The sequence below is a fragment of the Aquila chrysaetos genome, chromosome Z (assembly GCF_900496995.4).
Source record: "Aquila chrysaetos chrysaetos chromosome Z, bAquChr1.4, whole genome shotgun sequence".
NCBI lineage: Eukaryota > Metazoa > Chordata > Aves > Accipitriformes > Accipitridae > Aquila > Aquila chrysaetos.
The window spans coordinates 40,722,696-40,858,655 of NC_044030.1; the positions used below are offsets into that span (position 1 = coordinate 40,722,696).

Genomic DNA, 135,960 nt, shown 5'->3' on the forward strand with positions numbered 1-135,960 from the left:
GTATTTTTGCTCTACAGGACATAGAAGTAGAATTCATATGTGGTTATGCTGAAATTAGAACTTTCAGTTATAGCTGACATTACCCACTGGATGTCTTAGGCGTAATGGAGAGAGTCGTACATGTACACCATCTTCCCCTTAAACAGAGGTACTTGACAAATTCTGTGACAAAAATAATCCTTTCTTTCTGTGGATGAAATTTTAGGAAGTAATGTTCTACAAGAGCTAGGAATACAAGCTCTTAGCTCTGCAGGGAGGTGCTTGGGGATATTGGTGGATGAAAAATTGGGCATGAGCCAGCAATGCACACTTGCAGTCCAGAAAGACAATCACATACTGCATCAAAAGAAGCATGGCCAGCAGGTCGACAGAAGTGATTCTCCCGCTCTATTATTCTCTCATGAGACCCCACCTGGAGTACTGCATCCAGTTCTGTGGTCCCCAGTAAAAGGAAGACAGACCTGTTAGGGCAGGTCAAGAGGAGGGCCACAAAAATGGTCACAGGGCTGGAACACCTCTCCTATGAAGAAAGGCTGAGAGAGCTGGGGCTGTTCAGCCTGGAGAAGACTCCAGGGAGACCTTATTGCAGCTTTGCAATATATAAAGGGGGCTTATGAGAAAGATGGAGAAAGATTTTTTTAACAGGGCCTGTAGTGACAGGACAAAGGGTAACAGTTTTAAACTGAAAGGGGATAGATTTAGATTGGACATAAGGAAGAAATTTTTTATGATGAGAGTGGTGAGACACTGGAACACGTTTCCTAGTGAAATTGTGGATGCCCCATCATGGCAAGTGTTCAAAGTCAGGTTGGACGGGGCTTTGAAAAACCTGATCTAGTGAAAGATGTCCCTCCCTGTGGCAGAGGGGTTGGGCTAGATGATCTTTGAAGGTCCCTTCCAACCAAAACCACCCTGTGTTCCTATGAAAATTAGATTCACAGAGGTCCAAAGTCAAGCTGGGGACCACTAGTTTGATCCCCTGTATACCATTGACCTTGCATTTTCCATTTGCTTAATTGTTACAGCAATTTTTTAAGAAAAATGTTAACCTGGACTTAAAAGATTGCTAGTGACTGAGAATTTTTCAGTGTTTTGTGAGTTGTCCCATGGTTACTCTTACTGAAAAACAGGCCCCTTGTTTCTAGTTCAAATCTGTTCAAATCTGAATTAAAGTTTTAGTCTTTTGCTTTATGTTTGTCTGATGCAGTAAAAAATCCTGTTTCTAGACTGTGATTTTTCATTGATAAGCATTGACAAGCAAATGGACTTGTACTGTTCAATGAACCTAAAAATGCATGTTTTCTATTTATGCTATTGGTTTTCTTCTGAATATTCCCCAGTTTATCTGCATCTTTCTTATCTGTGAACAGCAGAAATCTTTCAAGATTAGCAGCAATGCTAAATAAGTACTAATACAACTTCTCTATTCAAGTACCTTCTGTTTATATATCCAACAATTCTGACACTAGAATTTGCACTGGGAACTTTTGTTTAGTTAATTATGTTTGCACCCCTAGTTTTTCTTAAATTTACAAATCTCACAGTGGACATCTAGATTCTATAAACACAGCAGTTGTGATTTCCATTCCTGCGATTTTCAGTGGATCATATTAGACTACAATAGAACTCTAGAAATAGAATTTGAAGCAATGCCAAATCTGATGTCTTATAGGAGTTTATTGCATCGATATCAATACCTAATCAACAAAATGTATAATTTCACTAAAAGAAAGTTTGGTAGAGTAGTTTCAGATAGTCTGATTTCTCTAAGCCCACTTTGATTGCCACTATTTTATCATATTTCAATATCTTTGTAATTAAAAAAAAAATCAGATCTTCCATTATTCTGTTTCAGATCAATGTCAAGTTTTCTTGGAGTTTTTTAAAACTTTCTCTTTGTTCCAGGACTTGCTTAAAACCAGCAGTAACACCTAGAGACCAACTCGAGAAGGTTTCGTTTTGGATAGTAATATAACTGCAGGAGTTTGTGACTGGAATAAATAACACATCTAGTATTTACAAATTCTCTTCTTTCAAAAGAGTGAATGCTAAAAAGGAAAGAAAACATCAAAAGCAATGTTCTTTTATATGGAAGTCTTGAGGAGCACATCCTTTGTTGCTTTGCTTTTTAAATATGACTGTCACTACTGTGCAAAACTGGATATAGCTCATCTATAATAATAAAGCAAGATGTAAATGTAATTTCCTCTACCTGCACTCGTAAGTTTCGGACTATTTAAATTGTCTAATCTGAGTCTAATTTGAGTCTAAATTCTCAAAGTCTCAAGTCTTTTTAGATTAAAAAGTATTGATTTATTAAACAAAAAATATATATAAATCTAGATTGCTGAAACTCTACAGTATATACACTTACATAATTGTATATAAACAGATTATTAAATAGCAAGCAACATAACTTTTTATCGAGCAAACTCATTCTTATACAACTTTGAAAATTCCAATAAATGTCCACAAAATCCTGTAATCTGAAACCATTAGTAGAAAACCTTTATGATCATTTTGCTGATAGTATTTGTTCACGCTGCTTAGTCCTTAAAATCTTATTTAATACACTCCTATATTGTAAGACCGCTTAGCACAGAAGTTTCAGTCACGTTGGTACTTGAATTTGCAAACAGGTAAAAGCTTATAATATGCTTGAATAAAGCAGCAGAATTGCTACAGTTTCTATATATAAAGTTGTTGAAACTTATCTAAACTGAAAATCCCGAGAGCAATTTCTTTGAAGACAGAAAGTAAATGCAAACAACTATGTATGTGTTCATGCTTTAAATATTGTAAAGAACTAAATGTGTTATTTGGTCTTAAGAATACAATAGGTCACATTCATTTTCTAAATTAATCCTTCCCCTCTTATAAAATCAATTCTCTTTTTAAGATGATGATTTATGTTCCACTGTTTCAATTACAACGTACAATGTCTGCATCCTAAGGGCACCTTTGCCTGTGTATACTTTATTACAGTGACTATTTACTTTCACCAGGTCTATATATAAATTAGTGGCTGTTGTTGTGGACTTGAAAATAAATACATTGATTTAAAAGGTGAAACAGCATCTTATGAAGGCTCTACTGCTTTTTGTTTTATGTGTAGTTACTGGGAGCTACTACAGTAACAAATAAAAAAATCGTGACAATTTTGAAGTGCTTCTGGCCATCCATGGTTTCCAGTGTTTTCTATTCAGGTGGATAAAAATAGAGTTATTCTGATATTCATTAGTGCTGTAGAGATTTTTGATCTTCAGAGCTGAAGACTGAGTAATACTTTTGTAGTGTAGGAAGGAGTAGAATCTGTGAAAAGAGAAAAATGAAATACATCTCAGACTTCAGTATTGTAATCCAGCACAAATAAATGGGGCCCTTAGCTAGAAACAGCTAGATTTGGTTTTATTTCAAAGGTACTCTACAAGTGATCTCTGTGCTATCTTTCAGAAATTCTGCTGGCTCGTATTACACAGAAGCTATTCCTTCTCCGCTGTGCTTTTCAAAAGCAGGTGTTGGCATAATCTATAGCACAAGAGTTCAGAAGCAGGAAATCCAGGAGTGATTCATGATCCAACCTCATCATAAAAAGCATGGAAATAAGTTTTGTCTAGGAAGGCAGAAAAGTGTATCCCCGAGCTGCTTTGCCGCAAAGGAGTATAAAGCTGGCCTGTGCTTGACAGGGCCAAATGCAGGTTTCAGGCAGCCTGGCAGCCATTGTCTTAGACTCCACATTTCACAAGTATGTAAATACAACTTCGTCACTACATATTTCATGGGTATTGCTAAAGCTAAATTATGACATCAGTTTTTCCTCTATTCCTTCTCCTTGTTTTAACCACTGTTGCTACTTTTATCAGAATCTGGCACTTTTACAGCAGATTTCACTTTAAAATTAGACAGCTTGCATACTCAAGTGTGTAGCTTATGGACAATAAGGAGCAAAAGTCCAGTATCAGAACATGAAAAGTATTCTGCAGCCACATCCTGTGGCCTTACTTTACACTTCTCTCTTACCAGGTCTTGTAGGATCACTATACAGGCCACTTACATGACATGCAAGAAATGAAAAGGTACCATAAGATTAATTCCACAAAAATTCATTTCTACACACAATCTCTCATAGAGATTTAAACAGAGCCTATAGGGTATTTTGGCTCACAGGAAATTTTCCCTTTGTTTCCTAATATTTTACTGAACAAGATTCAAGGGATTGACAGTTACTTAATTATGGTAAATATAAGACAGAATAGCAAAATGAAGTAATATGTAAACTTTCACGTGCTGTGCAATAAAGAAAAAAGCAATGATTTTACTACAATAATATTACAGTGGTTAAACAATTAGTACATTCATACAGATACACTGTTAAAGAATGTTCTATCAATGCAAAGAGCATTTCATATATACACTGCGTTTCTTTTTGAGGAGGAGAGGCACTTCTGCAGGAATTCAAAATCGCTAATGCTAATCCCAAGACAGGTAAGTAAACCTGGAGAATGAGGTTAATCATTGCATACATTATCATTTAATTGTATACATTTGTTCAATATCAAGTGTTTTAGTTAGGGCCCAAACTTTTAACAAAACACATTCAACATTTTCACTTTTAGTCTTATTTAACACTATAACAGACAATTACAGTTTAAGGGTATATTGCTTGTACTCGTAAAAATTAATGTTCCCAATGTATGTCTGCAACTATATCCAAGATAGCAGGAAGTGTACTGTAACACATACCCCTTTCCTTTAGGTCTTCAATGTATGCCTTCATAAACTCTTTCTCAATTTGCTCCCTTTCACGTTCACTTTCTATAATTTCTTCTGTGTCTTCACATACAATAGTTTCAACTGGGCTGTCCCTGAGGCTTACAAATCTAGAGAGAGATTAACACAAGAATATATGCAACAGGCTTCTGAACATCACTGGCCAACATGAACAACATTTTAGAAGTTACTACTACAGCCAGAAGGGCAAACAAAGAACATTTGCTCAATTTTTGCATTATGGTATTGTTAGGATCCATTTATTATTAGAAATAAAGATTTTAGATGGCACCTTCTCTATACTCCACTTTCAATATAAAAGTGACTAGATTTATCTCTTTCTTTTTGCCTACTTACATAAATCATTCTTTGCAATAACAGATATATTTCTTTATTATGGAACTTCTGACAGACTACACTGTAATTTCACATCTGTTAATGAGAGGTATGAACTTCATCCTAACAACATTGCCTAGCAATCTGGAATTTTTCCAGTATCACTTAGCTGACATGTATCTCTGTTTTTTTGTTGTTGTACTTCTCTTTCCAATGCATGACTGGACATGCATTATGTCGTATTTGCAAATTTCCTAAAGCTACACATTGCAGGTTAAAAACTAGATGGTTACATAAACAACTTACAAAATGTGCAAATATAGTTCACAGCATTCTGAAAATCTCTGACGATATTACCACTCCAAGAAGGAAAAAAATCAATAAAATTGTTACTTTCAAAAGAACAAATGTTCCAACAAATCATATGGGTTTTTAAAATCTCATAAATTGCTGTGAGCCTGTGGTCAGTTGACCTTGGCTGGCCAGGTGCCCACTGAGGAGCTCTCTCACTCCCCCTCCTCAGCAGGACAGGAGGAGAACATAAGATGTAAAGCTGACAGACTGAGATAAAGATGGCTTAATGAAGAAAAGCAAAAGCAAAGCAAAGCAAAAAAAAATTATTCTCTACTTCTAATCAACAGGCGATGTCCAGCCACTTCCTGGGAAGCAGGAACTCAGTACTTGTAGTGTTTGCTTTGAAAGACAAACACCTTAATAACAAATGGCCCACCTCCTTTCTCCTTTCTCTTAGCTTTTTTGCTGAGCATGACGTCATATGGTATGGAATACCCCTTTGGTCAGTTTGAGTCAGCTGTCCCAGCTATGTCCCGTACCAACCTCTTGTTCAAGCTCAGCCTACTGGCCTTTGTGGGGGAGGGTTGGAGAGACAGCCTTTATGCTGTGGGAGCATTGCTCAACAGTAGTCAAAAACCTTGGTGTGTTATCAACACCATTCTAGCTACAAATACAATGCCTGGCACTGTAAGGGTTGCTATGGGGAAAGTTAACTCCCTCCGAGCCAGAGCCAGTATAGAGTCTCAAATGGTTTCATAATCAAAAACCTGAATATCGCCTGCAGAAATGCAAGGTCATTGTAATTGCAGACTGAAAGGCCTTTTAGTCTTATCCTCCATGCAGCAACAAGGTACTGTTTCACAGCAAAGAATATATGAACTACTAACCTCATGTGACACTATTTAGCCTTTTAACTAGCCATGTCTCCCACTCCCAACAGCATACTTTTGACAGCACTGAGCTTATCAACAGCTAATTGCCAGACTACTGGTGCCACTCTGGGGCATGGCTTTGCAACTCCAGAGTTAGAGCTACTATGACCAAGTCTACACAGGAATAGCAGTTTAGGCGTACACAGTGTAGGGAACTGACAGATGAAAACCAGAAAGCTTCGACCCCTCTGCAATTTCGAATCTTGCTAGTGCATCCTTAAGGATTCTGATATAAATTGGGTCAGAATTTGACTACCAGGTATGGTAGAAACTGATGCTTGTAAAAGTGTTTCTTCTGGGTGCATCTACTGCATCTTCTTAAGAACATATTCCTTTCTCTCTCACTTTTACTTACTTTAATCCTGTGGTTGACTCACAGACAGCTGTAGGTATCTCAACCAGGTCATCGCCACTGACAACTAGCAAACTGAGGTTTGGCATGTTGACCAGAGCTCGTGGAAGGTAAGTCAACTTGTTTTTCTGTAGAAGAAGCGTCTGCAGTTGATCTAACCTGTAAAAATGTAAAAGATAAAGATAATGTAAAATATTTATTTCAGACAGGAACATCTATCCAAAATAGCAGTACATACTTAATCTTGTATAAAAAAAAAACAATTACATGCACCACCTTTGGCTTCTCAAAAATTACTCATACCACACTTTCACAAATTGTCATCAACTTTAATGGAAATTTCCAATTATGGTTCAACATTATAGATATTACTAGCATACCTCTGACATGTACTCAGAAGCATGGCCAAGATAAAAGGTTACAAAAATTACTGTGCTTTCATACAGAAGATGTTGACAGATTATGATACAAAGCCTCAACATGTGTATCCCAGAACTAATGAAAAATATGGGTCACCAGCTTACACCTTTGCCCATATGCTGGTTTCTATGAACCAGATACATCCGTGCTAGGCAGTATATTCCCATCTATTGTATTTCACTAGTAATTAGTACTGTGGGGAGCAAAAGAAAGACCAGCTCCTGGTCATATGGCTTTTGCAAGCTGTCCCACTGAAATCAATTTAATGACAATGTTTTGTGGAGGAAGGCATTGGGCTTTTTTTGCTTTATTTCCCCTGGCTTTTCCTAATTCAATAGTAATTTGTGGCTGTGCATTTATTCCTTGGAGTAGATAGAAGACAAAAAGCATAGCAAACTGATGAAACAAGTTTACCTCATTTGACCAGAAGGGTCCATTCCTAAAACACTGTTGCAGGCTATTGTTTATCAGGCCTATATGGTTTGTTTGAATTTAGGGAAAGATATTAAGTAAGGCTTCAGTTTACTGCCAACTCATCTTTTTTAATCACAGACTTCATGGTAGTTCACTGAGGTTCTTCGACACTGCAGGCATTGAAATCATGAGTCTGAATAAGAGTACCAGTTTACTGGGGGCGGAGGGTGGGGAGCGTATCCTGACATTTTCTAGCCTTCAGAACGCACATGAGCCCAAGAGATCTCAAAATTCAAAACTCAAAGACAAACAAAGAAAATCTTATTTTGTGGTATCTGCCTATGATGCTTGAGTGTTGAGGCTGGCAACTCAATACGAAATGGAGAAGATGAAATGTAGAAAAGGAATATTTTGGAGATAGAGAAATATATATAGGTTACAGGGAAAAAATGACCCTTAAGTTGAGTGTGTATCCTTCCATAAAATAAAAATATCTTCTTAGAAGCTCTTTGAAGTTAATCAAATTTCTGCTCAGGTCCCCTGGAAAAAAATGGCAGGTTTATACTATTGTGGCTAGAGCATGTGAATTACTTACATAAATTAAGACTTCAGCCCTGCTGTCAGAGAAATCTGTGATTACACAATGTCCCAGAAAAGTCTTTTTGCCCAGCAACAAAGGTCTTGTGAAAGTTAAGGTTGAACGAGCTTTCTGTGAGGTCTCTTCTGACTCAGGGATCTCTATTCCCAGATCAATAAATAATCCACATTTTTTTAAATAAACTTCAGTTAATATGTGTTTCAGTTTATTTATGGCTATGTAAAGTTTTGTAAACCAAGTTACAACAGGATTCCAGAATGAATAAATAGGCCTAGGGATAATAAAAGTGCTTTCTCAGGCTAGTAAGTCCCATTAAAGGGATCAGTCCCATTAAAACGAGTTCTAGTGGATCTCTAAAATGAGAGAGTGAGTATATGTGTGCACATGCATATATACTTTGGAGTAGGAGGGGAGGATTGTCAGTGGTTTTTTTTAATCTTACCAATATTTTTATGCTTTACTGACAAAGTTTTTCAGGTTCTTTCAGTAACTTAAATAAGCTTTAGTTCATGTTTCCCTCCACCCCTTCTACCCTCCAGATTGATACTGCTGACAACTCCATATGGTGAGTCGTCTTTGCTGGAACTGGGGCTGAGTATGCCCCATGAACTTCCCAAAGAACGATGCCTGGATATAATGACAAATTATCATGAATACAGCAGAAAATGTAATTAGTTAACGGAACAGTAGAGGCACTGACTGTGCAATCTGCCATCAATGAGCTAAAAAATGTAGTTTCCGTTCTCTGACCTAGTCCATCAATAATAACAGTAAAGCTTACATGCAAAACTATCTGATGCATATCCAAATGTAATTTTTTCATGTGATTTTTCATTAATGGTGTCCCTCGGAACCTTGTTACTTTCTACATTTTCTTTATAGTTCACAAGCCTGTCAATGAATTAAAACATAAACTACCTGTCTATGTCTTCTGGGAGATCTTTCAGGTTGTTGCTGCTAATATCCAGCCACTGCAAATTAGACATCCGGAGTACACAGATTGGAATAGAATGGAACTTGTTTGCTGACACGTCCACAACTGTGACTTGTTTCAGGTTACTTAGCTAGAAAGAAGTGGTGCTTTATTTCAGTTACATTTTGCAGATACAAGAAGACATTTCATTCATCAAACATTCTTATTCCTCTCAAAAAACTTAGAAAATTAAGAATTGAGTGATATTTTTACTCAATTTTTTGCCAGCATTATCACTTAGTCACATTTTATAGGAAAAAGGATTTCAGAAATAACTACGTCCCAAAGTGTTCATCACCTTTCTAACACTGTCATGGTATTGAATGAAATTTTTTTCTAATAAAACCTATAGTTTCAGATGCCACCAAGGCTGCATCCAGACAATGACTTAGTACCTTCCTAAGTTACATATGAACTAAGATCTGAAGTGACAAAACACAGTTTTGGTAATTTATAGATGCCAGCTTACCATCCTCAAAATCAGAGATTTTATAACTCCCACCAAAAATACATAGATTTCCTTTGCTATAACTCTGTTATGCACTGAAAGTGTATTGCTATGAGACCCTTAGAAAATGAAATTGCCAATTTAAACCAACAGAAAATTTGGTCCAATATTTTTCAAAGATCTTTAAAAATACATCTTTCATACTGCAAACTAAATATATAAGGTGCAGTAGAGCTTTTTATTTGAATACTTTTCAAAGGAATTACATTTTTAAGTAATAAACCTTTAGCGCAATGAAGGTTAACTACAAATGTAAAATATACCTGTTAAAGAAATAAATGTGTTAAATAAAGCTCTCTGTGTACTGAATCAATTATTCACACTACCAGTGTTCATAAAACCATGCAGCTAGCTAAAGTGAATGTCAAAGGAGTATAAATGTTAAGCAACAAAAGTACTTTAGTATTGAAACTATGTCTCTGAGCTTCTAGTCATATGTCACCATCATAATCTAGGTCTGTAGATCCTCATACAGAAGAGAAAGTAGCAAAAAAATTTCATTGGTCTTTGCCCGAATGTTTCTTAGAATGTAGAAAATAATTAGGAACCAAAAACCCCAAACCAAACATATTTTCCACTTCCAAAGTGAGCAAAATGCAAGCAACAGCATCAATTATGAAAAAATCAGAAAGTAATAAAATACATTCTGAGCAAGTAATAAAATACATTCTTATCATTTATTAAGAATCAAGTTATGTTTTGTTATGTTTTATGGCCAAACTTCTTGTTGCAGTACTGCCAGACTTTCATCTTAATTTGACTCTTGCCATTTAAAATGTTCACAACTTGGTGCTGTGTCAGAGCCAGTTTGGTTTAGGATTTTTTTGGTGGTGGGTTTTTTTTGTTTGTGGGTGTGGGGTTTTTGTTTGGTCGGGTTTTTGTTTATTTTTTTCTAGATATAACATCATATTGTTGCCAGACCTTAAAACTGGGGCAACGTTTTCAGGCAGATTTACTGAAGTTACCTTATACAAATGACCACACAATTAAGTTTACCTTTCTAAAACATAATAGAGGTTCAGAGTTTCTCAAGTCAAAGATATAATTTCTAAATCTGCATTAAAACAGCCTTGGTGAGGCATTACCATGGAAATGTCTCACTCCTGATTCAGAACAGGCAAGCACACATTTTATTCTGACACATCTCACTTCCAAACCATTTTGTCATTTTGAGGACTGACTACTAGCAATGAACACTCACTCCTATACTGTAAATTTTCCAGATACTGAATCTTTTTTCCAACAAAACAGAACCTTCCTTTGAACCAGGAAAGCAGAGTGACTCTTCTAGATTGTGGCAATGAGAGAATAGAGAAAATAATTGGCACCATCTTTGCATTGCATTTACTTTGTGGTTTCAAATTATTGCCACAATTCCAAATCCCAAGCAAATATTTCAAGTTTCTTTTTACTCAGAACAATTTGCTAAAACTGCTGATACATTTCTTTCAACAAACTCTGCCAAAAGAGTTCTCAAACTGTGCCCAAAGAAGAAAAGCCACAGTCTCCAAACTCCAAGCAGCAGATTATTTTAACATAAAGACATCACTGTTCACCCAAGTTCCTAAACACTTTGCTTTCACATGCAGTCACCTGTCATGCTGAAACAACTTGTTAATGTTAACACTAAGTGGTAAAATGGTATTTCTTTAACAGTAGTAACTAGTTTTATAGGTTTTCCTGAAAGTGCTTTATTGTGTTAAATATTAAAAGTAACATTAATATAGTGGTATTTTTTTTTAATAAACAGAGATGTTTCTGCCTTTTTTTATATAGTATTGAAAATAGATTGTTTTAATACTTGATTAGATGAGAATCTACATTTTTCAGAAGTTTGTACTCCCATAAAAATGTACCAACAAAATATAAGGCTGTGGACTCTCTTGATATAAAGTTTGGTTCAGCATGCCACAGAATATATGGAGCCATGATTATATTGTGTAAGCTGCAAGCCCTCAGTACTTGTTCTTTTAGGGTAATATTTAACAAAACCTGTCTATTTTCTATAGTATGTTGAAGCCTAATGGAGTTTTTATTTAATCTGTCTCTGATATGTTACCAACAAACATCTATGATATACGATGCATTGGAAATTATGGCACCTATGTGTTATATTTTCTAAAGAAAACCCTGTGTATTTTATTTCTTCTTGAAGGACTGATGGATTTTTACACCTTTTATAACATTTCATTTTCAAACAAGCATGGTTCCCTTATCATTTTTACATAAAAATTTATTTTTGCGTGATGTTGATTTTTGCTATTTTCCTCTGTTGTGTGACTTTGAATCAATCAGTATATAGGCTTTATGTAAGTTCCATTTTAAAAAATAGTTATATTTGATAGTCTAGCTACGTGGACCCACTTATTGTGGTCCTTATGTTCAATCACTGTTTTCATTTTCATTTGACAAACTGCTCCATTTTTCTTATCTTAATAATTTTGTTCATAGAAATAATCCACATAACATTGTAGAACTCCATTGCTTCTCTTTCCCTCTGACAGGTGAACCTTCAGTTGAATGAAAAGGACATCATGTCCTGGGCCAAACAAGTTATTTGATTAATGGGTGAGTTTTTATTTCCGGTCTGCTTTTTGCCATGAAAGGGATTTACTGATAAGGTTGCATGCAAGTTTACCATGAGTTGCCTACTACTTAGCACCAGCAAATGAAAAGGTGTAAAGTCATGTCAAACCTTACCACAAAAATACTGTATTTTTCAATTACATGTAAACATTCTGAGACAGAAACAACATCCCATCAAAGTCAATGTATGACAAGATATACGAAGGATTAACCCGGAAATGTCTATCAATCCACCACAAACGTGCTTTTGCCCAGAAATTTTAGACTCAGTGAATTCAAAAAAATTTGTACCACTTCAGCAGGATCAGGTTATCACATATGTTGTCTCCTAAAACACACAGATTGGCACTCAGCATCTCATTAGCTTGCTGAAAGCAGTACGGTGTACATGACAAAGGAGCACCCTAGGTGCAAACTGCACAGTTGCCCACTTAGCTCTCAGGCATTCAAACTAAAACCCCAGCTTTTCTTTCACAGAACTGTAAGTGTAACCTCTTGCATAATCTCATTGACACTCCTGGAGAGACGTACCAATTAAAGAAACAGGGTACAAGCATCTTTAGAGGCGGAAGATATCTTTCATGAAGACACACTTGTATATTTATAGCCCAGTCCACCATCGGACTTCCAAACTGGACTCTTAAACTTGAGGAGGCAAAGGCTTTTAACAGTCAACCCCACACTTAGTAACAGGGTACTCATTCACAGATTTTGTGACAAAACCCTCTGAAGCCTAAAAATGCATGACTTCAAACAGCACTTCATTTGGTGGTAACATGATAAGCTAAATCCAAGAAATGTATGTGGAAGCATATCTTCACCCAAATGGCATTATTCAGATTTTGCAATGCTAAAATCCTAAATCTTTTGCAGAGTTAATCCACAAACAGACGCTGTTATTCTGATGCCAGACTGTTTACTTTGAAGTTTAACATTATCCCCTTTCATCTTTGGAACATTACCATCATTCAAACACCTAATGTTTAAAGTCTAATAAAGTAATTATAGCTATGATGATCTAAGCATAAAAAGTTTGTAGAAAGGGACTTTGCTTTTTATTAGAGCATTTTTTTGTATACACAAACCTTTCAGCAGGTCTGCAAAGAATGAGAAAGCTGGCTGCATATGCAATATTCACAAAAATATCAGGTATTGATTATTCACAGGTGATTGAAGAACCACATAGCAATAAGAGCAGGACTATCTTCATACAGTTAAGATCCCTAAGAATGCGGATCATGTGTTTAAATTTAAGTATAGGAGTTGTTCCAAGCCAATAGATGAGTCACATGCATGAAATTATGTATCCAATTAATGATTTTCTGGGCTGAAGCCAAAACAAGTCTGCTGTCTCAAAAAAATAAATTTATGTTGATTAGTTACATTAAATTTTCGTAGTATTACTGCTGCAGCTACACACAGACTGCACATATTATTGCACTTTGTGATAATAAAGTCATCCCATCTTCAAATCTCCAAAACTTTTAAATAAAGGACACATATCAGAAGAGAAAACTAGGCTCCACCAAAAGTCAATTACAGGTTTCTCATCAACTTAAATGGATGCCGTATCTCACTTTGGGTGCATACTCTTCATGTTGTAATTAAAACCACTAGAAGAGGAAGAGCAGCAATGTCAGCAGCATACGGGCCTTAACTGACCTCTCAAGAATGTTTGGGTAGTAAGTGTCCTTTGAATATATCAAAAAACCTTTTTAAGATATATTCTGTTCCTTCACAAAGATATTACCAGAAGTGCTTCCTTTCAAAACGGAATAGAAAGACAAAAGCTGTTCTTATTTCTGCTCCAAGATGCAACAGCAGTTGAAGAGATACTATTCAAATGGTGCCATCTTATGATTTAAACATATACTACAATTCTGTTTTGCTATGACAATACACTGTAGCCTGTGAAGTCACTCTTCCGAGTTTAAAAACTGAGTATGTTCATTAGAGCTCATTCTGTAACCCAGAGTAAATGACTATTTGCCAAAGTAGGGCAAGGGGTAAACAAAATAGAAGGAAATTTTATTCTGTAACAACTCAAAAAAGATATTATAAACAAAGATGACAACAAAAATAAATAATTATAACACACTGGTTGTTAGTTTTGCTTTACATTGATAAAATAGTAACCATTCACTTGAAAGGAAAAAATTATCAAGGATATTTGAAGAGATAATACCAGTAGAAGAGAACCAGGTAATGGCATAATATTGACAGAAGCAAAATAAATACTAAGAAAAATTATATGAGAAAAATATTCAAGTGAAACTAAGAATGTGGTCCTATGGCTCTAACCTATTACAGTGGCACCATTTTGATGATAGATGGTGAAATCATTTCACCTTATGTATATTGGTGCTGGGCAATGACAACAGTTTTCTACATCAGATTGAACAGATATAGCCCGATGAACTTGGAAACAAGACTTTCATGGAATGTCAGCCAGAAATCACCTTGCTTATAAATGTAAGTGGAAGACAGAATATTAAGGGGAAAAAGACATTCTGACTTAAGCAGTGGTCAGAAGGTTTTTGATCTGTGAGCTGCCTCCTATGATACCAGGAATAAGGATCTCCATAGGTTTTTTTGCTTTACAAACAGAAATGCTAGAACTTCTTTTTACCTTGGCACAGAGTAACTTCACTAAAATCCACAAGATTCCTGCCTGCTGTGGTGCAGGGCACCAGAGCAGTTTGAAAAATACCACTAATTGGCTACCAAGCAGGAGAACCCTGCAACTTGGAATTGGATTTATCTGTTCTTGAAGCAGGAGTTTCATAAAGAAAATCCCCAAGTTCAGGAAAGTCACAATGGAGATAAGTCTGTTTTGCACCCTGTGACATATCTGGTCTGGAATTAGACCTTACCTAGTTGAGCAAACTGTTGCAAAATGTCTATCATCAAAATTATTTTTCTTTTAATGCCACAGACTACATTTGCATGACACTGATAGTACACAAACCTGCAGTTGAGAACACTGTCAACAGTTGAACACAACAGTTCACAGGTTTGTGGCTTGCCAGGATTATAGCAAATTTTCTCTCTCTCCTTTTCTTTCCTTTCTCATAGCACTGTTAGATACATGTGGGGTTTTTTTCTATACTTACTTTCAGGTGGTGACAAACCTAACAGGAAAAATTTTGAGTTCATCTCTTCCCAAAGGATTCTTTTCTTTTTATATTATAACAGTATTTCTAGAAGGCTTTATGTCTTGCTTGATGCAAACACATAAAAATCAGAAATACAGCTAATATTAGTAAAAGATTCAGATATGGGAAAGATCTTTTCCTGCCCTGGACAAGAAAGCTGAGGAATGGTATATATGTTGCATGCACACTGGGCAGGAGTTTTGCACAAATAGACATTTGGCTACTTTCTAAGAACTTGTTGGTGCAATTAGGAGCAGCAGGCTATGAATTCTTGCAGGTTTTAGTGCTTCATTGCTATTTTGCACTACTCCATCCAGGCTGCCTCCAAATAACTTGGGTGTGTCCAAGTAATTTAAGGTATTAAATTACTATTGTTCTTATTAAGTGTCTGCTTATAAAAATATAACTGAATACTTATTTATATACTTACTTATGAAAGCTTGTAGAGAAGCTGGGCTTTCAAGACACATTTTACAGGAAGAATTCGCCTGCCATGCAACTTACAGAGACCTGGCGCAGCCACTCCAGTAATACCACCCAGCCATGTGACTTTTGGTACTGCCCCACAGATGAGAACATAGCAAGCCTACAAACCTCATCTGCTTTTTACTGGAAATTCTTTAACATTTTTTTTTCTTTCTTGCCCCCTGCCCCCGCTTTATACACTAATGAAGCACTTGTTGAAATTGTCTTTTTAAAAAGCAACCCAAAAAAAATTGCCTGCATAGAAAATATCTGGCCAGGTCCTCAGTGTAGCCAAGAGGTTCCTATAATTCAGGCAAGCTTCTGGGTCTAAATTATGTCAGGAGCTCTTCCATCAACTCAGAATACCTTAGGAAGAGATAGGCACAGATACAACTGAAGGCTTGTCCATAATGCTCCTTGGATTACTAAATTTTGGCCTGTGTCTCTTAAACAACGAGGAGAACATATCTAATAAAATCAGTCATCTAGCCTGTCCCAGCATAGTTACTCAGAAGATAAATTATGTAGAGTCAGGTTTCATGGTACTGAAACAGTATAAGGTCAGATACATTTTACACTTTTTCTTCTATGTCTTATAACAAAATAAGCAGCTTCCAAACAATTTTTTTACTACCCAGTCCCCTTCAGACTGTGTCCAAGCAACTTATCTTTGCTCAGCTACACATTGCTGCTGGAGACATTTATTCCCCTAGTAATTTTTTAATAGTAAACAACAAAAAAACTTCTGCATGTTTGTGTATATCATGTGCAATGCCAGGTAATATTTTCTGTGAACATGACATTTTATAAATACCTGTGTAGTGCTTTGAGCATATAAAAACATGAATATAACAAAGGAAACTATGACTACTGAGCAAATACTTAGAAGGAGTAACATTTATTATTAACAGCATGCATATAAAACTGTCAAGATTTTCACAACTGCAAGTAAAATCTAATATGGAGAAGTACAAGCTAATACAAGAACAGGGAACACATTTCTTAAACTTACTGAAACCTGTGAAAAGATGGAAAGATGAAAAAAGTAACTATATAACTGTGAAATTCTTGTGTTCAATATGCACTAGTGGTCAAAAAAGAAAATAAACAGTTGGATATATACGTAATGTGATATACAATAATTAACCCCAAAATTACTTGGCACTAAATAAAACAATTGTGCACCTACATACAAAACACCATACTTCTAGTTAGTTTTTCTCAAAGAAAAATACAGTAGATGGGATTCAGAGATGAGGAACAGGCATTAACAGAATGGAAAAACTATTATTTTTGTTAACTTTTTGTTTTGTTGTAGTTCTGAAAGACCTAAATCAAGATTAGGAAAGACTGTAAAGATTAGAACAGTTGGGCAGGAAATGGTAAATTCATGGTGCATTCTTCCTTCACAATACAACAGCAAGGTAACCAAAAAGCATTGCACTTCCCAATAAAATGAAATTTCTATACAATTAGGCTATAGGATTTGCAACAACAACATGTTTTTCAGTTTAAGAACTTTGCAGAATTCAGAAGACGACATTTACATAAATAATGAAAGCCTCTATTTCTATGTCACAGTTCAAACAAGCACAGTTCAGATTTTTTTAACCTCAGACTATGGCACAAACACCTCACTGACGTTCTTGTAGAATAATACTGAACACTCCATATTCAGCTTGCTTATCAAGATTTCAGAGGTGAAAACTGCTAAAAGTTGAATTCTTTGGAAAGCAGATCTGCAATTTAGCAGTGTATTACAATACTAGCATCATTATTACCAGAGCATGTAGAACTGCAAATAAAGCTCTGTGTTGCTGTGCTGTAAAAACACAGGTTGAGAGATCTCTACTGTGCAGGTTTAATCATTAATAGCCATGACAAGCAAATGGGAGAAAGCGAACAGAAACACAGCGGCAAGTCACTTACCAAGGTCAAAAAATATGTCAGAGAAAGTATAATACAGTTTTCCTGATTTCTAGTCTTAAGATACTAAGGACCACTCCAGGTATGCATTATGAAAAGTCTCAGACATGTATCAAGACTTTATTTGATTATGGTAATGAAATTAGTGGGGATTTAAGATGCTTTATATTTTTTATAACCTACTCATTTCTTCCCTTTTTTTAAAAAATGTACTCCAGCATTCTACAATTCTGAAGCATCACATTAGGTCCTCAAGTCTAGCCATCTTTTTATTGCCTCTAACCAGGATTTCAAAGAGCATTTTGTATTAGTAACCTGAAGACTTGGAGCCAGCTTCTGAGAATGAAAAATAGTTCAACTATATTAAAAGCAGTTTGGGGTAGCCTGGCTTCTTCTTAACCATCTCCCTGACCTGCAAGGAATGTATTCAAAGAGAAGCCAAAAAACAAAACCAAAAACAAACAAACAAAAAACCACCCCCCCCAAAAAAACAACAACAAAACAAAGGAAAACAAAAGAAAACCCAAACAATGACAAAAAAAAAAACCACCAGCAGCAAAAGCAGAAAAGAAGAACAGCGAATCATGAAATGGTGATGCCCATGTGTGACCCTGACACATGTGTCTTCTAATTCATTGCAGCCCCTCTGTCACCACCATCACACAGGTCAGACATAACTTTTAACTGACCGGCTCTGTATTTCAAGATGAGACAAAATAGCAGCCTCAGGACAGCTTGGCAGCCAGCATATGCCGCCTGACAGGATTGAAACTAGGAGTCATAGCCCTCAGCAGCAGTCTAGTCTTGCATACTCTCCCCAATCATATAGCCATATAATCATGTATCATATACCCAGACGCAGTCAGGGGAAGTTCTGTCACATAGTCATACACATTCTTCACACAAACTCTACATACAGGTGAGCATTGGCTACATATACCCAGCATCCACACTGCCCATGTAAACTGATGCATGGAGTCTCAAGTTTTGGGTCAAGGAGTTTGGCAGACCAGCATTCACAGTGTCACCTCAGATTAGTCCAGAGCGTAATTGGCTGATGTGGCTAGAGTAAAACGCAGGTGATGGGGAAGCAAATAAAACATTTGTCAATTAAAAATAAATAGGAAGAAAAAAATTACCAGGATCAATTTTGCAAAGTAAAAGATAAGGGAAGTCTAGGAAATCTTACTTCTGCAAAGCTATGTTTACACCATAAAGCGTGAAGTTACTTTAACCGTAAGGTTAACCTTTGTAACTTGTGTTTTTATTGTTCATAAAATTACCCATCTCCTTCTAAACTCCATCAGTAGTAACCAGCTCTATGACAAGCCACAACAGTGAATTAGACAGATAGACTAAACAGCAGGTGAAAACACCTCTTTTTTTACATTTGTTCTGAGCTTTCCAGCCATAAATTTCTTAACCTGAAACTCATTGTGCTTTGCACTGCAGTTCAGAAGCATGACAGAGGCCCAGGTTTGTGAGCTGGCATCTCTTCAATACACAAGGGGAACCACTGGGCCATATTCTCCATTGAATTCTCTTGCATCTTCAGCATCACTTTCACTTCACGTCAGGTATAATTCTATACTCTTTCCCACAGCACTAGTGGAGCAGAGGTCTTACTTGACTAAGCTCTATATGAGACAAAAAAATAGGATGATATCTACTTTCAAGTGTTAGGGATGGCTCTTGTCTTTATGCCTTTCCCACTGATCAATGATGATGAATAAAAATCAAAGTCAGCCTTACCAAGTGTTGTTTACAGCTGTGAAGAGTTGATCAATCATGTAACTACCTATAATTAGTTAACAACTGATAGGAATGTATTCAGTAATAAATTAAATGCATTAACTTCCATTAGACTCGCCAACTTTATTCTTCTTACAGAGTAAATATTACCTCTCATTAGCCACACTTTATGGAATAACAAATAACATGCTTTTCTTTCCCTTCACCTACAACTCCCTTCTAACTCTCATCAATCCACGTATGTGGGCATCAAAGACATTTTTCTTTAAGTTAAAATATGCAAATGTGATAGTGCTATGTATTTGTTCTTGTCTCTGCTTCTATTCAGTAGTTACACAAAATCTGCCTCAGATTATCTTGTTGATGAATGGAGGATATATATAACCAAGATTTTGAAAACCTGTTTTGCTATTGGGCTCAACAAGATTTTGAACTGTTTTCACAGAAAGCAGAGCTGGAACGGTACCAAATACTCTTTCCTACCACTGAATTCTTTTACAATTAGATTCATGCTTTTTGTAACAACATAGCCATGTTGTAGTGTTCACATTATGCCCCTTTGCTCATCATTAAGTCTTCCCTTATGCTGCAAAACTACTTCTCTGTCATTCCCCACTATAAAAAAATTTCAGACAATGAAAAGTGGTGTTACTTTTATTGAACGCATGTGAAAGGTAAAGAAAAGGTCACCAGCACCATAGCACAGAGGTAGGCATGGCTCGGTTCTCCAATGAAGTGGGCTGTTATTATTAGCTGCTGACTTGCTCTGATAGTGGAGTAGTTTTGAAGTGATGCTATATTAATTAGTAGGCTTTGGAAGCACAGTGTCAAGAACAGGATCAACTGACACACTTTCCTGTACCTAACTGTGTAATCCTGTTTCCTAACATAGACCCATGCCCTTCTGTAGTCCCTTGTCTATTAAAACATTTATAAGAGCTTCTGCAGCAGTAAGGCCTCCATGAATCTCCTCTGACATCTAACACCTTTGCACCTGCTCTTTTGGGTTTCACACCCCTCCTGCTAATGTTTGATGTTACATCTTATACCAGTTCCATAAAGCAGCTGTTGCTCTGCATGGATTGACAGCACTTCGGCCAACCGTATCGGAAAGCAACTTGTCATGAACATTAAGCAAATTCAAAGAGAATACAAGCACTGAGCAAAGAAGGGCAAGATGAAATCCAGTCTAACAGAAATGTACCCAAGCCAAGCAATTAGAAAAACATTTCTGAGACTGCAAAATGTGTGCAGAGAAATGCTGGTCCAATTAAAGTCAACTGGACTTTTGCCAGTCATTTAAAATGAAGAATTTTACCATAGGTTGGCTTAATGCTGTTGGCTTCACAGTACAAAGTTAAGCCCTTTATTACAGCACTCCTCTCTGCTTTGTGGTCCTGAAAAAAACACACAAATTAAATTCATTTTTTAACAAATCCAGTACATAATTCCTTTGTAACTTTCTAGAAATTCTACAAATGTGAAGATTTTACAGGTTCTTTATAATCTATTGAATGAGAGAGGAACGAGCTAAGGGTGAATTCTTCCAGTGTCTGCCTGGATAGGTGAAACCCCTGGGAAATTAGTGCCCTGTACATCCCCCTGACTGTGTTTTACATTTTATAATTGTTACTCACATAAAAAACAAATGGCAAGGGAAAGAAACAGGTCTGGAAGTTTACAGCTTTGAAGAATAATGTGCTGCTAAAGCAACCTGTCATTTTACATTTTTGTTGAGACTGCTGGTGTCCTGCTTGCATAACCAGGGTATGGCTTTGGGAGTTCTGAGTCACGGTTCACAAAGACATCAAGTTACATGGAAATGCCCAGTGGGGACTTATTTGAAGTCTCCCTACACTTGCATAGAGCTTGTGCCTCTTCCTGCTAAATGTTTTCTTTTGCTGAATAGGACTGGTCAGAAAAACAGAATCAGACCAAAAGAGACTGAAAACTTTCCATCTGTTAAACCTCAGTTTTAAAATATCCTTTGAAATTGTATTAGTGTATAAAAAGTTATTTATGTTTGTTCTGGATACTGCTGTGTTTGAAAACGTTAGGAGACTAATGTTAGTGCCTAATGAATCTCTAATCACATCACCTTTTTTTAGGGTCACACATTAGCATTGTTGAAAGATGCAAGAGACAACTAATCATAATTATATTTTTCAGGTAAACAAAGCAGAGAAATGGCACCAGCTATAACTCCTGTAACTCTAGACAGCCTTACCAGAGGGGGTGCATCACTGAACCTGTTGGTCATCAATGTAAGTGACCTAATTGGTGATGTCAAGATTGGAGGCAGCCTGGGCTGTAGTGATCATGCACTGGTGGAGTTCACAGCTGTAAAGGATATGGTTCAGGTGAAGAGTAAAGTCAGGACCCTGAACTTTAGGAAAGCAAATTTCCAGCTGTTCAAGGAGTTAGTCAATAGGGCCCCTGGTAAACTGCCCTCAGGGACAAGGGAACAGAACAGAGCTGGCAGATCTTTAAGGATGCTTTCCATAGAGACCAAGAGCTCTCAATACCAATACTCCATATTCTCCATGATATTTGAAAAGTCATGGCAGTCAGGTGAAGTCCCCAGTGACTGGAAAAAGGGAAACACTGTATCCGTTTTTAAAAAGGTAGAAAGGAGGATCCTGGGAACTACCGACCTGTCAGTCTCATCTATGTGCCTGGGAAGATCATGGAATGGATCCTCCTAGAACCTATGTTAAGGCACATGGAGGACAGGGAAGTGATTCAAGACAACCAGCATGGCTTCACCAAGGGCAAGTCTTGCCTTACCAACCTAGTGGCTTCTATGGAAACTGGACATGGGCCAGCAATGTGCACTCACAGCCCTGAAAGCCAAGCATATCCTGGGCAGCATCAAAAGAAGCATGGCCAGCACGTTGAGGGAGGTGATTCTGCCCCTCTTCTCTGTGCTGGTGAGACCTCACGTGGGGTACTGCATTCAGTTCTGGAGTCCTCAGCACAGGAAAGACACAGACCTGTTGGAGCGGGTCCAGAGGAGGGCCACAAAAATTATCAAAGGGATGGTACACCTCTCCTATGAAGAAAGGCTGAGACAGTTGGGGTTGTTTAGCCTGGAGAAGAGAAGCCTCCGGGGAGACCTTATTTCAGCCTTTCAATACTTAAAGGGGGCTTATAAGAAAGGTGGGGACACACATCTTAGTAAGGCCAGTAGCGATAGGACAAGGGATTTTAAACTAAAATAGGGTAGATTCAGGCTAGATGTAAGGAAGACATTTTTTACAGTGACGGTGGTGAAACACTGGAACAGGTTGCCCAGAGAGGTGGTAGATGCCCCATCCCTGGAAACACTCAAGGTCAGGTTGGACAGGGCTCTGAGCAACCTGATCTATTTGAAGATGTCCCTGCTCATTGCAGGGGGGTTGGACTAGATGACCTTTAAAGGTCCCTTCCAACCCAAACTATTCTATGATTCTATGATTTTGAAAGCTCCCGAAGTCTGTACCTGCTTATATCTGGAGTTAGCTGAAACCTTCTATGCATCAAAAATACAAAAAAATATTTTATTTGATCTGTTAAAAACACAGTGTGCTAAAACAGCCAGAAAGCATAACCTTGCCATTCCTCTGAACTTCAAAGATCAGTTTATACAGGATTGACATGGAACTGCAGGCATACATACATATGCTCTTTCTTTGACAAAGTATTCATATGCTGTAACAGTCTGTCTCGTCGTTTCACTTTGCGCTACCCAGACCTCACGAAGGATACAGAAAACATTTCTGATCACTTGCTGGGCCTGCTCAGATGTGGTATTGAACACTCTTCAAAGTAGAATAAATTTGCAAAGCCCCTTTTTAATTTATTTTCAATATCAGAATATCTATCTGTAAGCATTTCTGCCTTGCTGCTGGTAGTGTGGAGTGACTTACCTGTCCTGTGACTGACAGCATGTGCCACACCAAATGGTACATACAGAGGAAATGAGAATTTCTTCATCTTCCCTCTCTTCTCGTTAAAGTTCCTTCAGGTCACATCTATAGATACTCTTGGCTGATGTAGCATTATTAACAGAATTTTATAGTATGGAAGAAGAACTGGCCCTTCAACACAGCAAAGCTGTTGCTTTGAAATATCAGCAAAAAGCAGGTATTCTGCCATGACCAGGAAACATTAATTGGGTGATTCAGTAAATAACTGTAGAATACAATACTTTCTGCAAAAAGCACATCTCAAAATAAGGTCAGAACAGTTTTTTCTACAAACCTATATCAGAAAACATGTTATTTATAATACTGGTTTTATTCCTAAAAAAAAAAAAAACAAACAGTTGCATAACGTGTATGAAAATAGCAATAGCAACTCTATCCAACAGTTAAAATACAAATACCAGCATCATATTAATTCTTAAATTCACACAAAGGCAGTACAAGAAATTTAGAAACAAATCCATCCATCCCTCCCCTTCTCTCTGCAGCTACAGAGTATGGTACCTAGCATAAACCCACTATGCTGGAAGAGGGAGTGCATAACATACAGAGCATGCCTCTCCTGAGCATCTTAGCTAAAGGAACAAATTTACCTCCACAGAGGAGTCTCATCAGTTATGTGTCATCTCAGGGAAGATTGTGCCTTAAACTTCATAGTGCACCTTCCCCCTGCTGAGCCTGGCTACTAAGGTCTAGAAGAATCTGTTACAAGCTGGCTGCAAAAATGTAATGCCATATAGGTTGCCCTTTCTAACATCTACATTTGATTTCAATTTGTGTTTTCACTTATGTTCAGAGAAAGGCATTCTTAATTTACAAATGTGGCTAAAAGAGATTTGAATTCACCTGCAGGTCCATAAACCTTTTCTGCCAAAGGACTTAGTTTGCAACTAATACTAATCAGATACTGAAGTTTAATGGAACTTTTAAAAACCTAAAAATGCTGGATATCCAACAGTAGAAGAAAGAAATATAAACTCAAAAATAGACATCGAACCAGCTTGCTCTTCCTTAGGTATAGTATGAAATGGCATGAAATCCTAAGCCTTGAAAAAGTAAAAGATGACAGCACACACGCTCAATTTTTTTTTATGGAGCATCAGATTACCTCATTTTAAGATTCAGTGAGATGACTTACAGAGTGCTAGAAGTGGCCTTTGAAAACAGGGCAAGAGTTTTCCACAAGAAATGAACAGACAAGTGAGCAGTGTGCCTCCCCCCTGATGCTGTGACACAAGGCATGTCACTCAAGGCATGGCTCCAAAGCACAACCAAACAGAAATACTGACAAACGTTCAGGTACTGGACATACATGTTCCTAGCAGGCTGATAGAGCCACTCCATGAAACAGGTTGCATTAGACCAAGCAGAATGCTATGGTTTGTGGTGGGGTTTTTTTCCTCACACACTGAAAAAGATGGCTGTGTCACTGCCATATATTGAATCTATTAACAGAAAATTAAGATCCACAAGATTTCAGATGTGCTAGAGCATCTCAGTCATAGTATACCTCAGTTTAAAACAGCTGCATTAAAAAATGAAATTGGTAGATTAAAAAGGCAAGAAGTATAGTCAGTATACATGCTGGAAGCCTCCTTAACAACTGTAGTTTACCTGGAAAGTAGTACAAGATAAAGGTGCTTAGCACCTTGTTTTTCCTGAAGTTTCCCTGTTTACAAAACAAATTAACAGGCTTAACAGACATCATAACAGTCTGTGAATTTCTTATGTGGCTGTCTGACAAATTCAGGCACAGAAACAACTGATATGCCAGCAAAAATTTATATACATATATGGTAGCTGTCTTCACAAATTAGGAACTTCAATTCAAAATAGGTATTTAGTGACACTGTATGGTTATGTGTAATAACCTACCTTCACCCTCTACCACTTCTGGGTAGCAACTACAGCCATGTGTTATATGATCTATCTCATTGGGATTTGTCCCCCTAAATTAGCTCATCACGTAATATTTTGTGTCTGTTAAAGAAAAAAAAAACCACACAACTGAACTCTTTTCCTAAGAAAGCAAATAACTAAATAACCAAATAAGCTAAAAGCTTCAAGACTTCTCTATTTTTTGCACCTGTCATAAAGAAATAGATAGAAAGGGAACAAGGAGACTGATTACTGAAGATGTGATTCAGTCTCAGAGTTCTGACGATCTCATAAACCTTTATGGGTCTGTCAAAAAATCTTAACTGAATTACAGGGATGTTATCAATCTCTTCGAATCCATTTTTGTATATGTTATCGGTGTGTCTCTGGCGGTTATTCTATGTACAAAATCAAGGTAAAATTAGACTTTGATCATTTCTGCTGGGCTGAAGTTTGCCTTTATTTCTTTTGAGTAAGTTTTACACTGGAGAATACTGTTGCTGCTCTCATGCATTTCTTTAACCTTCTCAGAAGAAAATTTTAAGGATTTGAAAGTAAAATAAAAATTGAACTTCCTAAAAGATGATGAACAGAAAACATTTTTAGCAACTCTCTACCTTATTTTGTGTACCGGTTGCTGTTTTCTCTTTTTTTCCTAACATTGTAAAGGGAACCCATTCACCTACCAAAACAGAGCTTGCACATACTTGCTTATTTACACTCTCCAGTTCCCAGTACTCACACCACAGGAGACAATGATGACCAATCCTTATGAGCATTTCACTGGATTAGTAGGTGTTAGCAACAATTGTATTAGGTAATAATTGATCTGATCTGTCTAAATCGGGTCATAAATACTTGTATTGGGTGTCCATGGTAAGGTGCTGGCAGCACGGGGGCTGCAAGGTGGCCTCTGTGGGAAGAGACCAGAGGCTGTCCGGTGCTGGGCTCAAACAGTTCCAGCCGGCTCCAATGGGCCCACCACAGGACACAGCTGAGCCCCTTAGCCAAGTGTGTGGTGCCAGTGTGTGGTGCCAGTCTAAAAATTTATTTAAGAAAGGGAAAAAAACACCAGAGAAGGAGGGAGAGAATAAAAAGAGTGAGAAAGAGCAGAGCCAAGCAGGAGGAGGAGGAGGTGTTCCATGGTGGAGCAGATCACCACAGCACAACTGGTGGAAGACCCACGCTGCTGCAGATGGATATTCCATCTGAAGAAAGTACAGCTGGTGGAGACCCCACACTGGAGAAGAGGAAAAGTGTGAGGAGGAAGGAGAAGCAGCTAGAAACCACAGTGTACTGGCTATAACTTCCCCCACCTCGCTTCACTGCTCAGGGCTGGGAGAGGAATCTGGAGTGAAGGAGTGAAGTTGACCTTAGGAAGGCAGGGAGGAAAGATGCTGTTTTAATGTCTTTGTTTCTCACTACCCAAATATATATTGGCAAATATTACATTAATCTTTCCCAAGTACAGACTGTTTTGCCCACAAGAGTAAGTGGTAAACAGTCTCCCTCTTTTATCTCGACCCATGAGCTTTCTGAATTATTTTTTCCTGATGTCACGCTGAGGAGGGGGAGGGAGTGAGCAGCTGGGTGGGCCTTTGGCTATTAGCTAAGGTTAGCCCACCACAACACTTCACATTGTCTCTCTGTTTTCTCTTTTTAGATTGTTCATGCTAATTCAAAATTTTAATTCATTAGTTACCTGTCAGTGACTACAACCTTTTGGCCATCTGAGAATCAAACATCAGACACCTATTACATTAGCAAGGATACTGATGCAATTGCTGTCAATAACATCAGCCATACTGAGTACACCAAAGGCCACTTTGCAGCATTTTAGATCATTTGACAACAATGTTCCTTTAATTGTATGTTCAGCTTCCAAAGCTGCCCTTGAAATGTTGATTCTCAGAAACCAATTTTATAAACTAAAGCAGAAGAGTTTGTATAGCCTACCTCCCAGGTCAGTGCAAGTATAAATTAAGTGCTGGCTTCCAGAGAACAAGGAAACACAATAAACAATGCCAATATTTTTCTTCTTGAACTTTTAGACCATGCTGACATGATGTTGCTTCTAGTTTTTGCTGTTACATAAAGTCATTTGCACAGCTCCAAATTTTTTCCATAGGTTGTAAGTGAACCACTACCCAGTAGCCTACATTCAGTTTTAGTGGCTTTCAATCCCATTGAATAGGACACTGCCAGAAGGGAACAATGTTTTTGAGCTTTCTAAGAAAAAAAGTGGTCTCTTAGGACTCAGCCCTGAAAAGACTTACATGCACAGTTAGGTTTACATGCAAAGGCTACCCATAATGCATAGACATGGGTAAGACTTTGCACTATGAGGCCTTTAGAAGCAACTGGGAAAGTACTCATAGATTTTAACATACCAATGATTGGTGCTAAATTCACCGTTCTAGTCCACAGGTTTGAATTTACCCACTTTTCCTACATGCTTATATTTAATTCCTTTGCCTGTTCAGGTTATAAGTTTTTCTGATTCCATTACAGTTCCTTTTACCAGTTAAGTTTTACCTGGTTTGTCCCCTACCTTTGCTATCTGAAGGAGGGGGAGAGGAAGGAGAAAGGAGACCTGCGCTCTTTGTGTTGTTGCTAGCATTTCTATCCAGTGTCCACTTATGGTGTGAAGCTAATGTTCACCCTTTGTTTCTGTTTCTGTCACTTCATTTTGTAACAATTCTTTTCAGATAAACTACCTTATAGTGAAAAGTCAGAGGTGAAAGTTAATTACTGTTTCCATTTCCTCAGAACAAAACATAAGCGTGGCCAAACCAGGTACCACATAAGTTTAATCCACTCCAACATTGCCTGTAAGTCTCTAGTAAAAGATGTTTAGAGAAAAAGTAGGAATCAATCAGTAAAGAACATGACACTTCTTCCTAAAGCTCCCCCCACTCATCCTCCAAGAATCAGGATATTAAGAACCTGAGAAATACAGATGACATCTGAAATTGTGGTTAGGTACCAGCCAATGGTTTCATTTGTCCGTGAACAGTAAGTCTCAGAGCAGCTGTGGCAGAGAGCAGTTATGCATCCAACACAAGAAACAATGTTGGTGCATGCCTGGGAGTCCTTTTCTCAGTCTTTATTATATATTCATGCCATGCCTCACACGTAATATCCCTTTCAGACAGATATTTATGCTCATAGCAACATGCAGTGCTGTTTATAGAACTCTCCATACTCTTTTTAGAGGAAAACAGACACTGGGAACAAATGAAGGTTAGTATGTGAATCTGACTGTCAAGATGCACTTCACCTTCACAGAAAATAGCTATTTGCAGCCTTCTCCTTATCACCACTGGCCAAGTCCCCTTTGGGATCATGTCCTACCTCATATATCAGAATAAATACAAGCAAAATTTAGTCACTTGAAAACCAAAACAAAGAAGTTGGTCTCATTTAACTGCTGCTAAGGCATTTTCAGTGATATTACTACTAAAACATTAGTGCTAAAAACTGCAAGGAAGGAGATCTAATCTGTTAAGAAAAGATTTTAAGATTGTGATAAAATACCTTATAAGCTAAATAAAAAAGATGGAAGAAACATAGTTTGTTATCTTACTTCAAATGGGAGCTCTCTTATTTCCATATTTCCAGATAAATCCAGTTTTTCCAGATTCTCACAATCACCCAATTCTGGAGGGATTGACTTCAAATTATTGAAACTCACATTGAGCACTTTGAGTTTTTTTAAGCGGCCTGTGAGGGAAAGATAATTAAAATCAGTGCATAACAAAAAAAAAAAAGGGGGGGGAGAAGGTAAAAATAAAAGGCATACTCCAGCATAGCTAAGAAAAAACTCTTTAATGTGATGATGAGTAAGAGATTAATAAATATTTTCTGCAGTGGTCACTAACATTGGGAGAGGGGCAAATAATGTTGTCTTGCACTTGTATGGACTTCCCTTAATCAGCAATGGTTTTTGTGAGAGTTTGAAAGGAGGCAGCAAAGACTTGCAAAGATCTTGATTCTACCAGGGATGAGATACCTATTGACTTCATTTGAAACTACAGAAGTTGCCTTTTGTTTGGCCACTTTAGAAAACTTGCCTGGTAACTGAAAAGCATATTTTTTAATATGTTTTATAGAACCTGTTCATTGGGAACTACCACTCCTACTAAACTTACTACATCAAGAACTCTGTCTTTGGTATCCAGCATTGCATACTTTTGATTATAAAAGATAATGGATGTGTGCATTTGTTTCATTATTTTCTTTATTGCAATTTATCATTCTTTTTGGCTTCATTTTAAGGACCTTATAATATTCTAGGTTACATTTAGTGGCATTGTACTTTCTCTTTCTTTGATTTATAGCATTACATAATCTTCAGTAAAAAAGGTTTAGAAACATCATTAAAATGAAAAATGTTTTATATTGAAAAAAAGAAATTATACTGTGACATAGTCAAAAGAGATAAAGGGAAGTAAGGGAAATAGCTGACATGTTAGCAAAATGATCCTTAAATACATACATAACAAGATGAGAACATTCTATGGACAGCTGTGCTGTTGTGTTACATAGACGGTCTTAGAATCACAGAATCACAAAATGGTTTCAATTGGAAGGGACCTTCAAAGATTGTCTAGTCCAAAGCTCCATCCAACCTGACTTTGAACACTTGCCATGATGGGGCATCCACAATTTCACTACGAAACGTGTTCCAGTGTCTCACCACCCTCATCATAAAAAATTTCTTCCTTATGTCCAATCTAAATCTATCCTCTTTCAGTTTAAATCTGTTATCCCTTGTCCTGTCACTACAGGCCCTGGTAAAAAGTCTTTCTCCATCTTTCTCATAAGCCTGCTTTATATATTGAAAGGTCTTCCCGGAGCCTTCTCTTCTCCAGGTTGAACAACCCCAACTCTCTCAGCCTTTCTTCATAGGAGAGGTGTTCCAGCCCTCTGACCATGTTCATGGCCCTCCCCTGGACCCACTCTAACAGATCTGTGTCTTTCTTGTACTGGGGACCCCAGAATTGCATGCAGTACTCCAGGTGGAGTTTCACAAGCATGGAGTATAAGGGGACAATCACTTCCTTCTACCTGCTGGCCACACTTCTTTTGATGCAACGCAGGATACAATTGGCTTTCTGGGCTGCAAGTGCACATTGCCAGTTCATATCCAATTTCTCATCCACCAGTATCTCCAAATCCTTCCCTGTGGGGCTGCTCTCAATCCATTCATCCCCCAGCCTGTATTGAGATTGGAAATTGCCCCAACCCAGGTGCAGGACCTCGCACTTAGCCTTGTTGACTTTCATGAGGTTCACATGGGCCCACTCCTCCAGCCTGTCAGGGTTCCCATGGATGACATCCCTTCCCTCAAGCATAACAACTGCAACACTCAGCTTGGTATCATCTGCAATATTCCCCTTTAATCAGTGATATTCCAGCAATATTCCCCTCTAAACAGGCACAGAGTACAGCATTCACAAGGAAAAACAGCAGTAAGAAACTTAAATGCAATTCCCCAGTTGGAAATCGGGAGAGAACAGCACCTTATGTCAACAGGTTCTCAAAGCAGACTATATATTGGCAAACCCAGGCAAGACATACATGAGATTCACAATTATATATTATATCAGTCTTCTATTTATAATCAAATTCTTAAAAAGCACCTCGTGTTTCATGGGATTTGGATAACACTGGAGAGAATCTCTCTACAGTACATCTCAAGTGGTCAAAACAGTATCATAAGAGTGAGCTTCTCCTTAAGCCACTGATGTCTAGATAAACTCCCTCCAAAGCAAAAGTTGTTTTAGAGCTGCTCACCTTTTGCAATGTGTGGAAATCCTTACCAGAGGCCAGATGGTGCTTCCACAGAAAAGGACAGAGAAGAAACATAGGGACTTGAAAGCCCCACATATTTTTCCTGAGAAATTGCTGTTGGCAGAGGCATGCAGCCACCAAATCACACAGCATTTTACATAAACCACAGAGTCTCCCTTGGACACAACATCGTCTTCAAATGATGACCAGGCCACCCAAATCTTTCTCACAGGTGGCAGACAAGTCATATATGGTAAGAACTCCATTATGTTAAACTCTACAGGTTGCAACAGAGAAAAACATAGAAGCTTCCACTCAGCTTCCTCCCAGTTTTAGTTCTGTCAGAAACAGAAACTGAAGTGGTGTTTCAAAATTCAGCTGTTATTTCAGGAAGGTAACCTTGTGTTTCCTATTCACTGTGAAGTGCTGTTTTAGTTAAAATAGCAGAAGCAAAACGTTCTGTAAGACTACAATGGGCGTTGTTTTGGCAGTACATTACTGTCCAACAAGGGTCATTGGGGCTGGTGCAAGAGAGTAATAGAAGCAACTTAATGGTTTAAATGTGTGAACTGCCTTATTTCCAGATTTTTAAGGACATAAAAGTAATAAAAGTTTAGCCTACCCATGACAAAACCTCACCAGGTTTAGTATCATGGTGTAGACAAATGAAGGTGTTATATCACGTGCTAAGTGGTGTAAATATCAACTTACCACCTCATTGCAACAAAATAATCACTGAAGCAGAAATGCCTTAAAGTAAAATAGAGGATCAGAGAATCACAGAATAATTCCTCATCCAATTAATCCCTCAGTGAAGAAGAGCAAATCCCATTGGAATGAAAAATGAACTACTTACTTACACGTTAGCACGGGAATGTTTTGTCTTTTCTTTTAGCAATGGGATATTGTACTGGTTCTGTCTGGAATGGAGTTAATTTTCTTCATAGCAGCCTGTATGGTGCTATGTTTTGGATTTGTGACCAAACGGTGGTGATGACACACCAGTGTTTTCGCTATTGCTGAACAGTACTGACACAGCATGAAGGCCTTCTCTTGTTTCTCACTCTGCTGCGTCAGTGAGTCAGCTAAGGGTGGGCAAGAGGCTGGGAGGGGACAGGACCAAGAGACTGGACCCAAATTGACCAAAGGAACGTACTATAGCATATAACATCACATTCAGGAGTAAAAGCTGGAGGCAGGGAGGAATGCAGGGGGAAGTTTCCAAGGTGTCTATTGCTCAGGACTGGCTGGGCTTTGGTCAGCTGGTCGTGAGTGATTGCTTTTGCATGACTTGTTTGTTTGTTTGTTTGTTTGTTTGTTTTTCTTCACTTATTAAACTGTCTTCATCCTGATGCATGAGTTTTCTCACTTTTGCCCTTCTAATTCTCTCCCCATGCTGCTGTGGGAAACTGAACAAGCAGCTGCAGGGGGCTGAGCAAGCAGCGTGAGGAATAGCTGCCTATAAGTGTTAACCTATAACAGATCTATTTGCTAACTTTTCAGCCCCTGAAATTTCTCTCTTTCAGTTCCATTAGTATCTGGAGAAATAATGTAGACAAGGCATCTAGTGTCATCAACATCCTAGTCACCCTCTTGTCTAACTCTGCTCAGATGATGCATCTCCGGTGCATAACATGGAGCAGAATTGCTTACAAAAAAAAATCACAAAAATTTAACAGCCTTTCTTGGCAGAGTGATGGATACAAGCACAGCTTCCCTTTCTGACTTGCCTGCCTTCTGAAACCATGGGTTTTCAAGCTTTTTTCTGCTTTCACAGTTTCTAACATGTACGTCAGTGTTCACAATATGGTTTGCCCCAGCTTGCAGGTATGAGAAAACAAGTGATTAGAAGATGCATCACATTTTTTCTTGTCATATATAATCTCTCTCTAATCTGACAGAAGTGCACTACAGAAACTACAGTCAATTGCTAGTAATTGCTGTACCTAAGATTATGAAAATTACTGGAAAAAAACCATGAGTCTTACAGCTGAATTTAATTCTGATAACAAACTCGGGACAACATAGATGAGTGGGATACAGTTCACTGAGATCTGCCTGTGGGGAGCAATCTCTTGCAATTCTGTGTAACACCTGTTTTTTTCACCTCTGGGCTCTCCAGTGGATTAAGTTATGCCGCTTGACAGCTGAGCAGTAGTTAAGCATTAACCCTCCCTCTAGGACCATAAGACATACATAGGACTCGCCAGGATCTCCTAGATAAAAACCTTACACCACCACTTCACTTAATCCCATTTTTTGGTTTATCACATTCCATCTTAAAGGTAGTTTATTTTTTTAACATCCACTGCTCTTATGGAAAAACAAAGTTACAGAGTTTCATCCTTTTCATGATTTGGAATGGTCTTCGGATTGCCAGTCTGAATTTATTTGTAGAAGTTTTATAACCATTAATTCTTTTGACAGTTTTATCTTTAAATAGCTCTTTTCCTTCCCTGGTGTTTACTTCTCTGAAGTTTTCATAGGTAGCAGACATATCAGAATTTATTTTACTAGCCTGAATAAGCCAATTCTTCTAATCTCCTCTCACAAAATAAAAATTCCCCTCCTTGAATGGTCCTAACAGACTTTTTTTGCATCTGTTCCCACCTGAAATAACTTTTCTTGAATAGGGGTGACCACAATTTTATGTATGTATCAGACTGGATTGTCCTTCTGTGACTGTTAGATTAGGAGTTTTGTTTCTTCAATTATTTGCATTTAATGAGCTCATGACTTGCTGCACAAACTATTAGCTCCTGAGTACATGACTTGGAATTCTGCAATCATGAATTTAATCCCTCTCCTTTTTTGGAAGCCCACTTGCTCATCCAGCTTTTCATATTTCCTCCTGTTTGTGGAGTGACAATAATACCCAAACTGTGTCAGCAAAAATTTCAGTAGCCCAGCTCCTCAAAATAATTAAGAAATAGACTCAAGACTGATCCTTGAGAAACCCCACAAGCAATTTTGCTCCTGATCAATAGCTTCTCTTTCCCAATGTGTGCCTTGTTGCCTCTGCTTTAGCAAGTCCTCTGCTTGTTTTTACAATTGTTGCATCAAACTCCATTTTCTTAGATTCAAACATTCATTTTCCATAATTCACTGTATCAAGTACTTTATGGGATGCCAGATAGACAAGATCTACTACTTGAATCTCAATCATCTTCTCAAAAGAAAGACAGAAACCAAATGAGTTTGGCACAACTTACTTTTCCTTTATAAATTTTTAATTTTAACCTAGTTTCCATTCAGCTCCACATCTCTAATTACTCCTTCCTCTAAAAAACTGTTTAAAATTCTTACAAGCCATAATCTACCCAGGGATAGAATTAGGTTATATGACTTGCCTGAATGGTAATCGAGGTTGCAGACTGAGAACTTTTCCTTTCTCAGACAAAAGGAGTAAGACTGTCACTCTCCTTTCCCCCTAGACATGTTAAACAAGGCTGCTAGGCTATTTTTGTCAGGGAAAGAGCACAATTATACGACTATAAGACAGTATTCATGACAATTCAAGATTCTTAAATCCAGGTATCTTGGCTGAAGCAGTGCAAAATTGGGGAGCAATGAGTCCCTAAATAACCTTCAAACGCCATAGACATTGTCAGTGAGATTCTAACCATTCTCACCCACATTTGGAGTTTATTGCAATAGGAGCTGGGGGACTGGGGGGCGGGGGGGAGGAGGGACGGGGAGGGGAGCAGTGGTAAGGCAGTATGAATGACTTTCACTACCCTGTAATCTGTATTTAGGGGCTTTAGAAGCATTTAGAAGGTATACCATCTTAGTATTATATTTATACCTACTCTCTTAAGTATGGTTTCCAGCCACTACCAGGCTTAAGGAGCATGCAGTAGAGCCATTGAGGCAGCCCTTAGGAGGGGACACAGGAGGTGACACCCCCTTCATAGCTGCGCAGATGTAGAGCAGGATTTGACTGCCACATCTGCCACCTGTACATTCAAATAATACCTAAGCACAACTTCTCTATTAAAAGTAGTAGTAATAAAATCGTTGCTGCTACAACACTGTTGTTAACCATGCTTAATGGCACTGAATTTTCAGTTCTATTAAAAATGCAAATTAGGGAGTTAAACAGCTAACATCTCTGTGTTTTTCAAGGAGAGGCAGTAAAAGCAGTAATGAAATCCATGGTTTCCCTGGCAGTTTCACAATTAAAAATATTTTATATTTAAGTGGGAACTGCAATGCCGTAGTTGTTGCCTAAGATAGCTTTTATTCCCAGCTTAAATTTTTAATTCATTATTTAAAAAAATTAAACCAGTAATTAAACTCTATAATTTCTGATGGGCAATGCAGCATAGTAATAATGGTAATGTAACTTCACCATTTAGACAAGCCTGCATTAGTGCTCCTAACAAGGTGGCAGAGACAAAATACAGATGAGGTTACGGAGAGCCTTTATTGACTAAGGATCCCATTCAATGAAAATGCAGATCCACTTGTATAACCTGCAGTAAAATGCAAAGCAAATTTTTGCATTGACCTGCAATGATCTGATAGTAGTTTCCTATGGGCCAAGACAAATAATCTCCTATTTCCAGTCTTCTCTGCTGTATCAGTGACATTGCCTTCAATTTATCTGAAAGGAGATATTGATGTTCAAGCTTACAAGACACAGTTAAAACATCTTTTTTTTTTTCTTTACATCTGCTCAAAGCATCCAAGCAAAAGAGGGATGAAGACTTCCTGAACTCCTTTTGCATAATAAAGTTGCAAAAGCTTTTTTTGCCACTAGGGCTTACAAAAGCTGTAGCATAGTAACAGATTGACCCTAGGCTAGTAAAATTTCGTTCTTTAACCAACCTTCAAGTGCCCAATTAAAAAAAAATGTAAACATGCTGAGAGAAATTGCAGGTGACTACCATGAAAAAAAATAAAAAGGCTAAAGCTTGGGACCTTGGTCTGTGGTCGGAAGACTATTAGTACAACGTAAAGGGCGGGGGGGGAAGGTTTTCTTGTAGAAAAATAGAGGTAGAAAACCAGGAAGTAGTTCTTGTGGGGGGAATGGCAGAGAGAGATACCTCTGGGGAAAAAAGTGTAGGGTGAGGCTCTACTGAAAGGGGTCAAAAGAAAATTAATGAAAACAAAAATGCAATAAGCTGAACTCAAGATATTTTGGTAGATCAGAAATTCTGTAGAAAAGTATGTGACTTCCTTTTTTCAAGTGAGCAGATAAGCTGAAACATGGACTCTGATCTCACTGAAGATCCCAGAAAAAAGGGTTTATCTCCCAAGGGCAAAGTAGAGTATAAGCTCAATCTCTGGGCTGGAAGCCACTTTCTGAGCATCAGAAATAAACATAGAGTAAACTGTTTGGAAAGGGTAGAACAATACATTTTGATCACCTTGGAAACTGAAAAAGCTTTTTCTCAGGTAAAACTTTTCCATCATAGCCAGAATGGTGTGCACAGCCTCCAACATTCCCACCATAAACCAAGTCAAGACTGAAAAATAAACCACAGAGTTTGCTAATACCAATCTGGTCTGTGTAGAAGGAGCACCTCCTAACATTGTTATATATAATATATTGACATAAAGCAATATGGCAAAGTCAATAGATAGGAATCTTTTGGCAAAAATACTTTATGTAATGAGTAGTTTCTGTGGCGGTGTTTATAGTCTGACCTCAGTACCCAATGGCACTACTTCAAATCCTTTCAAGAAATTCAGCTTAATAAAGTACTGGCCTTTGCAAGATCCAGTGATGTTGAAATTTGTATAAGCAGCATGTGTGTATTACATTTTAGTATAATATTCCCATTTTTGATAGCTTAAGCAGTTGAATAAAGAAGATTATTTCCTCTCTAGTTGGTCCAAAAAAAAGTACAATTTTGTACTTTTGTGATGCACTAACCAAGGGTTAAATTTTGAGGAGCTTAGCAGCTGTTCCAGTATGAGCAAGCCATCATTTGAGCAGCTAGCTTTAAAACAACTGGCATCCTCCTAAAAACACTCAACTTGCAACAGAGGTGTTTAATACTTCCCCTTTTCCTCAGTTGTATACAAGAATGAGCTGTGGACAGATAATAGTCAAAACTGAACAAATGGCAAAGGTAAGAGAGGAGTCTGCAACTCCTCAGAACTAGACTGTATTTAAACTGAGAATATGTATTTTCTTCTTGGAAACTCACACATCAGCACACTGGGAATCTTTTTAATAGAAAAAGCTATTTTAGGTATCTAGTAGTCATTTAAAACTGTATGACTTATGGTTTTCCCCTCTGAGTTCTAGGAAATTGGATTAATGGTATGCACAAATGAAATGTTATACTGTGAGGTAGGGAGGAGACCAAAAAAATCGTTGTGATTTCTTATTCAAATATGTCTCAAAGGCACAGTTGTTTTTCCTTTTAAATATTTGGCATATCAAAAATGTGAGATAATATAATAAGTTACAAATATTTTATTAACAGCTCTTTGAGATGTTTTGTGAGTAATTTGCGGGATAAAAAAATCCTGATATAGCCTCACTATCCCATCCCACTGCAAAAGCTTTGGGATCACATGAAAGTGCAGTTCACTACTTCCTACGGGAATATGGGAATCTATTCTACTGGATATTTTCAATTATAGCAATTACTAATGTACTAGCACTAAATGATACAGAGCAACTGCACTGCAGCCATGCAGTCAGAGCCAGAACTCCAAACTCACCCAGAAGCCATTTCCAAAGAAAATCCCCTGGCTACACCCCTGCTCATTACTTTTTCTGTTATTCCTGGGAAAACCAGAACTGACAACTTTGAGACAGACAACAACTCCATTTTGCAGTTTTCTCCATTTTTATTTACTTGCTTCCCGTGAAAATATTTGCTATCCCACAAAAAGAATCAAATCAAAAGTACTCTCATCCATCTTCTGATCCAAATTTGATCTGTTCAAGTGCATAGGTGATTATAGCTAAGAGTGTGATTTGAAAAATCTAAGAATGGATTCAGTTCTTTCTTCACTCTGATTCAGGGTAGAGCATTCCCTTCTAAATCAGGTAAAACAGGAACATGAACTTCAGTTCCTGCAGATATTTTAGTCCAGAGACTGCTACTGCAGCAATACTTTTTTTCATTGAAAGAATTCTTATCGTCTCCTGTTCTCTCACACCTTTAAAGCCCTCTTGTGACAAACAAAAGTAGTCCGAACATGGCTCACCAGGTTAGCTTCTGTCAGATGATTTTGTGTTCTAAACTTGGCTTCAATTCTCTCTGAAGATTAAAGACTCAACAGCATGCGTGTCACTGCCAACTTCAACCATCTGTCATTACTCTCAAGTATGTTTTAGCTGTGATATTTACCTACTTGCTGCTGGTTTGTAAACAGAACACAGAATGATGAATATCTTAGCACTTAACCTTTCCAGAGACCTTACCTTCTGATTTAGCACCCAGTCCTCATTCCTTGCTTAGATAGAGCTCCCAAACCAAACCCACATCAATTATTTCCCTGCGATAATTTAGTAGCTAGATGACTAAAGTACGAAAGGTTTCATTTTGAAGCAGCATTCAAAACTTCAAAATATCCAAGACTTTTCATAATAATGTCTTGTTAAAATAATTAACATTTCCAATACATATTAATGTCTATGTCTGTATGCATATATAGTACATGAAATAAAAGCATAGCCATTTGCAAGCATACCACCTTACATGTCAACAAAGAGAGCATTAAACAAATTGAGATAAAAAATTCTCTGCAATTTATGCCATAACAAGAGCAGCTCCACTGCATTACTAATAGGTGGCCTATCAACAAGTACATTCACTAAGACTGAAAATCATTAGGCAGTTTTGGCAAAAAAGCAGAAATCACATCATTTAAATGCAATTGAAAGAACAATGATTGCTACTCAAAGCATTTGAAACTTTCTTCCTTGTTTCCCAAGAAGGGTCTGATATGGCCTCTACATTACCCCCTACAGAGAATTGGTTATGTTAGAATGATCTGGTTTTGTGCCTTTATTCTGGAAACAGACTCCATTAGCATTCATAATCACTTTTTCTTGGGGATCATTTTCATTAATGATGCACAATATTACAAGAAGAATGAAAAAATTTTCTTAGCCTTTAGATCCCTTGATTGTTAAGCAGCAGCCCCTTAAAACCTTATGTTTAATGGTTTAGGGTAGCCTCTGGAAGGGAACTGTCATTTCCCCTCTCTTCCGCACCACCTGGTAGAAGGTATTTGTCCATTAAACTCATTGACCCATCTGAGTTGCATGGTCAAAGTGCTGACAAAACAGTTAGGGTTTATTTTATGTCCATTATCTCCTGTTTGTGTCTTGTTTATGATTTGTTAGTGTGTTTAGCTGCAAGATTGAAACTATAAAATATATCTCAATGTCAGTGGGAAATTTTCTGTGTAAAATCTAATGTTAGTAAATAAATCAAAAGCATTAGCGTTACTCTACTAATAGAGTAGAAAAAGAGTAGAAAAGAGTAGAAAAGTCTAGCACTGATTTCTGTGTTTCAGGATGCTCTCTTCCTGTTTTTCTTAGTTAAACTTATGATAACTATGGAGGTGGAAGTTTTAGTCTTTATCTTTTTTTTTTGAAAGTTCTTAGCTCTTGGTGGAATACCAAGGAATACCAATCATGGGGAATGAAGAGGACTACTGCATTAAAAAACAAAGGCTGAGGTATTAGTACACTTGTGTGCATGGACTTGACTACAGGGGCCTTATAGTGTATCCTGTTTCTTCAGCTCTCAAAGCTACCACCAGTTACAAGCAACACTCTTCTTTGCAAGAGCAGTAAATCTCTCAAACGATTACAGTCTTTCAAACAAGCTTATTTATATTGTAAGATCAGAAAACACAGGAGAGCCAAATACTAAAACTCTTGTTATTACATAGCTTAAAATAACAAAGGCCAAAGTATGTAAGCATTAAGAATTTGTTTCTCTAAAAAGCTTGATGTCATGTTGGATGTACCACTTTATTAAATGGGGATCATTACTGAACTCATTATAATTAAATTCAAAAGATGGATTTTATGCAACGTCATATTTTTTATTCCTTTTTACAACAATCTTCTATTTCAATTCACCTTGTCAGAGGTTTACAATTCTGTAATACTTCTATTTTTCTTAACCTGTAGGGAACATAAAGCACCACCTGTTCTCAGGAAGAACTTCCCATCTACTTCAATACAAGCAATAACTGCCTTATAGTCAGATAACTATAAAATGTGTCAGTTTTTTCCCATGTTTGAGACATACTACACACATGGTATTGCATACAATTAAGCAAGTATAATTACAGCCACAGACCTGAAAAAATTTAGAGGGGACTGTTCACTGGAAACAAGCAAGACAGTTATCAGTAAATGAGTAAGAATATTCATGGATGCTCATTTCCCTGCAATATAGTTAAATGGTGTAGGTATAAATAGCTGAACATCTTGAACCAACTTACCAATTTCCACTGGGAGATGGTTGATTTGATTTTTTGACAAATCCAGTACTCTCAGATCTTGAAACAATGCAATGTAGGCTGGAATGGTTTGTATCAATGTATTGCACACATGCCATTCTTTCAGATAGGTCTGTTCTTTCAGAGAATCTGGGAATTCCTGTAAATTAAATAAGAACAGATAAACAGAAAGCATCAAGTTAGTATTTTGTTCTACCATGTTTCTAAATACAGGGGGGGAAAAGTCCACAGCCAAACCTCAACACTTTGCCTTAAGTATCTTCATGTTGGACAGCAGTTTGCCAAACCCTCATGGGAGCTGTTTGCTTTTGAAGGGCATTGCAGCTGCCTGTCACCACATAGTCATGTTTTAACTGTTAATGCAATCATTTGCTCTAAAACGGAAACCTATCTGAAGCACTCAACCTGCTTGGTGTCTCCCATATCATCTCCTTTTTCCAGCTGGAGGATTTCTTTGAAACACATTTCAGTGCTTTAATTCACACATCAAGATGTAGTAAAATGCAACATGGAACAGAAGAGTGGGTGTATGGAGAATACCTAAATAGGGTTTGCCACCCAAAAAAAAAAAGCTTGACTACTTTCTTAATACCTGCCAGTGTTTCAAAATTTGTTTGCCAAGATGGAACACAGTCCAAGGAACAGAAACATTTCAGATCGGATACACACATATCACCTCTTGAAAGTCTTTTTTTAAATAGGTGACTTAACTTCCTAAGTTATTTCAGCAATGTGTGAGATTTTTTACTAAATTTCTTCAGGAAGAATAAAAATACTCAATTTTTAAATCTGTCCAATGGTTGCAATTAATTCTTGCTTTAGTCATGCAGAAACCTTTTCTTTAAGAATTCTAGTATTGTTCCAAACACACAGCAAATAAATTTGCTTCTGAGTAATTTTCAGACTATTCTGTTTGTTCAAAATCTCCAATGTACAACAGTTACAGAAACTAAAAGTTTTAAAGCCTTTAATTCTTACAAAATTGCTTTAGTTAATTGGTATTCAGTTCAGATGTAGACATCTTTCTTTGAATTATGTCACCAAATTTCTTGAACTTGAAACAGACAAAAATCAATTCATAAAGTTGAAGGTCAGATCATTTAAACTCCACTTTATAAAGCAGCACATAATTTACCAGTCTGTCCTGAGTTTTATGTCACTATGCATTAGTAACACCTGGAATAAATAATCTGGATGAAGTGCTATCACTAACTTTGCTCCACAAAAACAGATGTAAGAGTTTCATCCTTTAATTCCTTTATAAATTCCAAATTTGTTTCCTCCTCATGAAGAATACGACACAGTAAGAATGACTGTTTTTCTTACAGAGGACATTGCCCACTTTTTTTTTCCCCTTCTAGATTTAATACATCCCCTAAGACATTAACAAGAGTGATGCATTTTAATTGTTTTTTATTAATTCTGGAATTCTGAACTAGGAATAGTGCTAATTAAGCTAAATTTAAACATCTAATTGTAATTAAAGATATACTGGACTGTTGATCATAAGATGTTCTTTCTTTGGTTGTTGCTGCTTCTAATTTCAGTTCTTTTCAAATTTACACATGTAGACACATAGCCTATATATGTACTTCTGCCTTGCTACCTGCCCTTCCATATTTGATATGGATTGTTTCATTTCTTGCTTCATTTTCCCACTAGGTGTATATTGCATTGTGATCCATCTTCTATATTTGTCAGTTTATGGCAGTTAAAAAATAAAATTCCTGAAATGCCTCAGGGCTGGTAATGAGAAATCTCTCCAAATTTCTGGAGTGGGTTTCCACTCCTCCACCTTCAGTGCTGCACATTTTTCTGCAGCAAAATAAAAGAATAAATACCAACTGCGAATTCAATTAGTATTGTCTTTCCCACCTGTACAGAATTGAAAATACAGCACACAGGGGATAGCATTTAGCTGGAGTGTCATAGATGCCACCGTAGGGAAGAACTCTGATTCACAGAGAAAGCAGGTGCAGAATAGTCATACTGGAGGGAAAAGGATGTCTGGGTAACAGATACCATTTGCCACTCTATTTCTCCACAGTCCAAGTCTGTCTTTGTTGTTCTACTGACCTACTGGGTTTTTGCACTTTATTGTCATAACAGACCATCTCTAGCTCCCTACTGGCAGAAACAGCAGGGAGCAAAGGGGAACGCTTTCCCCTGTGAAGCCAACAGCCTTGCTGTTCTCCCAGACTGTAGGGGGTATCCCACAAACTTCTCCTTGATACATTGAAAACAGTGCAGCACACAAAGCACTGCCTCAGATTAAGATCAAATTCCATCATAATTTTGGAAAAATTAAGCAAAAATATTTTTGAAATTATTTATTATTAATGTAAAAAAGATTTTTTAAAATCTTTGCTTCTCTATTAAGGGTGTTTTAAAGCACCAAGGTATTCTTGTGCAGCAACTGAAATTAATTCAACATGACCTTAAAGGAATGAAAGGAGGTTACATTCTTCTATCAATTGCCCTAACTTTTCTTTCTTGAGATTATTTCTTTATATCTTATAATCATATTTACAATTTGCAAATGTAAGTTTACAAATACTTTGCGATAATGTGTTTTTTTAGCATTGTCCATGTTACAATACATCTTATTTGTGTTGCTGTAACATAAATTGATGTGATATTTTACTTCATTTACAAACTAGATAGGGATGGGAACTGAAATTTGCACAAGCTTTACGTTTGCTTTACTTTCTGATTCCCTTGTGTTCTTCCGTAATCTGCTGCTGCCACGCTAAAGCTGGCAGCCTGCTGATAAATTGCTCCATGAAGACTGACACTTGGAGGATAGCCAGTCTTTTGCCTTTAACAGCAAAACAATACCTCAAACTCCTTTGATTTTGGGGAGAGAAAAAAAAAGTATTAAAAGGAAATAAATAGCAAACCTACAACCATTGCTGATTATACTGTTTCTAATTAGGAGAGAATTTACCTGCTAGACATGAGACTGAACAAAAACTGTGATCAAAGCTCTAAGAAGTTTAAATTCTGTTTCTTTTCGAGCTCTGTAGTTTTATCTATCTGTCATGGGTCAACCCAAAACCTTGGATCCAAATCTCCCTCATCTTTGAGAAAGTTTGGAGCTAGTTCCAAAACCAGTATGTCTCAGAGCCACCAGTATTACTTGACTGGGTCAGGAATTAATATTTTTTGTGGGGAAAAAAAAAGTCTCTAGAAGTTAAATAAGCACAAGAAAGATTTTCTCTGTCCAGTCAATGAAGCAATTCTACTTAACACTTTGTGGCAAATAAATACCTCATTGTTACTAACAGGTGGGAATAAAAAATGGAAATTATCGTGAAAATACACAGCATGTTAGACAATAAAACCAGGAGTATTAATACAAATGTAGTAATTAATTTGCTGCTTTTTTCTGTGACAAAAGTATATGCAAGAAGGTCATGATTTACGACTAAAGAATTTTACCATTGCTCATTCATTTACTTGTTGTGCACATTTGACATTAAAGTTTTTTAAAGTAGGTATGCATCCAGATCCTCTGCTTAGGTAATGCAGCACAGGCAAGAAGAGTCCTGCTCTGTATTTGAGTGAACATCACCACTTTCCCTCTGCCAATATTGATATCACAAATTCAAAAGTTTGTTTTTCCTGAGTATTTTCTGAAAATTATTTAAAATTCACCGATCCACTAGAGAATAAACATTCATTAGTTTAGGAGCAGAAAGTAAACACTCAGAGGGGAAAAACAGAGTTAAAGTGAATTCATTGAAAAATTCATATGAATATTCATGGCATTATTTTGCCACAGTTTTCATTCTGCTCTAATAGCAGTGCTATTTTTCTGAAGAACTAATTTAATTCAGTAGCTACATGTTTACATGTACAAAGGATCCCAATTAAGTGTTTCATCAACTCTCCATTATTCTCTCCTAGGCAACTGGTTCAACCATACAATTCAAGAGTCCAAAGTCCTTATACAATTCCTTTTCTTGGTGGGATTGCCTGGAAAACTCTCAGATAAGTAAAAAGGTTTTCTGAAACATACCTTGGGAACCTCAAATTACTTGTGGCACAGTACACCATTCTCGTGGTGTCAAGTCCCAAGGGTTTTGCAAACACAGGAGGATTTAGGAGACTTGCTGCTGGGGCAATACAACTGGCTTCTGCCCATTTTTATAAAAAGAGAAAAGCCTGTCTGATTTCATTCATAACATCAGATTATGAGACTAGCCCATTTGTTATAACACTTTTTCTTTCCTAAATACAAATATTAATTCATTACTGCTCCCAGCTGGCAGAAATGCACCACACAGGGGTTTAGACACTTGAGCCATAAATAATTAGTTGGTATGTAAAAAAGGAGGCGAGGATGACTGAACTTGTCACACAGCCTCTTCCAGGCAGAACTCTGACAGACAAAGGTAAAATTATCTCATCACTGCAATTATCAACCACTGCCCACAGCCAGAAGCTAACCACCCTGGACAGGCATGGCCAAACCAGTACCCAAGTTACAGGAAGACTTTCAGATTCAGAGGGACTCACTGAGTATATGTTCTTCAAGCATAAAGGCTTGATACTAATCCTACTTAAAGCATCGTAGTTCAGATTTCCATTAAGTTAGTGTGACCATGCTGTTAGAAACTGTTGTGGGTTGAGACGTCTAGAGGCTCAAACTGCATGTCTCAAAAAATTAGCCTAAAAGTGAATGATAACTAGTAAGAACTAACAATTCACAAGGAATTATGGATCTGCATAAACAGAATACAATTTAGCTAGTATTCTGTCTGTATTTGTCTAACCTAATATTCGTTGTATGAACTTTATCTTTCCTCAGATATGTTAAAATAATTACTTTACAAGTACAAAGAACAGTGGATCTCCACTTAATGAAAATATATTATCATTTCAATGACATTTAAGAGGTGGGAAAAAAATGGCACAGAGGTCCTGAAGGAAGGAATTCCTATTAGGAATTCAAGATGTGTGATCTGCTCTGATTTTCTCCCTTACAAAGGTTCTCAGAAGGAGATCTGAGATTATTTTTAAAAGACCACTATCCAGGTGATTTTCGAAATAATTGTCCAACCTATGCCAGGATATGATGGAGTGTTTTACAAAACCCATTTTTAACCTCATACTTAACAAAGCAGAACCAGTGGGGCATGGATATGTAGCACGAGACAATAGCATCTTTGTAACATGTCTACATTTTTACCATCTAGACAGCCTGGGCACTGATCAGTGCCCAACACAAGCTACCTTTCTAATTGACTGCAACACAGGCAAATAACACCATTAGTTGATTTGTGGACTCAGCTCATTTGCTGCTGAAGTTTCCAATGAGAGCCCTTACTTTGAGACCTATGGGAAGGATGTATTAAAGCAACTTGCTTTGATCTTGAAAAATCCCTATGCTGGGGATTACTCCTCTGTGAGACTTAACTTCACAGCATCCAGAAAGGGAACTGGTACAGCCCATAAGCAAGCCCTGTTCTCAAAATTAAATCTGTAAGTCATACCAGCAACCTACTCGGATTTAGCTATCAACTGTCTAGAGGATATATTACTGCTTCATTGATGAGAGGAAAAGAGAAACATAATAGAAATACTTATCAGCTAAAAGCAAGTGAGATAGAGGATTCAGCAGCTAGCTCCCAAATGGACACTTCACAGAGCTGTGCTGTTAACTGCTGCCAACGGTAAGTGGCCAGCCAACAGCAAACCAAGCTGGTCATGTGCCTGTCAATCTGCACAGGCAATCCCAGCTCTGACTTCTAGAGTCTGAGTGTTTAATTGTCCGAATTTTTGACTCATAGATGTATTTGTGTGCAAAACATTACAAAAACTATACCACAATTGATAGCACAGCTCCCAGCTACGTAACATACAGGCTTCTCTGAGAAAATGGTCACAAGTCCACAGATCTTTTCACATGCAAATTGCCAGCCTGTGCAGCTTTGGTTGTATAGTCTGCAAATTCATTTTGCCTAAGTGCACTTTTTTGTGAGAGAGTAATAGGGGAAAAGAGTGTCATGTGTGATTCTGTCTTTGGTTTAGAAGCAGCAGTTGAGATTAAAAAAAGCAAAATAAGTGGTCTGATTTGTATAACCAATATAATTTTTACAAACTTTCTGCAATAAGGTGAAGTACACTTCTTTCAGGACTTCATCAAGTGGATTTTCACATTTTAAAATAATTTTCAGCTGTAGGAGACTGGCAATGTTCTTTCTTTGATTTTGAAGGAGCGTTGGTCTTCTCTAAATAAAGCAGCTTGATTTTATCTTCATCTGCAGACACCTGAACTATGTCACAGTATCTTGTTGAAACAGGAAGCCGGCTTTAACCAGGCTAGAGCTGGACAATGAGGTACAATGATTGTGTGATATGGCCACAGTGAGCATATGATACAGAGAGAGAATCAAAGTGCATGGTGGCTAGAAGTGTACTGCTCAAGGTGGCATAATGTACATAACAGCACACTGATATCTCTTAAGTGTGATCTTTCAGCATGCCAAATTGAAATTAAATGCTCTGGAAAACAGAGCAAATTATGTATGTTTGATTTTGCCTCCTAATGTAAAGCCTTCTTTATGGTGACAAAGCAAAATGTTAACAGTTTGGCAAAAGAGAATAAGTAGCAGAAAAGTTTAGCTATGCAGCTCTCTGCTCCCTAATGCACTGAAAATATTTGCAGTTGCTACTATATTGGTGTCTAAGGAGCTGTAATACCTCTTTTTTTTCCTCCTAAGGTACCTTCAAAGTTTACAACACAGGAAAGTGTGCAGTATAAGACTACACAGATTTAACATCATTTTCAATATCCAAGGTTCTTGAAAGATGAGACATGATAGCTGTCAAGCAACCAACCCTACCACAGGAATGATTGGCATCAGTTTAACAAATAGTCTCCTTGGATGGGAACCAGGGTTTCCTATTTTCCATAAATTTCCTCTGGTTTATGTTTATTCAACAAAGAACTAAAGTCTGAAAAAAAAAAAAACCAAGAGCTGAAAAAGAAAACACCTTTATATCCAAGATCAAATCTGGGACAACATTATGTTTCAGGTCAATCAAAAGAATTGTTTTAGTAAAATTTAGCCATTTTAATGATTGACCATTTAACTAGCATTTTTTGTATTGAAAATCTCAAAAATACATTGCAAAATTATAAACTATACAAAAGTCAGAATTCTGATTTCTCTTTCTCATTAACAAAGTAGTGTATATTCAAAATACAGATCAGTCAAAGCTTTAACAACTCTAGAAAAACTTCAGACCAACACTAATTCACCTTTTGCTGAATTTCAAAACAACATTAATTCAGAGCTCACTTCCAAACTGCTATTCCACATCAAACACAACTGCAAGTAAAAAGTGCTTTTTTCAGCAAAACCATTGTGGATTGATGCTATTATTAGTTTTGATTTGAACAGAGCTTGAGAAAAATGTTATCACACCATTAGAGCAAGAAGACAGATCTCTGAGTAGAAGAGATCAACAAGCCAACAAAGCTGAATATTATTTTCATCTCTTTCCACCCATTGGGGAATTTCAGAGAAAGATACCTTATTGCAATATGATTGCTTATACCAAAATATTTGAGAGGGCTAAATTACATGTATCAGTAGAGAATTTAAAATAAGCATATTTGAAAACTAAACCACTAGTTCAGGGTAAGATAGGAAATGTTTTTATCACTTCTAACACTATGAAAAAGCATCAATTTCATATGCATTGGCAAAAAAAAAAAAAAGATTTGGGGGATATTAAAAGTTACAGTGCTAAGTTACCCAAATTCTTTAACAATAGAAACATATTTTCCATTATATTTACCATCCACTGCTCTCCAGAAAGCTGAAAAATAAACTTGTTTCTTTCCTTATTTGCTTCATCTGACAAAGTATGCCTCTTCCGGAGCTGAGGAGTCTTTCCATAAGTGTCCAAGATCTTCTCATCGGTGTTTACAAAGCCATTCTTGAGATATTTTGATTGAGGAATGCCTTTCTTCCGGCACTCTAGTATGAAATTCCATTCCTGCTTTATCCTGAAACAGTGCCAAAAAGGGTTTATGTGAATCAGCTGAAACAATATGGCAAGTAAGTCTTGAAGTTTGATCTTTGTTTGTACAAGTGCTTAACAAAATATAATTATTCACCTAATGTATTGAGCATTTTCCATGTACTGAGCATTTTCAAAAAGAAAAAAAAAAGCATTCCTGGAGTCATGCTTAGATTTTCTAGACTTAGATATAGATTTCAGATGAGCAGGTTTTCATTTACTGACTATAAAACAGTGACACCCAGGGAATAACAGAAAAGTGGAGACTGAGCACACTGTCACAGAAAACAGCATGAATGACGCCCTTTATTTGAATAGCGTGAGAAATACATTCTCACAGAACAAGTTATATGTATAAACAAAAACAAGGACCCAGTGATATATGCAAAATTTTTCAGTTGAAAAAAGTCATTTTAGAAAGCAAGAAGTTAGAAATATTCCTTTTTCCCTGCCCTTTCCTGTTCAAGTATAATGATCTATTTTCATTTTTCACACATTATCCTCCAATATCATCTTAGAAGGTGGAGGTAAAGGTCAAAGTTATCACATGCCAACTAATTTCAGATTCAATTTCAGTGTAACTTTAGGCTCACCTCCAGGGCAAACTTTTACCCATATAACTTCAAGTGCAAATTCAATCCGATATAATTAAGCATTGCCAAAAGCACGTGCTTTAATTTAAGAGAGATTAATTTCAGCTTAATCAATTAAGGAACAGGTTGATTAACTGAAGCAAGCCTTCCTTATACCAAAATAAGACTCTGCAGAGCCCCTTGCATCATAAATCTGATGTCACACTTTGAATGCTAGATTCTTGTGGTACATGAGATTCATTTATGTGATCTCCACCCTTTGGCAGAAATTTTAAGCTAAAGACTTGAAGAAAACTGACAGGTAAAGAAGGGCACAAAGTTCAGGATAATGTGCTTCCTAGAGAAAGTAAAAAAATGGCATGGAAAGAGAATCACATGCAAGTTTGTAAAGTTCAAGTAGGAAGTAACAAAATCTGTACACAAATTCCTAGCTAAGCATGGGATTTTCTCTAAAATGTTAAGATGTTAAAAAAATGGCACATGAAACAGAATGTCTGGCTTTAAGTCATGTACAAGAAATCAGTTACAAACTTCAGTACAAGAAGCATCTTCAAAACTTGGTGAAAATAAGTAATTTTTGGACACTCATAGCAAGGTATGAGATAGAAACTGCAGGGCAAGGTATAATTATGGGAATGCGATAGCATAGATTAAAAGTCATATTTGACTCAATGCTATCAAAATATATCTTTAGGGATCAAAACTGCATGCCTAAATAGGAAAGAGACAGCTGTAGACTGCCCAGCACAAATTGTGGCACTTAGTGAAACCTTAGGGGATGTTAGAAAAATCTGAAAGCAGAGAGCACAGCAACAGCAGGAGACTTCAGCCAGCAGCGTACACACAGCACATTGACACACTGCAAACAATATACACTTTTGGAAACTACATATGACCTTATCAGAGCAGCTAGCCTGAGAGACCACAAGAGGACCTGATTTAGTTTCAAGTAGCGGCATACTACATGGGTCATCAGAGAACTACAGAAAGCCCGTTCCATAATAATGACTGCAATGTATTCCCATGCAACATCTTTATAAAGAGAAAATAAGGAAAAACATCTTCTACAAATATTTCAGAAGATGAGCTACACATAACAGTGAAGTTGGTTAAAAGTGCAGCTCGCTGAGTAAAGTGCTGGCAGACTGCATGAAGACAGCATGACCTCAGAGTAAGTACATTCTAACGAAGCCACTGTAAGTATTTCTTTCTCCCCTCATTTCCAAAAATAGAAAAATAAAAGAAGATAAAATGGCATTTATGTTCAAATGAAGAAATGAGTAGGCTGTATAAGCTCTGAAAAATTAAATGTAAAAACACAAAAAAGCGAGTGAAGTCACTTACTGCAAGTATACAAATGAATAGGAAAAGGATTTGTAGCGTATCAGAAGCAGAAAGACTCTCAGAGAGATGGTGGGAGCCATAACTTATCAAGGTATGAAAGGAGCAGTGAAGGAATAGTTAAAGAAGTTATTGAGAGCTGCAGAAAAATTACTCATCCTTGGCTTCAGTTTTCATTAGAGAGATCAGTATGTTCTTTACAAGTAGGCATCTGGAGGACTTTTTGATATTTAAAGTGTCAGTAGAGGAGGCTTGAGAATAAAAAAATATATATTTGAAGTAAATCTCCCAGTTTCTCTCAGTCTCTAATTGTGGGCTGCTTTACACCACAATGAGCTGTCATATGTAAATCAGTTAGGAAGAAGAAGACTGGACAGACAAAAAACATGTCCAGCAACACATTCAGCTCAAAGAGTCCCTAGAGGGGTACTGAACCTGCTAGTACAGTCAAGGAAGAGTCCACCACCAACCCACAACATCTCAAAAACTTTTCTGAAGCTACTTGACATAAAAAAGACCCAAAAAAATAGGTTAGAGCAGACACAACTCCTTAGTCCATTTTATGATCCTTCAGCATACTGCATCTGATCCTTCTGGTTACAGAGGGAGAGACACCCAAGTACCTGACTGCACTAGGCAGCCCTGCCAAAGGGTACCCCCTCCAGCTGCAGTCTGGACATGGTCAGATGACAGAATTTTCCATACCAGCAGACATGAAAGTTGAAACACCTCTTTCAGATGCTTTGACACATGAGCCAATTCGATTTTTAGCATTGATCTTGCCTATTCAGTCTGTCATTTGAACCCCAGAGACCACCAGCATAACAGAGGGGAGAAAATGCAATAGCAAGAGATCACTAGAAAAAGCTAGAAAATAACACTTTCACATACCATAAGAAAAATAAACAGGCCCAAACCACCTACTCATCTTTTTTTCCAAAACTCATCTACCAGTGAGCACACCTAATTAGCTATAAAATCACCGTATTACTGTGCGAGGTGGGTGGCAGGTGAAGTGGGCAGTGGGGGTGGGAAAAGTAAGTTGAATGCCCAAGGAAGAGAACAACAAAAGGATCTGAACCATTAAAAGGCAGTAACCGAAAAGGATCAAAACCCTGACATTCTTTTTTTCTAAAATCTTCTAAATAATCCTAGCTTTACTTAACACTGCTGTACTGCTGTTTCTCACATCCTCCTCCAGTCTTCCAAATACAGCTTTTCTGTCCCTCTGTAAAGCTTAACTCCGCATTATTTCTCTCTCATTTCCATGGAATTCCTTCATTTTCTACCAAAGCAATAAACATTTGATCTCAGTGCATAATTCAATGCACTGAAAAAGCTTACCCCCAACATGCTTTTTTGGTATTCATTGCTCTTCACTCATACACAAAAAAATGACTGTCTTGTTCCTCACAGTATAAATTCTAAGAACATTAGAAACTTAACAAACAGAAAGAAGAGGTCAAAAAGTCTAACTCTTGATAAAAAGTAAGGCACTGAGCTGCTCTATTACACTTCAGTGCTGGCTCTGTCAGGTAGAGCCTAGGAAGACAGGAGCAGAGGGCTCAGATCTAAAATTTTACTCTCTCACAACAAGGAGTATAGAAAACGGCAAGAAAAGAGCTAAATTAAAGATGAAAGAAAAAACTGTCCTCTGCCACTCTACTGATAACACGTACAAAACACATATCTCATGAGGTCATGACAGATTGTTAGCCAAATAAAATAAAATGCACATAACAAAAACTGCTGTTAACCAAATCAGTGAAATACTGACCTCAGAAAGGCATTAAAAATTAGCCCTTGTTAGGAATTCAATGTAGATATCACGCACTGATGTGGAAATCCTGTGTTAAATTTCTTCTTTACTCGTACATTAAATGATGGCAACATGCTCTGTTTAGCTTTTAAAGAATGCCCACTTATGGTCACCAGGCTAAGTACTATGTACAAGCACATTTTGAACAGATGGGAAGTGAATTAATAATAGGCAACAAACATGCATAATTTTGTACAGTACATCTCAGAATGAAAACATGATATATCCCAAGGGCAGAGGGTCTAACAATTTATGACCCCTGCTTGCATCCTTGAGGTACACACTAACGAAATTAATCAATATGAGCTTTCCTGGCTTGGAGGTGTGACTTACATCAAGCCTGTATGTATCATTAAGCAAAGATTACAAAGCTGCAATTTCCGGGTTACAGCTAAGATCAAATCAAAGGGATCTATTCAGCTACATGGTTGTCACTCAGGTCTATCATTGTCAAAAAATTGAGACAATGGTACTTCTTAAAGCATCTTTATGAAAATAAAGACCATTTTAAGTCTTTCTCTGGTGACAATCCTCAAATAAAATAGAATTACTACAACGTTTGTCGTATCTGGAGGCTATTGCATGAATCTTCAGGAAAGACAGGAAAGGCATCTAAACCATTGTGACAAACAGAAAAAAAACATCTACACAAATAAAATCAACCTTTAAATATGTGAATATACTTTTAGAGAAATAAATTTCTTGTCTTGGCACTTTAAAGTCTCCTGATATTCCAGGAAGACATTTTCACATATGACAAACTAATGAGTTGGTTACAAAATCACAGCCTTCCTGAAGTTTATGTCTTTTTATTACTATTAAGGAACAAAATATTTTTATCTTCCTCTAGATTTTGATGAAACAGTTGCCATCAGATTAAACAAACAACTACCATTTTCAGTATTCAAAAAGCTGGTGTTAGTCAAGTCAAGCCTAATTTAGGTGGGAGTATGAACACAAAAAAAAATATTTTTTCTGGACGTAGGACCCAGATGATATCTAAGGTTCCAAGTCAGCTACCTACTCCAGTATTTCCACTTCAATCATGCAAATAGTCCAACTAATTTTAAAAAAGGCTGATTGCATGCTGCTTATGTTTGTCAAAGAAAGTTATGTTTCATAATTTTATATCTGTAACACAAAAGCACACCTGTCACTAAAGCAGACTGTAAATGGCTTAGAGGAAAGGTAAATTCTGGCAAGCTATTTCCCAATAGATTGCTGTTTTTCAGTAAGCTTTCAGGACAATACACTGTAGATATGAAACAGGATCAGCAGGGAAATGGAATATTCAAGTATTTCCATTTTGGTTAGTGCTGAACTTATCTTCGGGTAATCATTCCCCATACATTACTTCACTATTTGAGTATATCTGTAGCAAAGAGATTTGACAAATCTAATGAACCTGATGCAAAGAATTACTGTAGAATAAATTCAGTGATTGGACCCTTCAAAGAAGTGACCAGCTTGGAAAACAAGAAGCTTTCATCAGTAAGGATTTCAGAGCCATCCCAGTAAATGAGGAGTAGCTGGGTTTCTTTGAATGGTTCTTCCTTCTGCAGTTATCCACTGCTCAATGTCTGTTTAGGAGATCTTGAGGAAAAGCTATGCTTCTTAGGTAAAGAAAGGAAGTTTCATTAGATGGCACTGTTTCCTCTAAATCAGCATGGAAGAAATAGCCAGGACACTACATGGTGACACCAGTTTAGTACTCCTGGGTGATGTTTAAATCAGAATCACTAGCCACGCAGGATCATTAAATAATCTTATGGAATTTTTATAAGAGCAGTACAGTTAAACTGGAGCTCAGCCCAGACTAATATTCCTGATGGACGAGTAACATTTGCTTCAAATTCAATTGGATTGATCTAATTTCAGTCCCTCTGCCAGGCTCTTCCATGGGTTGTAAAGGATTGTGGCTGAACAGCAGCTTTTATCTTTTAACCCGTTTGCATGCATTGTATTAGATGCAAGGTCTGTATGCACAAGTGCCTGAGAACAAAGGCAAATAAGTGGTTATTAGTGCTGCAGATCTACTCCCAACTCATTGCCTATAATTTGTGTTTGCGGCTAAGGACTCCCAGCTTGAGTTTTAGTCTTACTTAGAAAAATTTCCAAATTGGGTATTGACTGGGAGAATAAACATCACAAATAAAATCTTAGTTCTGGTGCAAATAGAGTTACAACACCGAAGTTTGGCAGAGAGATGGAGACAAATCTATTTTATTAAACAAATACTTAATATCTCAGGGAAAAAAAGTCACTGCTTGTAGAGTGAAAGTTATCTTTTGACTTTTAACATTCAGGAAGTGCATAGCTCAGAAAAGCAATACATGCACATTTAGCTAGCCAGACCTTAAAAGGAAATTTCTGGAAAAGAGACACACTGAAAGAGGTGGCTGAACTGTTTTCTTTGCTGTATGTTTAGTTGGTGGACAGGAGAGGCTGTGCCATTTCACAGCAAAGATTTAGATAGCTAATCTGGACAAACAGCTCTGGCATTTCCTCACTTCAATGCTTAATTTGTCAGCGTTCAATTTTTACCTAACCTACTTTTCACACAGAAGACAAACATGTTGCAATCCTTAAAAAAAAAAAAAAAAAAAAAAAAAAAAAAAAAAAAAAAAAGTAAACTTTCAGTCTCATTCCGTTTCAAAAAAAATTACAAGTAGGAAGGAAAATTTAATGAGGAATATCATCATACCACATCAAGTTAGTCTGACAGCATTCAGGATTTCAGGGTACAATATAAGATTGTTCACCACTACCAGAATCTAGAAGACTAAATATAAAACAGTGCTATAAACACAAACTTCTTTCCATAATACAGACTTTCATAAACATGTAGATAACCACGGAACGGTGCACATTTTTTGTAAAAGTTCATGTTTCATATCCTATCGGTGATTTAGAACAGGCTTGTCTGATAGGATTAGGGACATGAAGTAAAATGAAATTACTTCTGCACCACACTGTACTGTTTCTTTTTCTTTTATATTCAGTTGCTGGTTTATATGTGCCCTCCAGAAGTAGGGGTTCCTTAAACTGCCATACTTCCACAGTCCCACAAAACCAAAGGGGAAACAGAGGAGTGAATTAACTCCACCCAAAATGATATGATACCAGTATCTCAGAAAGCCAGATATGAGCCTCTCACAGTATTCTCAGTAGACTGTTCTCCAGAATCAGCTTTCACTGGCTGGCTGCTTAAACATCTGTTCTAGACCTGTGAATTCCCAAAATCTTTACAAGCCCTCACCATTAATGCAAATATAGTTCAAGCTTTGCTTTTATTTGTGAGGTTTTCCTCTTAGAAAATCTTCAGTCAGAAAAGAAAAATGTCTTACATGTGACTGCTTACTGAGCCTGCATGAATTAAATTACCTTGCCCCAAGGCAAGCAAAGTTCCCTAGAGGTTAATTGGAATTTTTTCCTCAAATAATACATACTACATTTCAGAACATATTATCAGGTCATTTTGCATAGCAACATGGCTGATAAGGAGCTGCACAATCTCAAGGGCATTAGTGAATTGTAACCTCTCTGAGAAAAACTGGATATTGTTTAAAAAAAAAGAAAAAGACAAAGCAGCCTCAGCAGGCCAGACTCCAAACTCATCTGTTACATGAGTATATTTGCAGAGAAACTCTATTAATTTCAGCCCTACTTGGGAATTCACTCTGGCTGCTGACAAAATGAAATATCAAGAATCCTAAATGCTAGAATGCAGTCCTCAATTTGGGAAACCGCCTTCTTCAAATGTCTTTGGGGAATTATAATTTTGGGTGACAATTCTTTCCAAAATACTTTCTTACTGTGACTTGACAGTAAGTACTAGCATTGATTTCAGTGGACCTACCAGACAGTGGTAAAATGTTAATCTCTGAGTAGAATGCCAGAATTTGCTCATACACAGAACTCCGTAAAATAATGAAATGTATTGCCTGTAAACAGGCAAACATTATTTCTATTAAGCATTTAATTATAATTACAATTTTATCTATGCTTTTGAACTAACACAGGCAAAATCTTGTCCTATTTTTGGCCCAATCGTTGGAAGCACTGAAAAGCTTCTAAGAAATAACTTGTGATCTGACCTTTAGGACCTAAAGGCCAGTGATCACTGCACACCTCATAAACCAAAGAGAATTTTTCTTCTAACTGAATTTTGCATTTTATTACCAATACTTTTATGACTTTGACCATTATTCTACCAGCTTTATCCATTCTATGAGGCCCGCATCACAAGAATGAACATGAACTTTGCCATTCATTTCAGTGGGTGAAATACTGATCACTCGCATTCAGGAAACTAAGTCTTATCTATTTCCTCCTCTTTTCCAGGAGCTCTAAAAGAAGTAGGACTAACTGGAAAGCAATCTGATTGCACAAAGACATGCAACAAGACAAAGTACCATATGCAATTTGCAAGCTAAAGGATGAAAACAAAAAACCTTTGTGAATGCTGAAAGTGCCCTTGGAACCTTTTACTTCTTTGCATCATATCCCAAATTCCCAATCTCCAGTTGGTGCAGGAAGATAACAGAATTACTTTGGACCTCATTAGTGGAAAACAGTAGAACATACAGTCAAGCTCCACTCTTTCAGCTGGAGGGGTCGCTACAGACAAATAACCACAGGCAGAAACGGCAGAGAGAATGTATTGTTTATATAGAAAACACAAGTCACCATAAGAAATGAGGCTTAACATATGCTACAGACAAATAAACATGGGAGCTGAAATTAGCTACCTCAGAGCACATAAGCTTACCCTCCTTCACTCCTCCATGCAGAAGTTCCCCATGCCTGACACTTGTGGTTTGCTTTGGTACTAGCAAACTCAGAAGTGATCTTCTGCACCACAGAAAACCAAAACCCAAACAAAATGTGGCAGGGGGATATTGACATTTAGGTCCACATTGGGATTGACTTTCCATCACTTCTGAAGATGACTGCATGCACCATTAGAAGCTATGGGTGCAGATTCCTAGTCATAACATTCTTTTTATGAAGAAGGCTGCAGTGGCACCCCAAGAGCCACTAGCTGACATAGACAGCAGTAAAGTAGAGAGTCATCTGCTTTATCCGAATTAGAATTGCACAAAATGACTTCTTAATGTAGCATCTGGGACAGAGTAAGGTTTGGTCGAGTTTCATCCCAAATTCTTTCACTTCTCTTTTCCACCATAAGGGCAACACTCACAACAGCAAACATCTTATCCCTCAGCTCATAGCAAAATGAAAGCTCATCCTTGCTAGAGAATTTAAACTGAAGGACAAGCTTCCTTTTTCTTTTTTTTTTTTTTGTTAGGATTATGGTTTTTAATGCAGTCTTTGGGTAGAGACAGGAGAACCAAGACTGCGACTATGGATGTTTTGAAGAGAAAGTTCTTGCAGAAAGGGCAGTCGGACTTTGTATTACCCTGGTCCCCTCGTAACCCAGCTGCTCTGTTGTCAGTGTAGCTGCACTGGAAGCGAGAATCTGTGAGTGGGGGTCTCCTGAGATGGCCAACACACCACATAAAGGTTCAATGCAATGATGCTCTTAAACAAGGGCACTGTTTAACCCCGTGCATTTTATTTTTAAAGCAGAAAATGAATTTTATTGCTTTGTTCTGTTCTCAGAGGGAAAAAATGATAAGTCATATATTTCCAACATTGCCAGCACAGTATAATATTTCACTGTCTCTAATGAGAATGAACATAAAGAAACAAAAATAGTGCTTAAAGAAAACATAAATTAAATATAATAAAAACAATAACATGATTAGTGTTACACATGATTGGTGTAAGCATTATAATCAAGGCTTTCTTTAATATTTGGCCAAGAAAAAAATCCCCTGATAATTCTTTTATTCTATCCTCTCTCTCCTATTCAGATGCAATTGTATGTGTCCATTTATTTAATTCCTTTTGTTTCTCCTGTCAACTCAACAGAAAGACTTAAAGTGTTTCTTAGTACTGAATTTTATGAGCATGTTTTCATGAATTCCATAATAAAAAGCCATACTTTTATATAGCATATAAGCAATATAAAGGTACAAAATGTGTTATTTTTCTCTTCAAATTAAATCTACACAGTAGACAATAAAATACACCATTAGTAAATCACTATCTACTAGGAAAGAGCATGGACTAATGAAATACGAGCACAGTTTGTGCTACATTTCTCTTACAATCGTCTGAGGAAAGAAGGCAAGAAATCATTGAAATCAAACCCAGAAAAATAAATTCTAAATCATATGATAATGCTTAGTATATGGCAATGGTAGTAGATAATAATAATGGATTCCATTAAAATGAACAGCAGAAAAGTTAGCTTACTTCTCCAATGAGCTTTTTTCTAATCTTTCTTTCTCTTTTCTCTGACGTTCTTTGTTCTTCTTGACTCGAGTTTCCCACAGTCCTCTTATGAGAGAAAAGTCAAATATTATCACCTGATGCCCCATACTGTCAACATTAAGCTTCTCCTGCAAGAACAAACCATCATGAACACTTCAGGAAAGAAATAATGAGAAATAGAAGGAACTAAGAGAACACATTTCATTAAGATATCTGGGGAAAAAAGCTGAAGTCATAAGAAATGTTAACATAGTATGCTTTCCATCTTACCTCGTTTGTCTAGGGTTTTGTGCTGGCAGTAATCAATGTAGCATATAATTGACTTCTACGCAAAATCTATGACAATGGTTATATGTTGAATTTTTTTTATTCCTTGCACTTTTCCCTTTCCAAGATAAAGACACAGTTGCAAAGAAATACTAATCTGATTAAGTAACACTGATTAAAAATAACTTTAAAGACTTTGTATTTTTAACAATTTATGTAACTAATATTAAAATGAGAGCTCATAAAAACTTTATTCATTGTAAATCATTCAAAATCACTTCATCTTGGATGTATTGATCTTTATGCACCTAAGCTATCCTGTTCCAGTGGAATTTGGGAGTTTCCAGTGTTTGCATAAGTAGGTGCTTATTTGTGAAAGGCATTGAAAGACCAGCCCTGTAACATACAGTGAAAACTTACCTAAGGTAGAGGTAAGGTGAAGGGTTTGTGAACACATGGTCCCCATTTATTAGTATGTGTAGACTTACATTCCAACAATTGAAGGCTTGGTATCAATGTACTAGTTTCTGTGCAGTTAAGAACTGAGCTGAACTGGGCCTTAACTCGCCAAGCTTTCCATATTCAATTAAAACCACAGAAACTTCTTGCAGGAACCTTGCCCCTACTGAAGTCCATGACGGAGGTCTCATTCCCTTCAGTAGGCATGATGCTTGAGCTTGGCCCATGTCCTAGTTTCAGCTGGGATAGAGTTAATTGTCTTCCTAGTAGCTGGTACGGTGCTATGTTTTGAGTTCAGTATGAGAAGAATGTTGATAACGCTGATGTTTTCAGTTGCTGCTAGTAGTGTTTAGACTAAAGTCAAGGATTTTTCAGCTTCTCATGCCCAGCCAGCAAGAAAGCTGGAGGGGCACAAGAAGTTGGGAGGGGACACAGCCAGGACAGCTGACCCAAAGTGGCCAACGGGGTATTCCATACCATGGGACGTCCCATCTAGTATAGGAACTGGGGAGTGGGGGTGGGGAATCGCTGCTGGGGGACTGACTGGGTGTCAGTCAGTGGGTGGTGAGCAATTGCACTGCGCATCATTTGTACATTCCAATCTTTTTATTATTACTGTTGTCATTTTATTAGTGTTATCTTTATCATTATTAGTTTCTTCTTTTCTGTTCTCTTAAACCATTCTTATCTCAACCCACAAGTTTTATTTCTTTTCCTGATTTTCTCCCCCATCCCACTGGGTGGGGGGGGAGTGAGTGAGCAGCTGCATGGTGCTTAGTTGCTGGCTGGGGTTAAACCATGACACCCAATATGAACGCTACCTTCTTTTTACAGGAGGAAAAAAACAGACTGTAGTATCTTTAAGAACCACAGGAGATGAAGATCTCGGATTTACATCTTGTGAAACACAGTATGACTGGCAACAATAGTGTTCCTTACTGAACTGTAGCAATGGTTCAGTATCAATAAAGGAAACAAATGACCTACTAAATCACTAAAGCAAGTATAGATAAAAATCTTGATAAAACAGGTAAAAGTGTACTCTCTTGCTTGGAGTCGCTGGTGAGGGTACAATCATCACAATACACTGGTTTTTATTAAATGCAGTTAGATCGTCTGCAGAGGACTTCTGTCATGCTTACTTTTTTATAAAATGGTTTGATGAACCACTGCAAACAAGTCTTATAAAACAGAAGTTTGAAGCCTTTTAAAAAATAATTCCTTCTACCAACATAAAAGCAGAGAAAAGGAAAATCAGTTATTTAAACTTTGCTTGAGGTTTCATTAGATACCGCATTTATTATACCAGTCATAAGCTTAAAAAAAAATTAAAAAGGAAAGAAGGAAACCCCACCAGACCACCTACTGGTCATTTAAAAAGCAATCTGCCCCTTCCTTTACTGGGTGTTTTCAAGCTTGTATCTATTAGTTTTTCCTCAGACCCTACTGTGATCATTTTTTCCAAGCTCTACATCCTTCAACTGCAGCTATTTATTACCTGTCCTTCTGTTATAATACTAAGGAGGGAGGGGAAATTCTTTTCCCCTCTGCATTTTTCCTCTTGTAACTTTGTAACTGTGCCTATTCTCTTTCACCCCCCTTCACCAGTACATGTCTCTGTAACATGTAAAGGAATAATTTCTTCTGAGCCAGCAAAGCACCCTCATGTCCTCTGGAAATGCACAGCATGGACTAAAAAGCATTATGCATAGGTACACCAAAAGGAAAAGTTCCTACCTGTCCACCTTATTTGTTATCTCAGTAAGAAACACCCTTACAAATACCTCCAAGTACTGGCACAGAGACTGGTCAGACACCAATATTCTTCTATGACATAGCCTTCTGTATCTTAAGATGTTTATATAAACTGCTATCTTTGCTGTTCATAAAGCTGCTCCCATTGCTTGTTCATCTTTACGAGCACTAACAAAGAGGCAAAAATAGTTCCCAACCTATCTGGAACGGACTGCTGACAACAGCCGAGTCAAAACCCCATTAATAGCAGTGTAATGAGAATGGTGACCTTATTCTCAGTGGAAAGTTTTATCTATAATCAGCGTCACCCTTCTTCTAAAACATATTGACTGATAATTTACAGGAAACTGTTTACCGCACAAAATAAAACATTCTCCTCTGCTGCCCAAACCAAGAAACCCAGTGACAAGGACTTCTCCCTCACAGGAGCTGCAGGCCAGCAGTCACTGCAGGATCTAATTCATTTTAATAGACCAATTCATAGCAGTGTGTTTTGGTAGAAGGGTTATTGCAGGAGCTGAATTGCTGAGAGACAGTGAAGTGGCAGCTGGACACTTGACCTCTGTTGGAACTAGATGGCCTTAATCAACACAAAGTCTGAATAAACTGTGAAAGTACTCTATTTCCTTGACTTGTTCCCCACCTTCCTGTCTCCCAGGTTAAGTCATCTCTTCTTTATTGAGACACTGATTTATTAGACACTCAGGTTGGAAAAGTTCATACAGATTTTATCCACATATTGAATTAGGCTGCAATGCATCAGGGTTTTTCTTCGATGGTAAAACCAAGCAGAGGAGGAATGTGGGTGGGAAGTGAGAGGTGTCCATCATAACTCCTCAGGACTAAGCTCTTCAGAAGGAGCAAAGCCACAAATCCTGGTCAGATCACAGGGCGGCTAAGGCTTTAAAAATATTCATCAGGACAAACATGAAACTTTGTTGCTATCTGCAACTCCGTAAAGGTCACCCAACAAGCTTTGCAGGGCTGTTGCTTTACCACATTTCCTAGTCCAAAAAAAAATGGGCATGAAGTATCAAGTGTGATGGCAGAATGTGTATTTCCCAAAGTTCAGGTGCCACCATTTTCCTGACGATGATATGTTGCCCAGAAAAGAGCCTGGGAAGCTGGCAGAAACTAGATCTATGTGCAGGTTCTTCAGGGTGTTTACTCATGCATGACAAGAATTTGCAACAGAAGAAGCAACTACAAACAATAATTTCCATTTCTAGAAAGACATAAGGGTGTACCTGGTCAAGTTCACATACAGCAGTTGCTTTCTTCCAATCATTGGCTTAGGCCCGCACAATAAAACCCAAAGCTATCATCTATTAGTCACAGGTGGGAAGTTACATTTGGGTAGAGAAATGCCTCATTATAGTCTTCTTTCTAATTTCTTCCCTCCAGCTGCCATTCCACACCTGTGTTCCCTCCCATACTTAGGCTCTTCACAGGTAATCATTATTAGCATTTTACTCATTGTCAGAAGCCACAGCACCAGTGAGGTTGGAAGGGGCCTCTGAAGGTCACATAGTCCAACTGCCCTGCTCAAAGCAATCACACACCCAAATCTACACAGACTTCAGCCCCCTTCCTCTTCCAATTTTCCCATCCTTTTGTAATTCAGCATTGCTCCTTTCACATGCCATAGTTACATATGCTCATTAAGGACAAGCTTTGGTCATACCAAGCTTTGGTGAATATTACCTGACCCACTAATATAGCAGTAAGTGAAAAACAAAAACTGTAGTCAAGCTATTTCTCACCTAAGAAACAGGCAACCTTGCTTTCATTAAGGACAAGTCCTGACCACAAAAGCAACCATCACCTGCATCTGCAAGGCCCTACTTCATAACTACACTGAGTTTGCAGCTTAATGCCCTCTTCCTTGGGTGACACCTATGTCTAAATTATGCTGTAGATCATAAGCACTCTTTTCTTAGATGATGCATGGTTATAAGGTTCATTCAGTCTTCAAAGTTATTAGTGAGATAGATCACAAGGGCCAGCCTCTTCAGTAATATACGATAATGAAAGCACAGTGCTTTCCAGGGTAAAAGGTGTTCAGGAACATAAATGGAAGGCAAAGATGTCATTTACAGGAGAGTCACTTGTGGAGAAATTAGTTCTCTGTGTGTGTCTATGGAAGCAAATAATCTTATCCCTAGCCATTTACACCTCCCAAGAAGTAATCTACAAGGCCTTAATCAATATCCTTAAAAGGCAACATACTGGGAAGTCAGTCTGATTTCTTATCTTTCTCATAATGGTTAGCTCAGAAACAAAGCTGGCCACTCAGGGTACATTTCTTTTTTTAATAGTAGCAAGAAAATAAAAAAGGGGTTTTTTTATAATAAGCATCTGCAATATTTGGCAAAGTGATACTAGAGCTTCTAACCAAAGAAACTTGTACTAATGGCAGAGGAAAGAAGTCTCCCTTTACTTCACTCCTTCCCTCTTTTCATACTTTTCTTAAAAAGAAGCAGAAGAAAAAAATAACATTTATCTTTGAAAAAAAAAAAAAAAATCTGTTTCAACACCATGGCCTTTGCAACATCTTCCTCAACTAGCCAGTTAGTTCATCTGCAACCTTGCCCCAGTTTTCATCAATAAGAGACTCAAAAGAATCCTTATAACTAGCATTTCCCCTTTCTACATTCTAAACCACAAATTCATATTTCTTCCCCCAGGGTTGTACTTCTAGTCTCAGATACTATGACCCACAAACTTTTCCTCAATTTCACCCTTCCAGAGCCCTGTGCCTTCACTAAATCACTAAAGAACCTTACCAAGCCCCTCTCCTCAGCAAGTTTCTCAGCCTAGCCCTACTGCAGGACCCACGTCAACACTGAAACCCATCTTTACTTCTTTCCAGCTGAATTTAATAATCCACCACCTTTCTGGGCCAGCTGAGTTAGGAGTAAGAGCTTGCTCACATAAGAGTACTCTTTTGCTATCAATATTTGGGTTTAGGTCTCTCATTGCCTTGAGCTATCTCTGCATGCATGGAACAAAACAATTGCTTTACAGACACTTCTATGAGATTGCTGGTCTTAAAAAGAAGACAACCCCACTTCTTTACAATCTTGCAAAAATTTTATTCATTTAACTGTATATATAAATAGGCCTATTAAAATCAAATACAGTTCTTACATGTGTAAGGATATTGACATTCTTAAGCATTTAGAGGATTAGGTGGCAAAAAAGCAAAATCTTAGTGATGATACTCATCGTGTGTTTTCATTTAAATGGTACATTAATGCCAAATGTTATTGCTAGTGAAAGCATCTGCATGGATTATTTTTATTTTATCATTTATATTAACATTTTTATTTTATTATATAAATTCCCCTAAAGGTATGCAGACAGTTCTCTAACATCTACTTCAGGCTTTCTTCTTTAAAAAGTAGGAGCACCCAGGAGCTCTAGACCAGAATCTATTTAGTAAGGTGTTGAAAAACTACAGAAGAAAAAAGAAGATATCTGCCTTGTAAAGTCTATAATCTTTATTATTTTCTATTTATTGTTGTTCATGTTGTTGCTACAAAGATATGTGTAGTTCACACCATGTAGACCCACTGGTAAAATTGGAGACATTTAGTATGCTACCCCTTAAATTTCCTTGCTCCCTTCAGCTACTGATATCTCTACCCTTTGTTTACAGCTCTGCCACAGACCTGCCAGGTGTTGCCACAGCCATCTTTGACAACAGCCAGTGATCTCATGACCACTTACTTGTATTTGTTCCCACTTGGGCTCTGAACCCAGAGCAGGCATTCGACCCTTTCTGGGGTTTTTTTTCTGGGCTTAATAAAAAGCGGGGAAATGATGACTTGCAATACTTCTGGGAATGTAAGCAACCTGCAATATGGAGGAACTCTCAGGCAACTGGGTTTTAAAATGGGAGTGCCTTTTGGAAAGTCCTGGTGTTTAATGCTAAAGGAGTTTCATCTCAGTTACCTGTGCCTGCAACACAAGATGTCATGGTCTGCCTCATCTTTGAGAAGCAAACTGTTTAAGGATACATAAGCTAAAAGTAACACTGAATTCCAGACGAAAGGCCTTCCGCAGAAAAGAAGCGCTCTTCAAATCAGCAGCTTCACTGAATGAACAGTTTGCAGCCTTTCTGCACTCATCTTGGCATCTGAGATATATCAACGTATAGATGCACTGAGGAGCATACTACAAAAAATTAAGGACAAGGCAAGGTCTTCTTTGGAAAGAAAAGTAGTGGAGCACAGGGGAAAAGTGTTCTTAGATATGATGACTGTGTGGCCTTCCAGAACTAACTGTACCAACTCTTCTATGGCTTTTCCCTGTTTACCAACATTATCTCTGTCTTGTCCGGACTGGGTTGAATACAGCCAGTCATAAGCCAAAATTATATTTGCTTTATTATACTACAGTCTAGCCTCCTCTGAACATAGCTGGGATCAGTGTTAATGCTGGCCAACTTGCCTGTGCAGAGTGTATTCTGTAGAACAAGTTCTGTGTCTTCTTTTGAGTCTGGAAGATGTCCACATAGTTTTGGTACTACAGATACAGCCAATATTAGTCTCTGTTACAGCCCTTCTGAGTTTGTATGGGGCCTGGCTGCCCTCAATAACAGCACTGTGTATACTTTCCTTTGCTGTTTTATATGAGTAACCAAATTATTAATGTTTTGATTTCTTCAATTTGTTTAACAGCCTTGTTCACTTGGGTCTTTTTTCTTTCAGATAATCACTGTGGGAGATCTGCTGCAATCTTATGAATATTACTGGCAGGATTACATAGGGGAAAATGTGGGTGAACATTATTTCGTACCAACCCTGCAAATAATTTCTTAGGAAATAAGCTCGCTCACACTGTGCTTCAGAAGGATCAAGTCATTTATCTCACAAGTCTTTAAATAATTCAAAGGAAACCTGACATTTGGATAGCAATTGAACACATTTTTTGTGTTATCAAGGAAAGATTAAATTACAGAAACATGCTGTGATTGAAAGAGCAATAGAAAAGGTGACAATGTTCATAGTATACGACTATATTGTGCTAACTGTGCACAGCTTGTAAGTGGGGTAGTGCTTCCCTATGCCACTTTGGGAGTGGGAGAGGACTGAAAAGCAGGAAGCTGCTCTTCCCTACCTAGTCTTGCTGCCAGTAACAATCTCTTATTGTTCTACACCAGCAGGGAATTATCCTCCCTGCTACTTTGGCTGATTTATCTGTCGCTAGACTTGCCAAATGTGCAGATTTGACAGTCGGAGTTTCAGGTCGGGGATCCAAGTTAGATTGTGCTTCAGATCATATATGCATGCATGTGATGGCTGGGTCCTGGGGAGCACGTGGGCACGGCAAAGCTATGGATCACAGCAGGTGCCCCCCCGAAGGCCCGGGTCTGCAGAGATCCAGCAAATGCAGCTGCACCACGAAATAAATAGAAAAGGAAAGGGACAAGCTGCTCCAGGGCTGGAGAAAGCAGTCCTGACACCTGGACACAAGCCCAGATGTTCTGGGAGTTTGAAATGTTCCCTCCTGCTCTCTCAAGAGCACAGTCTCAGCCAGCCGGCTCCTAGATAAACACAGACAGACAGTGACAATTTCAAGCTATTAATTAGTCCAGCTTTCAGTGAAGTTAATTTCAGAAATTAGTGTCTTTACATAGCACAGGCCTTAATCCTGAATGCTCTGATGAATCGAGTTCTTTCTGACTTTTCTGCTTTAGCTATTTCATAAAAAAGGCATTTAAGAACAGAATCTGACATTAGCATCTTTCACACACAAGTAAATAACTTCTGCATTGTTTACATACCACACCTGAGAGAGCAAATATGTCTTTTCTTAACCTACTCCTTATACTTCAGGTGGAAATAACTATGAACATCATAAAATTAAAACGATATGTTAATATAGATATGAAAAGGTTGAGCTTGGTTTCCACACATTTTTATGTGCATATTTCTCTTTGTCCAGTTGGCAGCACAATGTCTTACTGACAGTTTTCATTAATCAGTTCCTATTCTAGATGTAAATTAACCAGTCTCACAAACAAGATTCCTCTTTATCACTGAAGTCTTCACATCTCGATTTTTAGACAATTTTTCACAGGGTTATTCATTAATTAGGTCTTTAATTATGGATTAATTAGCAGCTGAATTACAATATTCCTTATACTTCCTCAACTCTTGTAACACTAATATGTTTGCCATCAAGCATGATAGATGTTACATATGCAAGGGGATTTATTACAGATGTATTCCCCTAGCACTTCAGTGAGCTGACTAATTATTCAAAGCGATTCTTCCACTGGCAATGAAGCTAATGAAACACTGGACTGACGTCTGTGACATAAATCCATCTTTTTTTTTCACTGGGTGTTGCTGAAGAGAGGTTTAGTTCTCATAAGATTGAGAGAGGGCTGATGTATTTGAAATGGGCGTGTATTTTAAGGCTGTTTCTTGTCAAAGGAAAAACAGTGCTCAGAAAAAAAGCTCAGAAGTGTATTACATATTTTTAAAGGTGGTTGAATCTATGAACGTCACTGTAGTCAGCAGGTGAAAACAATTGTCTTAGGTAGTAGACAAGAGAGTCCTGGGAAAGCTAGAGCATGTGTTAAAGATTGATTAAAGAGACCGCATTTAATTACTCATAGGCAAATAAAATGGCACGCAGTGCCACTGAACAAAACATGGAGGTTTTCATATACAATTAGATTATCTTAATTAAGCATGAAATCTTAGTCAGACTTTTTTTATGCCATCCGGGTTTTTAGCACAATGTTTCATTGACTTACTCTCATTTGTCATAAGGTTAATGGACCTGGACCATCCCCAGGAAGTGAGGCTACTGCTGTTACCTTTCGTGTACAGGGTCCAGCCTCCAAAGTTATCTATGTGGGTGACAGCATCATAAATGTTATTTTAGGCTCACTGTCCTAATTGAGACTAGCCAAAGACCCTCAAAATTTTGTTAATTTCCTTTTGCTCCCAAGGGTCCATTTTCCATGCTTTGATCTAAGAATCCAATGCTATTACCTGTGTCTTCCTCTACTGCAGAAGGAGAGCAAAAACCTATGTCTGACCAATGGCATCAAGCTCTTAGCCTTATTTCCAGTGTCAGCCACAAGATCCTTTTACTCATATCGTGAGTAAAATGCTCATATCCAGTTCCTAAGCAGTCAAATTCTGTGATTTAAGAAGATATGGCAGACAATTTAGATAAGCAAGAGAAGATGCTGCTTTCAGCTACTCCAGCAGCCAAGTTAATTTAGCTCAAATAGTCCAAACCCCACCACAGAGTCCTGAGGTGGCAGCTGTATTTTATCAGCTCTCTTCCCTCACCACATCTGTGTCTTAGCCTTTCCCACAAAACCTTCCCATGCCTGTGGATAGGAGACACAGGTGGCATGGACAGATGGAAATCCTCATTGGAATAATTCTCCACCTTCACCTTCTGTCTGAGAAGAGCAAAGGGGATGAAACTCTGGTAGGTTCTACCTCTTTGGCTAATGAGCATTATCATCCATCACTGATGCTTGAAATGGTGCTCAGTTAACTACTATTGAGAGGAGGAGAACTGGTTAGCACCTTTTAGTCTACAGAAAGTAACATGTCAGAGATAGCACATAAATACTTATGGTAGCAATAACAACAACAATAATGACAATATTTGACTTTAAATGATAGGCTTTGTTCACCAAAGATTTAGCAAGCTAGATTTCCTATACCAGTTAGATTAGCTGTAAGTGGCCTTCAGAAACTGAAGTTCTATAACTCTTTTTAAATTCCAGTCTAAATTTTGACAGACAACAAAGATAAATGACCAACCTCTCCAACCATTTTTTTATTGAAAATCATTCTCACACCAGCATATGTCCTTGAGTTGTAATTGCATGGGTCTATTACAACTGAGTCACAGAGTGAGCCTTGAAAGCTTTCCTAAATTATAAAGTTTGGGTTTGTCCCAGGTGTAAGTCTACTTAGAGGAACTACGTACGGGGAGAATCTTACTATCTTTAAGGGTATCCAGCAAACACACCACTTTGGACTAACAGTCCATATTTCAGCTGTTTTTCCCATATACATTAGCACTTAAAAATCCACAGCACAGTAGCAGCAACAAAGACCTGATAATGACTTCCCACTTTCCCTGCCACTTCCCACCTTGACCCCACACACCTGAAGAAACACAATAGTCAGCAAAACTGTCACTTACCAACTACTAAAGAACACGAGTGTCCAGAGCTCCCGAGTGCGCTCTGCAGTTATTCAATTTGGGACACTGGGGTTGTTTATAGCAGCAGCATAGCTCATGGCCAGTCAGACCTGTTTGAACCTCACAGCGTGACTAGCCTTCCAGATGTACTAATATGCTATATTTATAACGCGATAACATGATCTGTGGTCTTACAGCAGACACACGGGCAGGATAAAGTGTCTACACTGCGTGGCTCAACATAGGACGAGAAACAACAGCGTTAGGGCAGCATCTCATTTACACCAAGGAAAGTGTGACAGAGCTAATGTTACTCATGCTTATGTATTTTCCTTGGAAAAGGGCAAGGAGAATCAAAAAAAATAAACATAGTCTGTATTCCTCTGGTATGGACTATCTCTCACTCCCAACATCCATGCAAGTGTGAGAGATAAATAGACACATATGCACACAGACACTCACTGTGCAGTTGCCATGAGTGATTGCTTTACAGCAAATTCAGCTTTTACTTGCTGATGATAGCTCACTTTTTTTATGCCCACTGCTTGTTATTTATGTCAGTATTCCTGCTTACTGTTAGTGTTGCCCCGTGGTCCAGCAGGGCAGGGCTGTGAGGAGCTGGAGACCATACCTGCTGCTGCATTGGCAACACTGGGGCAGGAGCTGATGGCCCCAGGTGGCTGACTTGGGGTCATGGGCCATGGACAGCTGGGGAAGGTTGGGAAGCAGGGTCAAGGTTGGGGCGGAAGACAGGGGAAGATGCAAGCATGACAGGGCGGCCCTGAGGGCCCTGATGATCCAGCATGAATGGTTGAAATTTTCTGATTGTTCCTTTGATGAAATAAGCCCACTTATTCCTAATCAGAAAATCTTTCTTAGTCAAAAAATAACTGATTTACAACTAACCAGAGAAAGAAAGAAAGCACTTTTAGCAGAAGGGTTTGGGTCTGATGTTTTCAAAAAATAAAGTTTTTTCACCAGAAACATTTCCAAAAGCTGTTTTTGATTTAATTTCCTTTTAAATTCAGCTTTTCAGTTAAAATATTATTTAATTTTCTGATAAAAAAAGAACTGGCATTTTTCAACCATCTCTGTTTATTATTCATCACTGCCAGTAATAATAAGCATTAATTACAGCAGCTGGCCTTGGCTGAAACTTCAGATACTAGTTTTACACTGCTATGTTTTCAATGTCCTTCTTGAAATCACATCACATTGGTACCAATGGAAGGGAAAAATCAAGGAAAACCATGAACTTCAGATTTAAACATTCAATTTTGTCTTCAAGCCTGAAGGAGATAATATCAGTATTCACTTTTATCTCTTTCAATGCAACATGTTTCGAGGCATGGTGACATGCCTGAAGGATCTGCATCACAAGTCCTTACTGTTCAGTCATCTTATTCTTCACAAACATCAGTGATAAAAACTGTATTGACCACCGCTACCACGTCTGAGTTGCCCAAGATATTTTTGTGTTCTGATGCATCTGCCCACCAACATGCACATTTTTGCCAAATAGCTATCTGGGTTACCTGTAGCAGTGATGCATATCAGACTTCAGCTGCAAGAGCTGATGAAGCAATGAGGGAGGGAGACAATACTTTGGAGCAGAGAAAGTGCATCCCTTGTGTCATCAAAAGCATGCTCCATATTTCTGTTTTCTTGTATACTGCCTGGGAAAACATGTTCCTATATCTTTGTTCAGGACACAATAACATAAAATAATTCTTAATTAGCAATTATATTAAGAAACATGTGATCTTCATCTCACTTTTTCAGGATCCACCAGTTGCTCTACAGGTGTTGATTTTGGCTAAGGAAGATAAGAGGTCTTGTGCTCTTTAAATGTTGAAATACTGAGATGTGTCTCAGCAACAGACAGCTGACTTTGCAGTTACTTCCCTGGCCCTAGCCAAGGAGTCATAAATTAACCATTCTCCAAATTACGATCATAGCCTATCCATGAGAAGGAGAGACCTGGGACGTGTGCTGGGAAGGGAATGAGAAGGAAAGATCAGCTGGTGAAATAGACATGGTCTAATTAAAAAAATAAAAGGCTGTCCTATGAAGGAGAAGACAGTAATGATGGAAGAACAACTAAGAAAGGACATGAGAGATTTAGACGAGGTATAAAAAGCGACTGAAGAGATGGGGGGGGGGGAGAGAGAGAGAGAGACTGAACATGTAATATTGTTTAGTGGTGGATCTCAGTGTACTTTACAAAAAAAGATTAAGGAAAAGGAAAATTGTAAGTTAATTCAATACCTAAATGAGTCTCCAAAACCAGCTTCATTCAAATTGTAACTTGCATCTAAGGTTGCACAAATCCAGTCAAAGTATAGTCCATTCTTGGAGTTAACAGGGAAGCTGCTATACCAGCAAATAGCAGGAAAAGCTCGGATAGTATGGATAACACCACAAACAGGGCAGTAGGAGACAGTGAATAGACAGAAGGCTTGTTTGCATCCAGCCAAACCTATTGGCAGGCCTGAAGCAATTTAAGGCATGCTTGGTTCACAGAGGCTAGGCTCAATGATATTCCCTGCATACTGCATCCCAGTGCAGCAGCGGCATCAAACACAGCACTGCACGCCTGCAGCAATGCTCCCCCTGGGAAGTGCTCCTCATCCAGCTGATCCAGTAGACTGACCAGGGTCCATGTACTCATGCAACACTGCAGTCTACTGAATCATCTTCCTGGATGAGGAGCACTGCCTGGGAAGTGGTACTGAAGCAGTCATTTCATTTTCATTTCAACACACAGGTCCATTTTGGCTGCTGGAGCTCATCAGCCACACCAAACTGGAGCTATCACTAAATGGAGATGGAGCCTGCACTGAAATCCCTGGTATCCCAGCCTTGGGAACAACATGCAAAAATGCCCAAGCTGTTGCACTGTGAAGCCAGCTGCTCCATGAGACAGCAGCTGAATTGCTTCCAGTGATGAGCTCACCCTGAAAGCAATACAGCCTTGGTCATGAATCACTGTGCTCATCTAATGCTGCTACTACCCTAAGATAGTAGATCCTCTACTCATGACACTGATAAATCCACAACTCAGATAATCCAGCTGGGGTAACCGAGAGTTGACTATTAACAAACCAACCAAGGGATATTTCTTTTTTCCACTTCTGCTCTAGCTGGAGCACAGTTCCTCTACTTGAACAATTTCTTCTGGTGTGCCATTTTATAGAAAACTCACAAAGTAAAGGCAACAAAGATACTAACAACACAATCTACTGTATAAATGATTGTTATAGATAATCAATTGCAATCAATATGCTTATTTTTCTGGTCTCTCTTACTTGTTCATTCTACTATGGACAATAATATGTGATTCAGTTAAGGTCAGTAGAAGACTTTGGACATTCAGGTGAGTGTCTGGATAACACAGGTTCACGCCAAGACCTAGCATGGGTAGAAGTGGGAAGAGCATTTAGTGTAGACAAGGCACCTTCACACTAACACTTCAGATAAAAAGACTGACAACAGGACTGCTTCTAGCACAGCTGTCATCAAAACACCTACTAGAAGAAAACACATGACAATTAAGAGCTATACTAATTTATCATGTGCTGAACAGAACTGTTCAGCGAAACAATGTATTTTTGCTTGTTGCTTTGTTTTCACACTATCCATGTGGCCTTCAGTCTAGACCTGTCAGAGCTGCAGAATAACTGTAATAATACTGCAGAATCCGTAAGTCACATTACAAATCACTTCAACAGAGCAGATTCTTATATCTGTGACCTTTCAGCCTTGAGGGGTCAGCCCTTTCTGATACAATCTCAGTATGCACCAAGGGAAACATCCAATTTATAACTCTTGACAGAGCTACAGCCCAGAGATGGCTGTTCTGAAATGTGCCCGGAGCATTAGTATGATGGGCAAAGTCTCAGGCTATGTTCTCAATTCTGGGCTGTGAGTCACATTATCTTGCTGTCCTACCTGTGCTATGAAGCCTTTTGTGCCAACTTACCTCTGCTATCACACAAGTGCTTCAGCAGGCTTGGCTTATAGCTCAACTTACAGGTTTTGGTGAGGTTGCATAGCTCTGCTGAAAACAAACCCATCCTCTGCTGCTGTTTAGGGACTTCATTAGGGACCCTGTTGACATAGTAGGTAAGTCCTCAAAAGTCACAGCTCCCAGGTGATCTGGGAGCAAGCATCTCTCAAAGAACCACAAGATACCCATAGACATGTCCCTAGTATTTAAAAAATATCTTAAAAAAATAATTTCAGCTCATTGAAGCTGTTTTTCCAGAGGTAAATCACCCTCCAGGAAATGTGAAAGGACCTTAAAATCATGACAGAAAGAATGTCTAAGTGTTCCTAAAGTATTTTTCAGGCAATGTGAGGAAGAAATATAGCACTTAAAATCAAGAGCTATGCAAGACACCACAGATTTTGCTAGTGTCTTTGTGTAGACAACAAGGTTGTGACTGGTTGAGCTCTTTCCAGGAGGTTGTTAACAAGGTTATAAGGGATCCCAAGATGAAACCATGTCAGTACTAATATTAGCATTAGCATTTGATGATCAGCCCTCCATGTGAGAGATGCACAAAGAAGTAAGTGGAAGCACAGCTTTACTCAACCTTGGGCTCCTTTTAGAGCTACTTACACTTGTACCTGATTTGAACTGAATCACCTTATTTAAGAAGCGGTTTCTGAGCAAAATAATGGGCATGTTACCTATTGATTTCTCTCTTATTACATTTAATTGTGCAACAGATTAAAGGCACAGTAGCCCACTGGTGTGAATGAACAGAAATAAGATGTACGTTATATTTGATTGACCAGCAATTGCTGAGAACAGGATGCTTTTTGGTAGGAGCCAGGCTCAGTAGACAGCCTTATTAGATGTGTCATTAAAGGGAGAGAGCCATAGCTATCTGTCCACTCTGACCAAGTCAGTGAAGCAGCACAAGCTTTATCCGGGGGTGCATATCTTCATCAAGGTGTAATAGGGCACTATCAAGGGATACAAACTCATTGTTTCCCAAGGACAGTTAAACCTGGAAGGAGAAGGGGAAACACAGGAAAACTCAGTTCCCTTTATGGTCAGTCACCTTTGTCCACCCCAGAGCACAGGAGCGAACAGACCACTGGGTTATCAAATGCAACACCCTGCCACGGCAGTCTATTCAGGTACTATGTCTAAGAGGACAAGGTGACTTGCTGGCCCTGTGAAAACCACATCGCATCATAGATCCCCACAGATTTATGGCTCATGCCCCGTTGCACTCTGCTGTGGTACACTAAAGAAAATCAAAGGGATATTCCCACTCTAACCTAGCTATGAAGCAGCACACACACTGTTGTCACCTGCCTCCTGCAGACCTGCAGCTGCACAAAACCACAGCAGAAGAGGACGTTTTTAAGAATGAAACAAATGGTGCCACCTACTGCCCAAATGACAGGGACACCTGGCTCGTTGCATCTACAGCATTGAACCCCAAGGTTTTTCTGTCTTCAACAATACTGCTACAGAGAGATGAATACAAATATCTGCTTTTTCCTTTATTTCTGTGTATCACATGAGGCCTCAGAGATAAATCTGGTTTGGCAGGCTATTTTGCAAAATACCTACAAGAACACGTTACTAGAACATGTAATGCTCTGGTGTGACTGCTTTGTCTCAGTAGTCCCACTGTAGTCCCATATACAATATGCAGTACACAGGGGTCTATGTCTCTATTACTAGCCTACAGGCAGCAATTTTCCTGGAGGAACAGCATGTATGAGTACCAGTTACAGATAGAAAAGAGAGAGAGAGAAGCTGTGTCTGTCTTCTAACCCAGAAACATGTTTTTATTTTTAATTCCTGACCTGCTGCTAGTAAGCTAAAAAGTTCTTCAATAAGCAACCTTTGATATTTAAGCTTTTTTTGTAGCCAACATGCCTTGTAAGCATTCCTTAAATACCTCATGCTTGGAATTAATTGTCACAAAGGCAAATAATAAAATAGAACTGGCCTTTGCAGAGCCCTGAATCCAAGGGCAATGAACGTGAACTTGATTAAATAAAGGAACAGAGATACTAAAGAATTTTAAAAAAACAGACAAAAGATCATTGTAGCTTCTTCATGAGAACTCATGAGGCTGTCACATGGGTCAGGTCAGCAAGTGAGGAAAAATTGTGACATCAGAAAACAAATTTGCCCCGGAGTGCCAGGTGCCCACTCCTGTCTTTAGAGGGGAAAAGGTGTAATCTGACTTCATACTGCCATTCTGACCCATGGTTAATCAAAGGAAACTGAACTGAAGGTTCACAGTGAACTTTGGGATTCTGGCTGACTTATAACCAAGGATTGCCCACCAGGATAACAAACACCCTTACACCGCCCATTGCCTGCTTCCCACCAACTGTGCTGATGCAAGAGCAGACCATGAAGGCACTCTGAAGCATGTCTGCAGACAACATTTTGAGGTTGGCTGGCACCAGTTTCAATTTACCTAAAAACACCAGGTAGTTTTAATATTTTCCTGACTCAGGAGCTACCTCTTGGACTATACATGAGCCAGAAGAAAGAGTTAATTACAGTAAAGGTGTAACCCAGGTGGCTTAAATAGAAAATTTGCCTTGACAGTTTCTAAAACTTGTTTCTTGCTCATGTGCAGTTAACCACCTCTTCTGCCCCTACCTGCACAATATTTTTGAGCTTTTGCTGAATTCTTATCATAACTTTATAAGGTAAGATAGAGCCATAGGGAAAAGGAGTTTTAATCCACAGCTACAAACTGTGAGCAGAAGAAGTGGGAATCTGGACAAGATCTTCTCCAACAGAAGCAACTTTCAGATAAGCACAGCAAAAAAATTGCTGAGAGACTTCTCAGCTCAGTGTCATGCTACCGGTTATGGATTAAATTTAGATCACACTGGCATGACCTAATAAATATGACAACAACAGTTCAGGTGAACTTCCTGTGCTTGCAGCCCAGATGAGAGGGCCAGCAGACAAGGATAATTTCTAGTTTCAAAATGACACATAAGAAGCTAACTCAAACTAGGGCAATAAAGCTCAAACTAGGGTAGTAATGAAAATTGTGTGGTCACTGTAGCTCTTGTGCCATCAGAGTTAAGCTAATTTTGTAGTACTTCTCTCCTTGCTTTATTTTGTGCTCTATACTGCAGACAAAGCTGAAAGAAATTACACTGAATGAAAGTTCAGCCTCAAAAGATGCCATTTTAACACTTCAGTTGTAAAGACTTCAAGAAGAGCCCTGAAGAGAAGATAAATAACTTAATTGTGCCAGTCTGATAGGTTGTTAATGGGTTTCATTCATATAGAGTACTGGGTTTTAATTCAAAAGGAGGGAAATACGAAGACCAAGAATAAGAATGAGGTCTTGGAGGTGGATAAGGAGGAGTTTTAATTTTATGAACATTCTTGGCACACATTAATATTGATAAGCTAATTCACCCAGAAACAGTCAGGGATCTCCTCAGCAGATGACTCATGGGGCTAGTTAACAGAAGGTGGATGCCACTGAATCAAATATTTAGCAGGAATGGAGTATAGTCTCTGGCAAAAGAGACTCTATTCTGCAAGGACAGAGTGGCCAACTTTGCTGACCCCGCAGCCTATAAATCTTCACATGGCCAAAAGCCAGAAGATATATGTACCCATGCCATGGAGAGCTGAGGGCCTGGGGAGCTCTGGGAATAGTACATGGGGTGGAGGTGACACCCAGTTTCAGGAGTCCCACCACTCAGCTGTAGAAGAGCCAGGACTGGGTTTTGCAGGTGCTTTGGTTTGAGAATGACTACTGACACTGATCCTAGCAGCCCGTTCTGAGTCCCCCTGTCCAGTCAGATACATTAATTATCTCTGTGCCCACACAGACCCACCACCAGTTGTGTGCCATAGTCTCCAGATGGAAGGCACACTTGAAGACCTTGCTAGCCATGCAGATGAAAAGCTCCACACGAGCCAATTCTGTACTAGCAGCTCATTAACAACAGCACTATCTATTACCAGTACAGCTTTAAGCAGTTGAGCTTTGTATTGTCGACAACAGCAAATATTAAAGGTGCTACCACCATTAAATATATATTACCTTTCAGTCTGTCAAGCAAACATTACAAGACGGGGCAGTGGCAATTACAGAGGGTAATTACAGGTGGAGACAAAGCAGTTTATCACAGCAGATGATGAACTGCAAGAAAGGATGAAGGACCCTTGTTCTGTCCGGGCAATTCATACAGATTAAACAATAACTTTAAAATAATTAACCTAGTAGAATGTAATGATTTTTAAAAACAGTTTAAATGGTGTTTAATTTGCTTAAATGAACTATCCCATTAAGACCCAAATTCATCATTTTGATTTGGAAAGGAAGTTTTAATAAGCCCAACCTTTAGCACAGCTTTAATAACTGTATTGCAGATTTATAGATGAATGTCTGAGGTGGAAAAGATCCTAATACAATGAACTCATAAGCAGAGCTGGTAATAATTTCTCAGAAAGTTTAAAATCAGAGAGATTGGTAATAATTTTAATGGAAATATTCTGATACGTTTTTTACTATTTCCAACAACATACAAATATACATTTATACTAGAACTGTAAGACATTATGATCTGTAGCAAAAAAATTACAGGCTTCTAAGGTGGATATTCAAAAAAGCATATGAAGTGCTTAGGTACTACAATGGAAATAACAATATACATCAAAAAAAGGAGGCATTATTCAAGTAGCATTGTATAGATAGTCACTGTGCTGAAAATGTCTTTTAAAAACATCCTTTCAACTCGAGGGTCTTTTGAATTTGGTCTCCTACTACTGCAGGCACCAGTCAGTGTTGTTCACCAGCTGATCAAACTCCACCAATGATATTGAAAAAGAAACTCCCGCAACTCAATTGTTTGGAGGTGAGGACCCTTCTTCCTGTGTCCTACCCATAATTACTCAAAGCGAGTTTGTGCTGGGACAGATTGCTGGGTTGTGCAGAGGCTTGCACTCGACTGACCTACAACAGCACAGGAGCTGAATAAAGGATACCTCTATCAGATTCCTTGACTCTGCAATAATTACCAAACAACAGAGGATGCCAGGACTAAAAGAACTAGGAAAAATACCTACTTCGTGGAAAACAGAGCAATTAAAATCTATGTTTTCTGTACATGAGAAGAAAAAAGGATCTAAGCAGCACTTTGCTCTGTATCCACAAGCAGTGGGTGCCAAAAAGAAAGGAAGACAATAGGTTGTTTTCTGATCATCATTGATTCTCTGGTAGTTTGTGTTTTAAATAGTTTTTCATTAGCTCTGATAAGTCTGACTGGAAGACTGTATTTCAGAGGTTTGAGATCAGCATTACAAGAAAGTAATGAAGGAGCATGGAAAATAAATGGTTTTTAAAAAAGTGAAAAGACACTTTGTGACTGATTTAAGTTTGGAGAGCCTGTTTTTTCACTAGTGGAGGGCTACATGAGTCCCCTTATAGGAGGCAGAAGGAGAAGAAGCTGGGATAAAACCTGTCAGAAAAAGAAGAAAACCTACCAGACCCACTTCAGTCATCATACCTTTTTTCTCTGCCTTGGACATGTACCTCTGCCCTTCTCTTCTGCTAGCACTGGTACTTGCATTGTTCCAGAGACACCAAGTTTGGGGAGCTAAAGCATGTGGGGGAAAAATCCATCTCTTTCTGCAATGTTAGTTTCTGTCTGGTTAACTCCCCACCTGGCAAACCTCAGTCTCAGGTGAGCACCAGCAGCAGCAAAAGGGAGATGTCCCACACAAGCACAGTTCTAGGTAAGCAGGACCATGGCAAAGCCAGCTTAGCTCATCTCTTGGGGAACTAAAGTCTCAGCACAGTCTAGGACAAACAACCACAACTTGTTTGGGCTGCTAACAAGAGAGCTAATGACCTTACTGCTACTGAGCAGATTTTAGAAGAGACTTAAGGGTCTTCAGAAAAGCCCCAGGGACCTCAAAGACCTTTCTGGCCTCTGTCAAGAGATTGTGTATAGGTATTTGAAATTTTATATTTTTAATATTGACTGTTAACTATACATATTGATGTTTGGCTCAAGTGTGGACAATGGTATCATGAAGAAGTTCCAGTAAAGACCAGTAAGAACAACCTGCTGTGCTGTGCTTATCCTCTGCAATGATCATGAGCTAAACGCCAGGCAATGAAATCATAAAACTTTGCTTTGCTCTAAGTGATTTCTGACCAATGTATCCATAGCATCTCTTAGGAACGACTATTTCCCTGGTTGTGCCTGGTCCATATGGACAGTAATTTGCTGGTATAAGATTTTGGGAGCCAAATTCAGAGTTTTCCCTATGTCTTCAGTGATCTGTTCTGGAAGAGAACAATGTATGGCATAGCAGTTTCTGCATGCAGACCTGAGGTCTGAGCAGCATATACAGGTGTCTGCAGGCCCCATTTCTGTATAATGGCATGTAGTCCAAGTCTGAATGTAGGGTTTAAGGCATGATTTCATAAGATGGAGTGAACTGACCTGAAGCTCAATTTCATTAAAAGGGAGAGGTCTTGATGTCCCTCTTTAAGTTCTAATTCCTTCCCTTCTCCCAGCTGCATACTCCCACCATTTACCTTGTGCCAGCTCTGGTAATCATCAGTTCCTCTCTGTGAGCTTCTTATTAACTCAGAAGAAAACTGTTCCAGCAAAATATATTGGTAGCTTTCTGAGAGACGAAGGAGTTTAGGAAAGTGTTTCTGGATCTAACGTGTACCGGCTCAACTGGGCTGCTCATCTGGGAGTGGGCACAAAAAAAATACAGAGGCAGAGAAAGATTTCCCCCATCAGCGGCAGCAAGTTTTTATATTCAGTTCAGCAGGATGTGAAACTAGTTTTAAATAAAAAGGGGGCAGGGGTAGGAGGTGAAAAAGAATGTCGTAGCACTATTAGTTTTGTCTTAAGTTGTAAATGCTTGGTACATTCTTGGAAGAGATGGCATTCACTTTCCCCTGTGGAATCATGTTACTTCACCATCTGACTCAGCATCATTTAACACTCCGTGTCCAAATCATCCCCTAGGATTTAAATGTATTTACAGTTACACAAGGGGAAAACTCACAGTATGTTTACTGACAAAGGTTATTTTGCCTGGATTTATATCCTGGCAATTGCAAATACAACTGTGGCTAAGAGAAGACACAGTTTTGCAGGATCTCCAAGTTACTACATGTTTGTACATTCATGGCACCCTGTCTAAACGGTTTCCTGAAGAATACTGAAAACATGTAGAGAAAAACATAGCTTATTACATTCCAGTTTACATAGGAGGGAGCTTAATTTATGTAGTTCCATTGACTGCAGCATGCACCCATTTTTTGATATCTATCAGGATAATGTAAAATGGTACTATAACCATATAAAAAAATGCTGTTGGCCTGCTGGCCAGTCCTTGTCCCAGTGTACTCACTGGGAGGTCTTAATAAATTGTGGATTATCATCATATTGCAGATGAGAAAGGCTGTGGTGTTTCTGACCCAGTTTTTAGGATCTAACATTTTGTATTTACATATTTAGCCAACTCTGTCCCCAAGGTGAATTTTAGTGGGATCGCTGAGCTGGTGGTGAGCTGACAGAGCTTGCTGACAGCAACAGAAGCCATGCTTCCCACTCCTTCCTTTTCCAAATCCCCTTCCTACCTCCCCTGCTTTTGACCAAGAAACACCCAATCTGATATCAGTTGAGCCAATTCAAGTCACAGGCCAAAGAAAGAAAAAGACACTTTTTCTTGTTGTTGAATGTGTTTTCTGTCTGAAGGGATGGGAGGCAGTGATCAGCCAGTGACTAGAACCACTTCACTAGACAGGACCAGCTTATATATTCCCTATTAAACACCATGACCTGCCCTGCCTAATCCAGAAAGAACTGCATCACATCAATAGCAAGGAATACAAAGGGAAGAAAAAAATCTCTGCCTTCACTCGCACACCAGGGACCTTCTGTATTTTCACTGCAGTACGAACAATGTCGTAACTAACATGTTGGCTTCACGTTTGAAGCACAGCCTCTTTCAGTTCTGAAACAACAGTAAAATGGTGCGAACTGCATGCAAGATAGTATGAATATGCCCAGTCCAAAACTGACTTAGCTGTTTGAAATCATGGTTCACCATGGGAAAATTGGGTGCATTCACATGTAAACCTGTCTGAAGGGTTATAACCTGCAAGCCCACACAAACTGGTTCTTATGTATATACATATCCATATAAAAAAAAAAAGCACATTAATCCCTTTTTAATCAAACCTGGAAAGGTTTACACAGCTGGAAAACTCAGGACATTTGTGTGGAAGAGCTGATAACTGCTATCACTGCCTCCTCATTGACTCTTCATTGGCAGCTTCACACTTCTTGCAGTTCTGCAAGCACCAATTTAAAATGGCCTGTAACACTGCCAGCTCAATTTAACACCAAGAAGCTGAAGCTAGTAAAAGAAGGTAAGGAAAAAACTATGCAAGTGCTACAAGGGAGTCTATGTCTTGAAGATATTTCTCAGTACATCCTTGAAGAGACATTGCTGCTCCCTTCCTGTAGATTTCTCTTTTTGCTTTATACAAAAACCAAGGAAATGCATAAGCATCCCAGGAATGTTGGCATCCCAGAGTAACATTTTCGTAATCACCTATTTATATTTGGCCTTTAAAGTTCCATTTCCCCAAGTTACCTAGCAAGTCATTTTGCATTTTGCTCACGTAGCTTCGTACATGAAAAAAAAGAGATGCTTGTTTTTCCAAAGACTGCGGTACAGTCATTCTGTTGTGTGCTCAGGAAACTGCATGAATTCTGTGAGATCCATCCCAAATAGCTGCAGATGACAGCATACACAAAACACCAACAGTGGTTACCCAAGGGGCTACCACTAATTTCAACAGTAGTGGAACTGGCTGATTATTAACCCCCATATGAAATGACATTAATATTTCCTTAATGGAGGTATGGCTTCTAGCCCTTTATTCTCTATTGCCTTGACCTTGTGTTGTGCCCTTGTGTTGCAAAATGAGTGCATAAATCCATATTGTCATACCATTTCTCCCAAAGGGCTGGGCCCTTTGACATGGCAATTTGTGTAGAATTTACAGTGCCCACAAAGCTTCTATGACTTGTGTTAGACATAAAGAGCCTTGGCCACCTGCCTGACATTCACCTGATGATTTGTTCAAATTTAAATTTTACAGGTGCAAATTTCCTTGAGGCCCGCACACATCTGCATACAAGGCAAGGTTCCCATACAAGGCTTTCTGTTCTGTATTGGCTTGGCAGATTCTTAAGCCTACCTAGAGATACTGTGGTTTTATGAGGCTTTGACAGGACTAAAGACTTGCCTGTTTGCAGTAGCTTTCAGTTCCATGCCCAAGTAATGGCCAGAGCCCCTGTTTGGAAAGGAAGGGATTGGATCAGCTTTCAAAATTGTCTGCTACTGCATAACTCAATCCTGTTTAGACATCCTAGACTTAATGTAATTAGGATTTTTTTTAAAGATGAGAAATCATTCAACTCGTTGCAGTGTTTCAGTTTTTAATTAGATATTTCCTTGAATGTGTTAGAGATGGGTTTTTTAATTCACAAAAAGCTTTCTGCACTCCCTGCTGGCTTTCCAAAATGTTTCTGGGGCAATTATGCCTGCATGGTTATAAATAAATATCCATTCCACATATATCAATGAAATCGCATCTGCCTCTGACACCTGCTGCACAATGTCTGCAGTACTGGGCCAGTATGTCCCAGAAAGATGCATAGGCAGCCTGTATCTGCTGTGACATATGTTCACTCAGGTAAGCCGTAGTGGAGATATCCATACTGTGAGTGGGGGGTAGACAGGTGATAATTGCCTTTCAATTGCTTATTGACTGACTTGCTAGGCAGGAAAGCAGAAGTAGCAGCTTTTAAGTCTTACAGGACACAACTTGGAAAGCCGCTTCAAGTTCTCACAGTGATTTGTTCTTGAAACAGATGATGGTAAACAATGGCTAGAGAGACTTGACGACAGAATACGTTGTTATTTCTTCCTTGGTTTTGAAAGGCTACAGCAGGATAATGAATAAGAGCCTCCCTACTAGGCTAGAAAGGTCAAGATCCTCTTTACAGGTCTGTCAGTGTCTTTGACTGATTTTTTTACTAACTAAAGGGAAAAGATTTCTCTGTTTTTCCAGTGGGTTGAATTTAGTTAACATGAACTTTTGCTAACTAATTTTTGTTTTTAAATCATCTATATACCTGCTTTGAGGGATTCCTCCACCTTTCCCACCTATGCTGCAACTTTGATTTGTCCTTCATGCCTCTGCTGAGCCCCCTTTTGTATCTTAGATTCATCTGGGTTCTGCTTCTGTTTTCTGGCAGTGGAGCTGGGACTGGTAACTGGTAAGAGCTTTTTCACTCTCAATATGCTAGGGAAGATTAAAAAATTTTCCCTTTCTTTTCTTATAGTATATTTTCACTTCTTAAAATTAAGAGCACAACAGAAGACATCCACAGAACTGGACAGAGATAGTTGCTTTAGGACACAACCACACCTGAGATATTTTGCATTCCCCCTAGAGTCAATTAACAGAACAAATATATTTTCAAAGGTATATCCTCAGCTATCTGTCCTTGGCCTCACAGATAGTAAGTTTCAGTGCTGTGCTATAATTAAGAAATATGCACTGGAGCAATCTTTCTGCCATAGGAATTGTGGCAACATGGCTGAATAATTCATACTAACTACCTTAGTGACTTTTGCTTCTCCCTCTTCTTTTCCTAATTGTCTGTGCGCAGATTTCACTCATCTTCAACTATTTATTGAACAAGTTCTCCATCTGTATTTAATTTCTACACTTTCATTTAACCACGAAGCATTTAACATAAATGCTTGCTTTGCATGTTTCTAGTCCTAAATTTAGATGAGCTGCTCTTATTTAAAATCATTGTAACATAAATGCTCAGGATTTCTGGGATCATTCTTGTAGGAAAGTATTTCTGCTGCTAGTAAGTTTTCTCACTTTAGAAAACTCACAATGAAGGAGGACCACCAGTTATGACAATTCAAATGTGTAACTTTGCTATGTGTTCACCAACCTCTACCAGAAGGTGTTAAAAGTCTTTCACGCTGGAAGCCAGGAAGAGCTTGCTGTTTCAAAAAACCTATTTTCCGATCACTTGAAGCAAATATTTTTTAAAAAGGAGAAGTCATGTGGGAAATGAACTATACATGCTGTGCTTTGAAAATAACCTTTTCTGTATTAGAAGAGACTTGGCCTTGATAGGTAAAGGCCAGTAATGGGTCAGGGAACCAACTTAGCCTTTTCATTATCATATTTTAAAACTTTGGCAATATCCCAAATTTATTCTCTCAAAATCATTTTTTTTAGGTGCACTCTTACTTGAGAAAAGACTCACAAGTTTTCTCTGTATCCTTGCCAAAGTGATGTTGGCAATAAATTAATACAGCTCCCCAACCACTGCAGACTGGGATGATTTTTTACTAAAAATGGTTTTACAGAGCCATTTCCTCCTTTCACCCTGACTTCAATCTGTGTTAGGCAATAACATAAGGAAAATATAGTACTGAAGGACAATCCTGTTTCTCAGCTTCTGCTGAAAGAATATCAAGCAATTACAGAGCCATGAAAAACAGGGGAGTCAAGACATCAAGAGGTCATCTTATCATCTTGCCCTGTGGTCCAGGACAGGATGAAGAATACCCCAAAGCAATATAGTCCTTGTACAACAGACATTTCCAATATTTCTTTGTTTTAAAATATCTTTTTTTTTCCCTAGTTCATTGTATTTCAATACAGTTGAAGGAACGTTATTATTTATAACTCTCAGATGATGGCAGAAGTAAAAACACATGCATATGTGAAGGTAGGATTTAGGAGTGTAATACTGCTTTTAACAAATTTTCACAGACAAATTGTTAAATTTGTAAAACTTCACTGCAAAAATGAAGAACTTGTATCTTTGGCCATTTTTTCTGAATGTCCCAAACACTTCTGTGGCTGATACCATGACTGATGAACAAAAAACATAAAGGAAATTTTTAAAAGCAGTCTATATTTTACTGGTTTACCAATAAGCTCATTTTAAAAGCACTGTATTTTTCTGTGCTTAACAGAGACTGTGATGCTGTTATCCAGGGCAAAAAGGAACTCTGCTCCACACAAGTGCGTTTGTAGGACTCTGCATAGCATAGCACATAGTTCAAGATGACTGTGGTAAGTAAATTAGCTTCAGAGGCTGAGACAGCAGATATATAGTATGCATTTTCTCACTAAGCAGGATTCTAAACTGTTAGGTTGCAGAAGGCAGTTGACATCAACATTACAACTAGGACATCAAACATGTCAAAAAGTATCTCAGAGAAACCTGATACCACAAGAAAACTCTCTAGTTAGGTGAGGGAAAAAATGCTAAATCAAAGGTCTGTGTTAATAAACCAATGAAAAAGGGAAAATCAAGGTTTATAAAAAGATGGTTTTAGTAAGCTACCTAGAAGTCCAAGAATATGACTTTTGACTACTAGGTAAAGAACAAACTACTGCTCTAGCGTTTCTAGCTTCCACTATCTTCTTTCTTCTGAATGCAACTGTTAGCAGCTATTCACAGCTCCTTTCAAATTTCCTGTGCTCCTGAGTGCCCGCCAGAAATGCATTCCAATGGCTCAAAAAGGTTTTGTGAATAGAAGGAGAAAATGTGCATGTTCACTGCTGAAAAAATTCCTTCTTTTGATTTACGCTTGCAGAGGAAAGTAAGGATGAAGAGGAGATTCTCACAATACTTTCCCAGAGTGTTACCAGCAGAAAACATCTGTGTTTTTTCACACTGCTTGTACTCTGCCTTACAGTATGGAAGCAGACTAGAACATTTCCACTTGTCTTTAGGCTTAGAAGTGAGATTTCAGAGTTGGGTTTTGTTCTAACAAACAGAAACGTTTTGTAGAACCTAACAACCATTATCAGCTTCTCCCAGCTGTTTTACCAGTCCTGAGAAATGGAAAGAGATATTTCCTCTAAAGTTGTGGCTTTCTGTACCTGCAGGGATCAGCTTCTACCATTGTGGAAGATGTAATAGAGAAATCAAGCCAACTGTCAGTAGACCTCAAGTTACTATCCAAGGATCTTCACACTCTTGTTTTACGGGGGAAAAAAAGGCCGGAGCAGAGGGGGCAGGATTTACAAATAGAGATTTTTGACACAGGATGTCATTTTCCACAAATGTATAAAGAAGATATTTTTCCCTTAAAATCTGTAGGTGTTTCATGGACATCTAAACAAGTCTATTAGTTGTCTCTAATTCTGCAGATTATCTTTCTTGAAAGGAATGGAATTTTTTAAGTAGTGTTTTTTTCTCCCAAGTACTGCAAGGTAAAAGAGAACATATTTTCTTTAGGAAGTACTCTAGGGATATAATATATTAGTTTCAGTGACTGATATGAAAGTTAAGATGGCGAATTAAATAACACAGTACCCACTTAAATAGTTCAAACTACTTATTAAACCTTCTTTCCTAGGCAACTAGGTGACTTACGACTGTTCTTCAGATAACTGAGGTGACTATTTCTTACACTTTGGAAGTTTTTCTTTCTCTATCTCATCAAGAAGTTTAATTTGAATAACACTTAGCCTTACCTTAGACTTTTCTGTGTATACATGTCTCCCATGGTCAGAAGCATTCCTGCCATGCATGTGCCAATGCAATGGAAGAATTACAAATCTAATTGTGTTATAACCTGGTATTTTAGCTACCTCCATTTCTGTACTTAAATCATGGCAAAACAAGCAAAGCCCATAATAGTTTCCCAGCACCTCCCTTAAATAGTTTACCTCTTGCCAGAAACTTACACTTTCAATTAAAAAAAAAGGTTAGCATCCTTAGAGTCTTATGTTTCCCCTCTTACTCCTTGAATGGTTTACAGTTTACAAATTTCATATTTGTTTACAGTTGATACCTACTTTGTGCTTGAAGAATATCTTCTCTATAAAAGCATTTTTACAGCATAACACTTGCTGGAGTTTTTGCTGAGCTGCGGACTTTTAAACATGATTGATTTTGATCTCAGTGTGGCCATTTCCTGATTTGCATAGTCCAGTGAATCAGACTTTTCCATGTGTGTACACAGGCAGTCTCTTCTAAGAACGGCTGTAATGGGCAATAGCTTGTGTTCACAACTGCTAATAGGCTGTGGTTTTCCATGAAAAACAAATTCCCTCCTGCTGTAGGGCTGTGGGATGGCCAGTCTTTGTTTCAATCAAAGCAATAGCAAAATATAGCTACAAAGACCTATTGTGGAAGTTGTCTGATCCCCAGCTTCCAGTAAGGTCCTAAATTGCTGTTTGAAGGGATCCCCTGCAAACTAGCAACTACAGATTTCACATATATGTTTTACAATAACATCTCCCTGGCCTACAAGCAACATGAAGATCTCTCGAAGATAGGTCCAATATAAAGAGAGGGAGAAACAGATCATGTCATTGGGAAGATCACAACTTATATTAGGCAAAACAGACAAATTAGGGACAAATTAAAATTCGTCATTGTTTTAAACCTGTAAAACTGAGATCTGGAGACAGTAGCTGTGGAACAAAAGGGAGTTTTGGAGAAAGCAGCACTAGATTTTCTGATGCCCAGGACAGTGCCTCTGCCCTAGAGCAGTGGCTGCCAAATTAGGAGCCTGATGGAAATTTAATTGCTGAAGCAGTGGCTTACAGTTAATGCCATCAGTGAAAGTTTAGAAAGTACAGATTTCAGGTCTTTGTAATCCAGAAAAACTAGTTTTATCGCAAACACAGTGCTCTCAAGAGCTACAGTTAGTCTTTGAGGAGGTGTCACTGGGCAGAAATGCATAACATCTTCTAATCGTTTTGTATTATCTAGGCATTAGCCTTGTTCAGAATCTAGCTAGTACTTTACTGTCATTACAGGATTACCTCATATCAGCTGGGCAGACTCACTTGTGGGACAATATTACCCTTATTTCTGGTGCGTTCATCAAAAAAAGTACCAAAATTTTAACCTGCTTTTGAGTTTCTTGACTTCTCTCTCTCTCTCTGAGTTTCCTTTCTAGTTTCTAATCTCATTACTGCTGTAGATACCATCTAAATAGGTTAATAGACTGCTGCTGTGGAGCAGTGAAAATCTGTCTAGGCAATCAGTCTTCTGTTTAAAGCAGTCAAGTGAAGCTTTAAATTAAATATGGGGCCTGAATCAAAATGTTAGGTCAAAGCACCTTAATCCCATAGGACAGACTGGGTACAGGGTCATGCTTTGTGGCCCTTTTCCAAGCTGTTCAGTTATCTCACCCTGCACGAACTCAAATTGGGTGTTTGTCACTTGCTGTTCAAGTGTTTCTAACAGAAAAACAAGTATTCAAGCAGAGGTATATTAAACAGGAATGACCACCACTAATTAATTATTGTCAGACCTAATCTTTTCAGCAGGTGAACTGAAAAGTTCAACAACCTGTCTATGCATCACATGAATAACTAGGTCCAGATTCTCTTTGGTGATTAGGCATTGGTCCCCTTTCAGTTCAGCAGGAAAAGCAAGACATGAGAATGTCTTTGGGTGACCCAACAAATTATGTCAAAGATTACAGTAGGCCAAAAACCATGAAACAAAAAGGTGCTTTGCATCCCCTCTGGTTAGTAGATAAACCTTTTGTGCAGTGGATACCCCTGAAAAAGGAGCAGACACACTCACACAAAGGAACTCAAATACCAGTGTAGGTTCAGACTCACCTTCCAGATGTTGAATGGTAGCAGGTGGAAGAGGAAACCAGCAGTGCTATTACCCAGGCAGCCTTGCACGGAATACTTAGGCATGTGAGAGCCTTGTCTGAAATGACCCAGTTATTAACAGCATCCCTAATTTAAACTGAAACAAAGCAGTTTCCAGGGACAAGATGTTGGTAAGTCTTTTCAGCAATTCCTTCCAGGATACATAGCTGCAGCAGGAGGTTCTGAGTATGATACACCTCATAAAAGTCTTCATTAGGTTGTGATAAACTAGAAGAAACTTTGGAGGAATCCCAAATAATACCTCACACCAAATCTAACTTTTGTGAGTCCCAAACCTGAACAGGACAAAAATGGCTTAAAGCCAAATCTGGGCCAAAGCCCACCTCTTCTCTTTGTACTTCTCCAAAAAGTATCACAGAGACGCATAATACCACCAAACACCTAGAAGCAGCAAGAATAAAACACCACCATCACCACTATAAGCATGAATAAGTGACTGCAAGGACATCCAACAGTAGCACAATGCTGACCTTAAAGGGATTTTGGTAGTACAGGTCCAGGGGAAGAAGCTCAGACACTTCTTATTCTATGTGTTTTGCTCCCTGTACAAAATTACCTTCAGCAGTATCTATCAACATCTCCACTGCAACGCTGACCACACCATGGAATCTGTATTGCTTTATCTCTCTACTGAGGTAGGTGAAAATACAAGTATGTATTTTGCTGACTGTCAAGGGAAAAAAAGGGAGTATTTTGCTCAGGTGATTATACCTCCAGTAGATTTTTCTCTTTTTCACATTTCTAAGAAAAGTCTCTGTACCAGCAGAACTTTTACACAGAGAGAAAGAGAGAAAGAAAGAAAGAGAGGAAAACAACTTTACAGTGATTTTACTGGTTTTGGTGTGCTCACTTGGGTTTGGGGGATGAGTTTTTTTGCTAGCAAATGTCAGGAACAGCATCTTTAATACTGAATCTATGCCTGCCTTTTTGTTGGTTTTGTTCGCTTTTTTCAGTCCCATTTCAGGATGGATCTATATCCTCTTGACAAAGCCAGAAGTAATATGTGTTCCTCAAGGAGGGATCAGGAGAAATTCTGATCCTTTTTAGTGTCTTGTGAGTATATGCTCTAGTTTGGAGGGGAAATGCCTGCTGTGCACAGCAGGAGCTGGTGCCAGGCTGCAAGCTCACAGGATAGTTTGTGACAAGGTCTTTTTTCCCATATGTTTAAACTTAACCCCCTCCCTGCAAAACCTTGGCAACTGGCTTCATAATTTCAATTTTTCATTGTAACTGAATGACATGCTGATGTAATAATTTGTTGTCTGAGTGGGGTTATTTTTCCTTCTTTCTAATGGGCAGTTACAATTTTTTTTGTTAATGAGTGGCACTTTTTTCCAAAATCACCCTGCAGACAATATCATCCATCTTATGAGTTGAGTTGATTGCCTCTTTGAAGAGACTAAGCGATCATCTTGAACTGCTGATGCTGGTGTAAAGACTTAACATAAATTGTTTGCTTGACCTTTTTAAGACTGAAAGTCTTATTTTTTTTAAGATCATAGCAATATATTTATTTTGTAAGTAGGGAGAAGGCTTCCCCTCCCATTCACCCTTTGCTCCAGAATGAGAAAAAAGGGATGTATGCTGAAGTTTTGTAAGTTATATCACTCTAAATACTTCATTATGGATTGATTCAGGCTTTCCAAAGCAGCAATCCTTCTCGTAAGAGTCATTATCATTTATCCTCCAGGTTTGAAAGAGGTGCCATATTAACTACACAGCTAATATTTATGTGTTACCTAGTCGGTATGCTAAAGCAGTACCAATGACTTAAAGTAGATCAAATTACAGTAGTAAAAAAAGGTTTATAATTATTTCTGAGCAATTCTGTAGTATGAAGTATCTTTACTGCAGTATAAGTGCACATTCACATAAGGATTTATATCAGGAAATCACACCCCTCATCAAAGTGATTGTAACAAGAAAACACTTAAAAGTTTAGGCCAGTTAAAATTCCCTTGCTGAGATATCTTATGTATTTCTTCTCAGTAGGAAGGTTTCCTTGAGGACTGTAGGCTTCTCTTGGGAAGTTATGTGTAATGGAATTGGAATTCACCAGGCATGTAGCATTCCCATGCAGTAGCATCCTAAGTGTGGAGATGTGAAACTCCTCTCACTGAGGCTCATGTAAGGTGCATTGCTCTTTTGCCTGAGATCTTTCACACACCTTAGATTTCGGGGGAAGGGGAAGGTAGATGTACCTATTCTGTGCTTCAACTGCAAAACTTACACAGAATTAAAGAACAAGTCAAACTGACTTATATCTTATGCTACTTTACTAGCCCCAGACTGGGTGCCAGATTTCAATACAGAAAGAACTCTTCAACTTGCCAGGAGTACCTCAGCTGCTCTTAGACCGGGCAAAATGTTATGTGAAACTATATTAGTAATCTTATTGTTCATCCACATTTTATTTTGTTCTGGTCATAACAAAGTTTAAAAGTTTGAATAGGGAGAGGCTGAGGGCCAAAGTCCCCACTCCAAAAAATGAGAAATTAACCAGAGAAGAGAAATTACTTGTACTGGCACTTTTATGTCAGTATGTCCCAGCCAGTATCTCCAGGGACTGCAGAAATTGTTCATTCTATATTTTCATCAGTTTTGATCATCAGAATTAAACCATTTGTGTATCAAGGCTTGATAATGGATCTGTGGGAGTATTAGTTGTTGAATGAATGAGACATGAGCAGAACCTATTTCTCGGAGGCACATGTGTAGAATAGAATAGAATAGAATAGAATGGAATAGAATAGAATAGAATAGAATTGTTCCAGTTACAAGGAACATACAATGATCACCTCATCCAACAGGGAGTGCCTAAGTCTATCACTGATGACAGAGGGCAGCGGGGACACTTCTTGTGTGAGGTGTGACCAGGTGTATGATCTGCTCAGCTTGGTGGTAGAGCTGAAAGAGGAAGTGGAAAGGTTGAGGAGTATCAAGGAGTGTGAGAGGGAGATAGATTGGTGGGCCCACACCTACCATCCCTGAGACAGAGGCAGCAGATGGAGGCTCTGCAAGAAGCGGAGGTTCCCCTGCCCTCTTGCCACCAGGCAGGAGGGGACCTAAGAGATGGAGGAGAATGGATACAGGTCCCTGCTTGGGGACGCTGGCGAATCTGTTCCCGATCTCCCTCACCTTCCCAGTTGCCCCTACACAACAGGTGTGGGGCTCTGGAACTTGAGGACCAGGCCAGTGAAGATCAGGGTGTAGATGAAGCCCTATCTAGGGAGGTGCCTAGGCCCAGTTGGGCAGCCCCACACATTCTCACATCCTCTGAAAAAAGAAAACGGAGGGTAATTGTCGTAGGCGACTCCCTTCTGAGGGGGACAGAGGCTCCAAAATGCAGACCTGACCCATCCCACAGGGAAGTCTGCTGCCTCCCTGGGGCCCAGGTAAAAGACATTACCAGGAAACTCCCTGGTCTGGTTCGGATCTCTGATTATTACCCATTGCTGGTTGTGCAGGTTGGCAGTGATGAGATTGCAGGGAGAAACCCAAAGGTAATCAAAAGGGATTTCAGGGCACTGGGACGATTAGTGGAAGGATCAGGAGCACAGGTAGTGTTTTCCTCAATCCCTTCAGTGGCAGGGAAATACACTGAAAGGAACAGGAAAACACACCTGGTTAATACGTGGCTCAGAGGCTGGTGCCATTGGTGGATTTGGGGTTTTTTGATCATGGGGAGGTTTACACGGCACCGGGCTTGCTAGCAACAGATGGTGTCCAGCTATCTTAAAGGGGTAAAAGAATCCTCACTCATGAGATGGCAGGGCTCATAGAGAGGGCTTTAAACTAGGTTTGAAGGGGGTAAGGGATAAAACTAGGTGCACCAGAGATGAGCCTGGGGGCAGCATGCCGATGTTAGGGGTGGATTCGATAACCCAGCTCAAATGCATCTATGCCAATGCACGCAGCATGGACAATAAACAGGAGGAGCTGGAAGCCATCAAGCAGCAGGATAGATATGACTTAGTTGCCATCTCGGAAGCAAGGTGGGACAAATCCCATGACTGGAGTGCTGCAATGGATGGCTACAAGCTCTTCAGAAGGGATAGGCAAGGTAGAAGAGGTGGTGGGGTGGCTCTCTATGTTAGGGAATGTTTTGACTGTACAGAGCTACACGATTCTGAGGACAAGGTGGAGTGTTTATGGGTGAGGATGAGAGAGAAAGCCAGTAAGACAGATATTGTGCTGGGAGTCTGTTATAGACCACCCGACCAGGTTGAAGAGACAGATGAATCATTCTACAAGCAGCTGGCAGTAGTGTCAGAATTGTGTGCCCTTGTCATCGGGGGGGACTTTAACTTTCCAGACATCTGCTGGAAATACAACACAGCAGTGAGTAAACAATCTAGGAGGTTCCTGGAGTGTGTGGAAGATAACTTCCTGACACAGCTGGTGGGTGAGCCAACCAGGGGAGGAGCCTTGCTAGATCTTTTGTTTACGAACAGGGAAGGACTGGTGGGAGGTGTGATGGTTGGAGGCCATCTTGGGCTTAGCGACCATGAAATGATAGAATTTTCAATTTTTGGTGAGGCAAGGAAGGTGGTCAGCAAAACCACCGCTATGGACTTCCGGAGGGCTAACTTTGGCCCCTTCAAAGCACTGGTTGAGAGAGTCCCTTGGGAGACAGTCCTGAAGGGCAGAGGGGTCCAGGAGGGATGGACATTCTTTAAGAAGGAAATCTTAATGGCTCAGGACCAGGCTATTCCCATGTGCCGCAAGTCGAACCGCCAAGGAAAACGACCAGCCTGACTGAACGGGGAGCTTTTGCTAGGAGTCAAGAAAAAAAGGAGAGTTTATCATCTCTGGAGGAAAGGGCTGGCAACTTGGGAGGAGTACAGGGATCTTGTTAGGTCATAGAGAGAGGAAATTAGAAAGGCAAAAGCTTAGCTAGAACTACATCTGGCCACTATTTTAAAGGACAACAAAAAAAGTTTTTACAAATATGTTAACAGTAAAAAGAATCCCAAGGAGAATATCTTTCCTTTAATGGATACAGAAGGGAACGTAGCAACCAGTGATGAGGAAAAGGCCAAGGTACTTAATGCCTTCTTTGCCTCAGCCTTTAATAGTGAGTCCAGTTATCCCCAGGCTACTCCACCCATTGAGCTGGAAGGCAAGGATGAAGAGCAGAACATACCCCCCTTAATCCAGGAGGAAATAGTTAGGGACCTACTACGCTATCTGGACACTCAGAAATCTATGGGTCTTGATGGGATCCATCCAAGAGTACTGAGGGAGCTGGCAGAGGTCCTTGCCAAGCCACTTTCTATCATCTATCAGCGTTCCTGGTCAACAGGGGAGGTCCCAGAGGACTGGAGGCTTGCCAGTGTGATTCCCATTTATAAGAGGGGTCGGAGGGAGGATCCGGAGAACTACAGGCCTGTCAGCCTGACCTCAGTACCGGGGAAGATTATGGAACAGTTTGTCTTGAAAGCACTCACATGGCAAGTCCAGGATAAGAAGGGGATCAGGCCCAGTCAGCATGGGTTTACGAAATGCAAGTGCTGCTTGACCAACATGATCTCCTTCTATGACTGGGTGACCCGCCTAGTGGATGAGGGAAAGGCTGTGGATGCTATCTACCTTGACTTCAGCAAGGCCTTTGACACTGTCTCTCATGGCATACTCCTTGAGAAACTGGCATCTCATGGCTTGGATAAGTGTACTCTTCACTGGGTGAAAAACTGGCTGGATGGCCGAGCCCAGAGGGTTGTGGTGAATGGGGTGAAATCCAGTTGGCGGCGGGTCACAAGTGGTGTTCCTCAGGGCTCAGTGTTGGGCCCCATTCTGTTTAATATCTTTATCGATGTTTTGGATGAGGGGATTGAGTGCACCCTCAGCAAGTTCGCAGACGACAGCAAGCTGGGAGGCAGGGTCAATCTCCTTGAGGGTAGGGAGGCTCTCCAGAGAGATCTGGACAGGCTGGATCAATGGGCTGAGGCCAATCATATGAAGTTCAACAAGGCCAAGTGCCAGGTCCTGCACTTCATTCACAGCAACCCCATGCAGCACTACAGGCTTGGGGAAGAGTGACTGGAAAGCTGCCAGGCAGAGAAAGACCTGGGTGTGCTGGTTGACAGCTGGCTGAATACGAGCCAGCAGTGTGCCCAGGTCGCCAAGAAGGCCAACAGCATCCTGGCTTGTGCCAGAACTAGTGTGGCCAGCAGGAGCAGGGAGGTGATTGTCCCCCTGTACTCAGCACTGGTGAGGCCGCACCTTGAGTACTGTGTTCAGCTTTGGGCCCCTCACTACAGCAAAGACATTGAGTTGCTGGAGCGTGTTCAGAGAAGGGCAACCAAGTTGGTGAGGGGCCTGGAGCACAAGTCTTACGAGGAGCGGCTGAGGGAGCTGGGGCTGTTTAGTCTAGAAAAGAGGAGGCTGAAAGGAGATCTTATAGCTCTCTACAACTACCTGAAAGGGGGTTGTAGTGAGGTGAGTGTTGGTCTCTTCTGTCAGGTCGCTGGAGATAGGACGAGAGGAAATGGCCTCAAGTTGCGGCAAGGGAGATTTAGGTTAGATATTAGGAAAAATTTTTTTACTGAGAGGGTTGTCAAACATTGGTACAAGCTGCCCAGGGAAGTGGTTGAGTCACCATCCCTGGAGGTATTCAAAAAGAAAGTGGACGGGGTACTTCAGGACATGGTTTAGTAGGCATGGTTGATGGTTGGACTCAATGATCTTGAAGGTCTTTTCCAACCTAAATGATTCTATGATTCTATGATTCTATGAACTGCCTGACCACTTCAGGGCTGGCCAAAAGTTATTAAGGGCATTATCCAAATGCCTCTTTTTATGGCATTGACAGGCATGGGGTGTCAACCACTTCTCTAGGAAGCCTGTTCCAGTGTTTGACCACCCTCTTGGTAAAGAAATGTTTCCTAATATCAAGTCTGAACTTCCTGCATCAAGCAGTCTCCAGAGAGAGCTCCTGTCTTGCAGCTGGGTTCTCCTCCCAGGGCAGACCTCCAGCCCTCCGTACAGCCCCAGCGCGGTGGGCCCTGGCCTGTTCTCACTGCTTTCTGCCTGCCCACCCACAGACCCTTACCCCGCTCTGCTTCTCCCCAGGTTCCTGCTGCCTGCCTGAGGCATGCAGGATCACCTGTGGCCCTGGCGTCGGGACCCGGGTCTTTCTTTGGAGTCCAGCAGCAGTTCCTCATGCCAAACCCAGAGGCCACCTTCAGTTCCCTCATCTTGCATGGCCGGCTTGGCTGCAGAAGGGGTCCTGCGTAAGAGGAGGGCGAGGGGCCCTGGGGAACACAAAAAAGATGTGCTGCCTTTTCTGTGGGGTTCATGCACAGCAGAGAGGAGCTGTGCTGTGGGAAGTCCTGCAGAGAGTGTGTGATGTGGAGGGGTGGTGGGGGTGGTGTGGAGGTGTTGCTGAAATCCAGAATAAAACTCCTTAACAGCAATGAGAAGTTAAGAAGCAGACACTCCTTTATTGCAGCGCTGGGCACATGGGGGATCGCTCCACCTATCGTGTGCACCTGGCTAGTCTAACTGTGCAGGTTAAATACACACCTGTTATTCATATTCACTAAATTTCTGGAAAATGTTATACATAATCATTAACTTTCTGATAAATCATTAGCATATGTAAATGTCTCTTCACACAGGTGCAGTGAAGGTCTCTGGTGGTCTTCAGAAGCCCTCTGGTGGTCTTCCATAGTCTTCCTCACTTGTCTGCTTCTTGACCTCTCTTAGGTAATTCTGTGCAGTACGATTCTCACCATCATCTATATTAATTTACATAAAAATGCATACTATGTCTATTCTTCAATGTAACCTTTCTAATAATTGGTCCTTCAGTCACACCATCTTATTAATATTCTTATGTTAAAACAATCATTGGTTAATCTCACTTAACTCTACTGATTAGGTTCCCTGATAATTAGATCGAGGTGGGAAGGGTAAGGAGTTTCCAAGCAGCAAACTGGTGTCCATAACGGTTTCCTTAGTTTCCTAAAACAAAACACTACAAATCAACAAATCTTTGTCAAAGTTTCTGTGGTTAACTGATTTTAGACAATACTTGAATTCTTATGGTTACACATAGTACATTTTCTGAAGTTCCTAAGTTTCTATGACTGCATTTCAAACTTAACACTCCCATACCTATGTTTCACAATTTTCTACTCCTTAATCAAACCAAACTCTTTTATGTGATTAAATTTTGATTTCTTTACCAGAATATTTGCAACAGAGGGATGCTGGGAACTGATGGCACCCATCTGCTGAAGAGGGGTCCTTTCCAAGCGGAGAGGAAGAAATGCCAGTGCCAAGGCTAGATCTGGAAGAGCAGGAAGAAAGTCTGTGCTCAAGGGCAGCAGCATGGCTGCCAGCCAGGCAGCCCACCACATGTGCTGCTGCCTTGCGTTGTCCTTCCTCAGGTGCAGGACTTTGCCCTTCCCCTTGAAATTCCTGGGCCTCCTGCCTTGGCAGGGTACGACCCTAGGCTGATGCAGAGAGCAGCACCAAGTCGTGAGTCTGCGCAGGAGGAGGGATTTGGGTGCTGCTGTAGTGAGGCTGCACCCAGCAGTGCAGGCTGGTAGGAGAGCAGAGCCCCGGGACGTGGGGGCAGAGGGTGCGGTGAGGAGGATGGCGAGCCCGGGGTGATGAGCGGTGGGGCACGGGCTGGTCCTGGAGAGCCCCCGGCTGGAAACATCTGCCCCGGGAGCAGCTGCAGACATGCAGTCCTGTTGAACTGTTGCACAGCAACACAGATTAGCTGTTGCACAAATGTCATTGTGCGGTTTTGGAGGGAGATCCCCAGCATCTGGACCTGCAGCTCTTCATCCATCCCATGGAATGTCAGGACGGATGAAGAATGCTTGTGTCATGGTTTAACCCCAGTCAGCAACTAGAGCACCATGCAGCCGTTCACTGACTTCGCCTACCACCCACTGGGATGGGGGACAGAATCGGAAAACAAAATAGAACTCATGGGTTGAGATAAGAACAGTTTAATAGAACAGAAAATAAGAAACTAATAATGATAGTGATAACAATAATAAAGTGACAATAGTAAGAAGAAAAGGATTGGAACATACAAGTGATGCACAATGCAATTGCTCACCACCTGCCGACCAATGCCCAGTTAGTTCCCAAGCGGTGATCCCTCTCAGCCCCACTCCCCGCAGTTTATATACTAGATGTGACATCACATGGTATGGAATACCCCTTTGGCCACTTTGGGTCAGCTGCCCTGGCTGTGTCCCCTCCCAACTTCTTGTGCCCCTCCAGCCTTCTTGCTGGCTGGGCATCAGAAGCTGAAAAATCCTTGACTTTAGACTAAACACTACTTAGCAACAACTGAAAACATCAGTGTTATCATCATTCTTTGCATACTGAACTCAAAACATAGCACCGTACCAGCTACTAGGAAGACAATTAACCCTATCCTGGCCGAAACCAGGACAGTTTGTCAAGTCTGAACCTCCCTTGGTGCAGCTTTGAGCCATTCCCACATGTCCTGTCACTGGATCCCAGGGAGAAGAGCTCAGCAGCTCCCTCTCGACTTCCCCTCCTCAGGAAGCTGCAGAGAGCAAAAAGGTCACCCCTCAGCCACCTTCTCTCCAAACTAGACAAACCCAGAGTCCTCAGCCGCTCCTCACAGGACATGCCTTCCAGCCCTTTCACCAGCTTTGTTGGCCTCTTCTGGATGCATTCAAGGACCTTAATATCCTCCTAAAATTGTGGGGCCCAGAACTGCACACAGTACTCAAGGTGAGGCTGCACCATTGCTAAATACAGCGGGATAATCACCCCTTTTGACCGGCTGGTCATGCTGTGTTTGATGCACCCCAGGATATGGTTTGCCCTCCTGGCTGCCAGGGCACACTGCTGACTTGCGTCGAGCCTGCTGTCCACCAGCAGCCCCAGATCCCTTTCTGCAGGGCTGCTCTCCAGCCACTCCTCTCCCTGTTTATACTTGTGTCCGGTATTACTGAATCCCAGGTGCAGAATCTGGCATTTGGACTTGTTAAATTTCATGTCATTGATGATTGCCAAATGCTCTAATCTATCTAGATCCCTCTGCAAGGCTTCTTGTCCCTCGAGAGTCAATAGCACCTCCCAGTTTGGTGTCATCAGCAAGCTTGCTAATGATGCATTCAACTCCTGCATCCAGATCATTGATAAACATGTTGAACAGAACTGGCCCAAGAATTGACCCTTGAGGAACACCAGTGGTGACCAGTCACCAGCCCCATTCATGACAATCCTTTGAGCTCTGCCCTTCAGCCAGTTCTTCACCCAACACACCATGTACCTGCTCATCTCACAGTTGGACAATATATCCAGAAGGATGCTGTGAGGGACAGTATCAAAAACCTTACTAAAATCAAGGAAAACTACATCCACAGCCTCCCCTTCATCCACTAGGTGAACGACCTTATCATGGAAGGATATCAAATTAGTTAAACAGGACTTTCCCTTTGTGAACCCATGTTGACTGTGCATGATGAATGCATTGTCCTTGAAATGCCTTTCAAGGACTCTAGCAGGTGCAGAGTGCCATATCTTAACATTTTAAAATAATTGGTAGTTAAAGACTAACATTTTTCAGCTTGAACTGTCTTTTCTTCCTTTGTGTCTCCTGAATTTTGCAACTATCACACATATCTTATCATAATACATTCAGTTCTTCTCAGACTCAAATGCTGAATTCCGCTCCAACTAACAACCTTTCCTATAGCACCTATAAATATAAGCGAGTTATAGATAATAAACTGGTTTTCTAGTTCATCCTTCCAATTACTTTTTAAGAGATCTGACCTATTACACTAGCATAATAAATCCAGACATGTCATTAGTTTCAGCACTCGGGCTAGACATCAACAAAAAGGAAGCAGAATTTGTGTCTTTAAAGATCCAACATTTACAGTGATTACAGTCTTAAGTCTTTGACCTTTTGGAACATTGAACTCTAACACTCACAGAATTAACAAGTGTTTCATAAATTTCTAGTTCTTTCATGGTATTTTTTCATATTTCATGAACAGTCCAAGAGTTTACTTCCATAAAAAGGTTTATACTTATCTTTAAAAAGCAAGTACTAAGCAAGATCCTCAAAAAGCTTAACTCCACCAAAATGAAAAAAATGAGAAATTAAGAATTTCAGTTGTCTAAGACAGTATAAGAATAATGTCATCTAGCTACAAGAAGATTTTGACTACCTAAATATACATATTGTAAAACAATACAGAAAGTAAAATTTTCCTGCTGCTAGTGGAACATTTCTATAGTATATTTACTAATAAAATGGGGTTTTTTTAAATGAAACAATTGGTTTTGACCTAAAGCAAAGAGGAGAAAGATCTCCGCAACGGCTCTTTGCTGATTTTTCACACCAAAGAGCAGAACAGCTGTTGCAGCTCATGTCTTCAGCTGCATTCAGCTATATTTCAGCAGGTGCTTGGGTAAAAGAACAGTCATTCTACACCTTTCCAACTACTTGAGACCTAATAACTTCTGCAGAACTTCAACCAAGGGAGCTGAGACCATGGGAGATGTTAGTTAAGAGGTGCTAGTCTCTCTAGTTGAACACAGGCTCCTCTCTAGGAACATTAATCTACATTGAAATTATGGATAAATCCATGCTGGGCATTAAAAAGTGAATGTGAAAAATTACAGAGGTGTAAAGAAGAGCTATAATCCATAGTGTAGGTTATCTGCTGTTGACTTCCTTGTCATTATTCATAGGCAAGCACTACCTAGATCAATGTCAAAATTGTGTTCTTAGTCTCTGTCTAGCAGACCTGTGTGTGTAGCTAACACAAGTGCACAACAGTCTTTAAGGTATCGAGTCATAATACCTCTTTAGCTGACTGAGTCAAAATAATTTTCTGATTGTGAGCTGATACCCATCTTTATACAAACAGCTGCTCATCTAGAAATGGAAAATCTGTTTTTCAGTATGAGCAACTCCCATTCATCTCTCACTCCCAAGCTGAATGCTGTAAGCACCATGTTAACTTAGGTATCAGTAAGGGCATCCTTTACTGCTGTTACTGAAGCTGTGCCAGCACACAAGCACACCAGACTAGAGACAAACTAGAGAGTTATACTTTTGATTTATGCTGGTGTTAAGTGCATTCATTTTCAAAGCAGAGATCTGGGCTGCCAGTGTCCATTTACAGATTTCTTTCTCATTTACATAGAGACAGTTCAGATAATAATGCATAGATTTGTCACTGCACAAGAAGTACAGATTTATGCCTCCTGTTCTCTATAGCCCATGGGGCTTTCTGTTACATAGGAACATAGCTTCAAAAGAGCAGTTTACAACTTTCGACCCACTTTCTGCTGTGAATTTAGCCTGTAGTTAGGTGGTAAGGTCATTCTCACCAGATCTAGGAGACACAAGTTTAAATTGCCTTGGGCAAGAATACATGTGTCCTGCCACCTACTGTCTAAAACTCTGGTATAATAACTCTCACCAATAAAACATTCAGAAAGGAGGCGCACAAAAGTCCCACAGATCAAGTGTGTTGAATCTGACAGTTCGTGAGACACAAACAGAGGTGAGCTAAGCTAGGAAAGTACTCCAAACACCCAAGCTGTACGTGTCGCTTACAGGAGCAAATTAAGTAAAAGACTTAGAAGTCCCTCAGTACCCTCTGGTATTTAAAAAAGCAAGTTATTTGTCCTTTAGCCTCATAGTCGTATAGTGTCTCATCCTATTCCTATAGACACAAAAAGGCTCCAATCATTGCCTTAAGACTGGCAAGAAAGAAAAGCCGAAAACAGACATTTTGCTTTTCTGTGGCTTTTAATAACCTTGCTACAGCTTCTCATTGATGTAGCCCTGGCATATCACAGATCCAGTGATCTTTTTGCATTATTAGCACAGGTTTTGTTATTTCTGTGGGCATTTAACAGAAAGCTATTCTTTTACTACATCAAGGAAATCTTAAACTTTTCACTAGGCAATGCAGCACTTCAGGCTCTAGCAGGAGCTATCTTGGTAGCCCCAGTGTATGAGCTAGTGGGCAGACGTTCAGTGAGAAGAGACATTCAAGCAGAATTTTTTCATGTGAAGGGACAAACTGGTGTCGCAGGCTTTGGGCATTTTGTTGAATACTTCACAACTACACCAGCTGGAGCAGTAGCATTGACAGGATTCCATGAGGTATGAAAATCCTTGATATGTACACACTCAAATCCATTTTCATATCACCTGTATGTGATATAGAGAGCTTTTATTCTATATACCTTCTACCCACCACAGAGATTGGTCAGTGTGTCTGTCCTGGTTTCAGCCAGGATAGGGTTAATTGTCTTCCTAGCAGCTGGTACGGTGCTATGTTTTGAGTTCAGTATGCAAAGAGTGATGATAACACTGATGTTTTCAGTTGTTGCTAAGTAGTGTTTAGTCTAAAGTCAAGGATTTTTCAGCTTCTGATGCCCAGCCAGCAAGAAGGCTGGAGGGGCACAAGAAGTTGGGAGGGGACACAGCCAGGGCAGCTGACCCAAAGTGGCCAAAGGGGTATTCCATACCATGTGATGTCACATCTAGTATATAAACTGCGGGGAGTGGGGCTGAGAGGGATCACCGCTTGGGAACTAACTGGGCATTGGTCGGCAGGTGGTGAGCAATTGCATTGTGCATCACTTGTATGTTCCAATCCTTTTCTTCTTACTATTGTCACTTTATTATTGTTATCACTATCATTATTAGTTTCTTATTTTCTGTTCTATTAAACTGTTCTTATCTCAACCCATGAGTTCTATTTTGTTTTCCGATTCTGTCCCCCATCCCAGTGGGTGGTAGGCGAAGTCAGTGAACGGCTGCATGGTGCTCTAGTTGCTGACTGGGGTTAAATCACAACAGTGTCCCAGGCATTTTACACTTGCTGTGCTTGTATTTGGGCAGTAATGTCCCACACCAAGATGTAGGAGCTGTAAAAGCCATGTAACAAGTAATCACATGGTAGCTGTTTCACAGTAATTGCACAGATACTTGTTCTGATTATGCAGTGAGTATGAAGTTCACTGCCCTCTGGTGAAAAAAGAGCAATTTTCAATTCTGTAAGTTTACGTATGAGAGTGTCTGTACTTCACAGTAAATACTAGGTTATCCAAGGCAATGTGCATTTTGTATCTGTTTAATTTGAACTCATTTAGGAAAAGAAGATATTATTAAACAACCCTGAAGTTTTTGGTGTCCCCACTTTCAGGGAAACCATGGCTTAGACTAAAATGTTTTACAAGGCATTGCCTGTATAGAGCTGCTTGGGTGGGGAACCTGACCGCTTGGTGAATTCAGGTTTTCAAACTGAGAGCCCAAGTATAGCATGAAGATTATTGCAATAAAAGACAAGTTCTACAGATGAGATTTGGCAGGACAGACAAGGCTCAAGGGCTAAGAAAGGCATTTACAAGATGTGCAAGGGGCAGCATCTCTCCTGCTTTCCTCCTCTCTCTGTGTTCATGCTGGGCTCCCTCTCAACTCAGACTGCCACTTATGAGTAGTCTCAGAGCTGAATGGGCAAGGAGAAAAGCCCACTACAAACTACACCCCTCTTTGTCCTGGAGCCTGTGTTCATTTGTCTCAAACACAGTTGCCTAGAAAACAACAGGCTGGTTTCAAAGAAGTGCCAAGGCTTTGCAGTTTGTTTCTATTGCACTTCTTTATTTCCTTGGTGGGGGAAAAAAAAAATCCCTGGGCACCTCCAAGTAATCTATAGACTGTGGAAGTAAAGTTGCATGATGGGACTCGAAGATAAGCTTTTCAAATTTCTAACAAGATATTTAAATTCTTTTTTCCTCCTGTCCTCGGGGTATTTGTCATGTCTTGTTTTGTCGAAACAACACTTTCAGAAGGAAAAAAACATGAAATGAAAAATGCTGACTTCAAGGAAGCTTTTTCTCCCTCACTCTTTTCCAAATATCCAAATGCAAATATTAGCTGAACCTGGATTTCAAAATTTCAGAAGTTTTACTGTCAGTAACGGTAAAGCTCAGTGAGCATATGTGCATGCACACTCACCAAACAGTATAACTGACAGATCTTTCATGATGGGAGTGAGGAAGCTTGGTGGTTGCAAAATAAACAAACTAATTAACAAGAGTTAGTTTTAAAACTCCATCCTTGGAAAGCAATATGACAGTAACAGAGATTACACTTCAGTCCAGAGGTCCTGCAAAGAGGGAAACAGGTTAGATTTTATTTCATCACCTGTAGGCTTTTCTTTAAGCCTTTTTTCTAAACTTCCCACCACATATCATCACTTGTTTCCACTGACAGCTTCTGTTGTTTTTCATTACTATTTCATCCTATATTTTATCATGTGGTTTCAGAATAAAGTTCAGAGCCTTTTTTGTTTTCACAATTTGTCATGTCCTGGTACAGTGAGTAAAAACATGAGCTGTGCTGACTCCAGCCACACATTGGAGCTGTGGTCTGTAACTGCCCCAGTACTCACAGCTGAGGCTTCATTCTTGGCTTTGCCCAAAAACCCTGCCTAATACAGCTCCAGGGCCAGATGCAGCCCCACCACAAAAAGGGCACAACCTTGGCCATCTTCTTCATGCACAGCAATTACATGACAGAACTGCATGTTCTTTAGCTGCTGTGTTGCACTACAGTTTGCCTCCTTCCATCTCCCCACATCTGCACATGGGACTCAGAAGAAAGAACTGGCAGCAATGCCAAACTAAGAGCACCAAAAAAGACCCTTCCTGGAAATCTGCCCCTGGATGTGACCTGGCCTACTTCTGTTCTGTTCATTGTGATTACAACACACTGCTTGCGTTAAAGCCCTTCACTTCCACCATGAATATGAACAGGCTGACATTGTATTGCTAGCTATTAATGAGATAATAACTTTTGTCTGCATTAGGTAGTTCTATCAGAATAAAATGGGAGAAAAAAATAAAATATGCTCAAATAGCATCAGTTTAATTGAAGTTAGCTTCTGTGGGAAGAACTGGCTTTGACTAACCCAGCAAAAGAGGTCTGTACTTCTGTCAAACAAATGTCTGCCATGACTGCATACATGGGCACAGCAAAATCATGATCACTACCTTTTTTACAATGATAAAGTAAGTAGATAAAAATAGAGCTAAGTGATCATTTTTCCTTATGATGACCATGCAGGAGAACAATCTGCCAAGGTGCTTGAGAAAGACAATCTACCCATTACCCATTTAATTATGCATAAAGCATACTAAAGCAGACTGAATCCAAGCACAGTGTTATGTATGCCTTGGATGCCAGTCATGCTCTGACATCAGAAATGAAGAAGCTCAGAAATGGCCTAGATGCAGCCAAGGACTCACACCAGATGTTAAGCCCACAATCTGAGCAACTGTATCCTACCTCCTTTCTACCCCTGACTTCTGCATTCATTCAGCAAAGCAGTTAAATCGAATGTAATACTTGAAAAACAAAACCAAACTCATTATGGAAATAATTGCAGTCAGTACAGTGTCCTTTGCTGGCTTTTTTCCTACATTCTGATTCCAAAATGGGCATAGAACTTATCTTTGGTTTTATGCTGCCCCCAGTTCTAACTTTTTAGGCTATGGCAGATTTTTTAGCCACGCAGTGTGAATGTGAGAGTAGAGAGTTAGAAAATGCTTACAATGAAATGAAAGGCAAAGATTGCACTGGGGACTGTGAAGAGAACAGGAGAGGTTTGGATTTTTGCTGCAGAAACATTGAGAACCTTCTTTCCTTTGCCGTTTGGAAAAGAAAAAAAATTAATTGATGCCACCTGATAACTGTTATTTTCTACCAGGTTTTTTGCCAGCATTTACACAATAACAAGCAGACATGGGTCAATAAAAAGATCAATAATAAGAATTAAAGCTAAGGATATTAAAATTGCCATAATTACATTCCAGACAGAGCTGGGGAGGAAATTGATTCCCTGTCCTGCAAATGTTGAGATGTTAAACATATTCCTGCTTTACATCAGGAGAAAGCCAAGGCTTTTCTTTCTTTTCTTTTTTTTTATACAGAAAGAAAATCTGCAAGACAAAAAAGACAGAGGAAGGTAGAAACAGATGAACAGAGATGGGCTTCAAAACAGCTAATAGACTTTTGGCTAGGACACTAAAATTAGATTTTTGCAAAAATCCAAGTCTTTTCCTTAGGCTGAATCAGAAAAAGTAGGAATTTCAACCTAGGTCTCACAAATCCCAGCTGAGAGCTACAACTGTCAAGTTATTTCCCTTTTTTGAAGGTGAGTCCCAGTTCCTGAACATATCTGTCAAAACAATAAGTTTCCACAGCATCTCATTTCGACATCAGGCCTCTTCCAATTTGTCAACATTTCCAACCAGTGATGGTTACAGGACTGCATCCTCATTGTCAGACTCACAGAATGGTTGCCTGAGGCTACCTCTATGCAAGCCCAGAAATTCAACTTGGCATAAAGACAGAGCATTTTAAATTTTTTTTTCTTTGCGTCCAAAGATGAGTCTTCTTTTTGCTAAATGGACACTTGGGAATGGACATAGTTTCTGACAGAGTAAAACCTTAACACAGAATAAGCTATACAGACAGTAGGACTCTGCTTTTAAAACAATATAACCAACCCTTTATTTGAATTTTTGACAGCAGATCATTTTTCAATGTGGTTGTGATTTTTCTGTCCTTTACTCCCTACTAGAGGATAAATTCCCCTTTCAAGAGCAATAACAACTTACAATATTCCCATTTCCTCTTCTTCCTTCAGTCTCCACAGCAGGATACACCTTCCTCTCAGACATGCTACTCAAGTGTTTGGGAGGCTATATTGTAAACTAGATGGGAGAAAGTGATCAGACTGAAAAATAAGTCCTGCCACAAAACCTTTTACACATCTACCTCCCTTTTTTTGGTACAAATTCACAGGCAGGTCTCTACAAGACAGAAGGTTAAGCTGGAGTAGAAGTCAGGAGGTTGTAGCTCACAGTTTCACTGATCTCTAGGATCGAGTTGTTTCATGCTCGTTGCCTTACAGGCAATGTAAAGCTCACATTCAATCCCCTTTGTCCCACAGTAGCATCACACCAGTAAATGTGGCTTCTCAGAACTGCATGGAAGTGCAGTGGAATCCTCTGGTAAATACAAGCCTACAGCATTAATGCCACCCTTGTTAGCATTGTCTTGTGTGGTCTGAGCACCACTCACCTAAAACAGACAAATGAACTATATCTAGTGTATGTAACAGTACTGTATACAGCCTACACATTTTTTCACCTTGGTTTCTCAAGTCCCCCTTTGTGGGGTATACCTTATTTTCTGTTTTCTTTCTATGCATCACTAAAGTGGTCCCTGTGATTTGATTTTTTTTTAAGTGTAATTTCTTCATCAGACAACTCTTATTGTCTAATATTGCAACCCACTGCTAAGAGTTTCTAGACAGAGTCTTTCTGAGATGGCAGTCTATGCACAAGATACCTTTCCACAGTTGGATGAGAAGGGAGGTATGCAAAGTCTGCAGAACAGCAGAAAAGCCCTTCAGAAGAACCCTCTGATACCAAATCCCCCAAAATACTTTTTAAGTATGCTTGGTATTCTGTCTTGTTAATTTAAATATGTATAAAATTCTCCTGTTAGCAGGAAAGTGACAGAGTGGAGGTAAGGGAACAGATGTAGCATGGCTCATTGAAAGGGCTGTTTCATATAAAATGACATACTGTTCTGGCCCTTTTATCTGCAGAGGGTTATAGATGCTTCCCTGAAGCTCCTAATGCTGCAAAACTGTCAGCTACTAATGAAGAGTTAGACTGTCACATCACAGAGTAACTCTGTACACTGAGAACTGCCACTTGTCCCTATTCAGCCGTGCTCCTCTGCACAGCCCACAGGACAGCAAACACAGGCATGCACCAACATCTGCCTTCCCACACACTAGTCTGTGAAAGGCAGAAACAGGGAACATCCAGGAGAGGTTAACCAGGGTGAGGGATACACACCACTACATTAAAGTGTTAGCACTGGGGCAAGTTTGAGAGAGAGGGAATAGAGAGATTCAATGCTAGAGAAAGAAAAACAACCAGACTGAAGATCAGGCTAATCAAGTAGTAGAAGAGGTCAGTAGATCAGTGTTTTGGAAAATAGCTATTCATTTCCCCTTTTCTCCTTCATTAACTTAAAACCATGAAGCTAGGAGTTACTCTAAGTACCTAGTGATCTATAAGCTCTATGGACCAGAGACTTTCTTACTTGTCAATATTTGGTTGCACCTACCCCAACAGAGTCCTAGATATTGACAAGGCCCTGGCTGACAGCTGCCAAATTGAGCAGTGGTAATGCCCAGCAGAAACGTAAAATGCAAACCATATTGATTAGTGAGAGGTTAGCCTTGGGACATCATGATGAACCTTCAGCCACTGCAATAAATTCCTGCCAATCTGCCAACTCATTCAGTGCAGGAAGGGGTGAAAAAGCAAAATGATCCCCAACATAGTTCTTTTCCTCCTTTGCACAAGTGGAGGAAAGCAAACTCACTTTGATACTTAGCATGTGCAGGAGGACAAAGGCTAGCCTCCGATCCCAGCACAGGGCTGAAGGAGTGGTATGGCTCATCCTCGTGGGGTGAACGCAGCTCTGCAGAACTCCAGCCAGTGCCTGCAGAGTTAACATAGCAGTGTGGCTTCACCTTAACAGGTATCTATGTACTTGCTTGTGGTATTTTTAGGGAAACACAAGGTAACTGGAGACAGTTCTCAGAGTAAAATCACAGTGAAGAAAAGACACATAAAAATTATCACAATGCAGTCACTCAAAGTCAGGCATGCATAGATGGTCATTGGATCAAATTGCCATCTGGGTGTTAAAATATGTCCCAGAAAGCAGCATTAGACTAAATATTAGTTAATGTAGCTCTGCATCTAATTTGCAAATTAACTTGCCAGATGTTTTGCATTATTTTATAGATGGAAGCCATAATTTCAGTAAGAGCATGTAAGACGTGCATGCAAGTACAGGTTTATCACTGTGGGATTGGTGGGCACAGGTGCTTCACTGACATTAACCTCAGCTGCACAAGCACTATTCCCAGCTAACACAACACTTCCATACATCAGAGGGTGTATCATGATTACATGGTTCCTTCACCTAGATCAGGGATTGTGTTCCTCTCCCACAAACATTTCTGGTTTTATTCTTGTGAACAGAATCTGTTCTGTTCAATAGGTTTAACCTATTACAAATACACACATAGGCAGGGAAAGGACGGTGGAAGAAATTTTATACCACTAGAGAAACATCAACACAATTTACTAAAAGAATAAAACATTTTTTTCTTGTCAACTTTTATGTGTGGAAATGAAGGGCAGTTTTCCAAATTATAAACTGCCATACGCTCCTGGAAATCTGTGCCCCTGTAAGAACAGGAAGATTTAGCAAAGAAAATGGTAGATATTCTCTTAAAGAGGAAGTTTATAAGTGTTCCCAGAGCATCCATTAAGCACCCATCGAAATGAATTAAGCTAGGCTAAGTTTCACGATAAATGTTAAACACATACTCATCTCAAGCTGTAAAGTCATCCCAAATTTGAAGGTATTTTCTCTGCTGTCATTGCCTGGAATGAAGTTTACTGCTCACTAGAATTCCCCAACTATTTCTTTTTCATCTTTAGCTAAACAAAACTGTGTTAACAAAATGTGCACACACTGTGTTCTCATTTCAGGCTTCTATGTCCCTTGGAGACTCAGGATGTAGTGGTAATCTATTAAACTGGTTCAATCTTTTTTTACCCCTAAAGGTGGCTACAAGCAAACACTGCTGAAAAATCACCATATTTACAGAAGATTAAATTTCTTCTTCAGTCATGCAGGTGTGCCATATTCAGAGGAGCTGAGCACACGGGCGAAGATTTCATTTAAATACAGTTATATCAATTCAACTTTTTTGCGAAGCTGCCCTCTATGTTTGATCTGTAAAAGGCCCAAATTTAAATGAAATAATTGGAAACTTGAATCTTTTCTCTGCTGGGAATGATGACCTGAATGATTTGGGCAGCACAAATGAGGGAGACAGAAGCCTGTAGGAGGAGAAGCAAGGCAGGAAGCTCATAAAAATCAGCTTTTCTACCACAAAAAAAAAGTAACATTTGCACAAATGTTATGTATGTCGCAGTGTGAAACTGCAGCTGGCATCCTGTCTTGTGCCCTTCATAGTCCTTATTATCAAGTAAAACTTTGTGTTCCAGAAAAATCTTCTATCAATTTACCATTCCTGGCTTCCAGAAATTCCTTCTCAGAACATTGGATGTTAAAGCAGTCACACCATTAATATAACTGTTCACAATATCTCCTCACAACATGTTAGGAGACTCAGACTGTTTCTACCCTCTTGTCTTCAGGGAATTATACTAACAACATTCATGCCAGAACCACTAGCTTCTGTGGCAGAGTGACTATCCTACCATGCCAGTGCTACATTGTTCCTAACCTGCAGAGTAACCAGAAAATTGGGTTTTCACAATGCATCTCTCCAGTCTCAATAAACAAATGCCATGAAGCAGAGTTTGCCACAATTTGTTATGTCACTCATAACTGTTTCTTCTCACTGTATAGCCATGCTTAAAAAAAGAGAAAGTTTTACTATTTGCAGACACTAAGTAACAGACTATGGAACTACACCAGTCACTTTTCCCTAAATCTGTAACCACTTTTCCCAAACCAAGAGGGAAAAGTGATGTCAGAAGGCTAATCCCCAAGTCAAGCATATGTTGAGATGCACTCTGTGCCCAAAAGCATGACTCTAACTGTACAGATCCCACTGTTGCTTTTGCTTTGCCCCACATTAATCCCACTGTAAGCTCAGAGCCCTCCAGCATGCTGGAGTCAACTATTGCTGAAAGGGACATCGGTCCTTTCCTTCTGTAGCCCCATGTGTGACCTAACTGCTTAAAATAACCCTTGTATACCAGACTTCACTCACGGGGTTTCTAGTTTGTTCTTTTTCATGGGACTTTTGTATTCTCAGAACCAGTTCACAGACTGTCCCTAACACCCACAGAAAACTTAGAAACTTTCAAAACTGCCTTTTGATGTAGCAATCCATTCTGAGTGCCTGGATGAAGATATTAAAATTTGGCCTCAGTTGACAAATGCAGCTTTCCCCAAGCATCATTACCTATGTGCCAGCTCTGGTATACAGATGTGTTTTAGAGATGCCAACCTATGCAGCTCCAGTTCCAATTCACGCAGTTCCCCAGCTTGTATGGGGGAGAAATGAAGCCATGGTAATGGCAGAAGTTCAACTTCAACCCACTCCTCACAGAAAAGCAACCTGGAGCACAGGCCATCTGCAAACAGTGGCACATGCAGCACATTTTGAATTGTTGGGCCAGGGCTGAGCTAGAACCTAGGGCTGACACAGGGGACAGGAACCTTCAAGTGAAGCAATAGACTGGAGACAAAAGGAAGGCCTGGACTACTGACAGCAGTATAAATTATGATATAACATTTTGTTTCTATTTTAATTGATACTGACATTCAACTGCTATTATCATAGATTAAAATAACCACTGGATCTCTCATTTTTGCCTGCCATCCCTGGTGCCTACAAGGATAACTCTCCAGGAAACCTCAGACCTGTTCCTTACACGTATATCATCACAAATACCCAGTATTGCAAAGTGAATTTTTACATATATATATATATATATACACACACACAAGCTGCTTTATACTTGTATTTGAAACAGTGAATTCAAGGAGGGGGGAAAAAGAAGGATGAAGCAAGGTGCTATAGTTTAGAATGATCTAATAGCTCGTAACACCTGAAAAAATGTCCTGTCCACCTCCTTCCTTCAATGCCTGGCTCCCAGCCACACATTCCCTCACTCCCCACACATCAGCTCCAGTGCTCACTGGACCTCTTGCTGAGATGCTTCAATTCATAAACCAGAAAACTAGCCCAGAAAAAAAAGTAGATAGGTTTATTCCAGGTTAACAAATGGATTCAGCTCCATAAGAGGTCCAATGCCACTAAAGCCAGTGCAAATCTCAGCATATGCTGGACTTGGGAATTAGCCTTCTAACATTTGCTCAGCTTTAACATGTGGCTTCATTTTAAAGGAATGCCAGCTATCTGGAAGGTCAAAGGGAAGATCTATGCAGGGGTTTTCATCCACAGCCAATTGGATATACATCCCCATCCCTGAATTAGGCTGTGGGTTCACTACTTCATCTGGGACTCCTTCAAGGCTGCTATGAAATTCCTGATTTGTATCATGCCACGTAAACCCAGAAGCTGCAGCACTGTAAACAACAGGCTAAACCACCCTGCAATACTTCTGAATGAAAACAGCAGGGGAAACACCTGACAGATATTCAACCTTGGAATTTCTTCTGTCTTTATTGCTAGGGTGGATCACCTGAGTGAAAATTTCACTCTGGTTTCAGCTGATAGCACCAAACAAGTCTGCTGAGACAGGTCAAAATCTACCATTAAACTTAAGCAACCACATTGTGTATATGCAAAAGACAGATTTTCAGAGAGATGCCTAAGGTAATTTTGCAGGAGAGATAATAGCTTAAATGCATGACTGCACTAATACAGTGTCCCCAAATGGCCCCTTAGTAAGACTGCACAAGACTTGGTAAGATTTGTGCAGCCAAAAAGAACCCATTCTTAAACCTGAAATGTTGACATAGCTTCCTGAATGGTGGGCAAGTCAGTGACACACACCTGATAGCATGTGGAAGAGAAGTGCATTCAGCCAAAAATGTGGTAGAGCTCAGCACTACAATACTATAGAAATACTTTCTGGCTCTCTGCAGAACCTGGGGTGGTTAAAAGCACCATCTTTTCAAACTTCAAAATAACTCATTGTGCAAAACTTCCTTTTCCTCAGTACTTCCTTTTACTTCAATAAAATACTAAAACTTCTTTTATTTGAAGAACAAGAAAAGAAGTCTCAGTCTTGCAGTCTCTTGGTGTTTGTGTTGATTCATTTGCCAAAGAACCTTTACCTCAGAGGAACATAACTGGGTTCTTCTTATCCCTTCCCCTGTATACTGGCAGAAATTTTTTTTTTTTTTCTGTACACAAAAGACATAAACTACATTCATTTTCATTACAAAACCCTTTCATTATCATATTGATTTTTTTCATCATGTTTAATGACTAACCGTTAGGCTCCATAGAAGGAAAACCTACAGGATGGTCTGTTATGAGTCTGGTTTTATTCCATAAATTTATGTCAGTCTGTGACAGAGTATTACATCTTTGTACAACATCTGCATAAGATTCCCTCTCCAAGGGACTGCTGCAGCTGTTTCCTTTCATTTGGTAATATCATTCCCATCTTGTTTGTACTAACCTTCATCCATATGCTTTCAGAGAGATGCGGGATGACTGCTTTACTCCTCTGTATTAGTCAGTGTTAATAGGATGAGAGCATAGAAGGTGGTATCATTATCATGTGGATATATTGGCTGTGGTTTATTTCCTAGGGAGGGGAACACCACTCTAAATTTATGAACTGAAATCTATTTACAAATTCCACAGTCAATTTAATTTGGTATAAATCAGGTCTGCTACAGAAAGGGGCAGCATGTCACATGGCCATGGCTGCTTATCACTGCCTCCTGCTTCTGCCAGCACTAGTGCTCATGTGGCAAACCACAACAGGGAGCTGATCCAGCTGAAAACTAACTTTTTTTTTTTGCCAGCTGAGTTTTCATTCAGATAAATTCCCTGCTCCAACTCACTCATGGCTGCACAAACAGTAATGGCAGTGTGAGGGAGGCAGTACAAACAAATAGCCCATGGTGAAAGACAGAGATGTACTCATCCTTTTAGCAGCAGCAGCCATTTATCCAGATTAAGTTGATCATGGACCTGTGGCATTACTTAAACTGATGCCAGTCACTGTATGGATTATCTTATTTTCCTGCTTCTTACTTCCTCGAGTCAATTAGTGGTAGATTCCAACTAAACCAATGTAAGTCACTGTTAACTTGGAGTGAAAAAAGCTACTGGGACATTTGTACTGCTCATTTGAATGAGTGCAAGCTCTTGTGCCTGTATATAATCTCCACTTCATACATACACAGAGATGAAGAGGCAACAACAGCAATCCCTACACAATCCTACAGGAAATCCCTGACAGTAATAAGAGCTAGTCTGACCAGCCCCTGTCAAGAAAGTTCGGTGACACCATAAAATCATTCAGTCCGACTGTGTTTAAGTTGCACATAGCCTTTAGAAAGCAAGAACACCTGGGTAACTGTCAGAAGTCCTAGTAGCAGCTGTGGCCAACAAAAAATAAACAAATAAAAATAAAAATCTCAGGCTGGCTAATGTTACCTTTCCAACCAGGATCCTTACCATTTAATGAGTTAAGCACACTCTGAGAGCTCCCAGCCTAGACTGCCTGGGGTCTGCCCTTTCCTCAGAGAACTGTAAGTCACCCAGGCTGACAGCTTTGCTTCATGGAAGTCTCTATTCCCAAGACTTCAATAAATGTCCAGGAGGGATAATTGCTTTCCATTGCTTTCCATAACATTCTGCATAACTGATTTAACATTGCTGAATCTGGTTAGGGATCTGGTCCTAGCCCTAAGCTGGCATTTGGGAACCTAAACCTTTTAATCAGCAGACACTTTGGCTGCACTGGCCATCGTTGAACTTTGCATATCCCTGAGCAGAATTTTCAGCACAGCTCCCAGGAAGCCAGGGACACCCACATTTTCATCATCCGTGTTTCTGTTTTTTTCCATTGCTACCTCCAGTCCTTAGGCATCTATTGATCCTGAAGCTCTCAGAAATACTGAGTATCTACAGAGGAATGCAATTGGTATGAAGCATTAATATACCAAAAAACAGCACGTATTATCCACGCTTCATCTTTCAGTGTGGCGGTCCACTAGCACGTTGGGAAACTGTGATGGAAGATGTAGGCTACAGACCTACAGTTCCATGGATAAGCACAAGAGGGGTTATGTGGATTAATAAAGTAACACCATGTTTTCCTACCACCATTATCCATATAGGCTACTTGACCTGCTGTTGGAACTAACAGCACTGAAGGCTCCTTACTAATGGTTAACCATCTCCTGTGTACACAGGGCTTGACTGAAATGCTCAGGACGAGCTCTTTGGTTGGCTCCATTCTTATCTTACTTGAAGCTGATAAAGGGGGTGCGTCTACCCCTACTGCAACTCTGCACAAATCCCTGGGCAGAAGCAATCACTTTCTGCACATTCTGTCAACAACAAACAGCAGCGCTTCTCCACAGTGTCAAACCAATCTCACCTCTATAGGGTAGTCAGGCAACAGCAGCATCTGAGTAATTTACGTTGTCGTCATTCCTATGTGTGCCTTGCTGGTGAGGCTATAGGGAGAAGGAAGGAAGAAACAAGGTATCACAGTGAGAAATGTTTACCAACTGCTTTACAGTTCCCCAGGTTGTTAGCTCTTGCAGTTACAGGGATGACTTCTGATCTTAAACAAATGGCACAGGGTGTGAAAATTGATCAATATTTCTTTACCAGCAGCCCTATTTTGAAAGTTACCTTCAGTATAGGGCTGGGAATCTGATACCCAGAAAAGCTCTCCAGGAGAAATATATTGACACTGCATTTAGTAAAAAAAACCAGTAAGTGTGATGTTCCTGTTTTTACTTATCTCTGTTTATTTTTTCTGCCTTCGATCTATGGGAAGGGGAAAACCAACAAAGTAGATGCTAAATGACAGCATTTCAGCATCTGAAAGTTGTAACTTAAAGTGATACTACCAATTAGACCAAATTGAAAATGAATATTTTGTTCCTAATATAGTAACAAAAAACAGTGAACAAATGTAACTACAGCTACTCTTTTTAAACTCAAAATACTTACCCCATTTGGAGTGTAAATATTTTCCACAGGTAAACATTTTCAAATGTCGATAAAACAAAGATACATGTTTTGTGAATACATGTAAAAATGACATCTCTTTCATTTTGTGTGAAATATCTTACAGTCCTAATTCAGAATATCATCTGTTGTCAGAACAGTACTTGCACACATGTGATAGGTTTTAAGCAAGTACATAAACCTTAACACATGTTTAGTTTAGAAGTTCTTGTGAATCACAGCAGGTAGAGGCAGACAGCGTAATGATGAGAGTAACTTATCTCTTCAAAATTATTGCTATTTAAGATAGCAAAACCAAAATCCCTTCCTGAATTAACATGTGATTTTTAGCATAACATTCTTTCTACTAAATATCTTACCTATAAGTGTTAACGTATAAGTTCTTCTAGCACTGATTTAGCTGAATTATGCACAAACATACATCACAGACTCTCAATTCTAAAAGACATCGTACTTCAATACAAGTCTGGAACAAGAATAGCTTCATCTAAATCTGTTTAAGTTAGTAACAAACATAAAACACACCATGAAACAAGTTACCATGAAGCTAAAGGAGTTAGTCTATATCTACATGAAAACAGTTGAGCTTAGATCAATTGGAGCCAACAGTTGTACCAGCACTGGGAATGCCTTATCCACTAAGATTGATGTAGCCCAGCAGAGCACTCCTTGCAAGCATTCCCATCTCCAGCCATGCACTTCTATCCTCCTGCTGGAGATCATTGTCCCCACAGGAGACACAAAAGAGCATGTCCTCAGAACACTCTCCATCTACTTCAGTGCCAAGCAGGTTGACTTGATTCAGACAGCTTTCTTTGTAAATTAAACCAACCTTTGTACCAAATTGGACGAGTGGTGTTCACAGCTTTCAAACCATTAGTTTAGATGGGGCGAAGCTGACAAGTATCAGCCACAGGGAGTTACAAACAAGAGTTGACAACATCTTTAGGCAGTACAGCCATTTCTTCAGTGAAGGTCTGACCCATATGTCTGATGTGACCATTTATCTAGCCAGGGTGCAATTTGTACTGGCTTCATTTGCACTGGCATAGTGAAAGCAGCCCTTTTCCACATGCCCTCCAAAACAAAACAAAGCTGTATTGCTGCAGTTTCCTGTTACAACTTAGGTAAAGGCCATGTGCACTCTGGGGTACAGGTAGACCCCTTTGAGGACAAACTGTCCAAAGCTACTTTTTTACCATTGCCCAGCTGCAGGTCCTTTTGCTGATGCTGCTGAGCCATAGTAAAGTTGTGTGAACAGTCTTAGCCCATTTCAGTGCAAATGGTAAGTTAAGTCTAGGCATCTGCTGATATTGCATGGACTCAGACCAGGAATACTCAGTAATGGATCTAACTTTACTAACGTTAAAAAAGTTTCAAAAGGTATTTCAAGAGTCTATTAACAGTTTTTGTGAGACAACAAACCTCTGACAAGAACCTTATACGGGTTTCTGTAGCACTTTTGGTAGAAATCTCTAATACAGGCTGTAAGGATTAACTGTGCTGCAAAGTGGTACAACTTCATAAAGTAGAGCCCCCTGTGGAAAACTCTAGTAGAGACAAGGCATGTAGGTAGGTTTGAGGCTTTTTAACCTTCATTATATAACTGCTGCAGTTTATTATATACCTGTTGCAGTTCTGCAGAATTGTTTTTTCTTCCCCATGCTGCACGTGGTGATACAAGGCTTTTTATGTTAAGAAATAAACTGGAGTTGAGATCTTCCTGGCTCGGGCGTTTTTGTGGTCATGGACCCTTAAATCTCCCCCCAGCATTAGGTGCCCCCACTTTGCTCCACCCTTCAGCAGTACATGTAAATCGGGGGCAGGTCAAGGAGACCCAGCTGGGAGAGATGGTGCCTGCCTGCCAGGACTTCACTGAGGGCTCAGCAAGCGGTACAACTGGGAACTATGTCTTTTCAACGTTGTTATAAACTAGACAGAAAGAGAAGGGTTTCGTCCATTCTCCTTTCTCTTTCTCTTGTTGCTCTCTATGGTGTGAGGACTGCTGCATGCAACAGCCTTCAGTGAGGGGACTTTGGACCTCTTCCTTCTGCTCAAGCTTTCCTGGAGGATCTTACGGGTATTTCGGGCTGCAGGAAAATGTACTGGGGAAATCACGTTAGGTAAGGCTGCCTGGCTGCCAGGGATCTTCTCTAGCCAAGGATGCTTTTCCTTTTAGCAGTGCTTTTTTTCAGCTGATAATCATCCCAGGAAGCTGAAAGGAACAAATGTATCTGAAACTACGGGTGAAGTGAACGCTAATGTTTTCCTCTTGCCTTTGCTGCTATTGCAGCTGCTGGCAGCAACCCAGTTGTGGTAAAGAAAGGTACAGAAAGAGACTTTTTTGAGTGGTTGTCGACCAGCAAATGTATGGAATCCACAGCTTTCTGGAAGCAAGCCTAATGCGTATGTCCCAGTTCTCTGCCCGCCCCACCCTCCCAATTTGAGATTTCTGATGTGTTAATTCGAATTACTGCTGGCATAAAGTATTTATAGTTTATACTATCAATTTTTATAAAGCTTTGAAAAAGCACCTTTCCCTTCCTTCTCCCCCCCCATCTTCGTTTTGGTGTTTGTGTCTCATCAGCACAAATTCATTGCAGCTTTTTTGGTTTTTGTAGAATTCTTTTCACTGTGACTCTGGTGTGGCAGGCTGTTCATTTAGGAGAAGGTAAGGAAAATTTCGTGTTTCCCCCCGCAGCCCCGTGTTTCTCTCGTATACTTGCAGTGTGCATTGTTTCGTTACAAGCTACCCTTGTCTTCCATATTTGCACTCGTCAAGGCCGTGAAAAAGAACGTGAAGAAGATGTGAAAAGTCTCAATGCCACAGCACAAAAGCAGCAGCCCAAGATCGAAGGGAGTATCATAAATGCTGTCAGTGACATGAATCAGAGTTACGAAAGCAGAAAGCAACAGAATTCCAGGGCATTGGTACCTTTCACTGGGATTACAGAGAGTAGGTAACATTATTTATTTAAAAAATGCCATAAAATTGCTTTTTAAAATATTATATCACATTAATGTTTTGACTGTTGTCCTGAAAGATTCCAGCTGGTTGGGTTCTGTGGCCGCTCATTTAAATTATTGCCGTGGCCACCTAGGAAATAGTGATAAAAATTTAAGGTAGAACCGGGGATCGCTTACCTGCAAAAGGTGGTAACGGAAAACAGGGAAGGATACTAAAAATTAAGAAGGGGTTGGTCCTTGGATTTGCAAAAGTGTTTGTAAAATTTTGTAAAATTCTGTTCATTTTTTTAAATTCATATTTCACGACCAAATATTATTTCATTAAAAAAAAAAGTTTTGAGCTGTCTGAAAGCAACAGTACTAATAGAAAAAGAAAACAAGGCCAGACTTATGTTTCCTCACACATCTAATAAACTTATAGATTGGTACTCAGTCCCAGAGTCTGAGAAAGGCTTGAGGTAGTGTTCCCCTCCTCTCCCAAAACTAAGCAACTCTTCCCAGTTACAAAGCCTCCTTTCTTCAAAAACAAGTATCACTTCCCGATAACAATGCCCTGTTTCTTAGTGTGACTGAAACCTGCCTCCGTCAAAGTGAAATATTTCACTTGAATATATGCTGCTACGGGACTTGCTAGCCTTGCTTCTTGACTGTGCTGTAATCCCTAGTAGTTTGCTTCTAATCCTTAACTAAACAAACTGGGCTTAACTGAACAAACACTCCTAACGGGCGGATAATTTTATTGTCTTTAGAGACAATAAAACTAGATATCCTTAAGACGCTTTGGCAACTGGAGAAACCTGAGAGAACAAGTGAGGAAAAGGGGAGGTTCGGAGCCGCCGGGATGCTTGGTAACCTCTGTAATTCTGCCTTGCAGGTAAAAAACTGAACAGACACTGCTGCCAAAATGGAGGGACCTGTATCCTAGGGGCTTTCTGTGCCTGCCTAAAGCATTTCACTGGCAGATACTGTGAACATGATGAGCGGCAAAGGTAAAAACCAGACCAAAACCAGAGAGGGTGAGCGAACTGCTCTGGATGGTTATTTTCTGTAGTGGGATCAGGGACATACCAAATGTCTCCCTTGTCCTTGACAGCAACTGCGGCAGCATTGCCCACGGCGCCTGGGTGCTGAAGGGCTGTTGGCTGTGTCGGTGCGGCTATGGTACTCTGAACTGTCTCTCAGAAATAATGCAAGACAACTGTGGTAAGGAATGGCGTTAAATCAACCATTTTTATCTTTTGGGTAACAGAATTGCCTTCTGCAAAGGTGGGGTACTTGAAGGATGCTGTATGTGCTCTATTTAGACTTCTGCAGTGGCCTGCTTTGCTTTAGAGAATGCATTAGTGAGACAGTAAATAATACCGCTTTTGCCTGCATGGTGCCTCACATAAAATACTTTGAGACCTTTATAATCCCATGCAGTAGGAAACTCTCCCCCATTTTAATTGAAAATTACAGGGATTAGATATTTCTCTGTTTTATAAAACCTGCACGTGTCTGACTTCCCACGTAAGCAGGACAATTTGTACAAATAAACTACATCCAAGCATAGAAAAATCTTTCTTAGATGAGGAAAGAGAAAAAAACAGCAGCATAAGCTGGGGTGGTAGAAGTAGAAACTAGTATTACACTACAGAAACAAGTACTGAAAACTTGCATGTTCTTGCGTAAGCTACTTAACACATAAATGGCAGAAAACTAGCTTGAACCTTCTTTTAAGATCTGTATCTTAATCTTCAAAATATTCTTGTACAGAGTTCTAAGATTGAGCACAATCCACAAAAAAATGTGTAGCCATAATCCTGGTCAGTGTAAAGTAGTAGTACCCATCTCCTCAAAAGGACTAAATTACTTTAAGTCAAGTCTTTATACATCAGTCTGTGAAAATCCCTGTATAAAGATCTGACTATTTTTGAAAACAGTGTATCAGCTAGAATAAAAACTTACTTGAGGGATTGCTTTACAGGTACTTATTTTCCATGGAGAACTGGCTACTGAGATCCAAACTATTTTCAATACTCTGAGATGACTATTAAGAATTTAATATTTTCTCTCCAGTGGCAAAGTTAGTGCAAAATATTCTTGCCCTTTTCCATGCATGATGTCTCAATCCCACCCTGTGCTGTGATATATACTTCAGCTGTGCCAACATCGCTAGTTAGCAGTGTAAGAAAACAACAGACCTAAATAGCTTCAAGATTCATTTGCACCCTAAGGAACTACCAGCCTCTTCTTTACTGACCACATTCCTATGTAAGTAGCAGTGTGTTGAAGCTGTGTCTCTGGAGTTAAACCACCAACACAGAAATAAATACAAATTTCAAAACTTGAGCCTCTTAGGTCCCAGGATATGCCCTAAAGTGTGATAAGCCCACAAGTCCAAAGAACTGAAATGCAAAACAAAGGTGACATTCCTATCTTTGCAACCACAAGGGGAGGGGAAAAAAACAAACAAACAAAACAAAAACAACCACAACACCAAAACCAAAAACCCACCACCAAAGCCACTTTTTGCCTTGAAGTCTTCTGTATTGACTAATTATGTGTAGCACCCAACTTGCTCCTTAAACTCTTCAGAAGAGTTAAATGCCGAGTTCCCTTGGGTGTTCACCTTTGAATCGGCCCTATTGTTTCTCATTACAGGAGCAAAAGACCTAACAGGCCTCCCATGCTCAGTAAAAGCAGTCTACTGCTTACTACTCTTGAGCTCAGCTTAACAAAGGCAATAAAGGTGGCAGTGGTGAATCATCTGCTCATCCACTGAGCATGGACTCAGTAGCTTTCACATGCATGAGTGTATGGCTTTCTGCTTGTGCTAATAAACGAAGCCCCTTCTTATTAAAGGAAGGGTTAAAAGGCTACATGCAGACTTGAGGGCATACCTCTTGTGAAGATCTTGCTCTTGCTTTTGCTTGGTATTTACTTTTGATTATTCTGAGATTAATGCCTGCAAGAGCTGATAAGTGCTATCAGTTGCTCCTCAAACGATCATTGATGGGACATCTATTCACATCTCCCCTGAGAATAGCCTCTTTGATTGGCTTTAACAGCTGATACCTTTAGCTTAAGTACCTGTGAGATGTCAGAGGAGTTTCAAAGTATGTTGAAAATCCTTATGTTTTAAAATTTACATATTATACTCATTAACCATTTTATTTTCTTGATTCTTTTTTTTCTTTTTTTTTTAGAACTGAAATCAGAAAAGGAGGAAATTACTAGACTATATTCTAATGGGCTAAGATTACAGCAAACAGTGTTTGCACTTGCTTGCCTGATCACCATCCTCCTGGCATTCTGCTGCTGGCAGTTCTGAAACTGGAAAAAGGGAAATATTTTAGGGCTGATGTAACCCTCGCCTTGCCTCATACAACTTTTTTCTTCTGTGAGCTACAGAAGACAGTTCTACCTGCATGTTGGAGGCAGATTAAGATGTCTTAGTTAATGCTGAAATACTTGGATTATTATAAATTCAGATTATATGAATGTGAAGTATTTATTATTATATTATTATTTTATTACTACTATTAATATCTGATTCTAATGATTCATTAGTTCTAAAATACTGCTCTTCCAGTGGAAGCAAAAACCCCCCAATGTTCTATGCCTTAAATATTGTAAATTATAGTAATCTCCTTTGTACATAGTACAACTATTTTAACAAATAAAGCTGATCTCACTTCTGAAGAGCTTTTATGTTTGGCTTTATTTAAACTTGAAAATCCTTATCTACTATTTGTCATTGTATTATATCCTGTAACAAAACAGTAAGAAAAGGGCAGGGTAGAATGAATAATGTGAAATTTGAAGAGATAAGGAAGGTTTTAAGGGTAGGTATATTTCAAACCCTAAAATACAGAAGAACTCTAAAAGTTATATAGTTGTTCCATTTTTATTATTATTTATTACAGCTAAGTTGTACATATGCATAATCTTAGGTAGGAAGCATATGTTTCTTAAGAACACATAGCTGATAATTATTTGTCTTTAATGGTTTATTTTATTTCATATCCTAGAAATATGAGCTCCTCTTTTCTTTTTAAAAGGACAGCAAAGAGCAACCTCTTTAAACTTTTTCTATAGGAAAACTGTCTTGATTTATATACCATTTAAATATGAGTATTTCTAGGCTGTAAAATAAAAAATGTTTGGAATGTGTACCTGCAATTGTAATGCAAGTTTATAAAACATAAGAAACATGTTTGTTAAAAAAAAAAAAAAAATTGCAAAGGGAAGTCTAAAATGTACCTTCATTCTTTGCATGTGAAGCTACCACATAGAAACAACCAGATTTATAATTTTGTTGGCTTAAAAGACATTATTGATGTATAAAATCCTTAATGACTTTTAAAAGTTCAATAAATATAATTCTTAAAATGTCTTTACTAATTTCTTTGGTGCCACAAACCAAAACAACAATTCAGTTATTAAGCAAAGAAGGATGCATCACCAACAAATGATATAATATTGTGGCTGCCTTTGTTACTGAATAGTCATAGATTCAGACTTTTATAGGGAGTTATTGTGTAAAAACATATTCATATTAAATACTGCAAAAGATTCAGACTGCTCCTTCCCACATGCTAGAGTTGAGTACAAGAAGTAAGGTTTCTCACTCTTCATATAAGATGCACTAGACCAGAAACAGTCCTTTTCTCTTTATTTCCCACAAACTCATCCGTACCCATATGCCTGTATTTCCACAGACTTTGAAAAGGAGATACCAGCTTAGGACAATTAAATATCAAAGAGAACAGCTGGAGGAAAATAGTTATGCCTTTATTTATCAGATGTTGAAATTGCAGGAATGCCATTGTGAAAACATCTTGGTTTGCCATAAAGCATACCTGAGAAGTCTGTAGGCAATACAGCTTGTAATGTACTTCAAATAGGCTTTACTTTTTGAAGGAAAGCAGCAAGATACGTTGAAAGTACATAGTATAGTAAAAATATATCTGAAGTAATACTTATTTTTTATCCCTACAGAAAACATACAGAGCCGTAAAAGATTGCAATTAACAAAAGGAAAGAGTGGTCTAATACAGGTTTTACAACAGAAGAGCTATTTCTATTGCAATAACATCCACAGCAGATTTAATCAGGAAAAACCAAACTGGAATAACTCCTTATGTAGATGAGCCTATGTGCCTGCAAGAGTCACCCTGATGGAGCTATACGTTATTGGGTCTGTATGACTTGAAGGATTAGAGCAATTGAAAAGTCTAGCAAAGCAACATTTTCCTGCTGTACCAAAACATCAGTCCAAGGCATCTAATTGGAAGCAGCAAGGTACAGTTTCTATAGTTTCAAACAGAAGCAGCAAGGTACAGTTTCAAAGCATTGCATGAGGAACTTAGCTAGGTAAGTGATTCTGATTAATGCCAGTGTAAATCACTACTCACTTGGAATGCTAGGATTTTAAAATTTTTTCCTGTGTCCCTGGAAGAAGTGATAGAAGGTTTTTGTTTGTTTGTTCTGAAGATAACAGTTCCTTTTCTCTATCTTATGCCACTGCATTCTGTGTTACTGGAAAATCTGAAAATGATTGCTTCAGGACTGTTTTACATCTACCATATTATGGCAAAACATATCCTCCATGATGGTTGGTTGTGCAAGATGTTTGTCTAGTCTCTGTGTCAGGGCTCTGGAAGTTGCCATGAGTAGGCAGAAGGGAGCACAGTGTCTGTTGCCCTTGCATACCTCTGAAGCAGAGGCAGCCACAGGAACTGAGTTTGAGGAGAAATAGGTATCTCCTTAAGTTAAAGAAAAAAAGAAGAGGAAAAAAAAGAAAAAGCATTCAGAAGCTGTCTCGTGCATAGTTTCATTTGCAAATAAAAATATAGCTAAGAAGGAATAAAACAGAAAGCACTGAGGAACAAAGGAAAGCACACAGTCACAATCTTTGCTTAGGTTAAAACTGTCTCTGCTTTTATCTGTCTCCAGCTGTTTGAAAGAACAGATAAAAGAAAGCATTATTTTCCTCTCCTGCTACCATGTAGGCCTGGCCAACCTTCCAACACTGCAATTACAGGCACTTTGGTAAGGTTTGTTTATAGCAAACAGCAATGCTTGCTCTCCAGCCTCATGCTAACTCTTTACAGGCCACTTCATCAAACATGGCACGTCCCAGCAAAATAGACATCTGTTGCCACAAGTTCACGCATGTGCCCTCTCTATATGCAGCCACATTCGGGCAGGGGGAAGTCCCTTAAAGAGAAATACTTATCAAATGTTTCACAGGCCACAGAGCCATTAGAGCTTTCTGTCCTCGCAGTTGACTCCAAAACTAAAACAAATGGTGCAACCCATGACTTGCCTCCGTTGCTTCACCCCTGCAATCACTCCAGCCTCCAGCACTCCTCGGGGCATGCTGCTGATAAGGACCCCAGGCCGCGGGAGCAGCGTGGCGGTGGGGGGCTGCGGTGGGGGGCTGCCTCCTCTGCGGCCAAGAGCCCCCAGAGCTGGCGCTCCACAGCCCAGCACAGGTCCGCAGGGGGATGCTGCCATCTGCCCTTAACACCCTTCCCTTTTAAAGGAAGTGATTCGTTTTTGCACAAAAGCCATCTAGTGCACCAAGGTTTTCTCATACAAACCTGAAAAACTAACTTGCAGGCACCGGGTGCTGAAAAAGTGTCACTCATTCAGCTCTTTGAGTATCTGATGGTTATCTCTCAATGTGATTTTATTCCTAGCAAGGAAAGATGAATTTCTGTGGTCCCTGAGAAGTGTTAATGGTGCCCATAGGTGCCAATAGCCTTCCCTCACCTATAACTGTGAAAAAGGCCTTTTTTTTCCAGCCGGCCAAAACAGAATCAGAAGTAATTTCCCCCACTTGTTTATCCAGAGTTGGTTTTTTTAATTGGCATATTTAAGATTGCTAAGGTCTACCCAGACACATTTCATTATTCATCTTTCATTTACTCTAACAGTGTGTCATCAGGCTATGTGTCTGGATCATTACAGTCACCAGTTTCATGTGCCTGAGCAAGTGTATAGCAACTTTATATTTTGTTTTCCATTTATTGGAAGGGTGATATAGTACAGCAGGCTGGCTCATGTACTGAGCAGCCCTGTGAATTCCAAGTTATAGGCATATGTCTTGTGGAGGCCTATCTAGTCACCCTACAATCATCACCTGTAATTCACTGCCTGTCTCACATTTTTACAACACAGTCGTGTATGAGCGTGGGAGACTTAACGACAACCAAGCAGCTGTATACTTGCACTCTACAAAATTACCCAAGCATCATGAGTACTCCTTGTGATTGCAAAGCACGTTCTTGGTCAGAGAAGACATGCAAACACGCAATTCCCTCCACATTTGGCTGATTGACCTTGCCCTTGGCTGATGCTGCTGTGAGGGTGACTTCTTGTTAAGGGCATGAAGCTGCCATATGCCACTGGAATAAAACCAGATGCCTTCTGTATGTTGGGCCTAGCATTTTTCTTCAGGTACATGCTGGCACACCAATAGCTTTCATTAGCAGCTGTCTTCATCTACTGCAGCCCAACCACATCTTTACAAAACTACAATTTATAAACCAGCCTGCGACACTTCAGAAATTATTTGTATGATAACATCTGGGTGAAATGCTGGGAATGTACAACCAGGACAGAAGCACTGGTAAAGGCTCAAAAGTAAATAGCCAGAAAGGCATTGGCATTATAGTCCCACTAGTTAGAGAAGGCACATTTTCCTTGCTGAGCCTCCTGGCAGCTGACCCCATGGACTCAGAAGATCTCTTTTTCTGCCAGCTGAGATACTTCTTTGAGCTTCACATGCTGTCTGGGGCATACCTGGTCACCTTTTACTAGGCACAGAGACTTGTGAGCAGAAACAGACGCGCAACCTGTGAGGCCCCAGGTCATGAGACTGGGGCTGGCAGGACTATGGGAGACATTTTCAACCCATCCATACAGGGTTTTCTGTCATCAGACAGCACAACAGTGCTGATCATTAACTTCGTTAATAGGCACGGCACCTAATACCCTGCATCTCCTACCAGCAGCGTGTCTTTTGCCCCTTTTCTTCAATATGGTGCTTGTATCTACCCACTAAACAGAAAGCTTTATGTGACTCATCCTACTCATAAAGCATTTCAAAAGGTTTTAACTAAGAGGAAATCTCATATATAGACCAATGAAACAGACAGTTCTGTCTCCTGTACTGACAAAAATTGTCTAGTCAAATTCTAGAAAGTTTTGTGGGGAAAGTTGTGCTTCCTGTTTTTGTATTGCCAAGATTACATCTTTCCAAAAAGTATGGAAAGGAATACCATGAAAAATTTAATTAAAGATGAAGAACTGGTACAATGCTGGAAAGACAATCTTTGCAAAAGCATCTTTAAACAGAACAAGCAGAGAGTCAGAATCAAAAAGAATAGGTGTCAAAGATCCTTCCACCTGACTTTGTATATGAACTCTTCTGAAGACTGTTTCTTGGACCAAAAAGTTTAAAAAAAGAAGGAAGATTAACAGACTTGTCAAGTCCCATGCTTTAGGTATCAGCCTTGTTCTTTCAGTCACAACATTATGTTCCGTTACCTCAAACCTGTGTAACGCAGCACCGGTAATGAAGCTGCTTCTTGTACAAGGAGGAAATCCCAGCTGGAAAACAAAGTGTCAGTAAACATTGTCTTTAGCTTTGAAGGTAGATTATGAAGGCTATGTGATGCTGAAAATGAATTGAGCTCTGTTTTCCTGTCTGCTATGCTAGTGTTGGTTTGTTAAATTTAGTCAATAGCATTTATGATGCATATTGGTAACACAGCTGGAAATTTCCTATTGTTTTTAACATCAGCCTTCAGAGGAAATAAGAAATATAGGAGTGTGCTCCCCTCTCTGTGTCTCTCCCTTCCACTGTTCTTTACAGAGGCTGTACCCCAGCTCTGTCTATGGATATGTGAGTAGCAACTCAATGGAAAAAAAGACTTGTGTAGAGATGCTGTGCAGTACATCTCCAGCAGTGCAATAACATGCAACAAAAGCCAATTCAGTACATTCCTGTGCTGTTCTCCTTTTATCTGAGCACATCCTCTTAGTGACATGTCTGTCATGAGTGGTGCTAACCAAAAACAACTGCAAAAGTTCAACAGTAAGACATCAGTGCTAAAATATACATGGGCCAACCTCCAGTCCAACAGCTCCAACAAGGAATCATCTATGCAGGTAAAACTAGGTAGCAAATGCGAATTCCAGGTGTGAAATATATGCCCAATAGTGCAACTTTCTCAAGCATTTTGAGGTAATAACAAGACCAGAAAGACATGTGTCTACTGTCCCCTTTGTACTAGTATCAGGTACAGCCATGCTGTCAGACAGGTACACTCACTCATCCAAAATTTTATTTTCTGATTTTATTGGCCTAGTTTCCAGCAAGACCATCTTTACTGACACAAGGATGTGGCAGAGACATGTAGCAAAGGTGAAGGGGAGCCCACACTTAGACAAGCCAAAACCAGTTACATAATCACTGCTTTAATGTTAATAGCTTAGTTAGTTAGAAAGATTGTAGGTCCTATTTTCAAAAGAAGACAGCAGCCTGGAATGCAGAAACAATGGAAAGAACTAAATGTCAATGGGCAGAAAATCTGCTCAAGAATTACCTTGTACAGTGTGTAAGCAGTACAACATCCGATGGGGACAAGAGAAAAATATAATTATGTATTTGGCAGTAGTGACACCATTCATGGAATGTTACATGCCACTTTGTTGCCTTCATTTTGTAAAGGATATTGAAATTTGTAGAAGTTCCAGGAAAAAAAAGATATAGGTATCATTTAAGATACGAAAATATACACTACAATGAAAAGTGTAGCAAGCTCAATCCATTGTGAAGGCAAGAATAATCAATAACTTGATCCCCCACAAGATCACATGGGAAGATACTCAGTCGCATCACTTTCTTGACCAGAGTACTTTTTCACTGTTATACACAGAGGTGCCCCAATGCAGCCAGTATACCTTTCACCAGGAGAAAAGATGCTATTCATTACCGGTATTAAAAATGTAGATTCATCCAGTATTTGCAGAGAGACTGCTTATTAAAAGTCTATCAAGCCAATGAACTGTCACTGTTCCATGCACGTTGGTGTGTGCACGTACATGCCCAGTGACCGAAGGTAATTCTGGAGTAGGTTTTGATGCTGCAATCACTTGTTGCTACAAGTGAAGAAAGAGAAAGCCCAAAGAAACGGAGCAAAGAAGATGAGACATTATTAGCAATCTGTGCACCGATTCATGCAAACAATAACATTAAAAGCCATGAACATGAATTGCAAGCAACATCATTATGTTAGAACATTGCCATGTTATTAGTAGAGTGCCTGACCAAGATTGATATTTTGCTGTGCTAGGCACTGTACAAGTGCATAGGAAGAATGAACTGCCCTCAGCAACTGACAAAAACTGATGGATTATTTTCTGACAGTTAATAAGGTATCTGTCACCACAGAGTCTGGCTCCAAACTCCAAGGCAAAACCCTCAGTGTGCACACACTCCTACTTCAGTCATGTTTTTATCAGCCCTGTTGGGTTTGCTGTTTATTATTCATTTTCTCTGTACTGTTCTTAGATCACAACACCAGCACAGGCACCACTCACCAGGAGATGGCATCATTAGAAGTTAATAACACTGACTCTTAACTTTGCAGTCAGATACAAGTGTGAGACTGAATATAGCACTAATGAATGACTTCCTGAGCCTCACACTACTGATAAAACCTAACATACCCAAAGCAAACCACAGCAACTATTTGAATGCAAGGTGTCAGGTTTTTAAATGTAATTTTCGAAAGATGAAGCTGCTATTATCAGCTACTTTGGCTACAAACCATTTATCTCCCTGTATGTACTAAGGCTGAGCATATTGTCAGCACTCAGAAAAGGCTATTCTTACATTTACTGTAGAATCAATGAGACAGATTTTCCTAGGCAATTAAGAGAAAGAAAATCTCAGGCTGGTAAAAGGAGCATACAATTATATAAAGGGTATCACAGAACTAAAGCTATGGGCAATAATACATTATTTTCAAGTGGTTTTCATATCACCATTCCACTCACGTTAAATTAAACTTGCAGCAAGCACATAAGCGTGATCCGGCCTACTGCAGGCATGCAGAGTGATTCTTGTATCACTGTGCGACGTCTTACAGAAAGTGAAATAATTACCTTTAATCTTACTCTTCTATCAAAGAGACCAAGGAATCCACTTGCTGGGTTAAGTGTGTCAGAAAGACAAATTATACCAGCCTTGCGTGCATGGATTCTGAGGTGCTGAATACTAATTGTAAAGGAGTTTTATCAGATAGCCAGATGAAAAGAAGTAACAGGGACTTGTTACTTTTCAAGAGTATATGCTTTGCCTGGTTGCAGGCAATTAAAGTTTGACAGCGTGCCAAGATACACATGCAAAATAGGCTTGAAAATATTTGTTTTCAAAAATCACTATTTCCTATAAATATTCAGATCTTGGAACATTTTATGGAGTGGAGGTACAAAATAGACTATTGTGTTTTGATAATAACATTTGGGGACACCATAAATAAGTACATGATGATAGGTTAATTAAAACACTTCACAGAACTCAGCCTTATAGATTGATGCTAAAGAGGAAAATGTGTCAGTGCGTGAAATAACATTCCCAAGAGATAAATTAGTTATCTACTGCATTTATTGTTTTTCCTTAACACTCTCATGCACTGACCTTGATATTCTGCATATGTGATTATCTTAGCTACAATAAAAATATTTCTTTAATAATTCAAAATATATTGAAACAGTTACTGTGGTATATGTTGCCTGGTCTCCTTTACTGTAATATTCTGCTCCTGAATACTGATAAGAACTGCTGCTAGGCAAACTAAAGGGTTGCTTTAACCTTAGAAAAAGCTATGGGTAAACAGGTCTGCCTGTGATAACGTTCTCAGGAATTAAGAATAGAAAGAGACTGGTACTTTAGTTATACCAGTGTACCCCAAGTCACAGAAACATTAAGGTCAGGGAAAATTATATGGTACTCTAGGCAGTGAACTGCCTTCTTCTAATGACTTGAGGAAAAGTCTATGCTGGATGCCTGTTTTCCAATTTTGTACAAAATCCTTGGAAGTACAGATAGGCTAACACCACAGCTGTGCTGCCATTAAACAAAAGGCAGTAGAAAACCACAGGTGTGTAACTCTTCTGCCAAGAGTCTTCCATGTAATGATATAATACTGCCTCACTACCTATTTGTTCTACTGCCAAAATCTACCTGCAAACCCATATACATTCTGCAAGTGCTACCCTTTCATTTCCAAATAGCGTAGTCAACTCATCCTCACTTTCAAAACATAAAAGTGTTTTCTCCACAAAACATTTCTAGCTGGCTCATATAGCACTCATGGATCTGTGGAGGACCATCTCCCACAGAGCCCACCCTCCACTACAACTTCAGTTTAAACTCAAAAGATCTGAGATCTGATTTCTACCCCTTCTGTAAAAAAAAGGCACCAAGAAGAGCCAAAGGAGCTGAGTCTCAGGAACAGTCTGAAGATAAAGTAGGCAAAGATCAGCTCCGATAGCCAGCTGATCAAACAAGAAATTAGAGTAACTTTTCTTTTAAGGGCAGGTCTAAGCTGCAATCTAGGAAAGAAGAAATGCAGGAGCAGTAACATACTTCAAAGCCTGGTAAATGCCACTCCTTGTCCTTAATCTCAGCAACAGAAACATAACATAACAGGAAGGGATTTTTCGGCTATGGCAGATTATTGCAACAGATGATTTTATAGATAGTGGGTGGAATTTAATTTTGGTTGAAGGGTATATGCTTCTCCCTAGACTGTCTTACAGTACATTTCTTTGGTCCCCTTCTTATTCACCACCAGCACTTGTGATTCAGGCAGGAAGAACAACCCAGAATCTATGACTCGTAATGTTTTTTAACCATGTTTGCAGTTACCTGGTTAAAAAATAACCCCAAATTTCTCCAGCATTACTGGTTGTACAGTGACCACAAGCCTGGAAATCCATTCCAGAAGATGGATCTGGAAAGGAAAGGCCGGTTTCCCCATAGTACATGATGAACTAACTCCTGGAGCATCCCTTCTTGTTGGTTAGTGAGGTTCAAGAATGCTGTGATATGTACAAAACACAGGAACATATCATGGGGATAGATGTGAAGTCACAGGGTATAGGGCATGTGTGACTTGAAGAAGGAGTCATTAACATGAATGTTATACCCACACATTTCATATAACCTTACATGTTTTGCCTTGGTCCATGCAGTCACCTAGTGCAAGTAGTTAGAGGAACAGCTCAAGGATCCAGCTTAACACAGCTGTTAGTAGATAACTTCAGCACCAGCTAACGGGGAAACCATGGCAGAAAAGGAGGAAGTGGTCATATAAGAGCAATCACTTTCCAGGGACATAACAGGACCTCACCAGTGTGAAGGGAAAATACCTCCAATAAAATTCCCCTAGAAGTTTCAGTGTCCTTGAAAATAAATGGTCAACTCCCTCAAAGTCTTCAAAAAATCAATTTAGAATAGTGTCAGGACCACTGGAAGACACCTGTGAAAGATGAACATCAACAAGATCTATTTTTGTGATGAGAATCACATATGTCTCTCAACTGCCTACACAAGATCGTGAATATGAAGTCAAATGGGGGAGTTACAAGGGATTCAAGCTGCATTCTCAGTCCTGGCAGCCTTCTTGCCAGGATCAGAGGAGCCATTGGTACTGATTTCATGGGGCTTACATTATATTGAAGGAGGTTACTATTTCAGGCCTATTTCTTTTATAGGGCCTTTGCTTTACATAGTTACCTTAACACTGGCACGTAAGAGGGAGTTTTTGCACTCTCTGCATCAACAGTCTCCTTTGCCCATGTGGCTTTTCATTTTCAGAGGTGCTAAGCACTCGTGACTCATCAAAGTGTGTTCTGGCTGCCGATCCCAACGCCTGAGGAATATCTACATGACTTGTGGCACAGTTTGAAAAGAGAGCAGATGCTCGGGCCAAGATAACAGGAGGACAACCCAGTTAAGGACTTATCAGAGATTTCCACACTTTCAGGTCTTCACCCTACTAGTCCAAAGCACTCAAATTAATGCACTTCCACTAGGAACTTCCACAGTCATCCAATGCCCTCATCCATGAGGCACCTCCCTGACAAGAAAGTCAGAGACTGATTCATCTCTGAGATCTTGAAAGTCAAAATATATAGCATTAATTGTATTCAAAGCCAGAAGGCAACTGATATATAGTACAGTCCACTAGGGCCAGGTTCTCTTGTTACATTACAATAGGTAGCTTCCCCGAAGAGATTGATATGGTAGATTTCTATGTATATGTACAACATAATGGCCAGAAACTTTGAGCAGGTAGCCTATAGAGAGGGCTGGAGAGAGTGGGGGGAATAAAAGACTTTGAACATGAAGCAGAGAAGGAAACATCTTCTTTGCTAAGTGGTGAAGCCCAGTGGGTAATGTGTTGTCCTGATCAGAGGTGACAATGACATGAACACTGACAAGAATAGTCTTCCCTTCAAGACAAACAATTTCTAAACACAGGTGGAAAGCAAAAAGTATATTGCCTCCTGCTGTTTACATATCTTGTTTCAGACATAAATAATCTTTCTGTACTTGGAAGTTTCTGATTTTGCTGGTTTCTTTAGTGAAGTTATTAATTCTTCTGCAAACCTAGCAGAAGAACATTGTCCTTATCCTCCATTGTCAGATGGAATCATAGAATCACAGAATACTTTGGGTTAGAAGGGACCTTTAAAGGTCATCTAGTCCAACCCCCCTGCAACAAGCAGAGACATCTTTAACTAGATCAGGTTGCGTAGAGCCCCATCCAACCTGACCTTGAGTGTTTCCAGGGATGGAGCATCTACCACCTCTCTGGACAACCTGTTCCAGTGTTTCACCACCCTCATCATAAAAAATTTCTTCCTTATATCTAGTCTAAATCTACCCTCTTCTAGTTTATAACCATTACCCCTTGTCCTATCACTACAGGCCCTACTAAAAAGTGTCCCATCTTTCTTATAAGCCCCCTTTAAGTATTGAAAGGCTGCAACAAGGTCTTCCCAGAGCCTTCTCTTCTTCAGGCTAAACAACCCCAACTCTCTCAGCCTTTCCTCATAACAGAGGTGTTCCAGCCCTTTGATCATTTTGTGGCCCTCCTCTGGACCTGCTCCAACAGGTCCATGTTTTTCCTGTACTGAGGACTCCAGATCTGGATGCAGTACTCCAGGTGGGGACACACCAGAGCAGAGGAGAGGTGCAGAATCACCTCGTTCGACCTGCTGCCCACACTTCTTTTGATGCAGCTGAAGATACGGTTGGCTTTCTGGGCTGCAAGCGCACGTTGCCTGCTCATGTCCAATTTTCATTCACCAGTACCCCCAAGTCCTTCTCTGCAGGGCTGCTCTCAACCCCTTCATGCCCCAGCCTGTATTGATACCCAGGTTGCCCTGACCCATGTGCAGGACCTTGCACTTGGCCTTGTTGAACCTCACGAGGTTCACATGAGCCCACTTCTTGAGCTTGTCCAGGTCCCTCTGGACGGCATTCCATCCCTCAGGTGTGTCAACTGCACCACTCGGCTTGGTGTCATCTGCAAATTTGCTGAGGGTTCACTCAATCGCACTATGTCATTGATGAAGATATGAAACAGTACTGGTCCCAATATGGTCCCCTAAGAGAGACCACTCATCACTGATCTCCATCCAGATATTGAGCTGTTGACCAATACTCTCTGGATGCAACCATCCAGCCAAGTCCTAATCCATCGAACTGTCCATCCATCAAACCCATATCTCTCCAGTTTAGAGAGAAGGGTGTTGTGGGGGACCATGTCAAAGGCCTTACAGAGGTCCAGATAGATGACATCTGTAGCTCTTCCCTTGTCCACTGATGTAGTCACTCCATCATAGAAGGCCACTAGGTTGGTCAGGCAAGACTTGCCCTTGGTGAAGACATGCTGGCTGTCTCCAACCACCTCCCTGTCCTCCATGTGCCTTAGCACAGCTTCTAGGATGATCTGTTCCATGATCTTCCCAGGCACGGGGGGTGAGGCTGACAGATTGGTAGTTCCCAGGGTCCTCCTTTCTACCTTTTTAAAAACAGGTGCAATGTTTCCCTTTTTCCAGTCACTGGGGACTTCACCTGACTGCCATGACTTTTCAACTACCATGGAGAGTGTCTTGGCAACTACAGCAGCCAATTCCCTCAGGACTCTGGAATGTATCTCATCAGGTCCCATAGATTTATGTATGATCAGGTTCCTCAGGTGGTCACAAACCTGATCTCTTACAGTGGGAGGAATTTTGCTCCCCCAGTGCCTGTCTTGCGGTCTATCCACTTGAGAGGTGTGGAAAGAGAGGCTGCCAGTGAAGACTGAGGCAAAGTTGTTGCGTACCTCAGCCTTCTCCTCATCCATTGTTACCAGTTTGCCAGTTGTGTTCATCAGGAACGAACATTGAGATGGGATCCATCCAGAGTAGTAGCTAGACTAATACATGACAGACTGGTCTCTTCTGTTAAAGGTATTCTTGGCCCATCTCCTGACAGCTTTGCCCTATATCTGAACTGTGTGTTTCATCCATCAAAACTTAATCTCCACCATGCAGACAGCAAGGTGCTCAGCTGCAGAGTAGCATTACAGGAGGGGAACAAACACAGGCCAGGAGCAGGGCATTTAGTGACCACTACACATGCCTCTCCCCTAACACTTCTGTGTAGACAATGAACAGGAAGGAAGATGATAGTCCAGGAAGCAGAGCTCAAACGAGTGCAGTGATGTTCTTTGAGAACACCCCTACACACTGACATGGTTGTGAAGAATTTTCTGAGCCTATTCAATCTTGTATTCAATTTCCTGCAAAGAGAGATTTTAAATGCCTGCTCAGCTAAGATTATTTTCTGGATAATTCACCTCCAGAGCAAGTTTAGCATAGGTCAAACTTACACTGAAGAACTTTTGCCTTCAAGTTAAAGACATTGGATAATACATTTTGTGAAGGTTATTTGGGTACTTGCTAGGCA

The 135,960-nt window shown here is 39.5% G+C and overlaps 2 protein-coding genes across 2 annotated transcripts; one reads left to right on the forward strand and one right to left on the reverse strand.

Moving 5' to 3' along the window:
- Window positions 1-1,659: 1,659 nt before the first annotated feature.
- LRRC2 (leucine rich repeat containing 2) lies at window positions 1,660-69,563 on the reverse strand. Its single transcript, XM_030005731.1, has 9 exons — window positions 69,377-69,563; window positions 58,685-58,830; window positions 48,383-48,593; window positions 40,553-40,709; window positions 28,911-29,047; window positions 9,035-9,180; window positions 6,688-6,843; window positions 4,744-4,880; window positions 1,660-3,312 (listed from the first exon to the last, which is right to left on the reverse strand). The coding sequence occupies exons 2-9, from the start codon at window positions 58,807-58,809 to the stop codon at window positions 3,263-3,265; spliced, it is 1,119 nt and encodes a 372-aa protein (XP_029861591.1). The 5' UTR covers window positions 58,810-58,830; window positions 69,377-69,563; the 3' UTR covers window positions 1,660-3,262.
- Window positions 69,564-117,807: 48,244 nt separating this feature from the next.
- Window positions 117,808-122,515, forward strand: LOC115336429 (cryptic protein-like). Its single transcript, XM_030003298.2, has 6 exons — window positions 117,808-118,084; window positions 118,583-118,632; window positions 118,744-118,917; window positions 119,803-119,917; window positions 120,022-120,131; window positions 122,117-122,515. Exons 1-6 carry the CDS (start codon window positions 118,062-118,064, stop codon window positions 122,239-122,241), a joined length of 597 nt encoding a protein of 198 aa, XP_029859158.1. The 5' UTR covers window positions 117,808-118,061; the 3' UTR covers window positions 122,242-122,515.
- Window positions 122,516-135,960: the final 13,445 nt, after the last annotated feature.

What these genes read in the sequence shown, in the direction of transcription:
- LRRC2 (XM_030005731.1), bottom strand. Translation starts at nt 58,809, where the DNA reads ATGGGGCATCAGGTGATAATATTTGACTTTTCTCTCATAAGAGGACTG. An exon ending in CCATCTCCCAGTGGAAATTG is followed by an intron (nt 29,048 to 40,552) that starts GTAAGTTGGTTC and finishes TTTCCCTCACAG; the next exon opens with GCCGCTTAAAAAAACTCAAA. An exon ending in TGAAGACCTAAAGGAAAGGG is followed by an intron (nt 3,313 to 4,743) that starts GTATGTGTTACA and finishes CTCTTTTCACAG; the next exon opens with ATTCTACTCCTTCCTACACT.
- LOC115336429 (XM_030003298.2), top strand. Translation starts at nt 118,062, where the DNA reads ATGTACTGGGGAAATCACGTTAG. An exon ending in TACTGGGGAAATCACGTTAG is followed by an intron (nt 118,085 to 118,582) that starts GTAAGGCTGCCT and finishes TGGTTTTTGTAG; the next exon opens with AATTCTTTTCACTGTGACTC. An exon ending in TTTCACTGGGATTACAGAGA is followed by an intron (nt 118,918 to 119,802) that starts GTAGGTAACATT and finishes TCTGCCTTGCAG; the next exon opens with GTAAAAAACTGAACAGACAC.